The sequence below is a fragment of the Primulina eburnea genome, chromosome 8 (genome assembly GCF_022965805.1).
Source record: "Primulina eburnea isolate SZY01 chromosome 8, ASM2296580v1, whole genome shotgun sequence".
In the NCBI taxonomy this organism is placed as follows: domain Eukaryota; kingdom Viridiplantae; phylum Streptophyta; class Magnoliopsida; order Lamiales; family Gesneriaceae; genus Primulina; species Primulina eburnea.
The window spans coordinates 4,143,683-4,253,124 of record NC_133108.1 but is presented as its reverse complement, the minus strand read 5'-3'; the positions used below and the strand labels follow the sequence as shown (position 1 = coordinate 4,253,124).

General features: G+C 34.5%; 9 protein-coding genes, 1 long non-coding RNA gene and 4 pseudogenes across 17 annotated transcripts; 7 read left to right on the top strand and 7 right to left on the bottom strand.

The window, feature by feature from the left end:
* The first annotated feature begins 3,361 nt into the window (after positions 1-3,361).
* LOC140838553 (large ribosomal subunit protein uL5-like) lies at positions 3,362-6,276 on the top strand. Of its 2 annotated transcripts, none has more exons than XM_073204948.1 (5): positions 3,362-3,515; positions 3,622-3,729; positions 3,818-3,860; positions 5,036-5,231; positions 5,927-6,276. In XM_073204948.1, exons 1-5 carry the CDS (start codon positions 3,513-3,515, stop codon positions 6,123-6,125), a joined length of 549 nt encoding a protein of 182 aa, XP_073061049.1. In that variant the 5' UTR covers positions 3,362-3,512; the 3' UTR covers positions 6,126-6,276. The 2 variants fall into 2 exon arrangements, with proteins under 2 accessions (XP_073061049.1, XP_073061048.1); XM_073204947.1 differs by having other exon boundaries at positions 3,448-3,521.
* A 416-nt stretch (positions 6,277-6,692) lies between these two features.
* LOC140838552 (ATP-dependent zinc metalloprotease FTSH 2, chloroplastic-like) lies at positions 6,693-10,829 on the bottom strand. 3 transcript variants are annotated; one of them, XM_073204946.1, is made up of 5 exons: positions 10,686-10,829; positions 8,656-9,851; positions 8,267-8,576; positions 7,598-7,838; positions 6,693-7,249 (listed from the first exon to the last, which is right to left on the bottom strand). In XM_073204946.1, the coding sequence occupies exons 2-5, from the start codon at positions 9,839-9,841 to the stop codon at positions 6,911-6,913; spliced, it is 2,076 nt and encodes a 691-aa protein (XP_073061047.1). In that variant the 5' UTR covers positions 9,842-9,851; positions 10,686-10,829; the 3' UTR covers positions 6,693-6,910. The 3 variants fall into 3 exon arrangements, with proteins under 3 accessions (XP_073061047.1, XP_073061045.1, XP_073061046.1); XM_073204944.1 differs by having other exon boundaries at positions 8,267-8,580; positions 8,660-9,851; XM_073204945.1 differs by lacking the exon at positions 10,686-10,829 and adding an exon at positions 10,442-10,466 and having other exon boundaries at positions 8,267-8,580; positions 8,660-9,851.
* Positions 10,830-13,776: 2,947 nt separating this feature from the next.
* Positions 13,777-17,749, top strand: LOC140838550 (protein trichome birefringence-like 43). Of its 2 annotated transcripts, none has more exons than XM_073204939.1 (5): positions 13,777-14,142; positions 16,512-16,683; positions 16,780-16,958; positions 17,076-17,234; positions 17,324-17,749. In XM_073204939.1, exons 1-5 carry the CDS (start codon positions 13,877-13,879, stop codon positions 17,598-17,600), a joined length of 1,053 nt encoding a protein of 350 aa, XP_073061040.1. In that variant the 5' UTR covers positions 13,777-13,876; the 3' UTR covers positions 17,601-17,749. The 2 variants fall into 2 exon arrangements, with proteins under 2 accessions (XP_073061040.1, XP_073061041.1); XM_073204940.1 differs by having other exon boundaries at positions 13,779-14,142; positions 17,327-17,748.
* Positions 17,750-18,443: 694 nt separating this feature from the next.
* Positions 18,444-20,879, top strand: LOC140838109 (serine/threonine-protein phosphatase 7 long form homolog). Its single transcript, XM_073204191.1, has 4 exons — positions 18,444-19,202; positions 19,279-19,391; positions 20,583-20,651; positions 20,822-20,879. Exons 1-4 carry the CDS (start codon positions 18,444-18,446, stop codon positions 20,877-20,879), a joined length of 999 nt encoding a protein of 332 aa, XP_073060292.1.
* On the top strand, positions 20,429-26,698 carry LOC140838551 (elongin-A-like). 2 transcript variants are annotated; one of them, XM_073204941.1, is made up of 8 exons: positions 20,429-20,651; positions 21,106-21,319; positions 21,410-21,547; positions 21,620-21,698; positions 25,787-25,855; positions 25,969-26,035; positions 26,323-26,379; positions 26,466-26,698. In XM_073204941.1, exons 2-8 carry the CDS (start codon positions 21,161-21,163, stop codon positions 26,554-26,556), a joined length of 660 nt encoding a protein of 219 aa, XP_073061042.1. In that variant the 5' UTR covers positions 20,429-20,651; positions 21,106-21,160; the 3' UTR covers positions 26,557-26,698. The 2 variants fall into 2 exon arrangements, with proteins under 2 accessions (XP_073061042.1, XP_073061043.1); XM_073204942.1 differs by lacking the exons at positions 25,787-25,855; positions 25,969-26,035; positions 26,323-26,379; positions 26,466-26,698 and adding an exon at positions 22,320-22,693.
* Positions 26,699-27,148: 450 nt separating this feature from the next.
* On the bottom strand, positions 27,149-31,998 carry LOC140838549 (citrate synthase, glyoxysomal). Its single transcript, XM_073204938.1, has 13 exons — positions 31,666-31,998; positions 31,216-31,396; positions 30,799-30,884; positions 30,485-30,589; positions 30,034-30,096; positions 29,774-29,883; positions 29,449-29,568; positions 29,297-29,372; positions 29,062-29,135; positions 28,841-28,961; positions 27,969-28,066; positions 27,735-27,858; positions 27,149-27,485 (listed from the first exon to the last, which is right to left on the bottom strand). The coding sequence occupies exons 1-13, from the start codon at positions 31,912-31,914 to the stop codon at positions 27,354-27,356; spliced, it is 1,539 nt and encodes a 512-aa protein (XP_073061039.1). The 5' UTR covers positions 31,915-31,998; the 3' UTR covers positions 27,149-27,353.
* An 18,992-nt stretch (positions 31,999-50,990) lies between these two features.
* LOC140838548 (agamous-like MADS-box protein MADS1) lies at positions 50,991-58,149 on the top strand. Its single transcript, XM_073204937.1, has 9 exons — positions 50,991-51,126; positions 51,305-51,545; positions 55,550-55,631; positions 56,478-56,539; positions 56,633-56,732; positions 56,949-56,990; positions 57,402-57,443; positions 57,565-57,746; positions 57,926-58,149. The coding sequence occupies exons 2-9, from the start codon at positions 51,316-51,318 to the stop codon at positions 57,927-57,929; spliced, it is 744 nt and encodes a 247-aa protein (XP_073061038.1). The 5' UTR covers positions 50,991-51,126; positions 51,305-51,315; the 3' UTR covers positions 57,930-58,149.
* LOC140838547 (trifunctional UDP-glucose 4,6-dehydratase/UDP-4-keto-6-deoxy-D-glucose 3,5-epimerase/UDP-4-keto-L-rhamnose-reductase RHM3-like) lies at positions 57,927-60,637 on the bottom strand (annotated as a pseudogene).
* Positions 60,638-64,076: 3,439 nt separating this feature from the next.
* LOC140838545 (uncharacterized) lies at positions 64,077-66,034 on the bottom strand. The gene is made up of 3 exons (XM_073204935.1): positions 65,787-66,034; positions 64,935-65,442; positions 64,077-64,585 (listed from the first exon to the last, which is right to left on the bottom strand). The coding sequence occupies exons 1-3, from the start codon at positions 65,926-65,928 to the stop codon at positions 64,255-64,257; spliced, it is 981 nt and encodes a 326-aa protein (XP_073061036.1). The 5' UTR covers positions 65,929-66,034; the 3' UTR covers positions 64,077-64,254.
* A 4,112-nt stretch (positions 66,035-70,146) lies between these two features.
* On the top strand, positions 70,147-71,359 carry LOC140838546 (xyloglucan endotransglucosylase/hydrolase protein 24-like; annotated as a pseudogene).
* Positions 71,360-71,814: 455 nt separating this feature from the next.
* On the bottom strand, positions 71,815-78,443 carry LOC140838108 (uncharacterized; annotated as a pseudogene).
* A 277-nt stretch (positions 78,444-78,720) lies between these two features.
* On the top strand, positions 78,721-80,574 carry LOC140838544 (uncharacterized). Of its 2 annotated transcripts, XR_012119613.1 has the most exons (3): positions 78,721-79,750; positions 79,867-79,990; positions 80,226-80,574. It is a non-coding gene; the product is annotated as an uncharacterized lncRNA (long non-coding RNA). The 2 variants fall into 2 exon arrangements; XR_012119612.1 differs by having other exon boundaries at positions 78,721-79,990.
* Positions 80,575-81,267: 693 nt separating this feature from the next.
* Positions 81,268-82,809, bottom strand: LOC140838543 (peroxisomal and mitochondrial division factor 2-like). Of its 2 annotated transcripts, none has more exons than XM_073204934.1 (2): positions 82,693-82,809; positions 81,268-82,377 (listed from the first exon to the last, which is right to left on the bottom strand). In XM_073204934.1, exon 2 carries the CDS (start codon positions 82,367-82,369, stop codon positions 81,485-81,487), a length of 885 nt encoding a protein of 294 aa, XP_073061035.1. In that variant the 5' UTR covers positions 82,370-82,377; positions 82,693-82,809; the 3' UTR covers positions 81,268-81,484. The 2 variants fall into 2 exon arrangements, with proteins under 2 accessions (XP_073061035.1, XP_073061034.1); XM_073204933.1 differs by having other exon boundaries at positions 82,486-82,722.
* An 8,623-nt stretch (positions 82,810-91,432) lies between these two features.
* Positions 91,433-98,337, bottom strand: LOC140838542 (mitogen-activated protein kinase 20-like; annotated as a pseudogene).
* Positions 98,338-109,442: the final 11,105 nt, after the last annotated feature.

The following is a 109,442-nucleotide window of genomic DNA, read 5'->3' as shown; positions in this document are numbered from 1 at the left end:
AAAGATACATAAATGGCAAGTATCTCAAGCCTTATTTTCCAAGTATGAGGGAAGAAGTAAGAAAAGCTTGCAAGTGAAGCAAACACGAAGACTAATATTCAGTGGGGAGTTGGCATTCTTCGGTGGGGAGTTGGCCTTCGCGGCCACTTGTGTATATATTAAGTTCCTGATTTCAAGGTGTCATGTGATGTAGGCCTTAGGGCCACTGAAATAAATATATTTTGTTTATGATTCAACAATAAAATCGGTCAGGGAGAGTGGGACAGTAAGCCACTTTCATTCATTATGTTGAAGGTCCATTATTTCACTAGGGAGTCGGCCTTATGGCCACTTATTTCCAATGTTTTTATGGTACCAAAAATCATGGTGGAATAGACCGTTCTGCCATTATAAATTGATTGTTTGCATGTGCAGTGACAGATTCATGAAGTAGGCCTTGAGGCCACTTAGAATGTGGGAGGAAAGGCACACAGCCAGCGGGGAGTTGAGCTCACTGGGCGGACGACGAGTAATAAAAGAAGAACTGAAGAAAACAAAGGCGATATGCAAACCCCAAGAAGACCCAGAAGTTGATTTTGGAAGAAAAATAGGCTAATCAGCCATTTTTACATGTTTTTAGCTTCATGTTGTGGGATTTTGTTTGAAGTAGGCCTTAGGGCCACTAGTGTAAATATTTGTGATGATTCAAAAATAAAGATGATCATTAAGTTGGCCAGGAGGCCACTTTTATCATATTGGATTCATTGTGTTTTGATAGAGAATCAAAGAAGAGGATACCCTCGAGTGGGGAGTCTTAAGCCAACCTATGGTTTTGATTGAAACTGTTGGAATGAATTGGGTTGAGGGAATTAAGAACGAATATAAACTCCTTCCCAACATCCGATGCACAACATCACATTAAACCCATCCTCATACCACATCCAACACCCAATGACCACAACACCAAACCAACAATCAATAGATAAGAAGCGGAGCCACCGCATGCAAGAACAGTAAGTAAACGTGTATGCGGGAAAGGGGTCCAACTGAAGTGCAAATACGTGTGTGCGGGAAATGGGTCCAACTGAAGTGCAAATGCATATACGTGTATGCGGGAAAGGGATCCGACTGAAGTGCAATGCATAATGTGAAGGATAAGGGAGTCGTCTTGAGTGATGCAGCATGTAAGGGCACATAAGTTCACGTAAGAGTTGAAAAGGTACCCGTGGTTAAGGAAACTCCAAAAACATCACGGCGTGAATGTCGAATGCACCATAGGACTGAGGCCAACCCATGGCCAATTCGCAATCCACGCTACCTGCTAAGAATAAACACGCCACATCCCAGAAAAGAATCAGTACAAGACCCTGGTACAGGAATTCAAACCCTCTTCTCGAAGACCTCGAGATTAACCATACAAAGCAGGAAGGGTAAAGATCGTACTCCCACCAAGACAACAAGCAATGTTCAGGTGATTATTGTCACACAAATACGAATGAGATTGCGGTTCAATGTTCAAAACACAAAAGATATATATCAAGTAACAATTTAATCCAAGAAAGAAGAAATATTACCAATAGCAGTAGAAGGCGGCGAATTCTTGGGAGTTGTTGGTTGGGCTGAGGATCCCACGAAGCCCGTCGCCGTCAATGATGGGGTTAGCACAGGTGAATCAAAAACAGCCGAAAGGGAGTCTAAGCAAGCTGTAATGGGCGCGAGACCATGGCTCGAAGGGGAAATAGCAGTCGACCCTGTCAAAGTGGACGGGCTGAAACTTAGCGGGACGCCCGTAGATGACGCAGAGGCGGCAAGGAAGGGATCGAAACCGGCAACGGAGCCAGTGAACACAACGGGCTATGGCGCAAAGGAGGTGGCTTGGCCAGAAATGGCTCCCACGACACTGAACTCATAGGGATGCGCAGGAGGGGAATCGTGAGCCATATAGCGTTTTTGGGCTGCGATAGAGAGCAATCGACATCAAAAAAAAAAAAACAGCTAGGAGGAGCTTGAGAGTCGCCGCGATTGAGGTGTAAGGCTGGCGGAGCGACGGGACTTCGCTGTGACAGGGGAGAGTAATCGGACAAAGGAGCGCCGAAGGGGAAGAAGGAAAAAGAAGATCGTGATTTGAATCTGTGGGAGGGAATTCTACTGGGCAGTGAAAAATTCATTAAGGAATTGGGCTTGGCCCAACAAATCACAAGCTCACTCCAAAGAAAATGCTCACGGGCCGCTCCAAACAAAAGAATTAAAACTGATTTATATACAAGCATTTTGGCCCAATGGGCCAATGCTTGCGGGGCAATTGTTTGGGCTAAAAATAATTTAATTACAAGCCCAAGTTAATTCTGAAGCCCAATTAAATAAGCCCATAACAGACTAATTCTTAATCGATTCAAAACTGATCACTGAGCGCGGAAGAGAAAAAGAACGTGGGAGGATAGGTAGAAATCGTGGCATTAATGGAGCAGATAGTGGAGATCATGGGGGAGTGGAGAAAGAGGACACAGCGGCTAGGAAGAAAAAGGAGATCGGCAACACACACAACTCAACTACACAGACAAATCTGCAAATACTCTCTGCAAAATTTTCAGTCTTTCATGCACTAGTTTTCAAGCGTTCCAATTATTTCTAGCATTCTAGATCTTACCGCTTTAGATTTCAGAAACTTTATATTTTATATTTCTATGTATTGTAAATTTCTACAGTTTATTGAAAATATAAACGATGTCAGAGATTTGTTCCTCAAATTCCAATAGTTTTCTTCATTTTGACGTTATAGTGTTTTAGGAGATTAGAACCGACGATCAAATTTAGAATTCACTGTCGCTTGAATTTTTAGAAGTTAGATTTTTATCATTTTACACAAATCGGTGCATTTTCGCACCTGACACGCCCGCAACACCAAATATTGTGCAAACAGAAATTAATGAGGCTCGTCGCGGCCACCCTCGAAGATTCTCAAGCGAGCTCGCTGCGCTGCAAGCAATATTTCTGCAGATTCTTGGCAGTATGCCTTGTTCTCGCCTTCCTGTTGCCATGGCTTTTTAGAGGAATCCGTGTTCTTTAGAAACAATTGCATTCCAGATATATATATATATATATATATATAGATATATATATATATATATATGTCGATAAATATATTTTTAAAATACTTTTATAATAGATTAAACTTAAAAAAATATATTACCACGTCTTATAAAATTTGGTGATGAAAAATAATTCAATAAGAATGTTTTGATTAATTAATTTGATTGAGTTAATTTTATAATAAGAGCCTTAATTTGAATTACTTATGCTCTCACGCCATAAGAAAAAAATGCATATATTTTTTTTCCAATGAATAAATAAAATAAAAGGCTCAAAATATTAGCAAATTAACCCCAAACTTTGTACAATATATGAAAAACGCCCTATCGTATCCTTTCAGAACTCATACATGTTTTATAAATATTTGAGGTTCTCTTCCTCTTACTAACATCTCCAAAACCCTAGCCGCCGCTGTCGCCTCCTCCTCCCACCACTCCTCCTCCATGGTAAATGTCGCTTCTCGACCTCGCATGTATTCTATACAGAAATATGTATTGATATTACATTTATGTCACTAAACCTCAGTATATGTGTGTGAAAATGTGAAAACAGGCAGCAGAGAAGAAACTCTCAAATCCAATGAGGGAGATCAAGGTCCAGAAACTGGTACTAAACATCTCCGTGGGCGAGAGTGGAGATCGTCTTACTAGGGCTGCTAAGGTACTTTTCACCCCTCTAATTCGCTGGATGGATTTTATAATTTTCACTAATTTTTGGTGCATAACTAGCCGTTTTTAAAATTCTTCAGGTGTTGGAACAGCTCAGCGGCCAAACTCCTGTTTTCTCCAAGGGTATTTTTTTTTCACTTGGTTCTTGAGGAATATACTTTGTTTGAATCTAGTCTGTAGATTTTTATGAAGAAAGAGGTGATTAAATTTGGTTGTGAAATGGTTTTAAACATTTAATATCATTATGGAATAATTCCATTTAAGGTAGTGCGATCCGGACCTTTCCCCGAGCCAACTGCCAAGGCTTATCCCTTAGATGAAGTTTGCCTTGAATGAGACGCCTCGATATTAAGTGTTCCTCTTTAATATATATAGATTTTGTAAATCCAGTTTAATGACTACTACATAAATACGTAATAGTCATTCAATTTCGCTGATAGATCAACTGGTATTTGTTTTATTTTCATTCATTAGTTTATAAATTATAAGATATACATTCTGTTACATGTAAGAGGGAACAGGAGCTTTGCAGGCTTGTAAGTGGCAGCGGGATAGATACCATTGAGAGGTAGAGAATGTTAAGAGTGGAATGTGGGAAGTAACCGCTGTTGCATCTTGAGGGATGGAGGTGGACTTTTGGTTACTGTTAGTCGGGAGGAATTAGTGAAATAATTGTTTCAAGGCTTGGAAGAAGATGAATGCCAAATGTTTATGCAGAAAGTCAACCATTTGGCAAAATATAATTGAGGTAGTTATAGAACTGCACCAAGCGTTGATTATTTTGATCTCCCCACTTGAAATATACAACATCTTATCTGACAAAATATTTTAGAAAATTCTGAGCGGGTGCTTGAAAGTGAGAAACGCTTATGCTGGTTTTAATGAATCTGACTTTTTATGTCATGACAGGTCATGATGTCATGGCATAATATATTGAACATGGTTAAGCCTGAAATGATTTTTGTATGTTAGACTCCTTTTGAATCATGTGAATTTTAGAGAGTGCTATGCTTTGGAGTTTACTAGTTTTCCTTCTTAAGGTGAATAGAGATGAATTCTTAATTTGTTGGTCTAAATCTGTCTGTTGCAAAGAGTAAGCTTTTTCAAACATCTGACATAGTTTTATTTGTTGTTTTAACTCAAGAACACCGAGTTTTGTGCTTGAGGTTTGATTGCTTGTGATTATATTGTTAGTTTATATGACTTTTGCATTTAAACTTGATGATACGAGGACAGAAAATTAGATTTTTGTTTTGCTAGTATAGTAACTCTTCTTTTCCTTCTCTTTTCTTCTACAGCTAGATACACTGTTCGCTCTTTTGGCATCAGGCGTAATGAAAAAATTGCATGCTATGTCACAGTCAGGGGTGACAAAGCAATGCAGCTACTTGAAAGCGGATTGAAGGTCAAAGAATATGAACTATTGAGAAGAAATTTCAGTGATACTGGTTGTTTTGGCTTTGGTATTCAGGAACATATTGATCTTGGAATTAAGTAAGTAACTATGGCTTATCTTATTCTCTGAAAATGTTGGTTTTCCACCTCGTGTTGCTAAGTTTACATGGCAATATGAAGTGTCATGTACTGGAAAGTTCTGTTTTAGTTGATGATCAAAAAGATATGAATTATAGTATGTAGGCATCTTAAACAAATTGTGGCTGGTGCCAAGTTATGGGGAACTGTTTCTTGTTAGTTTTAGTGGCTGATACTTTTGATGTTGCTGCAATGCGACAGTTGATCTGTATCAAGATACTGTCGGGTGACATTAGAGTATGCTTCTTATAGAAACATTGCTTCTATGCACATGTATGGCTGCGTGTGTTTGGATTAGGTTATTTTATAAAATTTAATGACCACCTCTCTCAAAAGAAAACGAAACATCAATCTTGAAAAGGAAAAGAAAAACTACTATTGTAAGTGTGAGGTGATCATCACCTGCAGTTTTGAGATTGATTGTTAACTCAATATTTGGCGAATCTATTTTATTTAGGATGGTCTAGGCAATAAGAAAAACTACTATTGTAAGTGTAAGGTGATTATTACCTGCAGTTTTGAGATTGATTGGTTACTCAATATTTGGTGAATCTATTTTATTTAGGATGATCTAGGCAATATTGTGAAAATGCTTTCGTACATAGTTATGGCAGTTGGGTGAAGATTACTTATTTTTTATTCATGAATCTCTTCAGGTATGACCCATCAACTGGTATTTATGGTATGGACTTCTACGTTGTCTTGGAGCGTCCTGGTTACAGAGTGGGCCGTCGCCGTAGGTGCAAGTCTCGTGTTGGAATCCAACACAGGGTCACAAAGGAGGATGCAATGAAGTGGTTCCAAGTTAAATATGAAGGTGTTATCCTCAACAAGGCCTCTAATATTGCATCTTAGAAGAGAAGTCTGAAACCTCGACTAATGGCATCATGTATGAAAGTTTTCAAGTTATTTTACTCTTTGACCTAACAAAATCTTATATTTTGAAAGTTTGAGTAGCACAAGTTTGTTTTATATCTATAATATTTCCGGGTTTTCATTTTGCTAATTATGTGCATTATGTCTTATGATTTGTCAATATTTTCTGCATCGCGTGACATTCTGTTTCACGATGTACAAGAATACACGTTGCCGACGTATAGAATAAGAGATTAAAACATGGTTCAAAAGAGGAGATTCGGACTGTGTTTTGATGTTTGCATATCGTTTGCAGCATCTTTTAGTAAGAATAATCTTTACGTCTTTCGAGTTAACTTGAAAGTGAGATTGAGGACGTAAGTGAATGTGGTATCATTTGACTTGCCCACCTTAGCTGTCATATCTAGTTCGTTAGTTGAAGGAGTTTCTTAGTAGACCGCGGAAGTCTGCTGTCATACCAATTTTGTGTACCCCCCGGGGCATATGGAATCGGGGATTCCTTCAGAGTCCAGATTGACTTAACGTTCATCCCTAATTTTAATGTGCTCGATATTAATTTCATCCTTTTCTAATAAATGTAAAAAAATCAGAATCGAAGCAAACAATTTAATAAAACAACGATCGGAAAAATATGGAACCAAGAGCAGTGGCGACTACGATGCGAGAGGGCCGAGTAAAGCTTTGAAGTGGATTGCCAGCCATGTTTATCAAGTTACCAAATCTTCCGAAAGCATAAACATATCAACAAACTAGTGCTGTGCATATCATACAGTTACTGTAGCTGGCGTAGGGGTAACTCTATTTTCAACTGGGATTTCAGTGAACTCCGATAAAATTGCCCGGAACTCATCTCCGGTCATGGTCTCTTTTTCAATCAGGACTTCCACGATTTTATCCATTGCTTCACGGTTGTTTCGGATATGGCTCAAAGCAATCTCATATGCACTCTCTGTAATCCTCTTCACTGCCGCATCAATGTCTTCTGCCAGCTTTTCAGACATAGAGTTCCTTGCCATCATTCTCATGATTACATCAGCACTTTGAGCCGATGAGTCCACGAGCGACCATGGACCTATTTCAGACATACCGAAAGTAACAACCATCTACACAGAGCAACAATTTAGTAAACAAATGCCCAAGTTTCCTCGATAAAAAAAATTAATCGTAAGATCAGAAGTTTTTTCTTTTCTCGGTGTGTTAGAAGTTACAATTGATAATATGGCTTAACTCAAATATTTTAAGCTGAGCAGTAGCTCAAACGACGAGTTTCGATCAATTAAGACAGAAGATCCCATTGTTGCTCCTCCAACAATGATATTTGAAATGTTATACAGGAATCCGTAGTTGGATCGAAAAAAGTATGGTGCAGGAAAAAATGCAAGTTTTCCATTATGAAAAAGAAATCATAAATGTGTCCTTCCTAAAAATAAAAGGCACGATAAGGTACTTACTTGCTTAGCCAATCCTGTAATCTGCTGCAAATCACCAGCTGCACCAGTTGTGACCTCGGGCTCACCAAAAATAACCGCCTCAGCAGCTCTTCCACCAAGCCCACCAACAATTCTGGCAAAAAGTTGCTGCTTTGAAATTAAGGTTGGATCATCAGAAGGGATGAACCACGTCAAACCACGTGCTTGACCACGTGGTACCAAGGTGACCTTCTGAACTGCATCATGCCCTGGAGTTAGAGTTCTGCGTAACAACACAACCAACAAAATATTAGAGGTGTCATATCCAAAAGCAGCAAGCTAGATCGTGAGGATATAAAAAATTTGTTCATGCTCGGTTCATTGTCACTTGACAGTGTTCAAGTATTTTCCCTGCCACAAAATGAAGGGGCCTGAACAGGATACATCTAGAACAGGTTTTATATGATTTACAGCAAGTCACCAACTGTAACCAAAGAAACCAAATGATAGAACCTTTCTTATGGAAGAAATCCATGAATAGAGTAAGTCTTTGATATCACAGAGAGTAGAAGGTAAAAATATACAGCACCAAAGAGATCCAGATCCAACTTCCAATTATCAAAGTATCGGAAAATAAAACTAACAGAACTTCCAAACTCACAACTAATTTAAAAGAAAATAAGATTAATGTTTGGCATATATTTTACTTACCCACAGATGGCGTGGCCTACTTCATGGTACGCCACGAGACTTTTGCTCTTCCCATCTGTCATGACAGTCCCTTCCATTCCAGCAACTATCCTATCAATTGAATCATCAATTTCTTTCGATGAGATTGCTGTCTTTCCACGCCGTCCGGTAAGAATAGCAGCCTCATTTAAGAGATTTGCAAGATCTGCTCCACTAAAACCAGGTGTCCTCATGGCTACTACCTCAAGCGATACATCTGGATCAAACTTTTTATTGCTAGCGTGAACCTTAAGGATCTCTGTTCTTCCACGAACATCTGGGACATCAACAGCTACCTGCACAACGATTAAACTGTGTGTACTTGTAATCTGAAAGTTAAATTAGGGACAAGACATATGCTATATATATACTTACCTGTCGATCAAACCTTCCTGGTCTCAACAAGGCAGAATCAAGAATATCTGCACGATTAGTTGCTGCAATAACAATTATACCAGTATTTCCTTCAAAACCATCCATTTCTGTTAATAGCTGGTTCAGTGTCTGCTCCCTTTCATCATTTCCTCCACCAATACCAGTTCCTCTTTGACGCCCAACAGCATCAATTTCATCAACAAATACGATGCAAGGGGCATTTTCCTTGGCCTTCTTGAAAAGATCTCGGACTCGTGAGGCTCCAACACCAACAAACATCTCAACAAATTCAGAACCTGAAATGGAGAAAAATGGGACACCCGCTTCACCAGCAATCGCCTTGGCCAGCAAGGTCTTTCCAGTACCAGGAGGACCAATAAGAAGAACTCCCTTTGGAATACGAGCACCAACAGCAGTAAATCTCTCGGGCTTCTTAAGGAACTCCACCACCTCCATAAAATCTTGTTTTGCTTCATCTACCCCGGCAACATCATCGAAAGTTACACCTGTATTGGGTTCCATTTGAAACTTAGCCTTTGATTGACCAAAGGTAAGAGGGAAACCAGGCCCACCAGGCCCGCCCATTCCTCCACCAGACCGTCTCGAGAGAAGGAAAAGACCACCAATCAAAATTAAAGGGAAGGCCAAATTTCCAATCAAATTAAATAAAAGTGAACCAGAGTCCTCTTGAGCATTATGGGCAGCAAAGTCTATGTTCTTCTCCCTTAACTTCTGAAGGAGCTCCTGGCTAAGCCCAGGGAGTTGCACTCGCACTCTCTGCACTCGGTTACCCAACTCTGGGGAGACGGCCTCAACAATGGCAATAGTTCCGTTTTCATACAAATCAACTTTCGTCACTCTACCCTTATCGAGATACTCCAAAAATCTAGAATAGGACATCCTTGAGTTGGAAACGCCTTGATCATCAGCCCTAGCAATCCCATTACCGAGTAATGCCGGAGTAACAAGTCCAGCACCGCCAAGCAACAATTTCAGAAAGCCCCTTCTTTCTTCATTGGGCTTTTCATTCATGGTTGCTTTAACAGCCAAGACTTTACCATTCAGGGATGGGAGGCGATCTGATTGGATAGTATGTCTGCCATAAATATCATGGTTGAAAGCTGTTTTAGAATCACGTATAGATAATCCACTTCCCACTAGACATGCTGATAAAGCTGCCATCTTCTTTCCTCTGAAATTTGAAAAATACAAGAAATTTCTGAACCCATCCCAAAACACACATAAAAAAAAGCAATTAAGAATGCTATTCTTGATTCATGAATCACAACTCGTTGGTGGCTCAAGCACCCAGAATCTCGAAATGGAATCAATTTTATTCTGTTTGTTGCGCAGCCCTAATTTTCATTCTCTAGAGTTCATACACACATCAAGAACTCGGGTTGACATAAATAATCCTCATTCTACTTGAGCATCAAAGAAATGGCCAGTTATTCGAGGGGTATGATAGGCGATAACTGTGACAAAACTTTCTCATAGAGCTCAAATCAGTTATCAAAGCTTCTTTAAAAATAGAATGAAGAAAATAAAAATAAATCAAAACAAATTAGAATATCAAGACGGATCACTTTATTTCAGATTAAACATTGCTATTTCAACCTAAAAACATTAAATCTATCCTGAACTAAATTCCTGAGCAGTCCCTGATTTTTTATGCTCGGGAAAGAAGCGCAAACAAATATACACAATTCTCCTCAATCTCAACAACTACTGACAAAATTACTTAAAACCAACCAAGAATTAAGCAGGGGAGATGGGGTTAACCTTAAACATAATCAAACTAATCCAGCTCTACCAATCCAACCTCAGAACCGAACCAACAACAGTCAAGAAAGCAAGATAAACCAAACAACCACTGGATTTACGTAACAATAAAGCTGAATTCTTTAAATTGTTGAACTGAACTAAGAACAATCAAAATACAAAAAAGTTAACCAAAAACCCAAAACTTCTTGTCATCATAATCAATAAAGCTTCATCTTTCATCGTACGAGGAATAAAAACATACCAAGCAGGAGGAGATTGCTGAGGTTGGGGAAAGAGCGATTGAACTTGAAGGGTGGAACAGTGGAGACGAATGGAATTTATAGGGAATGGATGTGGTTTGGAATTGGATGCGTGGCATCTTCTGAGTGGTTAATTTGTCTTCCTTCTAGTAACTTTTTCAGTCTGATTTCATGATGGTCCTTAATTATATATTTTTAAATTATTAAATAATTTGGAATTCCTGTTTTTCCAAAAGAAAATACTTGATATTTCTGGAAAAATATAAAATTGGTTTAACGTGTAAAATATCTGTCTATTATTTATCTTCTAGCTCGAGTTAATCTCCAAAATTCGAGTTTTATGTACGTTTGACACATCAAATTCAAGCTTCATACATTAACAAAAAACATACGACCTTGTTTCAAATTTTTGAATGACAGCAGGAAATGTATTAATGATTGTAGATGCAAATTTGACAAAAAGAAACATTCAGATAGGAAAACACGTTTTTTCCCGGACGACAAGTTCCTCCCCTCCTTCAGAAAAAATTTCATTCTTGGTGTTTTCATATTTATATCACATGTGAGACCAACATGATTTTCACTTTAGGATGAGCAAAATGTGTTGTGCATATATAAATCTGTACGTACTTGGATGTGGGGTTTGTTAGTTGTCCCACATCGTTTGGATAAAATATTTGGGAGTTATATATATGGTCTTAGACAATTCTTCCCTCTTAAGTTAGCTTTTGTGGTTGAGTTAGGTTCAAATTCCAATCTTAACGTAGTATCAGAGCTCATGTTTCACTGTTATGTGTTGGACTGTCCATAGTTGGGTCACTTTTTCTGCCCATAATTGGGTCATTTGTAAATTTCACGCTCCAGATGTTCATCCATGGACGTGAAGGGAGTGTGTTAGTTGTCCCACATCGGTTGGATAAAATATATGTGTGTTATATATATGGTCTTAGACAATCCTCCTTAAGCTAGCTTTTGAGATTGACTTAGGTTCAAGTTCCAATTTTAACAAGGTTCACAACTTAACCGAGATAATTTTCACTCAAAATTGTTGATGCCTCGAGACAAGTAATGAAGGTCATAGAAGTAGTTATTCTACGTTGCCAAAAACAAAATAATTTGTGCTCAGACAATGAGCGTCAAGTAAATCCATCAATCCGTGCAACCTAATTTTTTTTTGCTAAATGTAAGCTGGGACAGTGTGGTTGCACGACCATTGACTTTAACTTTTGGGAGAAAAGAACGTACCCAAAATTCAAGATACTCCTTTTATGTAGTTACAATTTTATTCAAATTACTATCATACTCTTGATTTTCCATAAACACGTAATTTGGCAATCAACTCTCCAAAGATTGAAGCACATTTTAGTCACCATATTGTTTTATCTTAAGCTCCAAATTCACTACTCGATCGAAATCATATCAGAAGATCTGTCTTCCGAAATCCAAATATCCTAAAAGAGCTACTCGAGTTCGAGCCTGACTCCGTTGCATTCCCAACTGATGAATCTTTCTTGTATTTATTAGGAAGCTCAGCAAGCTTCCCTTGCCATAGTTTTTACTCCATGCAAAAATAACAGCTATAACACTTGGTTTAATAAAACCTGCAAAAAAAGGAGCTGACATTGTAAATTCTTTCCAAGGCTTTCGAGATATACATACCTTCATTAACAGGTTTTGAATATTTTTCTTTGGTAGGTGATAATCAAGGAACTCATGATACCACGCGAATGAACCAGGAAGCCATACGAAATCATCCGCCTAGCTCGGATCCAATCGTGTTCGGCCGATAGTGTGCTAATAGTACTCGATCTATGGCAACCTGAGTCAGATGAAAATTGACTGTTGAAACAATGTAATACAAATTAAAGATCATAGAAACTATCATAGGCAATACATAAGATGGTTCAGGAACTAATAAAAAACAAAATTTCATCTAGAAATACTCGTCTCCTTCCACAAACTATTTCATTCATCCAAACATATTGTTTTATATCATAAATTACTCCCAAAATATTCTCTCTACTATCTTTATAATCTCAATTTCATTTTTAAATTTTTTACCTAGAATCTTATTTTTTTCTTTCTTTCTAAAATTTAGAAATTTCGTGAATTCTGATCCAAACATGCCGGAAAATATTTGCTCCCAAAATTCACAAATTCCACCAAATAAATTACACTCGTAAAATAAGATGAAATAATTGTAAGTAACAAAAAATTTAAAAATAAAATTATTATTAATTTTAAGTAAATAATTTAAATGGTGTAAATAAAATTAGAAATGTATTTGTTCGATGTAAAATAAAAATAAAGATGGATAAGTGGACAATGTCATTATAAATAATGAATGTTAATAGAAAAATAAATGTGAGAAAATGAATATGTTAATATAATATGTATGTAGCGTATGTATAGTCGAGCTCTTCAAATCTTTTAACATGTGTCAAAATTTGTAATAAAATTTCAAAAATATTTACGAATCATGTCATCTAATATAAAAAACCAAATACACAATTAGCCAAAAGGTTCTTATAATCCATTTGTAATCAATTCTTTATCTAAAAAATGTTTTCCCCACACACACACACACACACACACATATATATATAAATATACACATTTATTTTTAAAAAAAGAGACTCAATTTGCCAAAAAGTATCCATTAATCTCAATTTTTAGCACATCTTCACCTTATAACCTTTCCCTATCACATTCATTCCCTTTTTCCACATTTTTTGGGCCCCACCACGAGACCCTTTTTTTTTAAAAAAAATAAACAAAATCTTTATACTTGAATTATTTATAAATCTACATAAAACCCATAAAAGTTTTTACATAAAACTAACATACAATTTACATTATTAGTAGGTCTCTAGTCAGACGGTCTCATATATCTTTATTCATAAGACAGGTCAACCATGCTAATATTTACAATAAAAAGTCATACTTTTGGCAAAAAAAAAATAATATTTTTTCACACGTGACTCAAATAAAATATCTATCTCACAAAATTGACACGTGAAACCGTTTCACAGGAATTTTTGTGTTGGATAATACAGTGATAATCAGAACATTAATATTACACGTATCTAGTAGTTGGTGCCAGTCCTGAGACAAATTAAAAATCCTCCCCACTCCAATACAATAAATACGGCCTTTTTTTTGACAACTTATTATAAGCATTACAGTCCTTCCAATGGGATTTATAATCACCACTTCTCTTGCTGCATTACTTGTGCTGATTCTAAGTCTTAATAACAACGTTGTGAAATCCAAGTTGTCGGAGAAGGGGTGCGATATCTTCCAAGGAAACTGGGTTTACGACGAGTCATATCCCCTCTACGATTCCTCCCAATGTCCTTTCATCCAACATCAGTTCGATTGCAAGAAAAATGGTCGACCCGATCTAGATTACTTGAAATACAAATGGCAGCCAACTGATATTCGATGCGTTTTACCAAGGTACGTATAATTCATTAATTATCCAATTTCTCCGATCTCAGTCTCTTCTTTGAATATATATTAACAGCAAGAATTAATATTTTTCAAAAAATTATTCGAGATTTTAGAATTTCTTCTGTTGAAGATATCGACTTCGAAGTTAAGTTTGTTTGTTGGTAAATCGTTGGTTGTGAGGTTGTTTTCATGGTTAGTCACTTGTAGTAGACTAGTGGTTGCTGCTTTAATTTGCATGACTTTATTTTCATCTCTGTCTTGTTTTCTTTTTTTTTTTTCCAGAAGTTTAATTTAATTTAATGTATGCTCTGAACCAATATATGTATTTTTTTAATTGTTTCAAACATAATTTAAATTGTTTAATTTAATTATTATAAATAAATAAAACTTAAATGGTTTAATTTAATTATTATAAATAAATAACAGCCAATGTATGCTAGAAATTTAAAAGTTAATTTTTTTTTTTTTAGATTTTAATATCAATTCAAATCGCGATGCTACAATATGAGAATTTTTGGTTTTAACGTTTGGTTTGGTTTGATTTGGTTTTGAAATATCCCTACTTGAATTTTTTTAGGGGAAATCAGATATAATGTATTAATTAGATTAATAGTAGCTACATCCATCAACCACGGTAAAAACCCTCCATCCAACATGAACGAGAAAGATGAGATAAAGCAAAATGCGCTCAACAGTGAGCTAACAGTGCTCTAACATGTTTGCATTTCTACTAACACGATCTAACTTTTAAAATTTATCAGAAGTCAAGATATCCAATATGTTCAAGATAACATCCCTACTTGAATTGGATATATTACAAATGGGAAAATTCATATTTAATTTCCTACATTGTGTCTTGAATTCAGGATTTTGTAGCTCATAGAGATGAAATTCAAAATTTTTAAATTTAGTAAAATGTAACCAAAAGGATAATCAAAATCCAAATATATGTAAATCCCACTTTCGGGATTTCGAGGCAGAAGAGCAAACATTTTTCTTCGTATATTGAATTTAAATTTATCTGAATTATGGCGTGTTAGTTCGTTTATTTATAATTTTTTTAAATTTTTGAGGAGAAGAAATTGTTTCATTAAGTATATATTATATCTATACTGCTGAGTGTTGCAGTCAAGTCAAGTCAAGATCATTCGTTGCGATAGGGCCCTCGTAATTAACGAGGGGGACAAATATTAATTTCTTGGTTGAATGTCTTAAATCATTATTGTTGAATTGAACATAAATCTTATAAAAAAATTTCGCTGAATTCAATTATTGAGACATTTAATATTAATTAAGCATTAAAAACATATGAGGAAATCATTAGAACAAGAATCCCATATTTCGGTATCAAAAAAATAAAATAAAAATATATTAATATTAGAGATGTAAACAAACCAAACCGTTCGCGAGCTATTCGGAGCTCGGCTCGATAAAAAGCTTGTTTGAGTTCGTTTGTTAATCATATCAAACCAAGCTCAAGCTCGATTTTGAGCTCGACAACTTAATCAAACCAAGCTCAAACCTAAGCTTATTCGGCTCGTTTAGGTGACTCGTAAGCTCGAGCTTGACTCATTTGTTGAGTTGACAAATAAAATATTAGTATTAATAAAAGTTAAACTTTTATGTCTAATATAAAATTAGTTCATAGATATATTTAATTTTAACAAGCTCGAATCAAGCTCAAATTCGAGCTCAATTGTATGTTTTACGAGCTCGAAAACGAGCCGAGCTCAAGTCAGACTTGTTAAATATGATAAACGAGCTATTAATAAAGCAAGCTCGAGCCCGGCTTGATTAACATGATAAACGAGCTTTTAACGAGTCGAACTCGAGCTTTTCACGAGCTTAGTAATTTCAAGATAAGTCGAATTATAGCTTGATGATAAAAGCTCGAATAAAGCTGGAGCTCTCTATCAATCTTAAACGAGCCAAATTCAAGCCAGATGATAAAAGCTCGAATCAAGCTCGAGCTCAAGCTCGAGCTTGAATTAATATTAAACGAGCCAAGCTCAAGCCTGATACTGTTCGGCTTAGTTTGGATCATTTACATACCTAATTAATATAATCATCCTTTTTTTCTGAAAATATTATAATTTTAAGTCAGAATTATATATTTATATCCACACAAAAAAAAAAAACAAAAAGAAAAAAATAATTACAAATTTTGCTTTTGTGTAAGATGGCGATGAGAAGGCGTCTATGAATTGGAAAAACTCTTCCTTTTCAAGACGATTGAATTCTTGAGGCGCACATTTTTATTAGTTAAAAAGTTGTTTTCTACGTATTTAAAACCATCAAAATCTTCTTATTAAATTTTCAAGAATATTCAAACTTTCCAATATATAAGATTTTAATTGTTGTTGAAATGCACGCAGGTTCAACGGCGTGGATTTTTTGAGAAAATTGAAGGGGAAGCGTCTGATGTTTGTGGGAGATTCACTTAGTCTGAACCAGTGGCAATCTCTTACATGTATGCTTCACGTAGCAGTACCCCATGCCACATATATATCAGAAAGAATCGGTGGTCTCTCAAATTTCACATTTCCTGTGAGCTGATTTTATTCACATATATATTGCACATTCATGATGAACATTAGTGTTTTGCATATTATCTAGTTATTTTTGAATGTTAATCATGATCAGGAGTACGAAGTTTCGTTGTTGTTCTTTCGAAATGCGTTCCTTGTGGACATCACGAGCGAGGCGAGAGGGAGGAGGGTATTGAGGCTGGATTCCATCAGCACCAGTAAGATCTGGGGTGCCATGGATATCATGATTTTCGACTCCTGGCATTGGTGGCTTCACACTGGCAGAAAACAACCGTAAGTCTCTTTGTGTGTGTGTGTGTGTATATATATTAATTGCAACATTTATAATATGGTATCATATATAATTGGCTAGCAGCTTGAATATTTCTTTTGTTTTTCATGAATCTGCAGGTGGGATTTGATTGCGTATGGGAACACCAGCGTTCCAGACATGGATCGCGTGACAGCATATACAATAGCGCTGAATACTTGGGCTGCGTGGATAGATTCCAATGTAGATCCAAGAAAGACCAGAGTGTTTTTCCAGGGTGTTTCTCCTGATCATGCAAGGTACACAATACAATCACTAATGATTCAAACTGCCACTTTTTTTTATAATTATAATTATAATAATAATCCCTGCTAAATATGATTTTCAGCAGGCAAGGATCAAGTGCCCTGGACTGCGTGGAACAAACGCAGCCACTGAGAAACGAAGTCGGCCCCAATCCAGCAGAGATAGTGCTGGAGGAAGTACTGAGTTTGATGCAAAAACCAGTTTATCTACTGAATATTACGATGCTTTCGCAGCTGAGGATCGACGGGCATCCTTCCGTTTACGGGCTGGGAGGTCACAGTTTACCGGACTGCAGCCATTGGTGCATCGCTGGGGTTCCTGATATCTGGAATGAACTCTTAAATGCTGCACTTGACTGATGAAATATGACTCCAGACCAAACTTCACTATATATAATATATATAGAATAAACACATTTTTATGTATTTTCTTATAAATTACTGGTGTGTAATTGATGCAATAATTAATTCATTGTAATATAACTTTTTATACATCATCTATTCTTTATTTAAAAAAATTTATTTTTTTTACTTTTTTTAGATTTTTGTTTGTTAGAAAAAGAGTTTTATAGGATGATTCTATGTACAATACATCCTTTTTCATGCATTTGTACGTAGATTTTTCCAAATTGTTTGAAATAATGGAATTGTGCGGCCATGGAAATAAAAATAAAATGGGTACTATACGTAATTTAAAAATGTATTCAGATTCCTATAATTTTTTTTACGTATATCTAATTTATTTCATGTGAATGTGAAAATAAAAAATAAATGGAAGACTCGCACACACACACATATATATATGTGTGTGTGTTTAAACACTTTTTAAGGCGAAACTTGGGTTTTTATTAAAACTAATTTAAATTTTAATTTTTTTTTCAAAAATACTTTTTAAAAAAAAGATGTATCAAAAGTACCTCAATCCGTTGATGAGAAGCGCGGACGCTGCCTACGTGGAGCACCGTCCGCGCTTGGTAAGCGCGGACGCTGCTCCAAGTAGGAGCGTCCGCGCTTCTCATCAGCGGACGCTCCTACGTGGCCCTTATTGATTCGTCCAATCAATAATGTAAGTCGATTCTTATCTTCTTCTCGTCCTCTTCTTTCCTCCATTTATCTTCCTCTGTGGTGCTCTCGTTTATCATTTTTTCATTTCCTACCTGCAATATTTTTTGAAGTTGAGAAGATCTACAGCATTTTTCAAAAATGGCAGATAATAGAAATCCAGAAGATCTTAGTGTCCTATATTTACAGGCGACCCATATGTCATCAAGAGTATCTTCGTTAACCGTTGATGATATTGTCAAAGTGAAAAGGTCAGACAATTTGATTTGGAAGTTATATACCGATAATTACTTACACAGGCGTGTATTGTCATATTTAAATCATATGGGTTTTTATGGAGTTTTAGAATGTGGCTCGCAAGTTATTGATAATCATTTGATTACTGTGCTTGTTGAACGTTGGAGACGTGAGACACACACGTTTCACTTTACATGTGGTGAAGCAACAGTTACATTACAAGATGTTTCAATAATTTGTGGTCTGACAATTGATGGTGAAGCAGTAACCGGAGTAGATGTGTCGCATAAAGTGGAGGAATGGCAACACATATGTTTGGATATGTTGGGATTTTTGCCAGAATCAAAATATTTGAAAGGTGGTCATCTGTCTATGACAGCACTACATGATCATTGTATATCTAACCTTGTCAATGATGAAACTTCAGAGGTAGATGTTGTGAAATTTACTCGTTGTGTTGCGTTAATGATTATTGGAGGAATAATGTTCCCTGATTATCAAGTAGGGTCAGCTAGACTAATTTTTTTGCAACTGTTACGAGATCTTGATTACGTGAAGTCTTATAGTTGGGGTAGTGCAGTTTTAGCGTTTCTATATCGTGAGTTGTGTAACGTGACACGTGTAGAGAAGTCTACAATGGCTGGACCTTTATATATCCTGCAGGTATCATTAATGTGATGTGATTATTTAACACGATATTTTGTTTAAATTTGTTAATTTTTTTTATTATTACACGCAGATATGGGCATGGAGCAGGATTAAATGTGTTAATCCCGATCGAGATGGGTTAACATTAGTTGTACCTCCCGTTGATCCGGATGCTTTAATTCCAGTTTCTCCATATGGTGCACGGTAATATTTAAAAATTATTTTTGTGAATATCATATTTATCTTGTATATTTTCTTGATATATAAATTTTTTTTGTAACTGTTCAGGAATCGTTCGTACATGTAATAAAGACGTAAGAATGGGTCAAAACAAAACGATTGGTGGAGTAAAATCGATAAAATTGTAAAAAAAAAAAAATATATAAAATACAGCGTCCGCGCTCAGTATGCGCGGACGGTGCTCCACGTAGGCAGCGTCCGCGCTTCTCATCAGCGGATTGAGGTAGTTTTGATACACCTTTTTTTTTAAAAGTATTTTTGAAAAAAATTTAAAATTTAAATTAGTTTTAATAAAAACCCGGCGAAACTTTGTTTAAATAAATTAATTAGTACATATTTTTTTTTAGAGAAAATTACATTTTTTTTATCTTATATAATTACCTATTTACGATTTTGGTCATTTATATTGTCAAATTTCAAATTTAATTTATTATTTTTGGTTTTCTTGTAGTTTCAGTCATTTTTTTTATGTGACATCTATGCATACAATGTCATATTATTCTCTCAATGTAAATAACTAAAATTACCAAAAAATTTAAGATTAATATTGAAATTTAACATATATAAGACCAAAATCACAAAGATGTAAATATATAAGATTAAAAATATATTTTTTTATTTTAAAAATGATTTTTTATTTTCGAGGAAACTTTATGATTGAAAATTGAGATATTACCCTTAAAACACTAAAAATAAATCCAAATATATGTAAGATGTATAATTTTTTTAATAAAACATGTGTGTTTGGTTGAGTGGATTAAATAAGGATAGATTAATAATCAAATATATATCGTTAAAATTTTAAGATGTTTTAATAATCATTTTGACCCGGTTTAATATCCAATTTTATTAATCAAATAGTTATCCATAAAATTAGATCTTAAACCGGGTCAAAATGATTATTAAAACAACTTAAAATTTTAACGATAAATATTAGACTATTAATTTATCTTTATTTAATCCACTCAACCAAACACACCCGACCGTGAAAAAAGAAATGTTCACAGCTGAAAATTTCCGCGGTAAATCTCGTGTCCTAAACGAACCAAACCCATTGGGCCTAAACACGCTATCCTTCAAAATTCCAACCAAATCGTTCGTTCGCCGGATACTTGTGTCATTTTTTTCTCTCCAGAAAATTATCTGCTTATCTAGAATCTGTAACAATTTACTGATTAATTCCATATTTACTGCCATATTCCACAAGTCCGATCACGCGACAAGGTATGTGTAATCCTTGATTTTTTTTGTGTAAGTGTGTTTTTTCTTTTCTTTTTGGGCTACGTTAATTATTTGCTGGTTGATGCAATTCAATCTAATCCGATTCGGTTCTTGTGCAATCGGGTTTTTGAATGGTGTTTTTTTTTTTCATTCCTTGTTAATTGATTGACTAGCTGTAGTGATGATATGGATGGCGTTTGTTTGTGTCTGCGTCAGCTGGTGAAGCTGTAATTAATTATTGGTATTTTTGTGGGCTGTACTGAATCGCTATTTAGCTTCATCTATAGAGCTATTGATTTCCATCCATGGCATAAAGGAATCAGACTTCAAAATTTATGATTCAGCAGCTATGATTTCTTGTTTTTAATAATGGGATGACAAATAACTTATACTAACACTTGCTATGAGTATCTGAAGTTTCATTTTCTTCTCCTTTTGTAAAAACTGGTTTTTGCAGGAGGTGCGAGGGGACAATAGCACATCTATCGTTGTCAGGAACAACTTCAACGACGATGGATAACGTACCTTCTTTAGTTGATTTATGCATTCAGGTGGCAATAGATAACGTTAGATATCTAGGAGATGTTGGAGAGACAGACTTTCATCTCCTAGAGCGCATTCTACCCCACTGTACACTTGACCAATTGATGCATATTGAGAACACTACAAAAGTAATATTTCTTTGCGATCCATTTTTCTATTCTTAGATATATTTCTACATTTTCTACAGTTAAATGATTATCTTAATTTTGTGGTTGCAGGGGAGAGATCTAAGTCCTGCAACAGATGAGCTGTGGAAAAAGTTTTACGTGCGCCAATTTGGCATTGAAAGTGCCAATCTTGTGGTTGAGAGGATGGGACAGAAACGAGTAATCTTTAAATGGAAACAATTGTACGAGGTAATTGACTTTCTGCCTACTTGTTTATGAACAATTGCAGAGTTATCCTTCTTGATGTGTTGCTTTATGTAGGCAAAGCTAAAAGATAGAGAAGAGGCAACACAAAAGTCTCTTGACCGAATAAAGAAAAGATATCAAGAAGAGGATGCTAGTAAGCAGTTTTTTCATATTCATTGACATTCCAAAGTTTGTTTACATGCACCAGTCACAAATATAGGATGCCTACATAAAATGAAGTTACTTCACCTTGACTCATCTTTGCATAGTCTGGTACCATGGTGCGGTCAATTGTATGAAGCCTTTTAATTCGATCAATAAATAGGTTCTGGATATCTTCATCTACCTAATGGAGGCTTTGTCATTTATGATAACCACCTTTATGTCTACATTACTATTTTTGGAATAAATTCAACTTTTGTGAATTAAAATGATGTATTTAATTGATGATGAGTTAATAACCTCTAACTCATGTAACAACTGGTTTTAAGACTTAAATTAAACACTTAATCAAGAGTAAAATTAAATACACTTAATGAAAGTTAAATTTAAAATGTAAATCTTGAAACCAGTGTTGGAGGACATATAGTCTCCGGACTATATATTTCATGTTCCAATTCTATAAATGTGATAATAATTGTTGAGTTTAAATCTTGTAAATTAGATAGGATAATATTTCTTTATGATTTTTTGGAGATATTTTTATCTACTGGTAATCTATATAACATGTATTACTCTGATGAGATAATATATCAGAATTTTCTTCTCGTATCAGAGCCAGAGGGTTTTCCCAATCGTTTTTTTTATTCCCTCGTCAATATTTCTGCAAAAGCAACACCTCTCTTTATAGCCATGTCCACCGAGTCATCCACGACCGACGACTCCAACACCACCACCACCACAAAAACTCTGGTTGTCACCTCTATGTCTGGAGGTGACATCTTTCACTTCAGATCAGTACCCACCGTCTCAATGGTCGCAATTACCTACAGTGGGATCAATCTATTAAGATTGTAATTTGTGCTCGGTGTAAACTATAGTTCGTCATTGGCAAGCTTTTCCCCAGCCAAGACAGAACCATCTTACAATTCGTGGCTGACCGACAATTCCATTTGTTCTTGCATGGGTTGTGAACTCAATGGAACCTACCATCAGCTGCTGCTAATTGTGGTTCACAACTGCGAAAGAAGTCTGGGATGTTGATCGAAAGATGTACTCTGATCTTGGGAATGCGTGTCAGGTGTTCGAAGTTCGGTCAAAATTGAAAGACATGAAACAAGGCTCACGTTTTGTCACTCAATACTTCATTGACCTCCTAGATTTATGGCAAGAGCTAGACTTATTCTTTGAAGATAATTCCCGAGGTGCTGCTTTCAGTGTGAAACTCCGAAGGCATTTCGACAAAGAAAGTGTGTTCGATCTCCTAGCTGGTCTCAACCGAGAACTTGATGATGTCCAAGGGGAGATTGTTGCCTGAGATCCCTTTCAATCCCTTGATGATGCATTTGCTAAAGTCCGCCGGGAAGAAACGAGGTGCAAAGTGATGTTACAATGCTTGAAACTTGGTAGGGTTGCCAAACGGAAAAACCACAATGGGATGTAAATGGATATTCACTGTAAATTATAGAGCAGATGGCTCAATAGAATGACACAAAACATGCTTGGTTGCCAAAGGCTTTACTCAAACTTATGGTATTGATACACTGAAACTTTTGCACCAGTTGCTAAGATCAATACTGTGAGAATTCTTTTGTCACTAGCTGCTAACCTTAATTGGCCTCAACAACAACTGAACATAAAAAATGCATTCCATAATGGTGATCGAGGAGGAGGACATGATACAACCACCCGGTTTCGAAGACAAATTGGGAAAGCATATGGTATGCGAACTCAACAAGTCGCTTTATGGACTGAAACAGTTTCCACGTGCATGGTTTGACAGATTTTCCAGAGTTATCAAGAAGTTTGGATACTGTCAAGGACAAACATATCATACATTGTTTGTCAAACATTCTGAGAAAGGAAAGATCACTATTATCATTTTATTTCTGGATGATTTCATTTTAACTGGAGATGACAGTCCAGAGATGGAAGAAGTTAAGCGTATGATGGCAAGAGAGTTCGAGGTTAAAGAACTTGGAACTTTGGGATGTTTCTTGGGAATGGAGATTGCCAAGAGCAAAAAGGTCATTTCAATCTCTCAGACAAAATACACTTTGGACCTGTTATGAGAAATAAGCATGTTTGGGGTATAAGCCAAGCAGAGGATAAGCTCCGACTTTCAGTGATTCTTATGCATCAGAAAATGAGTGGAACAACATAAATTGTTCTGACTAAGAATCACTTGAGAAATAAGTGGGGTCGCTTCGAAGGTATTGCACAACTCGATTCTAGATCCCTTCATAGGACCAGGACCAGACATATGTTCATGGCCGAAACAAATACAAACATGAGAACAGTAGTGTATCAAGGAGAATCATGTATGAGGTATATAATAGTTTACGCAAACAACATAATAGTTCCAGGATATGACATCTATTGTCAGCCAGGAAAATAATATACTATCACAAAGGAAGGTTCAAATGGTGACTCTTACCCGTCATATGCAGGATTCAACTGTTGGACGAATCACCTAATCTTCTTATATAGGTCAATTTTCATTGGATTGTTGGAATAAATTCACTTTTTCTGAATTAAAATTCATGTATTAATTGAAGATGTATTAAACATTTCATGTAACATTGATTTTAAGACTTAAATAAATACATTTAATCAAGAGTAAAATTAAATATGTTTAATTAAGACTTAAATCTAATATGTAAATCTTGAAACCAGTGTTGGAGTGCACACACTCTCTGGACTATGTATATACATGTTGAAAGTTAGACTTAACACTTCCGAAAAGTTAAACAAAAGGTTTCTTTCTAGTATTCTGGTTTCTTATTGGTGATACCCCATAGGAGTCTGGGTCATGGATGACCCGGGATATTATATAGATAGCCCAAAACAGAATCAAATATGCAGATCACTTTCTTTATCAGCCGGGCATGAGATCACCCGGGATATTTTCTACCCGGGCAGTCAAGAGCTCGGGCTCTCATGCAACTCCCGGGAACTTCTACCCGGGCTGCCTCGAGAAACGCATCACACTCGAGTTTATCGGTATGAGCTATCTTATGTGTCAGAACAATATGGGTTTGGCGTGTTAAAGAAACCATCAGAAGCACAGGGTATGGGCAGCCGCCTTACCATAGTTAGCAGGTGGGCACTGAAAACAAGGTGATGATGAGATATCCTTCTATAAATAGCAGGTATGCTTCTCATTAAAGGATTCTGGAATTCTGAATACTTAAGCACTCACGTATATTTACCCATGTACAAGCTATTTCATCCTTTCTTCTTCACCTGCTGACTTAAGCATCAGAGTGGATACGTCAGACACTCTTCCGGCGCCCATTCACGAGATCATTTCATTGTTTGCATGTCACGGTAGAAATCCGAAGTTGCAGAGATATATTTTTCTCACAAGATATATCATTTCCTTGCTCATTTTCCTTAAACACTCTATTTCTATCCGGTGGATCGCCCCGAATTTCGCTCACCCGATTTACCCGGATCACATCACTTATTTTTCTGTTTCAAAGATGATTACGATCATATATATTCTCTGTTCGTCGGAGCAACATTTTGTGTTTATTTACTGCTGGTTGACAGACGTCTATACTCTATACAATCCTCAAAACTCCATCGGTGAGGGTGAATCTGTTTTAAGGAAACCGTGTTCTTCACAAGCCTTGGTCATCTAACTGTTGATTTTGTCCTCTCCGTGACAAATTTGTTTCTGCCAACAAGAGTTCAACACGTATCCTACCACATTTCTTGTTCTTCTGATTGATATATATTCAATGTTTTATTTCTATTAGATTTCTTCCTCCCAGTAATCGGCTAACATTATTTTCTTCGCGTTGAAACCATCACCATTTCGTGAATATGATTACCTTGAAGTTTTTTTTCCCACAGTAGTTTCATTATCATAATCTTGTTATATCGCTATCCAAATTCCACTAAGATGTAGCTGGTTGAATAGCCTTGCCTCCTTCAACTTAATTGCAGAGTCCGGCGCACCAAGATTACACTGAAATCAAGTATTAAACGATTAATGGTAGTGTCATTATTTATTTAGGCAAGTTCTTCTCGAGCACTAACCTAAATACTTGCTCATATTGACTACTTATCTTGTAGGGAAGCAAAGTCGACAAGTGCAGCTGTGCACAAAGGTTCCACCTTCTAGCAGAAAAAGAATCTTCGAAGGTATTTCTTCCCCTCGGTGAAGTTGATGAACTAATGCTTCTTTATATGGTTTTGAACTGCTTCAAACATTATACAGAGGATAATTCAAGTAATGTGTAATAAATCATTTATAGGTGGAAGCAGCATTTGCAATGCTAAGAGTGGTTTGATGAAGAAAGCAAAGCTAGAATTCCTCAACAGGTAACTTGCTGATAAAGTAGACTATTTGCATTCGGGTATAATAAGATTTTATACTGGCTTACAAAATTTGGTGAATATTTTGCAACGGCATGGGTGCCATTTCAATTTACTTTTATGGTATCCTCTAAAATTCAAGTCGCATCTTTTCATTCCGTGGAGATTTGAAGTGTGACATCTTGACAAAAATCATTGCTGCAGTTTATACTCCTTTCTGATAATTTTTTCATCGAAGTAAATTATCTTCGGCCACATTATGACGTCTATTTTTGTGCTTTTTCTTGCTACAGTCGAGAGGTTAAGAACTTAGCAGCAATGAAGAATAAGGCGGTGCACAGGAACTACAGGTAGTACTCTCAATAATCATTGGATCATTAATCTCTACTTTTTGGGGTTTCTGATGATGTTTTGTATGCCGATGCCATTCTTTCAGTGTTCCGTCCGCGAAGAAACCAAGTTTGGTTTCGGGTTTAGCTGCTGCTTCTTTATCCAAATTGGCAAAGCCAAATCAAAAAAGATTTTAGGCGGCAATTGCGACTTGGGAGTTTCATTTGAAAAATGATAGTTTGTCCAAATCTATACCATTATTTGTAACTTTCACTAAATGGTAATTGGCAACCAAAGATGTTACTTTATACAAATGTAATTGAATCTATATTTTTAATATCCATATGTATAAGTTCATGTTTGTTACATATAATGGTGCAAATGTGTGCCTGGGTGAATGAATTTCCACCGCTCACTGACCTCTGCATATCAGCTTCTGAATACTCGTATTTTTTTTTTTTTTTTTGAAGAAACTGATATAATCATAGATCATAAAATAAAGTCACTTCTTACAAATTGACTTAAGTAAAAAGGACTACAATCTTTGTAATCAACAGCCACCAAATTTTTAAGACCAAAGGAAGCAAGTTCATGAGCAGCTTCTGAATACTCGTATTAAGGTAGCAGAATTCATAAAATGTAATATATATATATTGGAATTCAAGTAGATTTCAAGTAGTAAATAATTCAAATTACAAAACGACATAATTGTAATTACGTTCCAATTACTTTAGCCTTGCTCCAATTTTTAACACGTCCATGTATCTAAAATTCACGTAGAAGCTTAAGTAACAGTAACATGCCGATGATTGTTAAGTTTGTTATTAAAATGCTATGCGATTACCAACTGATATGTATCTTATTCTGCATCTAAAACACACAAATCAGCCAAAATCCCTTCTAACAACAAAATTATACCAAGCTGATGGTTCGAAAGGCACCAAATTCTTGACACATTAAAAAGCGGATAATCTAATGTATATGTGTAGAGAACCTAGGCTCCAGATCCAGCCAATCGCCTCTTTGTCGCATTTGATACGGACACTTGACCAAGTTTATCAGTTTCTGTAGACGACATCCGTTCTTTTAGTGGCATGTAGTGCCGTAGCCATACGCCAGTGTACACCTTGAAGTACAAAACAAGGATCAATATCCGATGAGAAAACGCAGATATCTTCTTAGTTTTTCCCTGTTTCCCGTGTGAAATTTACAGGCATGAGGTACAAACAAAGCTTGAAAAATCATTTCTTTCTTTTTAATTGGCTTAAATAATGACACAGGGACGTGCTAAAGGCTAATTTATGCTGAGAGCAAAAAACATTGAGTTGACTTGTAAAAGCCCAGAGAAGAACTAAAAGAAAATGCAATATATAACCTGTGCCGGTCTCATTATCTTTGTGTCGGGATCATCCAGGGATTCTCTCCAGTGGGATAAATAACCGGCCATTCGAGGAATTGCAAACAAAACAGGAAAGAACTCTGTGGGAAAACCCATTGCCCTGATAGATGTAATGAATAAAATACATCAATGTACGATTAACTATGAAAACAGTAGATTTTGCTCCTACAAACAAGAAAAGTTATAAAGACGGATATTTTGTGTGCGCACCTATAAATTAACCCAGAATAAAAGTCAACATTGGGATACAACTTCCGCTTCACAAAATATTCGTCTGACAGGGCAGCCTTCTCCAAAGCCATGGCCACCTGCAAAGTACATGAAATCGATAAACAAGAGCGAGGAAAAGCTACCAAAAAAGAATCTGAATCAACCATGCAGTGACATGGTGTTCCATGATGCAAATATAATTTCTCCCAAATTTATAATCTGATCAATGCAAAATATACCACCACAGGCTGAAGACACCACCATTATGTGATCTACGTGAATGTCTAAATTGTATACGTCAAGCTCATCTTTGTTGAAGTTAAGGTCAGGTCAAGTCAAGAATCCACATGGTAATCACAAATATGACATGTACATGCATGAAAGAAAAAGATGCAAGGGGTAATGAAGTCCCATTCCATTCACCAAGATGCAAGGGGTAATGAAGTCCCATTCCATTCACCAGTTAAACGTGTCCAACTAGGACTTGATTGGAATCCCCCCCCCCCCCCCCCAATCCATGCTGATCGTAGTTTTGGTTTATAACCTCACAAAGTAATCCATAGCACCATTTGGTCCTTCGTGTGATAATCAAGAGGGTGGTGAAGGTCCTCACACAGAAGGATAACACCTCTAACACTTTGTCATGTTATTTCCATGTAAAATCGACCAGCTCTCAAGTTTTTTTCCAAAAATAAAGAGAAGAAACACATCCTCCTAATTTTGATATGAAATGAGTTTTCACTTTATAACTCATTATAGAATGTCAAAATCAGATGCAAACAGGTTTATCATAGATGCAGTTTTATGATGTAGCACTTCCCATTTGTTTAAATAAAACCTCTAAATTCACATTTGTAATTTACAGAACCCACCTCTATTAGAGGATCCCTACCAACAATTGAAAATACTTCTTCCGCAAGTTTCTTGATAACCTTTGCTCGGGGATCGTAGTTTTTGTAGACACGGTGCCCGAAACCAGACATCTTACGCTTCCTGGGTTTGTTTTTACAAACATGTTATTTGTAAGACTTAGATCTTGCATAGAAATATTTGTACTAGCACGAAAACCTAACCACCATGGAAGGATACTAACCTATTTTTAACACCTTCAATGAACTCTGGTATGTTGTCAATACTTCCAATCTCGCCAAGCATCTTGAGCACAGCCTATAAAGTATACAAGAAAAGAGAAATCATTCGAGAGTGGCAAGTACAAACAAGCATGCAACTCCTTACTACATATTTATTTACTTATAGACTTCCTTTCCAGTCCAACGAAAGGCCAAAGTTTCCAAAAAGTTGCTACAATGGCATAAAATACTTTATACCTCGTTAGCTCCACCATGAAGGGGACCATACAAGGCTCCAACTGCTCCAGCAAGGGCTGTATACACATCAACACCACTGACCATGCAAGATAATGTAAGTCAAAAGTTGAAGGAATGATTTTCTCCATCACAGGAAAACAAGGAGATACAACCTTGAAGCTAAGTGCCTAGCAGCAGCAGTGGAGCAATTCATTTCATGTTCTGCGTGCAGTACAAAAAGAATATCGAGAGCACGAGCAAGTCGAGGATTTGGTTTATAAGTTCTGTTACCCCTGTTCAATGCATGATGAAAACCGCAAGTCATAAAGCACCTCAAGTTTAAAAAATAAAGCGTAAATGCTAATATAATTTTGTGTTGAAGTGAATAATCCCTTGCCTTAAAAAAAAGTGAAAACAGAAAGTAAATACAATATTATGAAATGATTTAATCTAATATACTGAAATGGATCGGGAAAAAAGGTAGAAAATATGACATACAATGAATCAAGCATATATAAGAAATTCTCTGAGTATGAGAGGTTGCCAGACGGTAGAACTGGTGGCCTACCGGCCATCCTCAAATAAGCGGCAGCAGCTATAGTTGGTGCCTGCATTATTAGAATGTCTATTAGCGTATTCACCACAAAAAGTCATGATAAATATGACAAAAGATGCAGAAACAATAGTCAAAAATGACAATATCTAGTCATGAACTAGGAAACAGAGCTGTTGTTAGAAGTAAAGAATAAAGATATAACCTTCCCAAGTATGCGCACTATTTGTTTGTCTCTCACTTGTTTAGAATTGTATAGGTCTTGCCCCTAAACAAAATACGAAACGGATCATCCAAATAGCAGATTATTGATATACATTAAAAAGCCATAAAGGAAATAAGATGTCCTAACAACAGGATGATGGTGATCTACTAGACTAAAAGAGACACAAAAATGCCCACTTTTCTGCAGGATGCAAGCAGAGAAAAGGTGATTTTGCGCAATCTTGATTCTAATGACATCTCTAAAAGCCCAGAATGTCATAAAAACATTTTAAGAAACCAAAATGTTAGTATATTCTACGTGTCCATGGCATGGTATGGAAGCAGGGTCCTGGAATTCACGATAAAACCCCATACATTTAGAAGTGAGAATGGTTTCTCTTAGAACGACACTACGACAGTAAGAAACTAGGATTGCCAAGGTAATCGCTTACTCTTAAAGCTGGATTAGCATCTGGATGAAAGACAGAAAGAGCACTCATTGCACTGACAAGGACACCCATTGGGTGTGCATCATGGGGCATTGACTGTATAATATCCTGCAAAACATGGCGAAAATACATTCAGCAAACTTACCATATCTTCCTAACAGGATCTAGATTGAGTAATGCAGGGAAAAAATATGAGTGGTCAAATGAAAAGAGAGATTTGTAACTTATTTTAGGCCATAGATGAGCATGGTACAAAGGATTTCCATAAATTAGTTGTTCCTATTGAACACTTGTGGAGGGGGAAAAGACAAGCATACCAATATCCCTTGTGGAACAGCTGAATGCTGCGAAACGGTAAACTCCCAATCTGCCAACTGACTTTCAGATGGTAAATTACCATACACTGCCATAGAAAGGGTAAGAAAATAATTAAAAACAATAATGAGTACATGTTCAAAAGGTAATTAGCGCAGAAAAATCAGCTGCCAGTTATTGCAACCAATTACTGGTACTAGGAATTGGAAGGTCAAATTCTGAAATACTGTGACAAATGTATGCACGGATTGTTAATCAACAGGACACAGAAAATAAAGCAAGGCCACCTTAAAAGATTACTGAGCACACGAATTCAAAGTTGTAAAGAATCATCCATACAAACAAATGGGTGGAGCACAAATGTATATCTTAAGTTGATCACCGTAGATACAAACAACAAAAAGAAGGTTAACACTTACTCAGAAGATAAGCCACTTCCAGAAAGGAACTCCCCTCGGCCAATTCCTCAATAGGATAACCCCTGTATCTAAGAACCCCTTCATCACCATCAATGTAGCAAATTGACGACCGAACCGGAGCCGTGTTAAGATATCCAGGATCATAAAGCTTGAGCCCCTTATCATTCTTACCAATCGTTATCTGTAATTTTCACTTAAATCGTAAATTCTTTAAAAGCACTTCGGTTTCATGTTACTCAAAACAATAACCGTCACAAGTATCCATGAATGAACAACCTTGACAGAGTAAAATGAAAGAGTTCAAAATCCAGATACCGCACGAAATCCTTTCAGAGGTTAAGAAATGAAAAATTCTCCACCCACAAGATCAAACACTAACTACAGTTTAATAAATTGATTTTAATAAAAAAACACAAAATCTGACACCGTCGAACTCCAATTCTGTATTACCTTTTTCAAGTCGGTGGCTTTGAGAGTGCCCTCTTCAGATACCTGAACCTGGTACCTTTTACCGGTACGCTGATCGATAATTGTCAGTGATCCACTGAGATCCATAGGAGGCTCCACGGCGGCGGAGCAGGTGGAAGATTCCAGGATTCCGGTGGAAACGGTGCCGGATTTATAGTTTGGAGCTGAAAGATGAGCTGATAGGACTGCTAAGCGGCCTCGAGCAACCGTAGAATGATCGACACTTCCCATTTGATTCGATGATTAGCTCTGAAATTGTCTTGCAAAATGAGAAAAGCAAGCTTTCTTTCCAAATCATGTATTTATATAGTCAATAGGGATTTGCAGCGAAATTGCTCAGCTTCCGTTTATTTTTTAATTATTAATTATTTAAAGATAAATTATTATTAAAATATATATTTATAAAATTAAAAATAGTGGATTATCCAAATATTTGCAAATATTATTATTGATATTTACTTTGAGTAGGTCTTTTGTGAGACGATCTCACAAATCTTTATCTGTGAGACAGGTCAACCTTACTGATATTCACGATAAAAAGTAATACTCTTATGCTACTGTTTGGTTTGGAGGATAAAATAAACTAATGATTAGTATGTAAATGATAAAAGAAATGATTGTGATAGAAATGTAATATATAATGTAAAATTGTATGATATTTGATATGATGGATAATTTTGATTTTTTTAATGAAATGACAAAATTGCTTTTTTTTTTCCTTCTTTACTCCGGCGGTAGCATCGGTGTGGTGGCCGGCCGACCGACTGCGGTGGTGGTCGGCCGTCAGTAGGCGGCGGCCGACCGGAGGTGGTCGACCGACGGTGGCGGTCGAACTGCGTCGGCTGCGGTATTCCGGTGGTCGGCCGGCACTATGCGGCGGCGGTCGGGCGACGGTCGGCGGCGAGGTCAGTGGTCAGCCGGTGGTCAGTCGTGTCGGCGAGTTTGAATATAAGAAAATGGTAAGATTGGAAAAATATGATGGATTAAGAGTTGGATAAATAATCCTAGGGGGTGAGGAGGGATTATTTTATCACACCTTATACAACCTAATCATTTATAGGAGGGATTGAGTTGGTTAAATAAAAATCGTACCAAACGCTTAGGTGGGTTTAACAATCATAAACCCACCTAATCCCATGAACCAAACACCCCCTTAGCATAAAAAATAATATTTTTTTACCCAAATAAGATTTAATCTCACAAAATACGACATGTCAAACCGTCTCACACAAATTTTTGTCTTTTCGTCTTTTAATAATAGAGAAAATTTAAAAATAATTGAGATATTATAGGTAAAAAATACTCCACCTTCCAGATGTCACGACCTACCAATATTCATATCTGTACTATTTTATTAAAGATGAGGCACTTAGAGTAGCTAACTTTGATGTCATGGTCTGTTTTATTAATTATATATATTAATAAAATGTTAAAATTTAAATGTAAATTATATGTGGTTTAGCGGTTAGAGTCTTTGTTTTTAAGAGTATAGGTTAAAGGTTCAATTTTTATAAAGATCTTTTTTTTATTTTTTTATTTATTTTTTAATTTATATATCAAAATTACAGTTTAGTCCTTCACTATTTGTTATAATTATATTTTTATCCTCATTTAAATATAAATCAAATGAATTATAAAAATATTATAGCACGCAACGCGTGCGTCGGTACACTAATTACTAATTAAACTTAGGTAATGTATAATAACGGACGGGATCCGTCCATATGATATCAAATTAAATTTACAATTATAACCCTCTTATTTTAACTAATATATTGCAAATATCAACAAAAAAAAATATGAGAAAAACTATCAACTCTAAAGAAGAGAAAAGACTAGAGGTGGTGAGATACGGTATACCGAAAATTTTCACACATATCATATAAGATATCAAAATTTTAGTTATAGAAAAAACTATATCAATAACGTAATGAAATATCAATATACGAGATCTTATTATACCAAAATTTTAATATGGTACAAATAACATAATGATTATATCAAATATTTTTCGGTATACAGATATGTTGACACGATATCGTTATTATATCATACATACATAAAAAATATGTTTATTGCAAAAAAAAAAAAAAACATGGTGATATGGTTATGTAAACTTTAGACAAAATTGTATATAATATATTTTAAATATGGATCACTTTGAGCCTTTGACATTAGTTTTTCTATTTCAATATTTTATACATTGCAATATGGTTATGTATTGAAATTTTCGATAATCCGAAAAAAATATTTCGATATTTTCGATATTTTTTATCATGGTAATTTCTGTGTACCGAAATTGAGCTTATATTATTTTTAAATTTTAATAATAATTGGTCAATGATAGAAGATATGTTGGGATGTACAATCATAATAAAGTCTGAAAGGATAAGTGCACAGTTGGCATGGCTTGGGATTTGGATGGGATTACTTCTAAAAACAAACTTTGTTACGACACGCAAATGGTCCATGTTTTTTGATACCTTGACAAGGTATACGTTAATTTATACAAACTTGGTAGGAAATGCATAAACTAAACATAAATTGTCTTATATTATGCATACTAATTTCTTGGGCAAAAATTTATGTGAGGCGGTCTCACGGATCGTATTTTGTTAGTTATCTTTTATTTGTGTCATCCATGAATTTTTTTTTTTTTATGCTAAGAGTATTATTTTTTATTGTGAATCTCGATAGGGTTGACTCGTTTCACAGATAAAGATTCGTGAGACTATTTCACAAGAGATCTACTCATTTTTTTGTTATTGTTTGACATCTTTGAATTTGTAATGATCACGTTTTTCTTAGAAGTATTTGTTATGATCCAATTTCCAACATGAAATTTCAGTTCACGTCAAACTTTGGATCTTCGTATCAGATGAACTATAAGCAATCGACAAATAAATGACGTTGCATTTTTAAATCAAAACTTTTGTGTTTATTTTATTTTATTTTAGCTATCTTTTGTTATAATTATTTTTTGCGAACCCAGTCCATCGGACCTAACTTCTTCTTCTTCTTTTCATATCGAATCTAGCTTCTACTTTGCCCCAAAGTATTGAACCTAAAGCCCAAATAAAGCCCATTAAAGTTCCACTTCGTCCGGTTTGCACATTTACTTATAATAAATAAATAGGGGCGTTGACCAATCCAATTGAGGCAAATATGATTTATTTTTTGCATTATTCAGCTTCAATTTTCTAAAGTTTTTAATTTTTATATTAATCCCAACATCCGATATAAAAAATAAATTCTTCCGAGATTGCAATTACATTTCATAAAAGTATTACTTCACCAATATATAAGTTCCTCATCGAATTTCCCGAGAACCTCGACTCACATATTAACGTTTGGTTTAAATTATCTGAGGCCCTTTTTTATTTATTATTATTTAATTGGGAGATCGTTTGTCATAACTTGTTATCGAACACGATATCTCGTCTCAAACTTGTGACCATGGTACTGGATGGATTATAAGCTATCGATATTCATTTTTTGCCCTTTTAAGTCATATAGATTATTCAAAGATGGGTCTCCACTTTTTTCAAAAAAAAAAAAAGAAGAAGAAAAAGGATGGGTCTCCAAAAAAACAAGTGAATAAACATAAAATGGCATATGGATCACGATCTTTCCAAATACTGAATCGTTTCCTTATCTTGTATTTAAGCGGATCGATTTGAAAAGCTAAGAATTTCAAATCCATAATAATAAACTCATTGGTTTGTCTGCATCTTGACAACAAATTTCAAATCACAACTAGTTACTTGTTCAGTCGTTATGATAGATTTCAAATTAATCTCAATATGAAGTCACTTCAAATATCCGATGCAAACACAGTATTTATTCGGGTCGTAAATTTTTTAAACATCATAAAATTGATTGATTCCGTATCTATAGACATTGATCTAATAAAGCCATGTATTTTGATGGTGACAACCTATAATCCCATAATTTGGATGGCCCATGTGCCCAACTTTTCGTGAACCCTAATCACATGTTACATCCATTATTTATCCCTCAATATTCTTCGACCTTCAACAGTGACGTTACTATAGGATCAGTCTTTTTCTTGTGCATTAATCCCACTTTGATGATTGTAAACTGTTAATTGTCCCAGATCGGTTAGATAAATAATCTGAGACTTGTATATATGGGCTTGGACAATCCTCCCCTTTGAGCTAGTTTTGGGGTTGAGTTAGGTCCAAGTTCCAATCTTAACATGGTATCAGAGGATGTTCATTCCTGGGCGTAAGAGGAATGTGTTAATTGTCCCACATCGGTTGGATAAATAACATGAGAGTTGTATATATGGGCTTGGACAATCCTCCCTCCTTGAGCTAGCTTTTGGGGTTGAGTTAGGTCCAAATTCCAATTTTAACATAAACATAACTACAACTAAAAACCCTTCATTTCATGTTGGTTTTGAGTTAGTTCTTTATATTCTTACCCTTTTTTTTTTCTTCTTCTTTTCCGTTTGTGCGACTTTCTCTTCGAGATCTTGTGATGTGCTAGTTTTGTGTGTGTCTTATAGGAAACGGGTTAAGTGTAAAGAAGCATCATTGTATTGTTTTTTTAGTACATTTCGTGTTGGTGGATGATTAATATTGATTCTTAGGCTTCTTCCTAAAATAGTAGCCAATAAATGAAGAATAATACATTTTATATATATATATATAAAATCCTTGAGTTATATTGTACTTTCCTAGGAAAAGAGAGAGTGGAACCTCAGAAGTCGAGTCCATGGATCATTTTTTTCTTCTCACCATGATTAGTGAACCTAGTCGAACTTTGTAAGATTTTGGTTTCGGTTCACATCCATCTTCAATCAATCCTTTGTTGCAAATATATGCACGATATACTATTTCGGAAAATTCCACATGCAAACAGCTCTTTCCGGTTATATTTACGTGGAGTCATAATAGTACCAACACTTTAAAAATCTAGTTGTTTAAGCTTGAAATTCCCGAGTTCAAGTGTTAGACGAAAGAAATCACTTTCTAGGGTTATGATATTCTATGAGTGACAGTGCATGAGCATGAACTACGGCTCATGTTAGACCAACATACGGCTCATGACCAGTAGCAGTACATGGGTATGAGCCGAGTCTCATGTTGGACCAACCTACGACCTATTGTCGTTACACTATCTTTGAGTGTACTTGAAATCCATAACAATTACTATTGAAATTACATAACTTGATATTACCTTCACCAAAGAAATCAAGAAATTTAAAAATTCATAATTTCATCCACCGGTCTAAGCACAACATAAAATTTATGATGTATCCACATTGTACCATTATATGCTCATGCTTGTATTATGATGCATCTTCTTTGTCCGAATCCCACAACTTGATAAAAACTGGTACAAAAAAAGTCCATGGAATTTCTTCTACAAATTCAAATTTAAGCATCAATTTTTGTTTTAAAAAAAAAATTGGTGAACTGTACGTGTGGGGGGGGGGGGGGGGGGGGGGGGGGGGATGAAGATGTAATGATGATCGTGGAAGGTGGCAATATAATTAAATACAGCAAAATCATGCTCCCTTCCTGTCTCTGTCACACTTCCACTATCTTTCAGGGGAGGTAATTAATTTATTAATTAATAATAAATGTGTGTATTAATTGGTGATCTTTTTTCACAACATATAATACGGATATAAAACGAAGATGGTCGTTTTCAAATAATGTGTCTTACATCAAATGTAATTTGCTTGACTAATCTTATTTACAGCGTTTCACGTTAGTTCGGATGTTTACTCAGTAAATATAGCGACTGCGAATTCTCATGTCATAAAAAAAAATTAGAACACGTACATGTTATTTGATCGAAAATGTAATTTCAACATGTTGGTAAAATGAAATATGGAATATATGCATTAGGTGATATAATTGTTTGAAAAATAACAAAAGTACAAACACAAGATTTCAACTAGATGTCCGTCGGATTCGCCACTAAGATACGTGTATATTTCATGAACGTAACTAATTATAATTAGTTCAACTTCCAACGTCTCTTTCCAAAGAATTCACTTTACTTTAGGTGACTACACATTTTCTATAAAAATAAGTGTTATGTGAGTATGAGTGACTAAGATTTCGGTTAAATCGAATTAACCGATCAAATCGAGCTAATTCGGAAATTCGGTTCGATTATTTAACAAATTCGGTTTTCAAATTAAAAAAAATCGGTTATATCGATTAATTCGATTCGGTTGCAGTTTTCCAAATTTTGAAATCGGTTAACCGAATTAATCGATATAATAAATATTATTATTTAATAAGTTTTTATTATTTATCAATTTTTATATATATTTAAATTTTTAATTTTAAAATCAACTCTAATTATAATCTAATTCTAAACGATTTGGCTTTCTCGTTCTTATTTCTCTATTCTCCACTATTGACTTCATTCGCCGCCCACCCATCTCTCGTCACTGGTCGAGACGATGTCCGCCCATGTTATGTTATTTTATATAAAAAACATGTATTAATTGTATTCAAACAAAACTTATACATTTATGATGTGTGTGATTTTATCTTTTTATGCATTTTTGTAGACTGTAATGTTCAAGAAAAAGACAAAAACTTGTGTGATACGGTTCACGGGTCGTATTTTGTGAGACAGATCTTTTATTTGGGTCATCCATGAAAAATATTACTTTTTTATTCTAAAAATATTATTTTTTATTGTGAATATCGGTGTGTTTTATCCGTCTCACAGATAAAGATTCATGAGACCGTCTCACAAGAGACATACTCGAAGAAAAATTACATATATAATTAAAGTTAAATCAAATTTTTTTAAAGCTAATCGGTTTTGCGGTTATCGATCGAATTAACCGATTTTAATTCGGTTCGATTTTCATCGGTTATGAAAATTAATTCGGTCAGTTGGTTATGGATAAATATTTCGGTTCGGTTCGATTATGGCTAATTCGGTTAGGTCTGTAACCGAACCAACCGAATGTTCACCCATATATGTGAGTGAGAAAATTTATATATTTTTCAAAAATTTGTGTAAATATAATTTTAAATATTGTTTTCATATAACTGAACACTGAATTGTGACAATGCTTGTCACGCCTCAGGCTTAGAATTAGGAATAAGAGTGTCAAAATCAGAAACGACCCACCAACCCGACATAGTTCAAGCCGAAAAAACTCAGGCTTGTGTTTGGGGTTTTTGGGTTCGGGTCAGATCGAGTTGAACCCGATCGCTGACCCCAAAAAAATGATCGTGTTAAGTTGAGTACGGGTTGACCCGAAAATTTATTTTTTTTAAAAAATAATTATTAAATATTGTCTATATTTTTATATATTGTATGACTGTAAAAATATTTATTGTATATCTATATCATAAAATTTTCATAATTTAATAACAATTATTTATTTGATTTAATAAATTTATTTTATTTTTCTACTCATATATATTGCGGGGACCCGGACGCTAATTCATTCCTTAATCATTGTTAGGAATATTTAATCATTTATAATAAATAGGGTCTAATTTTTTTTTAATACACAGCGGAAACGTAATATAATTAAATTCAAATTACATATTAAACATAACATACAATTATTGTATTATCTACAATAATTCAACTAGGTTCAACTACATATCAGTACTGAATCCTAAGTTGCTTCTGAAGCCCGGATCTCCACGCTATCTGGTCCATCCTCGTTCTCTTCTTGACCCTAATCCTATTCCACCTGTTGTCATGCACACATACAAAACAAGACAACAGCCGGATACTCCGGTGAGAATTACATTCTCAGTATAAACCATGTATACATGCAGTCATATAAATCATATAAAAGCATATGACAAACCTTCATAACATGTAACAGAATCAGAAACATGAATTAATATCCAGAATAATTCATATTCTAAACATGTACCAAAATCAGAAACATAAATTAACATCAATCAATATAAATCGATATAACGGTCACTTAGACTCAGGACTCTACGTTTTAGACTAGACTCAATCCTAGCCTAGGGATCCCGGTTTCCAAATGTTGGTATTCCATATCGATCACCAGTAATAGAAGAAAGTCTGATTCTATCCACATCGATATGATATCGATCACCAGTAATAGAAAAAGCTCTGATTCTATCCACATCGAGATAACATCGATCACCAGTAATAGAAGAAGCTCTAATTCTATCCACATCGATACGGTATCGATCACCAGTAATAGAAAATGCTCTAATTCTATCCACATCGATAGCCAAACATCCGGTGACAGACTTTGGCACTAACGCCAATACACTATCTTGTGACATTGTGCAATGTGCCCGTGGCGATCCCGCCACTATCAGGTACTTCTGTCACAAGATCACTCATCTAATACCTGCTATCTATCAATCCAGAAAACAAGTATATCAATTTATTCATTGCAAATATCTATGCAATAAAATAAAGTATTTAATTTAGGGAAACTCGAGCCAAACCTCACTCGAGTTGTGCAATCCCAACTCAACATTAATTTATACCTTTATTTTCTCGATCTGACGAAGACGAAGTCCCAATTCAACTCTGTCCATTCCCAATCTGATAATAACAATATCAAATATGCACAATATCAATATACAACTCAATTTAAGATCTGTTCTGATCAATACTCAAATCCAGACATACTCTGATCAATGTCAACAAAGTACGATACAATCTTAATCGATATGGAATCTGATCAATACCAATCTACTGATGTTTCGACGGTATAACAATACAAGCTTGATAACCCCGTCAATCTCAACATCCCAGATATAATATCATAACTCATACTCGGTCTCAATACAGATCATAATCTTTAATAATCACAGGGCATAACATCAAATCCGCGCAATCTCAATCATATCATTTCTGAAAATCATAACAATTACATATACAGTCTGTTCTTCAGTCTGACTTCAAATCTACGATGTCTACTATATCAGAAACACCATATATGATTCCTATTCCATTCTGACAATATCATAATTTCAAATCATGTTTAAACGTAACAAAACTTACGTCCATTTGAAGCCTGCATTGATAGAAACACAGTACCGAAGTCGGATTCACAATCGGACAGACGGATCGAAAAACAAAGGCGTAAGAATTTTCGAAGGAACTCTCGAGCTTCTTTCTTCGTTTTTAAGCAATTCTGAAGGATTTGTGTATATATATATATATATATATATATATATATATATATATATATATATATATATATATATATATATATATATATATATACGTCCATTGCATGCTGAAGAACGTGTCATTTTTTCATGAATTTTGGTCGGTGCTCGGGCGGTGCTAAACTACTGCTCGGGCGCTGCATTTTCTGTTGAGATACTCGGCCGAACATCTCCTGGCGCTCGGGCGGTAATATTTTACCGCTCGGGCGCCAAACATTCTGTCCAAGAAGTAAAATTGGCGCTCGGGTGGTTCTTTTCTACCGTTCGGGCGCGAGATGTTCGGTCCAACATCTTGAGATGTTCGATCTAACATCTTGGCTAATAATATAACGATGCCCTGCTTCTTCATTTGAGTTCCTATAATCTCAATTCTGACAATAATCAACGTCTGATTACAGCAATTAAATCTCGGGTATTACATATATGAAGGAGATTTTGTAATTATATGTATAAAATAAAATATTATTTTTTTAAAATTTTATTTAATTTTCTTTAAAAAAATCAAAAAATAAAAAATCGGGTCGATCAAGTTGATCGGATTGATTCAGATTCAGGTTTGGGTTGAGAATTTTCGATTTGGCTCGAGTTCGGATTGGGTTTGGGTGAGCAATTTTTGAATAGTACTATTACTCAAATCGACCAACAAAATTAACCTGAATTGACACTCTTACTTAGGAATGTGCATGAGACTTAGTTTTGTGCGACTGCACAATGTGTCATATAACAATTAGTCTGTATCCGACAACGTTTTATGAAAATAACTAACTTAAGTTGTTAAAAAGGTCCATTGTAATCCATTATAAATCATTTTAAACATTCAATTCTTTCCCAAGTGGAATGAGCATCACAAATGCTCCCTAGCATCCACTCTATTTGCGCAGTGGGTTAATTAAGGGCCATGTCGATCAACATCGACTTTACACCGAAAAATATTTTTTTTAAATTTTATTAAAATGGCATTTTTTGGTACATATGAAAGATAGATTACTTCAAAATTGGCAAAAGAACAATCAATATGTTTCACAAACAACTCGTGAAACCATACTCTGAAGAAAACATTTTTGTCAAAAGATAAATTCATCACGTTTGAGTAACCTTATTTAGAATAAATTATAATCTATCTTAAATATGTGTATATAGTTTTGAAATATTGTTCACCCCGTGCTCACCAATAAAGTTAAACTCATTCAATAGATGAGGGACACATCATTCGTAGATACGGAGATGAAAACAATGTATGAACATCGTATTAAGACATTGTTTGGTGTGCATGATAAGGGGTTATTGATTTTTAATCTCGCACTTATCATGTGTTTGGTGTGCATGATTAAACTTGTCATAGCCCCATTCAGCCAGCACCCAGCCCGCACTGTATGTATTATTATCCTATTGTTGATGGTTATATAATCATATGGGAGACAAGAGATGCTACTTGATTAATTTAAATTAATCTATAATATTAATCGATTTTTTAGTTATTTTCGAAAATTGAAATTAATGAAAATTTAATAATTAATATAATATTTTAATTTTATTTATATTTTTTAAATAAATAATTCTAGAAATTTTATTTATTTATTCAATCATTTTAACAATATATTACTAATTAATATATGATGAGGGCATTTTAGTAATCATAATATAATTAACAAAAATAATCATGCAAGTTAAAATCATGTCAAATATCATATAATTTATCATAATGTGTTATTTATCCTTACTTTTTATTTTATAATCACTCTTATTATATATCGTTTATTTATTTTACCACACGAACTAAACGATGCTAAAACTATTATGCATATTGCGTGCTTAAGATATTGACTAGCTAGAACGGGGCTTATTTCAAACGTCTCGTTAATTAAAAACAACCGTAAATGATTGATTAAAAACAATTCACATATAATATTTGTCTCAAGTTTGAGAATGTGTCTCGATTGAGGTCTTATATATTTCCCATATTCATTATACTTAGTTGGATGAAATTTAATTTAGACGAAATTTTCAAATTTATTTCTATAACTTAATTGACGTGAGACAGGGAAATTTTTATTTATTAAAAATAATATGTTATCTAATATATTTTTTTTTGAAACAAATTATTCATTCTTCATTAATTCAAATCAGAGTTATTACAATCATGAAGTAGAATATCTGTAATAAATTCAGGACTGTCATAAGAAATAAAAAGACTAGCATAAGAATTGGCCGCCCTAGAGGTGTTCACCTCAAGAAAAGTCCATACGATATAATATGATAATAACTATCTAGAGAGGACGTCAATTTTTTTTTCCAATTTTACCCTTGTATGATACTAATATTACACTTTTGTTTTTTTTTTAAAATTTCAACACACACTTTTATTTTTAATTTTTTTTTTTACTTCAACCATTCAAATATCAATTTAGCCTCTCCATAATTTGTTAAATTTCACTTTAGTCCATCGATAATGATAAAAAAGATTGTACACACACGCATCGCATATGCAGGATAACTAGTATTAATTAACTGACAGAATATAATACTAACTGAATTTTTTTAATGTTAACGTGTCCATATAATTATAATTATATATTGTCTCAAACAATAAAATAATCATAATTTAGAAAAAAAATTGATTTCTTTTAATCAAGTTGATAAGAATATTGTAAGGAATTGCAAAATTTTGAGACTTTTAGGTTTCAAAACATAGAAAAATAATATTTTGGAGGAAAAAAATAAAGTATTTGTAGGATTTCATGATATGAAAAAAATTTTAAAGCAAAATTTAAAAATTCATTATACTGATATTGTATTGTCCACACTTATTTAGTTGAATAGCATAATTGACTAAATATCTATGCGTCGAAACTATGTATGGGACATTAAATTTATGCAAGTAGATTACAGAATTCGTGTCATAACTCCAACTTATTAATACCTTTTCTCTACAAAAGTATGTTTTTTTTAAATACAGTTTGTCTCCTCAAATATAATATATGTAAAATAATATTAGTAGGTCTTTGGTAATACGATTTCACATATCTTTCTCTTTGAGACGAATCAATCGTGCTCATATTTATAATAATAATCAATAGTTTGGCAAAAAAAAAGTAATAATTTTTCATGTGTGACACAAATAAAAGACTCGTCTCAAAAAATTGATTTGTGATAGCATCTCCTAAGTTCTTCGATGTCGACTCTTTGAAAAACTTATAAAATATATATTATTCAATTATTACACTGTTTTCAAAAAAACATTGGGTGATAATATTAATTTTGAAGAAAATTACTTGCCCATCTAATCTCATCCAAACTTAAATATCACTAGGGAATTGTATATCATGGTAAAAATTTTTTTTTGCAAAATATAAACTCGACCAAAAAAATCAGGCTTCGTTTGGAGACGTACTTATAAGACTTTTTTTTATAAAAGTGTTTTTTACAAATAAAAAGTTTTTACAGTTAAAAATATCTGAACAACTTTGTCTATTATTCTAAAAACATCAAAAACATTTTTAAGTTATTCTTTAGAAACTATACCTAGAGAACAAATTTTTTTTTTTTTTAAAAAAAACCTTTTTGTTGGAACATTTTAAGTTTTGGTGATTGAATAAAGTTGTAGATCCAATAGATAATTTCAGAACTTGACCGAATTGAATTCAAGGAGGAAAAATGAATTTTCATTAGAAGAAGTTTCCTAAGAAGTCTAACTTATTACAAAATCAAACTGATAAAACACAAGAAGGATATTGATAGCCAAACAAATTGAAGGTTGACTGATGAAGCTCAACTGACAGTCTATCTAGTTGATCAATCAGTCCAAATCCATGCATTCCTTGAAAAATCAGTATAATCAGTGTTAGATACGGATGTGAACACGATGGGTGGACACATACAAAAAATATTATACATATTGCATGCATAAGATATTGACTAGCTAGCTAGTACGAGGCTTGTTTCTAACGTCTCATTAATCAAAAAATGATTTTACCTACTTTCGTACAGTTTAATCTGATTGACTTACTGAAAACCCAATTGACAAGAACAAAATTTCAGTGTTGTTAAAATCTTTTCTTCGACTGATAGCTCTAGTGCATCGCAATATATGTGTTCATAATTATTAGTGGAATAGAAAGGTGTTGGGAAAGATAGCCAAGTTAAATAACTTTTCGTGCAGCGGAATGTTTGATTCTTTTCCCTTTAGCGGTAATATCAGATCAAAATATTTCCACGATATCAACAATGATAATAATTATGAAGAAAACGACACAAGGATTTTTACGTGGAAAACCCAAATTAGGGAAAAACCACGAGACCGAAGTCCAACAAAAGAAATCTCCACTATATCAATAATGGGTACAAATCGTTCCTACAACAATAGGAGATAACAACAACTCTCCCTAGAACAACTTAAGGGACACCAAGAACTTCAAGAATAATTATTCTTGGATGACATACTCAATCTCACTTTCGAAGTGGAACTCACACAACTCTAATCACATAGAAAATTCTTTCTGATGTGGAAGATCGGGCATTGCCGCAACCACAGAGCATACTAAAATTTATCTAAATGACTAGGCTATACAACACTCAAATGCTTGTGTTTTTGCTTGTCTTGGGATGAATGGAATGGATGCAAATGTATGGTATTTATAGGAAAAATTTTGGGGTTGGTGTAGTGTGAATGATGGATGTGTTTTCAAAGTTTGGTAGCCTAACATTGAACCAAACTTTGAAAAATGGTTTGAATAAAAAAAATGTGCTTGAATTTTCAACAATTCTCCCCCTCAAGCTTCATTTTGTAGATTCAAACAGACCTGCCATATTTCTACAGTTTTCCAATTTTTCTTTGGACAATGACTTCGTAAACATATCAGAACCATTTTCATCGGTATGTATCTTCTCAAGATGTTGCAATTTCTCGTTCAACACATCTCGAATCCAATGATACCTTACATCAATATGCTTTGACCTTGAGTGTAAACTGGAGTTCTTACTCAGATGAATTGCACTCTGACTATCACAGTAGAGCGTAAATTTGTCTTGTCTCAAGCCTAACTCTTGTAGAAACTTCTTCAACCATAGTAGTTCTTTACATGCTTCAGTTGTGGCTATGTACTCGGCTTCTGTTGTGGACAATGCCACAAACTTTTGAAGTTTTGATTGCCATGAGACTGCTCCCCCTGCAAATGTCATCAAGTATCCGGATGTGGATTTTCTAGAATCAACATCACCAGCCATATCTGCATCATTATAACCTTCTAACACAGTTTGACTAGTTCCGAATCTCAAACAAAGCTTAGAAGTACCTCTCAGATATCGAAATATCCATTTCACTGCTGACCAGTGATCTTTGCCAGGATTCGAGAGAAATCGACTTACCATGCCAACTGCGTGAGCAATGTCAGGTCTCGTACATACCATTGCATACATCAAACTGCCGACTGCTGAAGCATAAGGAACCCTCTCCATTTCTTTCTTTTCTTCTTCACTTGTGGGACATTGAATGGAACTTAATTTGAAATGACCTGCAAGTGGAGTACCAACAGCCTTTGCTTTATCCATTTTGAATCTTTCAAGAACTTTCTCAATGTATTGTTCTTGAGATAACCATAGTTTCTTATTGGCCATATCCCTAGAGATCTTCATTCCAAGAATCTGTTTTGCTGATCCTAAGTCTTTCATTGCAAAAGACTTGTTAAGCTCCCCCTTAAGCTTTTCAATCTTGCTTGGATCATGACCAATGATCAACATATCATCAACATACAACAATAATATGATGATATCATTCTGATCATATTTCTTAACAAATACACAATGATCAGAATTGGTTCTGCTGTACCCATGATTCATCATGAATGTATCAAACTTCTTGTACCACTGTCTTGGAGCTTGTTTCAACCCATACAAACTTTTGTTTAGTCGACACACCATTCTTCTTTGCCTTTAACTATGAATCCTTCAGGTTGCTCCATATATATTTCTTCATCTAGATCACCATGAAGAAATGCAGTCTTAACATCGAGTTGTTCTATTTCCAGATCCATACTAGCTGCAAGTCCCAAAACAACTCTGATAGAGGACATCTTCACCACTGGTGAGAAAATTTCATCAAAATCAACACCTTTCTTCTGGCTGAAACCCTTCACAACTAGACTCGCTTTGTACCTTAGCCGTGATTTATTTTCTTCAGTCTTCAACCTGTAAACCCATTTATTTTTGAGTGATTTCTTACCTTTTGGTAGCTTTACTAAGTTGTAGGTGTGATTTTCATGAAGCGATTGCATCTCTTCTTTCATTGCTTCGATCCACTTATTTTTTTGTGTACTTGATACAGCTTCTTTGAAACTCTCTGGTTCTCCGCCATCAGTGATCATCACATACTCATGTGGGTTGTATCTCGTAGAAGGTACTCTTTGTCTGGTGGACTTTCTGATCTCTGTTTCTGAAGATGGAGTTGAAGAGTTGTCTTGAGCATCTATTGGCTCAACTATCTCATCATGCTCAGTTTGTGTTTCTCCCCCGTGATCCTGAATTGTGGGGAAATAAACTGGATCTAAATTTACAGGAATTTCTGAATTGGATGATTGTGATTGTTTGTTGTGTTCCGGATCAGAACCAACTTCATCTTCGAGGAATACAACATCTTGGCTTCTAACAATCTTTTGATTCAATGGATCCCATAATCTGTAGCCGAACTCTTCATGGCCATAACCCAAAAATATGCACTTTTTGGATTTGTCATCAAGCTTGGATCTTTCATCTTTTGGTATATGAACAAATGCTTTGCAACCAAACACTCTCAAGTGTTTTTATGAGACTTCTTTCCCTGTCCAAACTTTGTTAGGAACATCACCATCTAACGAAGCTGATGGAGAAAGGTTGATCAAATCAATTCCAGTTCTCATAGCTTCGCCCCAAAAGGAATTGGGCAATTTGGAGTGTGATAACATACACTTTATCCTTTCACAAATTCTCCTGTTCATTCTTTCAGCTAGACCATTGTGCTGAGGGGTTTTTGGAACACTTTTCTCAAGCCTGATACCATGAGTTATACAGTATTGCTCAAACGGACCCCTGTATTCACCACCATTGCGTGAAAATGCTTAAAGACCTCAAGGACATGATCTTTAGATTTCAACGCAAAGCACCAGACCTTTCGTGAGAAATCATCAATAAAGGTCACAAAATACAGCGCACCACCGAGAGTTCTGTCTTTCATGTAACACAAATCTGTGTGTACTAACTCCAAGCGTTGAGTTTTTCTTGATGAAGAAAAACTTTGAAATGCAACTCTGTGTTGTTTTCCGGCCAAACAATCAACACAAGTTTCCAAATGCATACCAGATACTTCAGGAAGGATTTTTCTCCTAGCCAAAGTATCCATTCCCTTCTGGCTAATATGTCCAAGTCTCTTGTGCCACAACTCAATGGATGAGGTTTTTGTAGATGCATGAACCTCTCCATTTGATATTTTTGCTTGTATGAGGTAAAGAGAATTTTGCTTCATACCTCTAGCAATAATAAGAGATCCTTTGGTGAGTTTCCATTTTCCTCCACCAAAGTGACTGGAACAACCATCATCATCAAGCTTGCCTGTAGAGATGATGTTAAATCGAATATCTAGAACATATCGAACATCTCTGAGAATGAGATAACACCCTGTATCTGTCTCCAAGACAATGCTCCCCATACCAACGACCTCAGTCAAACCTTGATTGGCCATTCTAACTTTGCCAAAGTTTCCACTTTAGTAGGACGCAAACATATCTATGTGTGGGGTAATATGATATGAAGCTCCCGAGTCAATAATTCAATCAGTTTGCTGGTATGATATACAGACACATGCATCATCACCAAGGATGATAATATATCCATCAGATGTAACTGCAGTCGTGTCTTTCTCTTCTGACTTTGTCCCATTCCTTTGATCTCTCTTCTTTTTTCTGCATTCTCTTTCATAGTGATTTGGACCTCCACAATAATGACACTTGAATTCTTTTCTGGTTTTGGACTTTCCTCTGGATTTATCTCTTCCTTTATGAGGTCCTCTGGTGTAATTTCTTCCTCGATTATCAACTATTTCTGTTACTAATGCCTCAGTTTCAGAGTTGGCTACTTGCTCCTTTCTTCTGGACTCTTCATTTAGAAGACAATCTTTGACTGTTTGTAATGTCAGTTTTCCATCAGGAGCAGAATTACTGAGCGACACCACAAGAGTATCCCAACTATCTGGCAAGGAGCTCAGTAATAATAGTGCCGTAACTTCGTCATCCAGGGTAATCTTCATGGTGATAGATTGGTTGATTAGACCCTGGTAAGCATTCAGATGCTCTGTCATATTTGCATTTTCTTTGTATCTCAGTCGTGCAAGATTTCTGATAATCGAAGCTTTGTTCAAGGCATTCTTTCTCTCAAACATAGCTTCAATTTTGGTCCACAGAGCATCAGCCTTATTCTCGTTCGCGAAGTGATGAAATATACTGTGTTCGATAAAACGTCGTATGAAACCGACAGCTTTTCGATGCAGTATAGTCCATTCTTCATTTGATATGTTTTCTGGCTTGGAACTATCTCCACTCAATGGCAAATACAGATCTTTGCAATATAGCAGGTCCAACATGCTTGCCTTCCATATGGAATAATTTGATCCGTTGAGTTTAAACATCCCTCCAATGGATTCTTCCATGTATCCTAATGTGGCTCTGATACCACTTGTTGGGAAAGATAGCCAAGTTAAATAACTTTTCGTGCAGCGGAAGGTTTGATTCTTTTCCCTTTAGCGGTAATATCAGATCAAAATATTTCCACGATATCAACAATGATAATAATTATGAAGAAAACGAGACAAGGATTTTTACGTGGAAAACCCAAATTAGGGAAAAACCACGAGACCGAAGTCCAACAAAAGAAATCTCCACTATATCAATAATGGGTACAAATCGTTCCTACAACAATATGAGATAACAACAACTCTCCCTAGAACAACTTAGGGGACACCAAGAACTTCAAGAATAATTATTCTTGGATGACATACTCAATCTCACTTTCGAAGTGGAACTCACACAACTCTAATCACATAGAAAATTCTTTCTGATGTGGAAGATCGGACATTGCCGCAACCACAGAGCATACTAAATTTTATCTAAATGACTAGGCTATACAACACTCAAATGCTTGTGTTTTTGCTTGTCTTGGGATGAATGGAATGGATGCAAATGTATGGTATTTATAGGAAAAATTTTGGGGTTGGTGTAGTGTGAATGATGGATGTGTTTTCAAAGTTTAGTAGCCTAACATTGAACCAAACTTTGAAAAATGGTTTGAATAAAAAAAAAATGTGCTTGAATTTTCAACAAAAGGGTACGTAGAAAGAGTGAAATAGTTCATTCTAAACATATGATTGATAAAAAGGAAAAGAAAATTTTGCTTGAGTGAAACCTAACCAAGGTCTCATTCAACAGCATTAATAGTCACTTTCCAAAAGAACCACCTCTCTTCATCTCTCCTCCTTTTACCCATACTTGAGAGAAATGGATCTTTCAAATAAGTGGACAGCAATGCCCTCTTCTCTCCTACCTCTCAATGATTTAGTTTTGAGGTTGATAAAATAAGTTTTTACTTTAAAAAAACAATATATATATATATATTATATATATATATATATATATATATATATATATATATATATATATATATATATATATATATGTGTGTGTGTGTGTGTGTGTGTGTACACACACCTCATGTTTCTTGATTAACTTTGGTAGCCAAGTTTCTTTTCCTTTTTTGATTTGCTAATGAGTTTTGCGTCTGATGCAACCAATTAATTGACAATTTTTTAGAACAATTTCATCAACTTATTTAAGTACATTTTCTTGTTGAATTCAAGTGCGTTTCGATTTTAAATTTTGACCAATAAAAATCGCAAAAAAAAAAACGACTAAACCAGCACGATAGGTTCAAAATGATCCATCATCCCCTATAATTTCGATACGAAAAATCACTATCCAGAACGGGTTTAAACTCAAATTTAATCAATTTGTCTGAGTATTTATTATACATATACTGTATCGTGTGAAGATACAAAATAAAGCAAAATAGAGTGTAGTTGGAGGGTCTAAATTTTAGATATAAATATCTGCCTGCTGGAACAACTCAATTCCATTTTCTGCAACACTTCTGTTCACAGTTGTTGTATAGCATAGTGTAAAATTGACAACAATATTTCATGCTCTCCCTTTTACCTTCCCTTCCATAGTTTCCTTACCAGGTTAGTGACTAAACTAATTCAAACCATTGACTAAAAAATTCTTGTTTAGCTTATTTTGGATGTTTCTAAATTTAAATTCCATTTTTTTTTTTGCTGTTTTGTAACCATTCCTTAAACCAGGCTATAATCTTGATGAACTTTCAAGAACAATCATTCAGTTTTGTTTTCCTTATTTCAGCTTTCGTTGGGATGGCGTTTCCTAATCAAGAATCCGAGTCATCGAATTTGTTGAGAAAAAATGGGAGAGGGAAGATTGAGATCAAGAGGATCGAAAACACGACGAATCGACAGGTCACCTTCTGCAAGCGTAGAAATGGGCTGCTCAAGAAGGCCTATGAGTTGTCTGTTTTGTGTGATGCTGAGGTTGCCCTTATTGTCTTCTCAACCCGTGGAAGGCTATATGAATATGCTAATAACAGGTTAAATATTCTTTTTATTTTTTAAAATCCCATTTCGTTCAAGGTTTTGTTTTTATAAGATTACGATCTTATGTTTTGATTTTTTTCTTTCTTTCAAAAGTTCCATTCTCATAAATCTAGGTCACCATCTAGTTTTCTTGACATCTGAGAGAAGATCATGGTTTCCTGTAGTTGTGTGGCATCAAGAAAATTTAAGGAAAGGTTTCAATTAACTGTTATTTCCTACTCTTTATCTTTTTAGATTTGTCTGTTTTGATTGTTCTTTGGAAAGCTAGATTTGATGATCACATGAATATTGCTTGAATCTAACCTTCTGTCATGTAAGTTTAATGAATGTCTTTGACATACATAAATTTTTATGTAGTTAAGATCGAGTCTTCCATCACCATTTCAGATTCACTAGTTTTTTCTTTGATACTTTTTTGCTGGCTTTCCTTTATGAGTTCCACTGAGTTCTCCTTTCTTTTCTGTGCTATCTCTCAGTTCCCTGTTCGATATAATACCTCCAAGATCTGTTGTGATTAATTAAAAAAAAAGAAGAAGAATTGGTGTATGTAACAGTTCTAGAGAACTTAAACAATCAAGAAATTATACATGAAACTTTTCTCAAAAATCAGCTTCCTTGTGAATGTCTGTATGTATATATGTATGTAATGCTAATTATATTTGTTTCTTTCTCTCTTCCCCACATGTCGTCTGTCAGCTCGAGAAACTCATCTGCAAAGCTGTCAAGTTCCCATTTGCCCATTCCCTTGTTCTTCTCGACCCTTAATCTCCCGTCATTTCAACAAATCAAAGTCTCATTTTTAAACCTAAAAATTAGCACTTTAGGGTTTCAAATTTCAAAAGGGCAGGGCTAAATAACTTGTTAAGACACCATTTTAAGTTGGTCAAACAATGTAATATCTCATTTTCGGAAGATGGGCATCTTGGGCTTCGGCCGTTTTTACCGTTTTACCCCTAGTGGAGTAGGGATTAGGGCAAGGGGACTATAGTTAGGGTTTGAAACAAAGTTGTGCGCCTAAAGTGATGTGTTTTAACCATAGAATCTTTGGTCATGTCAGACATGATATTTCAGTTCTACACTTCAAGACAAGGGGGGAAGGGTTGTCATATTCCCCCTTTTTCTTTGGTTTTCTCCTCCATGCCCAAAGCCTTTTCTTTTTTTTTTTTATTATCTGTAAAGGTGAAAAACATTTACCCTTTCTGTGTTGCGGTAGATTTGTTCTATTAAGATTTCTTTTCTTCTCCCTTCTCAAACTCTGACTTTTTGAAGCTCTAAAAGAACTTCTTTAGCACAGAAAAATGGGAGGGGGAATCATGAAAAATGACACAGCTAAAGTGGCCGATCAGTTTCTTCAAAAAGACGTTAACGTTAAGGGTTTCTTGAAGTAGAAAAGGGGTCGAAGTATAGAAAGGAAATAAAGCAAAACTACTACACTCCATTGCCACCTAAACTTTCAAGAAAAAGGGATATTAAAGAAGAAAGCTTAAATTAATTAGATGGGAAATATTTGAAGTACTGACTTTTGCGAAAAATGGCTGCTCTGATTCACTGATGCACTCAACAAAAGAAGAGATTACAGACAAACAAGACTTACTAAATGTATATGTAATTTCAGTAAACAGGCAAAGAAATGCACATTTTTTACGCCTTTAAAACCATGTAACAAAAATGCTGTAATTATAAAGGAAGAAACTGAAGGGATATGGGAGCATTATCGGGATTTTGAATCAATCGAGGTGGGTAATAATCCACTGGGGTCTAGATCTTGATCAATGGGAGGGAGGTATTAACCTTGGGGTAAAAGGGTGTGGGACACGTGGCAAGATCAACCTGGAACAAAGATGCTAGAGCCAATCATATTGTGGGATCTTGAGCCAGCGTGGCAGAGGGCAGCCAATCGGTGTGTCGAGGAAATTAAGGTTTTCCCCCCAACTTGTCCTGACTGAAAGTGAATGTATGTGTTTTCACTGTGATGTTTCTGTGAGACTCGGATATTGATTATACATTTATGCCATGGTTTTAAGGAGAGGTGACCTTTTTAGGTTGGCAAAGAATCCTACACTACCTCATGTTTTCTTGATTAATAAGAAAAATTGTATCAAAAATCTTTGGACAAAATTGCACATTGGTTTAAGATTTTTTATTTCAAAATGTACTGAATTGTCTAAAAAAAAAATTATCCATAATTTTGCATCAAGAATCTTGGACAAAATCCTAGCCTTGCTTGATTGTTGATTATTCATGTTATTTACCGAATCTTATCATCAGCTCCCTAATATTCATTTGATATCTACGTTGCATCAAAGTTTTGATTTTTTCAATTTAAAATAATGAATGATATATGCTCACAAAATGTTAGCTTAATTTATGTATTTTCTTCGCAAATATACACATTTTTATTTATTAATTAATTCAAAATTAACATCGATAGGGATATATGCATGTTTTATTCATTTACTAATTAGTTCTAGCTACTAAGTCAAATTTTATTTCCTGATAAATATGAATATTAATCCATATTGATTGGTCTCGTGAAGTTTTGGCATTAAACTCTAATGTATTTAGCTGTTGATTTTTCATCTTATGCTCTATACTCGGAGCTGGGCTCTTATATCATGTCTCTCTTTTTATCAATAGAATAAATACAAGTCTTTACATCAATTGCATGATAAATTTAATGATATATCCCTCAACCTTGGATGGTTATGATCTTGTTCTGGCCACCGATCGAGACTCTATAGAATTTTACTACATATATACTTTCATGGATGGCGCTCTAGTGTGATTCGAACTCATGATCATTTTTTTTTAATCGAACTCATGATCATTGATCACCAAAGAGGTTGTTCTAATAATTTAAGGTATCTGGCAACTTATTATGGTTGAATTTGGATCGACATCCATTGGATGACCAAATCCTGAATTATTTGTTGTAATCCCTCGAATATCAAGGGATATTGATAGGTATATGGTTTGAGGCTTGACTCATAGATCATCCAAGAATTATCATGATTAATTTGAGATTTATAAATAGTACACCAAATCTAGTTAGCATGAAATTCCAGTTGATATAATTATTAGAATAAAGTGTAAATCATTATTATTATGATGACATATGTGTATGAAGAAATCTAGTAGAACTTTTTGATCCAATAAGATTTTTTTTTTTTTTTTTTTGCTTTTCATAGTTGTTTTTAGGGAAAATTGTAATTGTAGTCCGGTAAGTTTTCATGTAATTTTTTGTTTTAATCATTTAACTTGTCAAAGTTTGGTTTTCATTTAGTAACTTGAATATTTTTTTGTTGGACGTCATTTTTTGCCCGGAACTACTAGATCCACCAGATATTGCTTATTTGGCATGCATATATACTCTCCTACGTGGCTTATGTGACAAAAATAAAATTTATATTACATATATTAGATAAACATAAATAAAAATAATGAGAAAAGACATTTTTTTTCTCTCGTTTTGAATTATTGATGGTCATTTTGCTTTATTATTTTTTAAGAGATGAACTTTAATTTGAGTAATATGTGCTTAATTCTCGCCACATATACCACGTAACAGAAAATCAGTATCAAATAAATCATATTCGATTGATTTAGTGGTTTGTAGGGAAAAAATGACCAAAACCCAAACAAAGCCAATTTATTCTATGAAAACAAAAGTTAACAAATTACAAAATTAAAACCCAAAAGAGACTAACTTACAGGTCTATAAAATTGCAAATTTTCACTAATTTTTATATTTGTTGGCATGTCACTTTATAACTAATTACAAAATAATTGCATCAAAAGTTTTTTGTATTTGACTAACATTTTTTAGAAAATAACTTTGAAAATTTTATTAGGGAATAGAAACACCAAAAGTTTTTCTTAACAAAATTTGAAGGTTTTTCACGAAAAGCTTGACATCTTACACACATCGAAGCACAACTAAAGAATGTATAGATAGAAATAAAACTTTGATACAAATTGAAGGTTTTTGTGGATGCAGTGTTAGGGCAACTATTGACAGGTACAAGAAAGCAAGCTCTGATCCCTCCAATTCTGTGTCAACATCTGAAGCTAACACTCAGGTTACCTAATTTTTATCTTGGTTTCACTTTAAAGAAATGATTTTTTCCTTATTTTTTCTTATTTGTTTAGAAATAAATAAATAGATAGATAGATACCTATAATTAATTAAAATATTATCAAACAAAAAATTAACAGATATATACCCGTTAGGAATGGATGTGAAATGATGCTTATTAATTTTATATTCCAACTAAAAGGAATGAAATGTATAGATTATTAAATGAAATGTTTAGAAGGAAAGCTAAACACACAAATTAAATGGAGCTTATTCGATCATCATATTTTCAGGGGTAAGTTATCAATTTCTTGCACATTATTAAAACTTGACTCATAAAATTTAATAATTCAAGAATACAAAAAACAAAACATCAAAACGGAAATTATTTATATAGTTGAGAGAAAAGACAAAAACTTGTGTGAAATGGTCTCACCAGTTGTATTTTGTGAGACATATATCTTATTTGGGTCATCCATGAAAAAAATATTTTTTTTATGCTAAAATATTACTTTTTAGAATAGGTTTTTTGTGAGACGGTCTCACGAATCTTTATCTGTAAGACGGGTCAACCCTATTGATATTCACAATAAAAGGTAATACTCTTGGCATAAAAAGTAATATTTTTCATTGATGACCCAAATAAGAGATCTGTCTCACAAACTTCGACCCGTGAAACCGTCTCACAAAATACGAACCGTGAGACCGTCTCACACAAGTTTTTGCCTACTTTTCATTGTGAATATCGGTAGGGTTGACTCGTCTCACAGTAGATTCGTGAGAGAAAATTGTTATATATAAATTTTGATTACCTTCCTAAAGTGATATCCATTGGTTGTTGAATTACCAGTTTTACCAGCAAGAAGCCGCCAAACTGCGCAGACAAATAAGAGAGATACAGACTTCAAACAGGTGTCGTATATATATATGTATATATATTATAGTTTGATCAAATGCCAGTTATACAAGATTATTACGGACATTTTACTATGTATATATATATAGGCAAATTCTTGGAGAGGGTGTTAGCTCCATGTCTTTGAAAGAACTGAAGAATACTGAAAGTAAAGTGGAGAAAGCTATCAGCAGAATCCGTTCCAAGAAGGTAAAACTCATTACCAAGTCTCCAAAATTTTGTGGACTGCTATTCTCGCTTTGTTTCCGAACAATTTTTCTATCTCCAAAAGTAAAATTCACACAATAATATATAATTCCATTTTTGTTTCATTTGTGACTACCACTGTCCCAGTAATGAAGTTTATTATCACATTCTTCGAAATAAACGTGTTCTAATTTTATATCATATGGTCGAATTTCGCAGAATGAACTGCTATTCGCCGAGATAGAGCTTATGCAGAAGAGGGTATGTGTCTGTATTTCTGTTCATTAAATGTTCAAGTTTTCCGGAATATTTGATTGCTACGTTTGCATATTAATGATTTTTTAAAAAAAAATCTGGGTTTTAGTTAATATCAAGTTTCCAGTTTTTTTCAGTCTTCTATAACGTACGAAGCATGGAGGTCGAGTTTTTCAAGAAATAAAATGATAGAATTATCATAAATCTAAGATTAAATGAATACCAATTTCATGTTCTAAAGAACATAAAATATTAAAATTGTAATAATTAATAGTTTTCTTAATTTTTAAACATATTTGCTTTTCAAATTTATCCTTCATATACTTTTTTTTATTGAAGTTGAGATTTAGATTAGGTTTGAGACCATAATGCTCATGAATATTATACCAAATCATGAATTTGATCATATTGTAACAGGAACTGGAGCTGCACAATGCTAACATGTATCTGCGGGCAAAGGTCATATGCTAATCCTCTTTGCGTCCGTGACGCACCGGCAGATATAGTTTCTTAAACTGAAAATTAGAAATGATAAGAAAATATATATTTGTGTATGCTTGAAAATAATTTGAAGGTGCAGATAGCTGAGAATGAGAGAGCACAGCAGCAACTGAACTTAATCAATCCTGCAGCAGCCGGGGGATCAGAGTATCAGCCCATGTCGTCTCAGACATACGATGTTCACAACTTCCTCCCAGTAGTCAACCTTCTTGAACCCAGTCACCCCTACTCTCGCCAGGACCAAACACCTCTCCAACTAGTGTATGATATCCATTTCTTGTTATTCCTTATTATCATTACTTGGTTTTGTGGACCAAACGTGCCCATGATTTCCATTTAACAAGAATTAATGCGGTGTCCTAAGTTAATGCTTCTATATGGTTTAGTTCACTTGTCGTTCCCAACACTTACGACTCCTAAAACGTAACTTTGTGTTGCAGTTGACAATGGTTGGAAAGGACCTAGTAATGGGAAATATTTTATATCCTGCTTCTATTGAGTGTGCTTGGATCATGGCATGTAAGAAGATGTTGAAGATGATCAGTATCTTGTTTGCGGACATTTATGCAATGTAAAATAACTAAACTACCATGAAATTAGGCAACTCTTGCTCCATGAAGATTGTATCATTGAAATACACAAATTCTTTGCTATTATCACAAAGCAATCTTGTTAAATGTTCCCCCAGTCTAAACAGGCTGTGCTACACTTTTGTGTGTGTGTGTGTGTCTGGGAGATTAGTAAATCACTAAGTGTATTATTATTGTGGGTTATTTCAGTGGTATTCAAGATGATATATTTCAGTAGTATTACCTTATTGTAAATTCATGAGATAAAGACTGAACGTGAAACTTTTTTACTTTCATTTCAGTTGATTCGAGCAAAAATAACAGCAATAGAAAATGGTTTATCATTGGATCTAGCACTAGTGCTAGGGCCATATTTAGACTACTTTACCTGCATACATTAGCAAGATCAATGCATAAAAATACGTCTATTACTACAAATGAGACTTTTTGAACGCCAAATAAGTACGAGGGCTTATTTTCCACTACAAATATAGGAAAAAAATGGCACAAAATATTAAGCAATTTAATCAATTAGGAGGTATACACCTTGGTCAAGTAAAATCCTTTCCAGGGGATAAATCCAAAAATTAATAGATTAATGTTCCTCCAGCAGCAAGGAGGACATGAATCATCAGTATACAAAAGGAGAGAGCAGTCAAGAATCGTTCTCTTGCACCCTGCTATTTATATCTGCCGTAATGTTTTGCTAAATCATAATATCATTTCAAAGATGACTTTTGGGTACCACATCCAATTTGATCTTGATCAGAATTCTGCCCCGCATTGGGATGATCTTTCTCTATGAAATGGCATGAAAGCATTCTTGGATGAGGGAGTAATGCTGCAGAAATGTCACCCCACCAGTCAAAATTTCTTACATACCACTCCATAGTTTTCCTCAGGCCGTTTTCCCATTTAGTTTGCTCGGACCATCCCAATTTTCTAAGCTTTAGAGTGTCCAAGAAATACCTTTGATCATTAAAAGGCCTATTCTCCACAAACTTTATCATTTTGGAGGGATCTAACGAAAACAGTCGACAAACATCTGTTGCCACATCAAGAACTCTCTTTTCCTCAGCCGTTCCAACATTATAAACATGTCCCACTTCACCCCTGTGAAGAACTATCTCAAAAGCCTCAGCAACATCTTCACAAAAAAGATAACTTCTAACATTGGATCCATCCCCTTAAATTGGAAGGGGCTTTCCTGTCATAGCCAAGAAAATAAATTTTGGGACCAACTTCTCAGGAAATTGGTGGGGACCATATACATTGTTTCCTCTCGTGATAATAACCGGTAAACCATATGACCGTCCATATGCCATAACGAGCATTTCAGCGCATTTCAGCCCCGGCTTTAGATGCAGAGTAAGGGTTTGTTGGAAGGAGCTGTGAAGCCTCATGGTTACCCACAGCGGCGTTTTCATCCGTCTCCCCATAGACCTCATCAGTACTCACATGGACAAATCTCTTCATTTGCCCGAAAACTTTGCAAGCTTCAAGAAGTACACAAGTACCATAAACGTTGTTTTTGATAAACTCAAAACTATTGCCAAATGAGTTATCTACACATGTTTGTGCGGCAAAGTGCATAATTGTGTCGATTTTCTCTGTGTCGAGCATATAGTTCACAAGGTCAGCACTACAAACATCTCCCTTACGAATTTAAAGTTGGTAAAAGATCGGGAAGGGTCGAGGTTTTTTAAATTTGAACAGTAATCTAGCTTGTCGAGAACAATTATTCGGTACTCCGAGTAATTCTGGATCAGCCTATTTGCAACATGTGACGCTATAAATCCAGCAGCTCCAGTGGTCAGAATATTCTTTGGTTTATATTTAGCCATGAAGAAACTAAATCCAGAATGTCCCTTCAATCTTTAAAAACAAAGGGCAAAATTCTTAGATACACAGAGAAATACAGCGATCACAGGCAAAATACAAATCACTCAACAAAATTCAGTGATGGAAAAAAATTTAAATAACAAGAACTGGTTATCCACATTCAATCAATAAAAGCTACATCATACACAAGGGATGTCGATTTATATATACTCCAAAAAACCCGCATATAAAATCATAATTTGCCAAAATCACAAGAAGCCCATCCCAAATGAACAAAAATAAAATAGAAAGAAAGACCATCTAATCAGAATCTGACGATTGTGAATCAATCCAAATATTCAGAATAAAACACAATAAAGACTCGAACTTTCTGCAATATTTCCAAATGGGCCATGGATCCACACCCAGTTACAACAACAAAAAAATCACCGATCGCACTTACCAGGAAAAATAAGATCGTTGAATCATGTGAATGAGAAAGAAAAGTTTCCGAATTCCAGCTGCCTTTCTTGGGTGTAATGTGGTACCTACGCGCATAAAATTTGTAAGCAGAGGAAATGCAAACACCGACCGATCGATTCTTATTTGACAAGGAAAGAGCGTTTACTTGAAGTGCCAGACAAAGGAGGATACGCGAAGAATATTGAAAAGGATACTGGTAGGTCCACAAAGTCCGAACGAACCACACTTCGAAACATTCTCGTATTCGAACACGTTGCAGTTCCGAATTTGGCTTCAGTTTTACAATTACACCAAATTCAACTGGGGTTCGTTTAGATGCATCGTTGTAAAAAATGCATACGATTCTTGTTGACAATGCAGAAGAATTTTTTACTGGTCCACTTTTAATATTCCTCCATTTTAGATATCTAGTAAATGACAAAGTTGTACGACATAATTTATAGAAGTTGGTGGACTTAAAAAACTTATACAGAATGAAATTTAAAGATCCGAAAATGCGTAATATTAAAAAATATTATCAAATCTTTTCTCGTTTAATTTTTAGTTTTTGAGTCATCTCTGTGGTACTTTTTTGTTTTAGTTTCTTGATTTTTTTTACTTAAATCAGAAATTTTTTCATAATCTTGAAATTTTATGATTCTTTCTTTGGAACATTATAAACTTTGTTTCTTTTTCTATGATTTAGTCATTTCTTTAGCGCTTATTGTCTTCTTATCTGCGTTTGTTGTCTTCTTATCTTTATGTCGTATTTGCTTTGATATTTCCTTTGTCATTTGTATTAGTACTTTTTCTTGTCTTCATTTTAAATTTTATTTATGTTTCAATTATTTCTTTTTCTTATCAGCATTTATCTTGAGTTGTGGTTTCTCTAAACCATCCACAATTATTGATGTTATTTCATTTTTGGTCGAGACAGACTTGTCTAACTTGGAAGAAATTTGTGATCTTCTTTGTTTGGTTGATCAAGTATTGTTACATGCTTCACATTACCTTTTTTCAGCAATATAAATTTTGTACATGTTATTTAAATAAATGTTTTAATTCACATTAGTACGCATGTCGATTATTTTTTTAGGGAGCAACTAATAACGTCTTAGTAACCTCTTCAAACAACGTCAGCCTAGCTATTTCATTTTCATCTTCGACCAAAATTGTCATCTGGTATCTGAAAAATTAATTGTGAGAAAGTATACACAATAATTTAATGTTTTTAAGAACGCAAAGTTAATTATAGTTGCAATACCTTGTGACGATCTCGATTTCAGCTTCACACAATTCGTGCAATCAAATTCATTGGTAGTTTTGGTAGCTGATTTGAAACCGTTATAACATGCCTCTTACCAGGAGGTTGATTTATTTTCAATTTCTTTAATGCTTGCTTTGATGTGGTAATACTTGTTCTACATTCAATATTATAAGAGTAAAAAAATTTAATTCTGGTTATATAATCTCATGTCACCTCAAAGTCATAAATGAATATACAATATAATTATCTTTAACGATAGATGTTTTGGTTCAAAACAACAATTCATGAAACGTGACATCACCATTACCTCTTCCAAAGCTTTCTTTTTAAGCCATCAATTACTGTTGTGTGCTGAGTTGCTTTGATTCTTTTATCATTTTTATATCCAAAATTCATTCAAAGTTTTTTTATGTTCATTTCTCTTCAACCTGTAAAAGTTGGAAATAGATAGAAGAACAAGTCAATAAAAAAAACAGATCATAACTCTAAGAGATAATGCACAAGGACATACAATAGAAATACATAAAAGATGACACAAATTTCACATTCAAATAACAAAACTTAGCAACACTTTTTGACAAAATACACTCAAAGCATCAAATACAAATTATTCTTCAATTACGAGACATAACAAAACTGCAAAGAAGAGTTATACCAAACGTGAGTGATGACATCCAAAGTCACGGGTAATATAGATAATTGTATACCTACGACTCATGCATCATAGTTTCCTACAATATCATCATATTCATATTGTCAGTAAATAATTTGTGGTCCGAAAAATATTTTATCATTTGTTCTTAAATAAATATAGCATTTGAAAAGTAGTCATTTGTGCATCTATGAAAGTTAACTTCCGAATAGTATTTGAATTATGTCTTGTGGAAATTTGATATCCTTGTCGAATATTAAATACTTTTACCACTATATTTTTTGATCATGTTGGAACGTATCAATCAGCATTATATCAAGGTTTGTCATCATTAGTATGCCTTTAATATGGACGTGCAAAACTTTTTGTTGGCTAGTGAGATGGGTGCGTGCGGTAGATGAGATCCTATCTATGTGGGCCTAATTACCTTCACTTCATTTCAACGGGTAAGATCTTGTCAAATATACAATTTCAAAAAAAAAAGTGGGTCATATATATGTACAGGCAGATCTTGGTCATCCATCTTATCATGAGCACATAGATAGGATGAAATAAACCGATGTGTGGTATGCCGCGAATGATTCAATATAATTTATAATTGTTAATAACTATCGTGACAAATGACATTAACTATTGGCTTTCAAGTCATTTCCGTTTATTTCGTTAATATTAGCTACCTCAATTATTATTTTCATTAAACTAATTATGTGATTTATAATTAAATATGTAATAGTTGTTTATTAATTATATATATGTTACAAAACTGATGATAATTGAATAGGTTTTGATTTGTTTATGAATATTTGGATATAGTGAAATCTTTATAATAATTCATTTAGTATGAGGGATATTTATATGTTGTAATTTAAAGCACATGGTGTAATCATAAAGATGAAAAACGATTTTATCTGTTAAATTTCGTTGTTATTTTTAAAAATAATAATGCTATTAAATTGATTTTTTTAAGTGAATGGTTAAATTATTTCAGGAAATAATCATGTATTAGTTGTTTGGAATATATTTTTCTTAAATTTATTTACTCTTTTTTTTAAGAAAATGACCAAATATACTTGAGGATTAAAAAATAAAATACCACTTTACATTGAAATATACTCGACCCTAATGGATCCGGTGCAGTACTGCATGAGAGCGTTAATCAATCAAATAATATTACTCGTGTTTTGATTTGTGGTTTCTCAGCCATGTTGGGACGAAAATCTGAGGGCTTTCGCAATGATGAAATATTCAAAGGGCTGTTCATGCTGGATAATTTGAAGTGAACATTACAGGAAACGGCAAGATGACTTTTTCTGCACATCGTTTGTTGAAATAGCAAGATGCAACGTGTGTTTAGCAAACGGATGTCGTTTTTTAAAAAAAAAAAAAAAATTGAAGTGCAATTTTTTCTGATTGAGCTATTGATACTTGTGCTTGTGAAGTTAGGCAAGTTCACATTTTTGCTAGAACTTAGAAATTTTCTTTAAATTTCACTCTGTGTTGAACTTTTATATTTTACATATATATCCGACATCACCTGCATGCCTGTTTGTGGTTAGGACAAGTGTGTGTGTGTGTGTGTGTATCATGAGTGACATCTGGTAATTGAAAAGTACTGTAATGTCATCACCACCACATGAAAAGAAGAGTTGCAACATTGTGAATTCGAACCGCTCCTTTGTAGTGTCATATTCCGGAGAACACGATGGTTTGCTGGATCAACTCGTGCTATACTGATTGCGAGTGTTGGGAGATGTGCGAGTGATGAAATCATCTTTCGGAGCCATAAATATTGAAATAGAGTGATTAAGGTAGTGACAGAAGAAAGGATTAGGTTGATATCCGTCTTGACTTGGTTACAGTAATAAGGGAAACGGAACTTAAAGAACATAAAACGTTGATCTAGCTAAGGACAGGATAACGCAGGCGATATTTGTGATTTTAGAATACAGCGAGAACAGAACTGAATGTCAGACAACGCAGATCCTTAATCACTAATTTTCAGGCTCTTTTCTTGGTTTTACCCTCGTTAGCCAGCTTGAAGACCCGTGCCTGAGTTGCTGCAGCCTTGTTGGAGCTAAGCGCGGCAACAAAACTATCCCTGACCTGTGTGGTTGTGTAAGGGAACCTCGAGTCAGCTGCGGAGTTTAGCAAAGCAGCTGTCCCTTGCCTGTAAAGCTCTCCAAAGCCATCTCTACGAGTGTTTGAAAGAGCCTGTACCAAGTTCATATTGGCACCAATTCCAGGTAAACTGGTCACTCCGAATGTGCTGCCAATTGTTCCAATCCAACCAAACAAACCCCATATCAATCCAGGGTTAGTGCTCCAGTAGCTGCAATTCACAGGTAAGAAAAGATTATCAAGCTTTACTTTTTTAGTTTTGATATTTGAAGCCATGATCTGCGTGCGCGCGCGCGCGTGTGTGTGTGTGTGTGTGTGTGTATATATGTGTGTGTGTGTGTGTGTGTGTGTGTGGTTTTCATATATGAAAAGCAGCAATGGCAACTGTGTGAAAGAAGGAGAAGGGATGCTAAAATCTTAAATCAGTGGCGAGATTTGGAAATGTGGTGTGAAATTTAATTGTGGAGAAATTGAAGAAGTGGACATTTGAAGAAAGAATCAAGCTGTTGATACCTTTCATATTCTGAAAATAAAATTATAAAAAGCTGACACAGACTTACATGCAAGTAAAAGGTGGAGAGACTGGCGTGAACGAAAATGGAGGTGATGGAACGGTGACGCCTGGAGTGGTCGGAACTCCGGGGCCGATAATGGGGATGGTTGGAGGACTTCCAATGGGTAGCGTTGGAGTAGTCGGAGTAGTTGGGCCAGGGATTGACGTTGGAGGGGGGTTGTAATATCCGCCACCAGTACCACCCCCAGTCGGAGGAGTTGGGGTGGTCGGAGTAGTTGGGGTAGGGATTGAAGTTGAAGGGCCACCAGCACCCCCGGTTGGAGGAGTTGGAGTGGTCGGAGTAGTTGGGGTTGGGATTGAAGTTGGAGGGGGGTTGTGATATCCGCCACCAGTACCACCCCCTGTTGGAGGAGATGGAGTGGTGGGGAGAGGTCCACCGCCTGGGGGATTACCGCAGTTGACCGGTGGTGTGCCTCCATAGCTGCCACCTCCATGAGAAGGTGTTGGTGTTGCATGTCCACCTCTTGAACCATGTGCTGGAGGGGTGAATGAGACTGTAACCAAAAAGAAAAAGAAAAGAAAAGAAAAGAATTCAGCTCGCATGTTTGAGGGGTTGTTCGCCAACTCAGTACTATTCCACATTTGCATGCTTAAAACAATGTATCCTTTTTCATTCACACAGAACGAGAATCAAACAATAAAGCTTAAGCTCATGTCCTTGTTATGTTTTCTTGAGAAAAACAAGTGGATGATAAAATCCATGCGGCCATGCCTTTCCATGTTTCCAAAAAAAAAAAACATATATATGCCTTTGCAAACATAAACCAAGAAACGCCAATATATGTGCATGAATGAGCGTGTACGTCGTACACACAGAGAAAAAAGAAAAGCGCATTGCCTGTTGGAGGAGTTGGAGCATAGTAGTTTTTCTGATCCTCAAAAGACATGACAGGGATAACCAAGTTTTGGGAAAGCAGCAGAGCAGCAACAACCACCCACAGAGGCAGCGGTGCCGGCTTAATTTCCATTCTTGAATCCATCTTCCAGGAATGGGAAGAATGATAGGAGGAAGGGTAAAGTTGTTCAGAGACATGCACTGGGGATGAATGCAAGAGGAAGCGGTTTATATATAACTGAAGTGCATATAATATACATACACACAGGTAATTAAGTATGTGTGGTTAGTTGGTATGTGTTGCAGGTGCATTTAAACCATCATTTAACTCTCACACAACGATGTACTATAAGATGTGATGAATATTTAGTCAAATATAAAATATTTGCATGGTTAACATTTCATCAATTCATGCAACAGATGATCGAGCATCAAATATATGGGAAGATTTGAATCTCTCTCTCTTTATTGTATTAAAAGAATCTTGGCACATGTAAATTTCTTTGAAGTAGCTAACTACCAACATGCTGCATGCTTTAGGTGATGGGGATTTGGCAGAATCGACATAGAACGTCAATTTCCATGGATCCAACGTCTGTGTTTAAGATACTAGTAAATGGAATTAGTTGGTAAACTTATACTCTTGGAAAATTGTTTTCATTAGGACATGTTAAAAGAAATATGGTACGTACATGCCGAAAATATATAAATATTTCAGTTCGAAGAAAGACCATGTATTGTAAGGGTAGATTTTATCAACCAGGGATCGAGAACTTGACTGAACTCATGAAAAAATCTATAATTTGAATCTTCACTTTAATATCTTCCCACTCAGTTTTCTTGATATTCTCCACCTGTCACAATTCACAACAGGCTCTAATCTAATCTATGCATTTAAAATTGTTGGTTTTGATGAGGGTTTCTGTGAAAAGTAAGCATAGGGTTGCAGTGCTTCCCTCCTCCTAAATGCCAAGTATCTTGTTTGGTAGTAAGATACCGACCGACCCACTCTTTTGAGTTCGACTGAGAAATGCCACTTTTTGAATAGAAATCATGTTTTGGCTACTGAGAATTAAATCTAAATTGATCATATTAGAATGTAACTATATTGAGGTTGGCAACATATAATCAATCAAATCGAGTTAAATATTGTCGAATTTTAAGATATCTTTCATTTCAGTCGGTTTTTTTATGTCCCGAGCGTGCCTAAATAGATGACGCAGAAATGACACAACAACGAATCATGTTCATTGTTTGAGAAGATATATTTGAAATTTATGAATTTTGATTATAGTTTTATTATTAACAATGAAACAATAGATGAATATTAAATACATAGTCTACTTATTTATATATTAGTTACATAAAGTAGAATGAATTTCAAATATCGCGATTATTGTGTGAGGTTGATATACATCATAATTAACATAGAATATTGTTATGATCTTGTTTTTATAAAAATAAATTTATGGATTTGAAATATATGGATCCAAATAAATTATTTTTAACTTTATTGGCTACCCCTAAACTTCAGTTGCCTTCATTTAATGGGCAGGACTGAAATGTTGGCAAACATAAAAATTAAAAATGATTACTGATGCATTTAATTCTTGAATTAAATGAGAAACGTCCCTGAATCCGCTTTAAACTTTTTATTAATTTTTTGTGCTTAGAAAACAGAGCCTCTTTTCTTTTAAAATTTAAATAATTCCATTAATTAAACTTTTTATTAAAATTTTAAATAACTCCATAAATTAAAGTTTCGAGTATATTATTCTTTGAAAAAATCACTCGAAATCGAAGCTAAAAATTTGAAATTCATTCAACGTGTTTTGATATAGGATTTAAAATCCATAAAAGAAAATTTTATTAGAAATTATAGGATTTAAAATCCATAAATGAAAATTTTTAGAAATTCATTCAACGTGTTTTGATATAGGCTTTAAAATTTGAAATTCATTCAACCAGCTAGCCCAACTAGTATTCACACTTTAAGAATCTAAGTATATGTGCATGGAGGTTCTGGTTCAAGTGTTGGGCGAGGCGAAAGAATTCTATGAGTGACGGTGCATGGGCATGGGCCGATGCTCATGCATGGGCATGATTAGTGGTGCATGGGTATGGACTAGACTTGTCAAATTGGGTCAGGCCCATCGGACCGGCCCGCCTCGCTATTAAAATTAAGAGGGTTGAGTTGATAAAATAATAGCTCGTTTGGAGGCGAGCCAAATGGGCTGACCCCATTTGAGTTGCGGGCCAAGATGGGTCGAGCCCAAACAGAGCGGGTTGGCCTGTCAAATTAGGATAGAATTTTATATATAATATATATATATATATATATATATATATATATTTAATTTTTAAGTTTTATATAAAAATTGGAATAAGTCTCATGCGTCTCCATCACTCTCTTATCTTATTTCTTTCTTATTTTTCTCCTTGGCCTCGCTTCCATCACTCACTCTAATAAAATCTGAATCTCTGTAAATTTTATTCATGAATCTTAAAAGGAAGAAATTTTTATAAATTTTATTCATGAATCTTAAAATAATTTTTAAGCATAACAATTGTTTGTGAACCCAGGAGCAGTTTCGTTTGAAATCCGACGAGTTGTGGTGAAATTTTGTAGACCCGGCGGAGGTTTGATAATTATGTGTATTGTTGAACACATAATATTTTCTAAAATTTACAACCGTCTCTTTTCTCGAATTTTTGTTCTCTTCCATGTCTCAATCTTCATGTTTGGTTTAAGCACTTTACTTTTTATGGATTATGTTGATGATTTCTTAATTTCTTATTTCAATGTTTTTAAGTATTTTATGAAACTATTTGACTGAAATATATTTTTCTTCTATATTTACTGCGATATTGTTTAGTATTTTTTTTCTTAAAAAAATAAACGGGTCGGCCCGCCTAGCCCGCGGCCCAAGGTGGGTTGGGCTGGGTTGGCCATTTAGAGGTCCGCGGAAATGTTGCCCCGCCCCGCCCCGCATAATGGCAGGTTGCGGCGGGTGGCGGACTGGCCCACCCCGCCAGCCCGTTTTGACATGTCTATTATAGACCCAAGTCCATGTTGGTTCAGCCAAATAATCCATGATCGTTACAATAGTTAAGTTTTTTAATATGCTTAAATGTCGAAAAATACACAAGTTAAAATTTTAAAAATTATTGTTCATTAAACTAGTTGTTACTTTTATTTTATCTTGACTAATGTTTTTTGGAATCAATTGTTCAAATCGTGTGATGTTTTCTTCTCATGTTTCCAATGTCTTTCTTATCCTTTTTATTGTAACTCAAAAATCGAAAAGAAAAAAAGTTGATATTTTTACCTTATAAAAGAATCAGAATACTAATATAATTGTTATTTTAAAGTAAAATATAATTTCTCAATATTAATCTCAAACTTAATAAAAAAAAATATTATTTTTATGTTAAGGCTGCGTTTGGTTCGAGTGATTAGCCGGGATAGATTATTTTATCCCGGCTAATCACCCGTTTGGTTGGATTTTTAGGAAATACGAGGGCCCGTGATAAAATTGAAAAGCCCGCACTGTAGCTACTATTTGTTGGACAAATAATACTGACAATTTAGGTGTGATAAATTATCCCACTCTTAATACCTCCTATTTTTCCATTTTTACCCTCTCCTAAATTCAAACTCAAGTTAGCGACGGTTTGTAAAAATCTGTCCCAAATAGCGACGGTTTTCTCAAAAACCGTCGCTAATAGCCACGGTTTTCTCAAAAACCGTCGCTAATAGCGACGGTTTTTCAGAAATTGTCGCCGATCTAAACAAGATCGGCGACGGTAAATCCGTCGCAAGATCATTTCCGGCAGACCATTTCCGGCAAATCCGTCGCTAATAGCGACGTTTCAGGCCCTCTCACCCGCCGACCTTTTCCGGCAGACCATTTCCGCCCGACCGCCGGCCACCACCGCCACTGTCGCCGTCGCGAAGGGGAAGGGCAAATTCGTCTTTTCATCAAAAAATTCAAAATAATCCTACACTTAAAAATCTTACCAAACATAATATTATTTTACACCATATATTACAATCCTATCACAATCATTTTCTTTATCATTTACGTACTAATCATTAGTTTACTCTATCCTTCAACCAAAAGTAGCCTAAAAGTATCATTTTATCACGAGTAACTTGCTCCATATTTATTGGCCCCAAGCGAAGAAGCTTCCTGTGACAAACAACCTGATAGCTGTGATGTATTTGAAATCAGCCTTTTTGAGAATCTGAACACCCATCGGTGGCTTAACGCGTTAACTCCAGCTCAATTCCACAGGATAACACACACTTTTTCCCTTTTTCTGCAAACTCAACCACAGCTGTAACCAATCCCATACTCTCTGTATAAATCTTGATTTTCATTCATAGTAGGGGCACTTTCACCTCTCAGCTTGAATGAGATTTTGGAATTCTTCAAGTTCATCGATGCTTCTTCTGTTCACCGTTTTCGTGGCCTGTTTCCTGGCCACTTCAGCTGATTTCAACCGAGACGCTGAAATCACATGGGGCCAAGGCCGTGGCAAGGTTCTTGAAGGTGGCCGGGCCTTGACTCTTTCGCTCGATCAGTATTCGGGTTCCGGGTTCCAGTCCAGGAATGAGTATATCTATGGAAGATTTGACACCCAACTCAAGCTTGTCCCTGGAAATTCCGCCGGGACAGTCACAACTTTTTTCGTAAGTCATGCGTGATTCTTGAAACTAATCCTGTTTAAAACCTTGTCAAAAACTAGTGAATTACAGATTTTAAATTTTGAGGTGCAGTTGTCATCCCAAGGGCAAGGACATGACGAAATCGATTTCGAGTTCCTGGGAAATTCTTCCGGAGATCCATACACAGTCCACACCAATGTTTACTGCGCAGGGGAAAGGAGACAAGGAGCAACAGTTTCGTCTCTGGTTCGACCCAACCGCAGCATTCCACACTTACTCAATCGTCTGGAATCCTCAACGCATCATGTATGTATAAATGCAATCATGCAACCATTCCGCAATAATATATATCCATCATTTGCACGAATTTGAACTATCCCAATTCTTGTTATTGCGTAATTTTCAGATTTTTGGTGGACAATATCCCGATCAGGGTATTCAACAACCACGAAGCAATCGGAACTCCTTTCCCCAAAAGCCAGCCCATGAGAGTGTACGCCAGCCTGTGGAATGCTGACGACTGGGCGACGCAAGGCGGGCGAGTGAAGACGGATTGGACCAAAGCTCCATTTGTGGCCACTTACCGGAATTTCAAAATCGAATCTTCGGAACCCAGCGATTCATTGAATGGGAATCAGGCATGGCAGACTCAGGAACTGGACAGCAACGGCAGAAACAGGTTGCGATGGGTTCAGCAGAAGTATATGATCTACAATTACTGCACTGATTTTAAGAGGTTCCCCCAGGGAATCCCCGCTGAATGCAAGCGCTCAAGATTTTGAATGACTCGGTTTTCTTTAAAATTGTGTAATTTTTACACCTGTTGATGCAATTCTTTCATTCTTTTGGATTCTTTTGTTCAATTGTAGCCATGTATTCTTGGAAATATGTTCGAATTCGTTCTTCTCATTTTTTCTTTTTCCGGTTAATGATATTAATAATATCATTTTAATCACAACAGCGATATTACATGTACAATCAAATTTGTACAACAATTCTTACAATATAAAAATCAATACAAAATTTTCATTTATCGAAATCTCAAGATAAATTTAATATAAAAAGTTGTGTAATATTGAAATCTTGTGAGGAATGTCATTTAAGAAAACTTTAACGTACGCCATCGCCTGTTCATTAATTGAGTTAATGGTTCTATTCAATAAATATGAGAAAACTTGTCGGGTTTATTCAATCCGCACCAAAAGATGAATAAACAAATATGGGAAAACTATTGCGGATTTCATCCTCGTATAAAAAAAAAAAGAGAAAACTAAACACAGTCTGTTTATTAAAAGAGGGAGAGAGACAATAAGTGGGATTGTGATTTTAATCTGTGTTATCTTTATGATCAATAGCACAGAAGGAAATGACAATAGAAATATTTTCACCCCAAACGATAATCCTGGCTACCTTAAGTGGATGAAAATAGTCATCTTGCATACCTTGTACTGATATAACCAAAACAAGACTTGATGGATACTAAATTTTAAGCAAATGAAGATGCGCCAACAAATGAAATCGCAGAAAATCTACAATGCCTCAAAAATAAAACTGCACCTTCGTATCAAACTGTCAATATGTTACAATAGTTCATGTGCTTCGCGGACCAATGGCTTCATTCCCTAAGACTGGCGAATGTCATTCACAAATGAGCCTGCCTACTCATATGTAAACGTCAAACGGCTCCAAACCCTGAAGTAAGCATTCCAGCGATATCGGGACCTACAAAAGGAGGTTCACAAAGAAGTATGCAACCTTTGTTACAAAGATTACTATTATATTGGCATGCAAGAATCAAACTTAGCAAGGAAGCCTAAACAAGGACATCGTGTAGATATTGATCGAGTTGCTTTAACTCGCATGATTCCTACTTCTCTGTGTAATTCTATAACATGACATCACCGTAGGTAGACACAATGTGCATGGCAACCAAAAATTTTCAAATAGAAATCAAGATAATAAAATGAGCGTGCAAATGCCTGTGATACAAGTCAAGCAAAGAATCTGATATGAAAGAAAGAAACTATAATGTAGTTCCACAAGAATACGTCTAAGAATACAGCGATAACACTTACAGTGTTTTCAATTCCTATGGCAGCCAAATAAATACTTTTAATTGATAATTCTCTCAATCCGAGTTTCATTTCTCAACAAATTTCATCCTTGTCATGCAAAATCAAATATATAATGAGATTCATATCTAACTCTTCAAGAACAAAAAATGTACTACGAATAAAATTGAAGGCAATAGTAAATGATTCCCCTAGGCTACATAACTCAATTGATTCCCCATCTATCAGATTCTAATAACGAAGAGTTATTGTTAAAGAACGGCATGTAGTATCTGTTTTTCCCCTGAGACAGTAGCATTTTCGATTAGCATTTTGAGTTAGTTTGAGGTTCTTTAGGACTAATGCAATATATGAAAACAAACACCAAGCTTTAAAACATAAAAAAAAAAAGAGCAAAACCACAGAGAGTGAATTCAAGCGGATGTTATATAAAGCAGCCTCTTTGAACTCGACGAGACTACCATGGATAACATATTAGGACAGCATTTGTAACTTCCGAGCACTTGTGACTTCAACCACATCTGATGTTAATAGAATGTCAAAATCTGTTTCCTGACTTTTGCAATATGTGCATATATACTGAAAACCAGGACCGTTCTCAACTATTCAAATAACTGCTTGAGCTTATAAGGAAACCAGAACAAAAGCTAAGAATTAAACAAATGGAAAAACGCATCCTCCAAGGTTTGACCAAAAAGAAAATGGCAAGAAGGATCCCTTGTCTCGACCCTCGTCGTATGACTTGTATCAAAAAGATGAAAAAGAAATTGGCAAGATAATTTTTCCAGGTTTGAAGCGACATTTTAAATCCATCTCCCACTAAAGAGACTCTGACAAAGAAAACACAAAACACAGATGACAAAAATATAACAAATTTTCATCAATATGAATGCTATGAACGTGCGACGGAACACTGCTTCTAACGTCTGGAAATAAGAGAAAAACTAGCTGAACAAGAAAAGACATGAAAGGAAGGCCCGGTAAAGAAATCATTTACTATGTACCCCAGCAATGCAAATAATATGTTCGAAGAAACTAACAAGATATCAACGAACCCGTCAAGAATATGAACTAAATCACAAAAAGAAAAATCATGAAAAAAAATGCCGAACCTTAGTTTTACCTTTGGGGATGAAAACCCATGTTCCAAGACAAAAAGCACAATCTAATGCTACGGCCATGAGCTGAAATCTTTGTAAATGGCAAGCTCAAAAAACTGCAAATAGCCAAACGGGCGTTTGTTTGACTTCCACAGAGAAAAAAGCAAGAAAGGTAAAAAATTTGCAGCGGCAGAAGCATTAAGTAGGAATAGTATCGGTTCCTAAGGATTTTGTTGGCGAGACAGTGTCATTATATTTCCTTTTTCCCCACCTACGGATACAGAGACCGAGCCAAACAGTGCTCACACATTCGATACTCGCTCCTATCTGTAATGCAACTGGTATGTGTGTTGTGTCATTTTGTGTATAGTTTTTTCGGGTGACACGAATCGCGAGGAGGAAGGGAAGGCGAGGGTTCAAAATGTGAACAAAGGTAAAGGTTAAAACTGCAGTAAAAAGGGTTTGAATTTTGTCTTAAATAGTGGGCAATGGCATCCCCACTATTTTCTTGTTTTGAACTGTCTTTTTCTTTGCACTTTTGACTCTTAGATGTCATCATCAAATCTGAAATTCTAATTTTTATTTTAAAAAAATTTGTTGGATTTCATTAATTTTTGAAAATATGTGATATAAAGATTTAATATTTCATATACCAAAACTATCTTCGAAATCGATTAATTTCAAATCCATCTATGCAAATGTAAGTTAAAAGAATTTGATTTAATTTATGGAGATAAAATAATCAGTCATCATCATTAATTAAATGGACTAAACATGCATTTTGCAGCCCCACAGGCAGGCTTGTCCATTTATCTCTTTCATCGTACAACTCAAGGTCTGAGGTTTGGGACTTGGCTGATTTCAAGAATCAGTTTTTTGAAACATTTTAACGTCCATGTTGTGGTGGGAAGTGTCAGATTCCACGACCTCATATGCCTTTGATTTTGTACTTGAAAATTAAATTCTCAAAATTGATGGCGATGACACAGGTATCATGTCCAGTAATATTCCTTCTTGTGGGGCAATTGATGCTCCTCTCCTTCCGATTTTTACAGAAACCACATCAGATTATCACATGCTGCCTCTGCAAATTCTTGATTTTGCAGAACTTGTAGGGGTCAAACAAAATACTTGCAATCAAATTTAAGACCTTTGTCCTCTTTTCTAACAAAAACTAGAACTTATATACTAAATCATGGATAGGATTTCGAAGGTTTTCTATCGACAAGAAGTGATCAGCAGATAAGTTTTATATGATGGCTTTGACTATAGTTTAAAGTCCTCCAAGGTAACCAAGTAATATGCTTAATTTCTAGTAGCATTCAAAATGTAAACTAACATAATGATTGCGTTTCTTTCCGTTAAAAATCGAATCGTAAACTTAAGAGTTTGTCAAGTCAGTGAGATATTTTTTACTCACTTCAGTTAGATATAAGCAATGTATTATACCACCGTCTATGAGAATATCCCCACGCCACATAGCCAGAATAAAAAAAACTCACAGGTTCTCCAAGTTGAACAGCTTCCCCGGCCCTTCTGTAACACGTCCCATTAAATTGATTGCCCTCCATCCTCCTGAAAACTGAATATCCCCAAAACTGGACAAAGACACACTCGGTGATTGTCTCATGGGATGACATTATAAATTGAAGCATAAGAATAATATTGTTATTTATAACTTTAATAATTGTAGAACTTGAACCACATCTATATTAAGTTAAAAAAATTCAAAAAAATTGGGCAATCGTTTGAAATTCATTCATCAAATCTTCCTCCAAATCAAATACATCAATCTAAAGGGAAACTAAAGTAATTGTAAAGAAAACAGAAGCAGCCATCAGATTTACCTAGGTAGTTTGTCTCATAAAATTTAAACATGAATGTATTGATTCACTTGAGCAAAAAAGCAGACTCTCGGCGAAGAAAAGAGATGCAAAAGATCTAAACTGATTGTTAGAATCATAGCACGCACAATGCATTTTTAAGTATCTATGGTTTCAAGTGATGATTATCTTCAACTGCCAGGCAAAAAAAAATGCAAAAAAGACAAAATAGTAAAAGTCCTACTCCAAAGTAAAAGCAGTAGCAGAAAATATATCCTCTAAGATTTGCATCGCGTTCGGCAGCCAAAAGTGAGAAATTGAAGATCAATACAACACAAAAAAAAAAAATTTCTTCAGCGAGTGAAAACACATTTTTCGCAAGTAATACTCCATCGGAGTAAGAATACTTACAGATGACAGTATTGTTGTATCACAGCATTTTGTCCCTTTTCGATGTTATCCAGTTTTGAGTTTCAGTCGCAAGAAAGATGTTAGAAGTCCCAATAGTTTTTTCTCAACTGATCAGCCCTTTCACAAAAATCATTCTCAGTAAGATCATGTTCAATAAAGAGAAACCGGGAATATATAAATGAAATGTGTTGTAAATATAAAAAAGGAAACATGCTTCATTCATATCAACCAAGCAAGATCCCCTTCACAAATGTTCTTCTCACCTGGCATTGCACCATCACTGGGAGATAATTCTTTCTATTTCATTTATTGTCCTCTTATCTTATACTTCATACAGAAAAAATCGCCTTTATGGAGAGACACAAATTAAGAAGGGCCTTTCTAGAATATGAATTGTGGGTTAGTTTGATTCCATATTCTGGGTTAGTTTGATTCAAAAGATTGGAATAACAATTTACTGGGGCCTACAAACAAGTTATTAAAGATTACTTGTATGCCCGAAGCTCTTTGGTCTTGCTTTCAAGCATTCTCCACATAGCCTGTTGCGTAAGAGAGTATGGTTGTACCAATTCTCTACTACAACAACCAAAGATTAAGTCCGCACTCTACAGTTATAGTTCCCAGGTCCAACCTGAATTTGAGAACCACTACAACAGAAACCCATTCTTCTGTATGACTTAATTTATCCACATTACTGACAACCATTTGACTGTGTGAAACTTAGATATTAAGAACTCACACATGATTGTCGATTTAGCACTTAAATACGAATAGCAAGGAAAACATATTAACAGTTTAATTGAACATTTTATCAAGCAATTCATCGCAAGTTCTATAGAATCTATAAAAAAAAAAAGTAATACTAAATTATGGCAGAGAACTTGAGATTGTAAAATTGCTCCGATCTGAAATATATGCCGCAGAACTGTTTGCTTTTCCCCCTGTACAAGTGTAATCTATCATGCAAAAGAATGGAAGCATATATATTGGTAAGTGTTAACAAGAAGCGCATATCCAATACAAAGCCAGCCAAAACCAAAAACTAAATTCAAGTATCAAACTCCCACTGACACACAGTATAAATTTTGGTTTTCATCATGCAAAAAACTCAAGTTTACATGATATCATAATTCTAGTAACAGCACTTCGAGAAAAGAAACAAAATATTAGTGCCGACTTTGTTACAAAATTTATGAGTCATGGTTCAAACGAACCGAATTATGACCCAGCAACCAAGTTCCAAATTATGACCCAGCAACCAAGTTCCAAAGTGACTCAAAATTCCTCAGCAGTGGATCCTCAAACCATTCAGCATCCCATAAAATGGCCTACGCAAATTCTGCATCTAAGTTGATCATTCTGTTGAGGAACCTTTCTTTGGTTTCATCCTTCACCTTTGCAGTCCTTTCACTTGTTTTTCCATAATGCTCCCTGTTTTTCTTTCCCTTCTCTCTACCGGACTTCTTTAAACCTGTTAACCTATCTTCCTTTGACTTCCTAGCTCCTACCCTCCACCTTCTCTGCTTCAGTCTTTTTCTTGACCCGGTTATCCCCATTCATCTCATCGAAATCCCTTCCTTCAAAGTTCCACTCTTGTTCCTTTTATTCCCTCTATTTTCTCGAATTGTTGAATGATCATCCTCAATAGCATTTGTCTCTTCATTACCATCAGCACACTTTAGCCCATCAAATTTCCTTCCCTTTTCTTCTGTCCTACAAATGCATCATTATCCTCAGTCCCCACCGGTTCATTCTCATCCATATCACTCTCCATAACATCATCAACATCCATATACTTCAACTCATGAATTCTCCCAGTCTTCTTCTTCTTCCCACTACTACCACCCTTGATCCCACTTATTTTCTTGGACTCAGCCTCATTGTCACTAGCTCGGTTCCCTTCTCACTTTTCGCACCCTATATTTTCAACTTCACGTCTGGGCTCTGGCAAAGCTTGATAAATCGGCAGAGCCACAGAGTCATAGAACTTCAGGTGCAGACTCCTCGCACCATTCCACTTCTTTGGCACCTTCTCAATATCCCCCACAATCGCATCAAACACAATATCCAAAACTTCGTCCTTTTCCATCGACACTTTTACGACCTTCACCACACATGTCCCGGTCCTCATGTACAGTATCGCACTTCCCAAAGCCCTCTCCACTTGAAACTTCAAATTTTTCTTTCTCAAATCCACCCCCAAAGGCAGCTTCTTTTTCTTAAAAAGCTCCTTTACCTATCAACTTGGGCAGCAAGTGAACAACCCTTTTGTCCACAAAGAATAAGGCATAGCTATCACAAAGCTTCCTTTTTGCTTCAAAAGGCTTGTAATTTGTCTTCAGTTTGGAAATCTTAAGAACTTTCGAGATGGGATTATTCTGTGATTTCACGGGTTTTTTAATGCCTTCAGGAGTAGGACTCGGTGATTGAGCCCTTTCGTCTATGATCAAGCAAATCTGCGACAAAGGGTCCAAGTGGGGGTCAGGAAGCGAGACTTTAAACGGGTTGGCAAGCGATTTTGACGGGATCGGAAAAGCTGCGGCTTTTGGCTGGCAGATTGCTTGGCTTGGCTTTGTGTTAATCGTTCATTTCAGTTAGATAAAATTTCCTACAATCATCTCCTCCGAACTTTATAGTCCTATTTAATTTATTCTTATCGAGTATTGTTAAATTTCATGTAGCAAAATGTATTTATAAAAAATTGATTGATATTAGCCAGTATCTTTCTATAGTAAAAATAATTATGATTTTTATAATAATAATATTATTATTATTATTATATATATATATATATATATATATTTTTTTTTTTTTTTTTGATACGTTGTATCCTCATCTTATATTTACATCAACAATCATTTGGAAATGATGAAACACAATGTGCAAACTTACCAAATCCTTGGCTTTGTTCGTCCACAATTTCAAGCAAATATACTACAAATCTTTCTTTATGCCAACATTAATTACTTCTTGTTGGTAATTACAACTTTTCTAAAATCTCCACACAGCATCTTCCAGTTCAGTTCAACCAAGAAGCTCCCGAGAATACGGCGGACTCTGAGAAAAATGGAAGTGTGGATAGGGCGGAGGATCCGGTTCGGGATGGGGAGTCCGGGTCTCCGAAGGATTCGATCGTGAAGTATTTGGAGGAGGAATTCAGTGAAGCAGCAAGATCAATGGTGGACAAGCTGGCAGAGTCTTCTTTTGTTCAAGAAGTTGAAAAGTTGGTCAATGCGTTGGATCAACGGGCTGCTCTCAAGAATTTAGGGAGTGATCACAAAGATGAATAGAACCAGCCGGCACTGGAGGAGAGCACGTTGCCAGCTTCAGAAGAAAACGCTGAGAATCCTCCGAGGCCGCTAAAACGTCGGATAGAACTCAGTGCGGCGTCGAAAGAACGAGAAATGGATTATCTGCATGAAAATCCAAAAGCCACACACAGTCAGTTAGTTAACCTCGGTCGAAATTATTAGAACTCGAGCTTTATATCTATCAAGTATTATGTCTTTCGTCACTTCAAATGTATTTATGGGTCATGTTACATGTATATATAATGTGATACACATTGGGTTACAAAGTGAATATAAAATGACAAAACTATTTAAATGTATTCTGAAAGAGTTTTTCCAAATAAAATGTAACTATAATTGTCATTTCAAATGAATTTTGTAATCCAATTTGTAACTCTTCCTATATTTATTAATGTATATAGTAGCTTGTTAAATATTCAATAAAAAAGAGTTGGGCCGTGGACGCATGATAACCATTTGGGCTCATTGCAACATGGAGCGGCCATTATTGCTGCAACTGCCGGATCAAGGGCCTCTTGGGCGATTTGCTGCGGGTTGCTGGACTTTCTGAAACCTAAAGACCAGTGATTCTAGTTATGGTATGTTTCCGGTTTTCGACAAACTCAGCCACGCCAAACGAGGCAGTTCTCCCCTCGGCTTGAAATCTACTTCTTGTTCTTACATAAGTGATTTTGATACTATTGGTTTTTGGCAGGACATGGAAGAGAATACGGTGCAACTGCGCGGCGATGAGCACTATTGAACCAATTGAAGTTTATTGGGCTTGTTTTGAGTTTGGTTTGTTCATTTGATTGGACGAAGCTTTTGTGTTTGTAAAGGTAAGGTTGGGTGTTTTATTTTCTAGTTCTTACTCATGTTAGTGGAGAAACTAAACGTGAAACTTTCGGAATGTCTCACTACATTACACGGAATATATACTACACCTGTGAAGTAGCATTCCCGAATCCGGCAAAAGAAACTTTCGGAATGTCTCGCTCAAATCAACAATACTAGTCATTATTATATGATGCATATCTTTGCCTAGACCTTGATTTTCTTGAAGCAAGCATGCAGAACCCAAAGCGCTGCTTGAGAAAAGCTATATTCCACATTCAACAGAAACTGAGGCACAGTAGATCCAGTAAATTAGTACCTTTTTGGTGGAATCCAGATCTCACAAGTTAAAGAAGAGCTTCAAGCATTATCATGCATCTTCATGTGTCCAGATTTGTTCAGTAAGCCAATCAGCTCATGACAAGCACATATTAAATGACGATGGCGCAAAGCAATGCCAAGTTTAATGCATCACATTAATTCAAGCAGCTTTAACAATGGTGATGACCAGAGCCAACAGACTACCAGTAATCAAAACATACTTCGTCATAGGACTTCACCTAGTTGGCAATGATAAAGAGCGACTGTTTTAACCAAGTGCATGATAAAGAGCAATAAAAGCATGAAAGCATTTTGCCGAAAACTAAAGAGGGGGGAGGGGAATATATTTATCATCTTTCTGTCCATGGTGATACATGACAACTAAAATTTAAGTATTTCTAGTCCAAATCTACTTTCTTGAATAAGCCCTTTGAGAAAGAAGAGGACACAACCATAACTTTCACAAAGACAGTGAATCGCAACCTCAAATATTCAAGCACAACTCAGCCAGAAACTATATCATCAACAGGCAACAGCCTAATGAAACTGCCACGAGCAATGTAACATCCACGACACGAAGCCAAAATTCTCAAGGATGGTTGAAAACCAGATCATAAATTGGTGGAATTCCCTATGGCATTTCACCTGGGTCACTAATGTTACAGATAAATGAAGCTGGAGATCATAAAAGCATATAGAAAGATCCAGATGAAATTATTAAAGAAGCACGCATGCTCATATCTTAAAGAATAAAATTGAGAAGCCCACATAATACACATAACATCAAAGATTCCAAGTACTCGTACCCTCAGAACCTGCACAGACATAATTGGTTGAATCAATAAAAGAAACAGAATACAATAAGCATATACAAGGGTCTACAAAAACTATATGATCATGCATCAATCAAGGTAAGCTTCAAATTTGGCTCAACAAGAGTTAAAAACTTACCAAGTTAATCCCATATAATATTCAATACCAGCAGTTTTCTGAGAAAAAAAAAATTTCAGCAGTAATCCACAATAACCGACCATCAAGCTGATATCACCAAACTTCACATTAAAGAAATCGAAGTCACAACCGTGAAAAAAAACAGCACTACTCAAAACTGATATTTTATCATACGAACAAAATATTCTTCAACCACTACTATTATGCAAAGTTACGCATGCAATCCGTTATTTTCTTGAAGCATGAATGTAGCACACAACCCCCACCACACCGATGGCGGAAAAGGTTGAGCCTGCCACTAGCAACCAATATTTTTGGCTTGAATCACCAAAAAATCCATTCTTTCCACCCCGAACTGCACCATCGCCTTCAATACCACCATTCACACCATCTACAGATGTTCTTTCCTTCACTTGATACGCACTAATCATCTTCTCTTTCTCATCCAAAAAACTCTCAAGAACACTGATTTCCACTTTCATTTTCTCAACGGTCTTCTCCAGATCATTCTTCAACTTATCCAAATTCTTGCTACTTCCCACCATTGTCTCCAACTCCACAGCCCTCTTCTTCAAATCACGTATTTCCCTTTCTTTCCCCTCCAATTCATTCCTTACACTACTCTCCACTCCCTCCAAATTCTCAACTTTATATACCAGCAAATTTATTTCCGTCTCGATTGCTTCCATCTTAACATCCTTTTCCTCCTCCCTCTGTTTAATCCCCGCCATTTCACTCTTCATATCTGACAACTCGGCAATCGTCTCCTGCAAATCGCTCATGGTGGATACCAAATCATGCTGCAGCCTTGACACATCAGTTTCCAACTCTGCAGCTCTAGCAACCACGGCTCCTAAAGCGTTATTTTCTGTTTCGACTTTGTTGACCTGTTTTTTGAGCTCGTCATTGTCATTGCTTAACACCTTGACGCAGTCCTTAAACTCCTCCATCTGCCGCTTATACTCCTTCTTTTGCTGCTTGATTTTATCATTTTCTTGTTCAAGATCACTGAACTTCAGAGAAAGTCCTGAAATTTCAGCGGAATTATCACCAGAGATTTCCACTTCACTATGACCAGATAATCCTCCACTGACGGTCGTCTTATCTGCCATTTCTTACCCTACGAAAGAACAGAAAACGTCGATCGAATTAATAAAAAAGAAAACCATTTCTAATTCGAGAAAAGGGCCAAAAAGAAACTAAGTTCCACAAATTCATAGTCCCCTACAATTATAAGCACAAAGTGACCAAAACCGGGGCTTCTTCAACTGAGTTTGCACAACCAGTGAACCTCCACTACTTCTCCCCTCGCAGCCAAACCGATTGTCCCAGACCCCATAAATTGAAAATTCAAAGTGGAACAAAAGGTTATTTCAAATTATAATTACTAGGTATATTGTGGGCTCAAAATCAAATCAAATCAAATGGGACTCACCGTCGTGGGCGGAGAGGATTGACGCGATTTAGGGTCGAATTTTCTTCTAAAAATAACTGTTAAGTCGTGTGCTTTTAGAAATTTGATGCACCCAGTGTGGAGCCCACATTTATTTTTGGGTTAATTGAGATTCAGTAAAAGGAGTTGGTTTTTAGTACATAGAAAGAAAAATTTTCTTCCAAATCGACCAAATTTGCCCTTTTGTCCTATTTAAATTTAATTGATCCCTGCACTCTCGAGAATGGTATCAGAGCTCAAGGTTGATTTATTTCAAACACAAAATTTATTATTACTAGTAACTAATTGTATGAGAAGGAGAATTTTGAAAAAATTATGAATCTGAACTTCGGTTCAAGGAAAATAATTTACAAGGAATATTCCAATATTTTGGAATATAAACAAGTACATCTAACTATTGTTAGATATCAGAAACAGAAAGGGAAGCTACTGCACCCTCAGGTAAAATCCCAGGTAAACTTATGATTCAAAATAATAAGTTTCTGGAGATAGTTCCAGACTCCTCTAAGCTCTCTTTAAATCTTAGAGAAATTCAAAAGACAGTCCAAAATTATGGCAATATGCTGTATTTTGTACCGCAACGAGTTGAGAAAATCCTTGAAACCCAAGAAGAAATTCTGGGATTATTAAAGGATATTCAAACAAAAATTCAGAAACTGGAACAACAACCAAGTTCTAGTAGGAGAACTTCAGGAGGTTGGTTACCACCATCTTTTGGTACTGAACCTTTGTTACATCAACAAGGGAAGGCCAGAGTGGTGTCAAAACTTTGACTGAAGAAGAAAAGATGATCAATCTAATCAAGTCTGTCTCAGAAAAGAAATTCATCTGATGACAACTTTAGAAAGGATTGGTTTAGAGGATCTACAAGAGCTTGCAGAATCTTTCGCAAATCTCAAAGTAGTAGATCTAAGGATGAACACAACAGTAGGTGAAACACCACCTGCTATAACCTGGTCATCCTCTCAAGAACCACCAAGGGAAAGTGTGGGATCTCAGAATGTAAACATGAGAGAAGCACAATCTGATTTCCATACTGGTGGAGGATCACACCCAGCAGGGACAAGGGCAAGGAGAAATCAAATTCCTTTGCACCAAACACCCTATGGGAAAACTGTTTTAGATCCTATACATTCTTATGGGGTTATGCTTAACCTTGATGTATTAGACTTCAAAAACAGGGAAGATCTCATAGATGATTGGACATCTGCTATGAGAATTGCAGCAGGAACACTCGATCTCAACAAAGAAGGATTCATTAAACTTTTAGAAATGAGTCTTATGGGATCAGTAAAAATTGCTTGGGACATGACTTCCATAGACATGAAAGAGTCAGTCCTAGCTGGTGAATCTCTTAGTGAGATTGCTAGAAAAATGGCCACCCTATTTAAAGCACTATTTTATAGGGGTAGACTAATTCAATAGTCAAGATACAGAGAAGAAGAAGAAATACACTCAAGCTCTGTATAGTCTTGAATTACATGACATATGTCTGGTGGATGAATACATTATGTTATTCACCAAATATAGATGGATTTCAGGAGTCGAAGAAGATATAGCTATGCAGCTTTTCTTCGCAAAAATGTCAAGCCCTTGGAGAGAAATGCTCATAAGGGAATATGTACCTGGTAATCCAGATACGTTGGCAAGAAGAGCCTCTTTCCTTAAAGGAAAATTGGCAGAATGGTGTCACATGGCAGGATTACAAAAGAATTACAAACGACTAAGGGGTATCAACAAAAGAACTCCTTTGTGTTGTAAGGAAAATGATCTTCCAACGATTATTGGGAGTAAACCACAGAAGCATAAAAGGAAAAGTTTTAGGACTCATCCTTATGCACGAAGTGGAAGAAGTTCTTGGAAACCAAGAACCGTATGGTCTAGACAGAAAGCCAGATCTTATAAATCTGGACAAAGAAGCGGACCATCAAGAAGTAGGATATCATCCCAAGCATCGAGTACCTCTCGAAGCACAGGAAGAACACCTACCAAGAAAACTTTCAGAAGGGCTCATACTAGGGCCAATGAAAGTTTCAAAGACTGTAATTGCTGGACATGTGGAGCAAAAGGTCATATCTCGACCAACTGTCCAGAAAATGAAAAAAGAGGTATTAAATGCTTTGATCCTACCCCGGATATAGAAGAAGCAATTTACTACCAAGATCTTATTCAAGTATACCGATTTGAGGACATCGCCTCAGATGAAAGTATATATGAAGAAGAAGAAGTCTTAAGTCAGGAAGAATTTGATGGAACAGAATCGGAATCTGACTGAAGACGAGGTGTTTCGATACGAAACACATGAAGATCTGTCTGGGTTTTTTAGCCAGACAACAATATCTCATAACATGGTTCAAAGAATCATGAGAGAAAATCCGAGTCTACAGAGATATCAAGGTTTCTCTGCAGGACAGGTAGAAAAGTTCTTAGGAAGTCTTGGCCTAAGAAACAGAAAGCATCATCTAATCTATAAAGTTTCTAGAAGGGAAATGGCAATCCCGATGGAACTTACAGGAAATAGAATGGAGATGCAGTTAATTCCTTCCGAAGAAATTAAAGAGGAATTACAAAAACTCAAGATAGAAGTAGCAAGGACTATGTCCTGGATTCATATCGGAGCAATCCAAATTATGATAAAGGCTACTTTCAAAGAAGTGATAGATTCACCAATTGATATTGCTATATGCGATAAAAGAATGGGGAATCTACAAGATTCAGTACTGGGAACAATCTCAGGAAATCTCTGTGCAGGAAAAATTGTAGGAGTAATATATCCAAGGATAGCCTACAACCTGGCAGATCGAGATTTCAGCCGAGCCTTGACATTGCATCAGAACTTCAAGGAAAAAAGGCTGATGAAAGAAGGTAATAGACCATATTCTATTACCTATCAAATTTCATATGCTCTATCTAATACACATCATTCGGAATTGTTTATTAGAAACGAGTTTATTGAAATACCAGAGATATTCGGAAAAGTTGCACAGGCAATTTATCCAGAAAGAGTCGAGTTTCCTTTGATACAGGAAACAGATATCCAGATCCAAGACAAACCGATTCTACAGAGGAATCAAAGTCTTAGACTGGAATCAAGAAGACTATCTTTTCAAGGAGATAGAATTACAAGTTACAGATGGGATAAAAAGCCTGTCATAGAAACCCAACAGGAGCTGAAAAGTTTTTCTACAATAGGAAAGCTCAGATGCCCAGAAGGTTGGAAGGAAGTAGAAATAGTATTTGATATTACAAAACAAATGAATCAATTTCTTTGTAATTCAATATACTATTTAGAACAACCGACGATAGGAACTTACCAAGGACTGATTAATATCGGAGAATTGGAAGTCCAGATCCAAGGGATTCCAGGTAAAGAATCAGATCGACTGATTCTTGGACTAGAGTTTCTTGAGGAACACAAACCTTGGAAACGTCTAGAGTATGGAATGGAGTTTATGGCAGAGGATAAGATGTGGAAAGTCCAATGACCACAAGTCCATTCTCCATATACATTCCAGTAGGAATGTTATATGAGCAATATAAGGCAGAATATTTTGCAGCTTATATTGATTCAGGGGCTGGAATCTGCACAGCAAAACGAGGAGTTTTTCCAAATAATTTGGAGGAAGAATTACCAAAGATTGCTGGAAGAGATTTTTCCAGAAGAATCTTAATCTTATGTAAAGGGATTAAGATGACTGAAATCATGATTGGCGGTGCTGGACAAATCCCTTGGTACAAGGTAAAGACACCACCAATTTATTTTCATGATACAGGAGCTGACATATTGTTAGGAAATAATTTCCTACAAATGTTCAAGTCCTATACACAAGAAAATGAGACTAGAAGATTAGTGTTCACAACACCATGTGCTCACAAAATCATAGTCCAGAGACTTAGAGAGGCATTTTACAGAAAATTGCCAATTCAGTTTCGCAGCAAGCGTGGTGATTCAGGAAAACTTCTAAATCCAAAAATGAAGGATTCTAGAATGTTTGGAGAAACAATGCTCCAGTTAAGAGCAGATAAGGAACTCCAACCAGAAGATATAGAATTCCTTAAGATAACTCTACAGACAAATGACGTAGAGTTTGAATCTAAGATATCACTGGAAGATGTCAAGAAAAGGATCAAAGAAAATTATAACGAAGATCCCTTGGCATGGTGGGACAGAAATCAACTCAGGGCTTGCCTTAAGATCAAGGAAGGCAAAGAGTATGAATTTGTCCGTTGTAAACACATCCCAATGAACATCATTGATCAAAGGGATATGCAGATTATAATCAAGGAACATTTGGAACTTGGTTTGATCAAAGCAGGTATGTCACCATATAGCAGTCCAGGTTTTCTGGTAAGAAATCATGGTGAGATTAAACGAGGTAAACCCAGATTAGTTATTAATTATCAAGAAATTAATAAAATTCTGGAGTTTGATGGGTATTTTATACCAAGCAGAGAACATCTAATTAGTTGCATACGCAATGCAAAGATATTCTCTAAATTTGATTGTAAGTCCGGATTTTATCAGATTCGGATGGAGGAAGGAAGCAAGAAATTCACAGCTTTCTCCACACCTCAAGGACATTATATCTGGGAGGTATTACCAATGGGATTGGCTAATTCACCACAGATATTTCAAAGGAAAATGGATAATCTTTTTAAAGATTATTTTAAGTTTATGTTTGTTTATATTGATGATGTTTTAATAGCATCCAAAGATATGAATGAACATGTTAAACATTTGGAGATTTTCTCTAAGGTTTGCAAGAAAGAAGGACTGGTTTTATCTGAAAAGAAAGCAGTCATTGCTACAAGTAAGATTGAATTCCTTGGAATTGAAATCGATGAGTCAGGAATAATTCTGCAAGACCACATAGTCGAAAAGGTGCAGAATTTTCCAGAAAATCTCAAAGACAAGAAACAACTTCAAAGTTTTTTAGGAGTTGTTAATTTTGCTGGGATGTTTATTAAAAACCTAGCAAAACACATGAAGGTGTTCAGTCCATTATTGAAAAAAGATGCTAGATTTATATGGACAGACGAACACACAAAAGGACTTATACATTTGAAGGAAGTTTGCAAAAATCTTCCGAAAATGGCTATTCCTCAAGATGAAGATGATCTGGTGTTATATACTGATGCCAGTGATCATTGGTGGGCAGCAGTTCTTACTAAGCTCACCTCAGATGGAGAACAACCATGCAGATATTGTAGTGGGTTATTCTCAGATGCAGAAGCCATAAGATGGCATATCAACGAAAAGGAATTTTATGCAGTAAAGAGGGCTTTTGAAAAATGACCATTATTTCTACTTGCAAGAAATTCACTTTGAAAATCGATAACACACAAGTTAAAGCTTTTTTAAGGAATAGAATTGAGTCTAAACCTGAGAAGGCTAGATTATTACGATGGCAAGCACTATGTCAAAATTATATTTTTGATATTGTGATAATTAAATCTCATGAAAATATTCTTGCAGATTTTTTAACAAGAGATGGACAGCATGGACATAGATGCTATTATCAAGATGCAGAGGCATTTGAGGGAACACCTTGAAATGCTTCAAAACGAGTTTAACAAGCTAGTCGTAAACGCAGAAGTTGCGGGAAGACTACAACAAGCCGATAAGAGAGTTGTCTCTGATCGAATTACAGGATGTTTACAGTCATATACTCAGTTATGGTCTGTAATGCAAAGGCCTATCCTCCAGGGCATTGAGAAGCCATTGGTTTCCCAAATGGAGAGTTTTCGAGTACAGGACTCTATACCTGTAGCGGGGGATTCAAATACCCCTTGCACAAGTGTTAAGTCGGGATCATCACCAGATGACTCGGCCAAAACAAAAATTGAGACTCCTGATCCTTATCTTGAGTCATCAAGTCAACCCTTCACCTCGGGGATTGAAGAGGAAGAGATCAACCTTAGGCCTCGTATTGACAAAGGCAAATCTAAGGTTGATATTAACGAATCAACAATTTCTCCATTTCAGGTCTATCAGCAGAATTGGGAGAAATTAAAAACAATAATTGGCATTAACCCAGCTACCATTAGGGTTGATGTTTCAGGAAAATATCCAAGGGTATGGATGAAACAAAATTCATATCCAAAGGAGGTCAAGGCATGGTATGAATTCGGGGCTCTTGCCTCAGTTTATACAACATCACCCAGTTTTCCGGAAATCTCAGGTTTACCAAAGTGGATCCAGGAAGCTGTTCACGAGACTTGGGCAAATAATGATTATTTGTCCAGAGGAGATGTTTTGGAGCTATACTTCTTTAGTGCAGCACCAGAACCAGCAGGAAAGGGTTCTCATGAAGCCTTTCATTTCATCAAGCTAAGGAGGCCGAATACAAATGTCCAAAAATTTATCAAGGATCCTCCAACAGAAGAAACACCCCTGGTTGCTTCAATTAGGGGTGCAAACGAACCGAATATGTTCGCGAGCTTTTCGAGCTTGCTCGATAAATATTCGATTCGTATTCGAACTTATCGAACTCGAGCCGAACTCGAACATGTTCGAACTTTTTTTCGAGCCGAACTCGAGCCCATATTATTTTGTTCGATAGTTCGCGAATAGTTCGCGAGCCTTAATATTTTATTAATATAATATAATTATATAATAAATATATATACATTTCGAGTATTTTCGAGCTTTCAAACCTTAATATTCGAGCAATAATTCGAATAGTTCACGAATATATTCGAATATTTCGAGCCGAACTCGAACGCGAACTTCATTTCGAGCCGAGCTCGAGCCCAAATATCTGAAAATTTCGAACTTCGAATCGAGCTCGAACTCGAACACACTAGATTCGAGCCGAACTCGAGCCTGAAATTTATAGCATTATTCGGTCTGATTCGGTTCGTTTGCACCCCTAGCTTCAATTTCTGAAGATGATATGTCTACCAGAAGAGCTTGGGGTCTATGGGTCTGTCTTACTGAGATGGACAAAGTCAAATTTCCGTTCAAATTTTATAATCATTCAGTGAACGGATCATTCCTGTTGAATACCATGACAGGAAAAACAACAAGTTTTGCAGAAAATTTATTCGAGAAAAAGAGAAATCTTTTGTGGAACAGCAAGCTGCCGGCAAGTAAAGAAATTCGTCGGAAATTCTGTAATATGGCACATGTAGGAAGATGGTCTGAAAACATCTGTCCAGAATGCCAAAACCAGAAGGAACCGGAATTCGGTAAAGGATTCAAGCCGAGATCTGATCGGAAACACTTTACCGATACCAGTACAAGTGGGGATGGACCACATTCACGTTTTCCTCGAGGGAACCGAAAGCCAAAGATTCCTCGACAAAGTTAAAAGGAACATGTGAGCATCCCCCCAAGAAAAGAAGGACCACCATGTGAAAAATCATGTGAGTGGAATTCAAGGACCACCATTAATCGGTGGAAAATAACAAAGGACATTGGATACCTTATCTTTAAAGATAAGGAAAATCTAATAAAAAGACGAGAAACTGGACCCAAATAAATCTATAAATAAGACCAAATGGGAACCAGTAACTCACACCAGACTTAAACCAAACTTGGAAACAAAATGTATTTTGCATATCTCAGAGTTTCCAGGAAAAGGATTAAGGGAACAAGAAAAGAGCTGAAAATTTTTAAAGAATATCAAAAGAAGCTCAAAGAAGCAGGAAAAGAAATTCAAGCTGATCTGATCCAAGTGCATATAAACTATATATGCCGACAGATAAAACTTCAAGAAATGACTAGTTCTAGATTAATAATCTAGAAAAAGACAAAAAGGGAAGAGGACCACTCAACCACCATCTGGTCCCCAAGCAGGCTGTAAAGGTTTATGAAGGTTTGAAATCCGTGTTTCAAATCCGAAGGAGCCTTCTATAAATAAGTAGCAGAAGGAAGATGAAGACATCGATCAACCTCTTCATTTTTCTTCCAAACCATTTGTAATATTTTCTTTCAAGTTTATGAGTGTTGTAAGTTCAGCTACTATTAGTAGCTAAACAAGTTTCTCCTCCTCTACAGGAGGTTACTATGTATTAATAAATGATCTGTGTTTGAATAAAAGAGATCTTTGCTCTCAGCCCCTCTCATGTATTATTTTCAAAATTTTATTTTATACTGTACACTCTAAGGTAGGAAACGAATTAGAGTTGTGCCAAGTGCTGCTGAAGGAATCTGCGTCTGTAACCATCGGTTGCGATCGTGTTGTTGGACTGTGAGGAGCAGTTCGTAAAATACGGTGGATATAACCCGGCGGTACTCCGGTCAAAGATGTATAAGATTTAATTTATTTTACGAAAGCATGATGGGCCGTTATTTTAAAAAGAAAATTCAATTATTTAAAAATGGATAAGAAGGGTATTTTAGGAAATTGGGTACCAAAACCAAAGTTTATAAAAAATGGGTACTGATACACAAGTTGCCCTTTATTTTTTGAACCAGTTACTTTAAATACGTTGAAAGTGATGGAAAGTGAAATTTAAATTAATATCTGAATTGTTGAAATAAAAAAAAATATAAATGTGTGTTAAAATTTAAAAAAAAAAACAAAAATATAATATTAATATCAAGTTAAAATTGAAAAAAAAAATTAATGTCTTTCTTGAGTGGTTGGTTAGTGTCGTAACCTCAATTTTAATATAATAGAAGACAGTGGGCCATTTCTTGAAATGCTGGCTGGATTGAAGCTTTGGATTTTTATTTTTATTTTTACAAATAAGGAAGGATAGGAGTTCTAATACAAGGCACTTGCCATTTCCAAAAAAATAAATTTGAGGCTGTAATTGTTGCTATCTGATTATCTCTAGAAAGCATAATTATCACAACTCCATCCATAACTAAAGAGCAACTGTACTGTCTTATCTTTGAGGAAACTAAGTAGTATTTCTGTACATCATGCACAACTAACAATCACAATGTACACAAACCATCCTCTAAAAACAGAGGAGATCCATCCTACGAGAAAGTTCTTCCTGACAACAAATACCCAGAGTCTGCTCAAGCAACAACGAGCCTTTCATGAGTACATCCTTGCCATACCATGCTGAATCCCACCGACTTTTCTGTGGTCAGACATATTTGTAGCTGCTGCTGCACCGAGCAAACTGTATTGACCTTTCTGACTCCAGCAGATTTGTGTCGATCATGACAGCTCTATCCTCAACATGGTCCACCTTAGTCACCCCTGCTCGAGCCATATAATATGGATTGCTATCTATGTTTAAAGCTATATCGGCAGCTAACTTGGAGGTCATACTGCAGTTTGGTATTTGTTTGTTGTGTGCCGATGGTAGTTCTCTCTCTGTTTTGGCTGCCGATCTTTCTGGCATTCCAGTACCGTGTCTATGGTAATAGTAAGTTAACGGAGGAGGTTGGGTGGGAAGGATTGTACTTCTAACTAGATTTCTAGGATCGTAGTTATCTTTGATGGCACTCCCTTTCTCGCAGAGCAAAACAGGGCCGGTAACTTTCCCAGGTTTAGCTAAGAACCGAAAAATTTCAGAAGCAGCAGTTAATACTTGATACTACTGATAAAACAAGAATGACTCGATCAGAACAAAACAATCGGTGCATTTACAAACCAAAAATACCTTGTATGATTCTTTGTTGTGGTTGTATGGATCTTGATGAACCACTATGAAGCCCATCAAGCTCTCTAGAGTTCCAGCTACATAACTCTTCACCATTTCGTCTATCTACTGCATTTGCTATGATCAATGGTTCTTTAGGAGGTGTCGTATTCGAATGTACAATAGTAGACCTGCATCATCAAAGAATTTATCAGCACAACCTTACAAAAGGTCACTTAAAAGACCAAATATGATTCCAGATATATATTGTAATACAATAAACACTAGTTGATTCTATGGAAGTAAAATGAGCTGTAGAGATTTACTCATGTTATGTTGGTGACACTTTGACACACAAGAGGGTCTAACAGGTCAGAGAATTGCACCAAGTTCCATGACGTGGGAGAAAACTATACTTATGCTCGATCCAGTCGATTCATTCAGTTCAAGAATCCCAAGTCCGGTTATATAATCATGTCTAACTATAATTATCCTGTCTAACATATGGAAAGCACCAGAAGAGATCCCACCACAAAACAAATTAAAGGACTACAATAAATATAACTATATAAGCAACATATTAAGGACTGTTTACAGATAATTATTTGAGATGAAACTTATTCCTCTCTGGATGAAAGCTCAAGAATTAGTAAAATCAACAGCAATCAATAAAAGAAACCAGTTTAGAAAAAATTCTGAATAGAAGGCAACCAGCAGCAAATTACCGGGATACGTACATGAAGGACCCTTTTCAATGACTTTATCTCAACACAAAAAACTAGTGCCAAAAAGGCCAAGTTCTGCATATACCTAGGAAGAGAAACATGCTTTCTGTCAAGTGGAATCACCTGTCCACTTTTACCTCCATTTTCTTCCAGATGAGCAAATTGCTTTTTAAATTGGTCGACAGCACTACATAAAAGGTTAATGTTCCAGGATCAGTAATAACTACAGCAAAGAGAGATGCAATATAGAGGAGAATTACCACCTAGGATAGAGAAAATTAGTTCTCTCAATTCCGTTAATGTAATCCTTCAGCAGCTGAGGATGGTACTCTAGTATCTCACGGAAAATTAACTCTCGAACATCCTCCTTTGTCACCCTTCGCCTCTCAAATTCAAATTCCATCTTTGAAATTGGCGGGCAAGATGGTTCTCTCTCAACTTTGGCCAACCCCTGAAAATAAGGATCCCCTAGTGCCTGAAAATGGAAAAAAAACAAACAAATAAATAAATAAATGTAAAGCACAAGTATCAATAAAACGTTATCATATATCAAAAGAGAGAGTAAAAATAACTCAAAACCCTGATAGAAAGCATTAGTATCATTGTAGATAGAGGAATGGACGGGTATGATCAAATGAAACTCTAAGGTACTGGTTTGACAAGATTTTTTTATAACTGTTCCATATAAGGTCCCCAACCCAGATATGATTTACAGAGCCACTAATTCTCTCATCGGTTATTTCTGCACAGAACTTATCATCCCCTCCCTTATCTGTACTCACATTTCTTTTTCTTTGTACTTTCGATACTCTTTATTTCAGCAGGGCAGCAAAAAGCATTCCCCAGAAGTTGAATTATACAAAGATGGAATCAAGTTATTGACAGCGCACCTCAATGAAGCTAGCAACCAAATTCTAAATTCTCTCTTCGAAATTGTCTTAAGGAATGACAACAAGGTCCATCGTTTCTTCTAGCTTCATATACACTAGATGATGCCTTACAACCTTTTGTCTCCAGAAATCACTACTCATTATACAGTAAAATTTAACAGAAATTTTGTAGCACCCATATGTTTTTATCTTCTCGTGTTCTATAATTTCATAAGTTGAAGAAAACAGTGGTAGTTAGTATTTTTGAGACATTAAAACACTTTAGTTTTCAAAATAAATGAATTTAGATAACAGGTCGTTGACTGAATAATACTCTGGTCGGATAGTGGTCTAGAAGAAGTGTACTTTTGTTTTTGAAGTTACCAAACAGGGCTCCTAAATTTCAAAGGACTTTAAACGGAAAAAATAATACTTAAGAAAGAACCAAGGCCATATGAAACCTCTTCAGCAGTTGGACGGTCCTTGGGATCAAAAGCAAGCAGCCTCTCCAATAGTCGAATGGCCAAAGGATCAGCATTTGGAAATTTCTGCGCAAAGGAAACAGGTTGCTTCTTCCTCATGCTTGTAAGATATCTCCTAGCCTTTTCATTACGCACCTTAAACAGGAAACAAGATTTTAAAACAATGAACAGGTTGGATCATTCATGCTTACTCAAACACCCGTAATACTAATGATACTGTACAGGTTTCACTGTTGCATACTCGAGAAATGGTATCCATTGAAGGTGTGCCGAGAAGATCAGTTATCATATCAAGTTGGTGAACAATATTCTTTCCAGGAAAAAGGGGCTTCCCAGTCAAAACTTCAGCAAAAATGCAGCCAATACTCCATATGTCAATAGCAGGAGTATACTGATACAAACAGAAACCTTGATATATCAGCACTCGTTAATGTGGAAATGCAAATGCCATTAAGCATCAATAAATAACGATACCGAGCGTATAAATGTGTAACATGTATGATAACTAACTACTGAATTGAGAGTGTAGCTAAAATTAGAATACCAAAAAAAACCACTTAAAATTCATATTTACATATTCGTTCAGTTGTTCCCATCTATCTGACTACTGTCAGTCAACTGTATGTCAACATAGGACCCTCGATTTTGAACTATACAATACTATGAAAAGGTCACAACTTGGTAAATAATTATCAACACATCAACCTAGCCTTTTTCAGGAACTCAAAAAATGTTTTTATGGGCTACCAAAACGAAGCAAATTCAAATTTATCAGAGAAACTAAAATAGGTTGACATGGAAAAGCGAGAACACACACTTAGCGAGCGTTTGATACGTAGATGGGATATCTAATATAAGTGATAAATAAATAGTGTAAACGAAACGCACCCTTAATGAAAAATGACAGTATGAGAAAAATAAGTCAAATCCCGGAAAAGTATGCAGAGGATTTTAACTAAAATATTACCACCAGGTAGCAGGAAAAAGCGTAGAATTATACCTTAGAGAAAAATGAGCCACACAACTCTGGAGCCCTATACCATCTTGTAGCAACATAATCCTGTTATTAATGCCATCAAATGTTTGAATAAAAGAAGCAAGCAACCTGAATTGAGGGTAATGAACAAGAAAGGTAAAGATTTTATTTGCATACCGTCCAAAATATCGTCGTAGGAGTGTCACTAAATGCAACTCTTGCCAGTCCAAAATCGCATATTTTGAGTTTACAATTTGCGTTTGCCAGAATATTTTTCGGTTTTAAATCTCGATGATAAACATTGGCTGCAGGCAAAAACCTTGAACATCAAGTATCTTCACAAACTCGTATACACAAATAGTCAGCCTTAATCACAGATTGTATAACAAGACTTCCAAACGGAACCAACATCAGTCTTAACTTACAGGCATCATCTCTCTATAGAAAACCAATTTTTTACACACAATTAGCCTGGTCATGGTAGAAGCTCATGACTATGCAGAACTGGCGGATGAGCAATGACATGGAATCAGGCTGCCTTGCCATCTCCCATTATTTTCAACAAGAGAACACATAGAATAAGGAAAAGTAGCATAATTAATTACCTGTATGGATGTATTTAAGAGCACGGTGCAATTGGTAAAGGAAAAACTGATAATGTTCCCTTGTCAAATCATCATTAGCCTTAATGACTTGATGTAGATCAGATTCCATTAGCTCAAAAACAACATATATATCTTTGAATTCTCTTCTGGAAGGTGGAAGCATAATGTGTTTAATTTCAACAATGTCAGGGTGTTGAAGAAGCCTTAGAAGCTTTATCTCTCGAAGAATTCGGGCAGCATCAGAAATGTGTTCAAAAATGTCACGTATTTTCTTTATTGCCACTTTTTCACCAGTATGAGTGTCGACTGCAGAGCAAACAACGCCATAGCTTCCTTTCCCTATGACTTCCTGAATTTTGTACCTGCTTGCATCGCCATATTCTGAAAAGAAATCCATTTCTGTTGAACTCTGTTACATAGAACAAGAACATTCAGTTTTAAATATTGAAATTACCAGTTTATGTTGAACATCACAGAAAAAGGAACAAATGTTATTTTATATGCAATGCAAATAACAGATTCATTACATATGCTCCTTCTATTTGCAGAGCAATGCGCTACATAAGCACATATGATAGTTGACAAGTAACAGACGTTTTTCCAAAAAATGCAACATGATTAAAAACTGGTCAGGACTCACAAAGCACACTTACAATATTAGTCAAAATTAATGTCTCACCCCTTATTCTCTGAAACTTGAAAAATAATATGTAAGTGGCTTGTGTGCCATGGAATCCTGCCAAGAGGTTGGCTAGAACAAAAAAAGTCCATTTATAAATTTACCAGTAGAAATGCATACAAAAGTGACAAAAACTAACTACAATAGCACATCAACCAATTGATTCCATGAAAGGGATTAAAAATTCTTGTGTGAATTACCCCAATCAAGTTTAAGTCAAAAAAGAGCATTAGAAGTCTCCAATTTACAGCAAACCTGGCTACCAAATCAGATTAATAAAAGTACAATAATCCGAGTCGATCCAAAAACATCTGTTTCCTAATCTTCAATAGGCATTGCACAATAACTCTAGCTGAAAAAATTATAGACAAAAATTACTGGTTTTCTCTGTTTTGAAGGTTAAAACTAAGGTAAGACCAACATAAAAAGTTGCAATAAATAAGCCCTCTCACAAGAAACAGCTACAAACGAGATTTATGAGATCAAACTAGTATACTCAAATCGTCAAAAACATAATATGCAGCATGAAACTCAAAGATCTACACCTCGGTAAACACTACAGATTTCAACCAGGAGATTTTAATCAACCAAAGTAATTAAATAAGTTGGATCCAAAGAAGAAACAGAAGGGAAAAGCGACAGAGTGAAATTTAAACACACATTTTTTGCCAAAAAAACATGTATTTATGATGAGGTGTAAAGTACATAAAAAAACATACCGGAGGATATAAATAGGAAGAGAATAGATGCATTGAGTTATTGATTTTCTTAAAATTTCCAATGCAAGATATTGATTTGAAATATAGTTGCAAATATTTGAAGAAAAAAAATATCATACACATCACTTCTCCATCATAATCCTAACCTATAAAGTGTTAACTAAAACAACCAATTATCCAGCCAACATATACTATATTACACGGTACCTTTCAACCCAATTCACTTTAAACATCACGCCATAAATAGCTCAATTATATCTACGCAGCAATATGTAAAATTTCCAGCAATCAAAGTCACTTTTGTAATTTAACTGTATAATAAAATGAAAACAATCTAAACAAACAAGAACAGTCAAATCTCGAACTCAAGAACGCGCACAAATTACATGCACATAAACCCAAACCCAAAACACAAAATCAATTTTTTTTCAGATTAACTATTTCTGTCGAAGTTGAAGAGGAAATTTCAGAATAACCCGCTCACTTTCTTTCGGTGTTCCGGCTGCATTCTGAAAGAATTTCAAAACCCACAAAAGATATTCCCGGACACCCTTTTCTACAACGAATTCCAGAAGAAACCCCAAATGCATTCCCCGAAAGATATCAAAAAGAACTCAGCCACATTTCCCCCACCGACCGCGGCTCCGAATGGCAAACGAAAAGTCCCATCTCGTACGCTTCGAATTATTGGTAGAGCCGAGAAGAAAGCGATCCTTCATACAACGCAATCCTACCACTCCTTTCTCACCCACGATCATAGAACAACAATACCAACCATCAAAAAGACCCAACAGATTAACACAGAGGAAAAAAACAACCCATAAAAATCCGCAAACCCTTGCTCGCGAATTTATGGATCTAGAGGCGGGATTATTTTTCTTGTGCGGGTAGATGGAGGGTGTTGTTGAGATCTGCCACCGACAGCATATAGAGAAAGAGACGGGGACGAGAGGTTTGAAAAGGCAGACTGCTGCGGTGCAACTGATAGGAAAATTCAGCTGCTTGTACGTAATCGATCTGTACGGTGTACGTTTTTCCTCTAACGCAGCAAATCGAATGCTTTTTAATAAGTAAAATTTTGTCAAAATATATAGGAATTACAAAATATCGACAATTATTTTTGAGTAGATCTCTTATGATACAGTCTTATGAATATTTATCTGTAAATATCTATAATAAAAAATAATATTTTTATCATAAAAAGTAATATTTTTTCATGGATGACCCAAATAAGATATATGTTTCAAAAAATAAGACATATTAGACCGTCTCACACAAGTTTTTGTCATTATTATTTTATTCAAAATTCATGAAATATTAAATTATTTTAATAAAATATATTACATAAATCAAATAAGTCCTGTAAAGATTATAATTTATATTAAAAAATAAAATATAGTAAAATAAATTTTTTACAAAATTAAATAAACAAAAAATAGAGTCTGGAATTGTGGTTTTGGAATTATTTTTTTGTGAAAGCTGGTTGGAAGTAGATATATCAAATTATTTCTGATGACTTTCATTTCGGATCTTAATCTGTGAGACGGATCAATCATACTCATATTCATAATTAAAAGTAATACTCTTAAGCATAAAAAGTAATATTTTTTCATGGATGACCCAAATAAGAGATCTCTCACAAATACGACCCGTGAGATCGTCTCACACAAGTTTTTGTTTTTCATTAATCGTGTTCATACATGAGAGGTTACTTCACAACTGAATTAAATTCAGATATACTTCGTTACAAGTAATAAATAAATATCATTTTATCGATATACACGTAAATGAACGTATTTGGCCCGTCGAACTTTTAAAAGTTGCAATCTAGTAACAGTAATACATTATCTTTTACGATTGCTATTATTCAAAAAAAAAAAAAGTATGCACCAAAAATAAAAAGAGTGAGTCTTATGTGAGATCGTCTCACGGGTCATAATCCGTGAGACGGGTCAACCCTACCCATATTCACAATAAAAAGTAATACTCTTAGCATAAAAAGTAATACTTTTTCATGGGTGACCCAAATAAGAGATCCGTTTCACAAATACGACCCGTGAGACCATCTCACACAAGTTTTTGCCAAATAAAAATTAATTGATTCTTTTACCATATCATTTTAATTTTTTTAGTGTGAATGAAAGTTAGTCGATTTCGAATCTATTTAATATCAAAATAAATTAAAGTTTAGATGATATTAAATTATTCTTGAAATAAACTAGCATCTACCGAAATAGGTTGTTATATTATTATTAATTTACTTTTTTTGGTACAATACAAAAGAAAATATATAATTATTGGATCAATAAGAAAACAACTATAATTATTTTTTATTTTCTAAAATAAAGCAAAATGGACCCTCATGGAACATCCACTTCTAATTGTTAATTCAATCATTGATCAAGTAGACCAACTTGACAACGAAAGAATTAGACAAGAATAGTAACATCGAAGGTCTTGAACCAATATTGAAATTTTTTTTTATCACGTGATGTATGACACTAACAATGGCTATCGTCTCATGACCTATAAGAAGAATTACGAATATTTATCTGTGAAATGGATCAATCATATCGATGTTCACAATAAAAAAATAATGTTTTTAGCATAAAAAGTAATATTTTTTCATAGATGACCCAAATAAGAGATTTGTCTCACAAAATACGACCCGTGAGATCATCTCACACAAGTTTTTGTCATGATTTCGATATTGACATAATAATTTTATATATATATATATATATATATATATATATATATATATATATATATATATATATATATATATATATAATCAACAACTTTTATTAAACTTGAACAAAGTCTAAATACAACATGATATTTTATCTTAAATTTGAGATTTTAATATCTTTCGAGTTATAAATTACAGACGAAAATTAATAATTTCAAACAAATACATATTATGCTATATACACTCACGACATATATGTTCACATTAAATTTTATGCATGTCATTCACTTAGAATAATTAAAGTTCTTGTATGTATCTTTCGTATTATTTTACCAAATAATTGCTATAAAACTTAAACTTGAGTTCTACCGGGTATGAGTCAATTTTTTTATAGGAAAATACGAGTCATATTTTGAACTTGAATATCTACCACAAATCACATTTTTTTGTGTCCACACGCATCTTTGTCATAGCAAGAAAGATGGAGATTAGGGGTATATATCGTATCGGAAAACACACATTGTATGTCGTATCGAAAATTATGTTATTTAAAGTATTTAATCGATATCGTACTGAAATTTTCGATATGTATAGTTAGCACACCAATTATACTAAAATATTGCTGGTAAACCGAGATTTCGATACGGTATTGTTATATATTGTTTATACCGAAAAATACAATATATATTTTTTTTAATTTTAACTTTATCATTTAAAAAATCATATATTTTAAAATTTATATATTATTTCGATATATACAAAAGAAAAAAAAATCAAATTGCATATCATTATCATACAAAAAAATTTGGTACCGATATCACGCCGCACCAAAAAATTTCGATAAATTTGATTATTTAACAAGTACAAACCTAAAACCAAAGTTAAAAGGTCGTAAAGAAAAATACCCAAAAGGCCAAAAGTGACTCTTTAACTTGAGTGTGTCTCATGTGAGACCGTCTCACGGATCTTAATCCGTGAGACGGATCAACCCTACTCATATTCACAATAACAAGTAATACTCTTAGCATAAAAAGTAATACTTTTGTATGTGTGACCCAAATAAGAGATCCGTCTCACAAATACAACCCGTGAGACCGTCTCACACAAATTTTTGTCCTTTAACTTTACTCAATGAAACAATAATGAATTACCCCAAGTTTCTCGTTCTTTTTCAAGAAAACTGATTTGGTATGATAACGTAGTTTTGAGCTAAAAAGTTCATTGAAATAATAAGTTCATAAAAGTTCATTGAAATAAAAAGTTCATAATGAGTGACATCATAAAAATCATAATATAAAAACATTTAGCTGATTGCAAAATTTAAATAATTGGACCTAATTGACTCATGAGTGTTTTTAAAATAATTAGTGACAATCACAAAAAAAATATCATTGTTTTTTGACTTAAAAAGAAGTTTTATGTGTTTTGTAAATCCATATTTTGGGTGGATTTATACTTAACTGAATTAAAATCCAAAAGTTGGTGGAGTGCTGGTTCGGCATCTACAAAATTGAAATTCGATTAAACAAAATAGTATTATAATCATTTGATTATTAAACATCACAACTTATACTTTTCAGATTTTTAAAATTATTCACTTCTGATTTGGCATAGTTAATCACAATTTGTAAATTTAATCACTTATTTAAGTTTGTTAACAATCATCCTATCAAGTTTGAATTAGGCGTCAATCAAGTGGGTTGGACTTCTTTAAACAAATATGTCGGGCCAAACCAGCCTGATGGTCAAGTGGAGTTAATTGGGCCGGGATTGATAAGGCCCGCTTAATAGTTGCCACGACGAGGTTTTTGGAGAGAGAGTGGGTGTTAAAAACATTTATATATGAAATCTAAAAAAACATTTTTTTTCAATAAATTTGAAAAATGAGAATTTATGTAATAGTAGGTATCTTGTGAGACAGTCTCATAAATTTTTATCAGTGAGACGGGTCAACCCTACCGATATTTACAATAAAAAATAATAAATTTTTCATGGATGACCTAAATAAGATATCTGTTTCACAAAATACGACTAATGAGATTGCCTTACACAAGTTTTTGTCTTTATTATGTAGAATGTGATTTTTCAAATATATGTTTTCTCTTAAAAATAGGAGTCAAATAAGTTTAAATAATGCCATTCCAAGATATAGTCAAACGTTAGCTCTTATACTATTAACATATATGTCTATTTCTATAAAAATATGACGGATAGACGTGATCTAACGATATTTGAATATGGATAGAAACATTACCGGTGAACATTTATTTTAGCACAGATACTCAAATAATAGAGATATGAGACTCTTGGCGTATGATAAATACTCATAGATGTTTCATATCAGGTTTAGTTAAAATTCTACAAAATATTAGAGTTATAAATAATATTTATTCATATATATATGGATTCACCGTCCATGTATTATCTATAATTGATTATCACATCTCATGAGTCAAATTATAATATAAATATAACAGTATAGATGTAGAATTTTGGTATGTTGTTCATGTGTTGATGGACATCCAATAAACCGCACGAAAACATCTTGCGTGACGTCACATCGATTGTCTCCTCACACACCATTCCGTATCTCGGAAAACATGATATTTTATTTGATTATATTATTTTAGGGAAACATTCGGACCGATGAATTTGATATTAATTTTTTTATTTTTTATTTTTTGGAATTTGAATTGAAATATAGGCTATCATCATAAATGTTTAGGAATAATAATAATACGAGCACCTTTCTTCCAAAAGCTGAGAATGACGTAATTTCCAGTCAACATCTTAGGAAGAGACCTCACCCCGCGTACAACATTTTATTACTGGCAAAAACTTGTGTGAGATGATCTCACGAGTTGTATTTGTGAGACGGATCTCTTATTTGGGTTATCCATGAAAAATGTATTATTTTTTATGTTAAGAGTATTACTTTTATTGTGAATATGGGTCGGGTTGATCCATCTTACAGATTAAGATCCGTGAGACTGTCTCACATACGACTCACTCTTTATTGCTCCTACTTTGTTCCTCTCACACGTAAAACAAGATGAATTTCATAAAATATAGGTGGGATCTTTATTTTAATAATAATAATTTTCGCATAATAAATAAATAACAATATTCATATAAGAAATAACAATAATATCATTGAATTTTCAAAATTCACCACAAATCGCATAGTGCCAATATTAATATATATATATATATATATATATATATATATATATATATACTATATTATTAAGTGTGAGATCCTTAAATTAATTATTTTAGAAGACATCAAAATATTTAATTTCATAAACATACATCGTCACCATCTTTTACTAATATATGATTAAGATTAAATGCGTGTTACGCGACATTATCCGATTAATTTGTGCAGCCATGGGGTTAGATAAACGTCGTTGTCAGTTCAAAACAACGGCTCTTATATTACTGGATAATTGGTTTCAGTATATGAAAACAGACTATCCGGATGATAATATTTAATAGTTGCTATGAAGTCGTGAAAATTGGTTAACAACTTTTAAAACGTATTCGAGGTGGGTGACGATTTTAATAAATCCGTCCAAATATGTATATTAAAACATTGTGTTTATATTTTGTAGCAATATCAAATTAGTTTTTATTTTAAGAATGATATGAATATTATTGGGGTGTAAATTATAATAATTATATTTTTCTATGATTGCGATGTAACTTTGAATGTATTAACCAATTAACTTTTTTATATTAACTAAAACGTATATATATCATAAAATGTATCTATCAATCATTTTTCTCAACATACACGATTGCAACAAATGTGGATCTAACCTGGATTGGTTTGATGTGTTTTGGAGCGATCGGCCGGATCCAATTTCTTTTTGTGATGGAGCGAGTTCGTTCTAGATAGAGCAAACTCAACCCACATTACTATATCCACATCCATGACATCTTACAATAATAATATAATGAATCAAGCATTTATCTCAATTCGATCAATATCTCATTCAAATTTGATTATTTCAATTCAATTATAACCTAACTTTTTAAAAATCTTTTTTTTGGGTCGTTCCCTTGTCATGTAATTTATATATTTTTTTTAAAAAAAATCAATGTTACATGTGTCTAAAGAATAAAAGTGATTTTTTTTGGAAAGCAAAGTACTTTCCATTCCATCATGTACGAGCTTCACAATTAGAGATGACAATTGACAATCTTTCAAATTCGAGGGATAATTGGATAATCAATCCGAATAGAGGATGACATGAAAGAGATTTTTTATCCGATTAAATAAAAATGCAATTAGATATGGAGATAGAAGCGGGTCTTGAAGAATCATACACATGCTCGACACAAATACTTTATTAAATTAATATATATGTGTGTGTGTGTGATTTTTCGGCTACAATGCTAATTCTAATATGTTTTTGTTGAATTATATTAGTTTGATAAAATGAAAAAAATTATAAGATAGAGCTACTACTGTTTTTGTTGGATAACAATGTTAAGGTACATTGTTTATAATATTTTGTTATTTTTCTATAATTTTTAATTTACTAATATTTTTTTCTTATTGTTCTCGAAAAGTTAATAATATATATTGCTTACTCAAAATAATTCAAATTTATGAAAATGCAACTATAGGTTGTAATAATATATTTGGGTAGGGTATACATATTCAATCATTCAATAAGAACGAGGATAATGATGAAATTGAATATCCGATGAAGACGATGATGGAGACGTGTATAAATACTACATATAGAGATGGACACAGAAGATATAGAATTCTAACCAAAAAAGACACATTGTCATCTCTATTAACAATGATAAAAACTTGTATGAGACGGTTTCATGGTCGTATTTTGTGAGACAGATCTCTTATTTGGATCATCATGAAAAAAATATTACTATTTATGCTAAGAGTATTAGTTTTTATTGTGAATATCAGTAGGATTGACCCGTCTCACAGATAAAGATTCATGACACCGTTTCACAAAAGACACGCTCATTAACGTTTATTAATTTATTAGTAAATCGAGCACAATTTTACTAAAGGATCTTCTGCTAGAGCAAAGATCAATGCAGAATTTTATTTACCCAAATGGGAATCTTTCAGAAATTGGTACTTTAAAAGTTTTTCTGAAGAAGAGTTTGAATAAATTGTTTCAACATTTTATAAATATTGTGAAAACCAGAATAAATTAATACATTTTGTTCCTTGGTTTTTTAAAACATTTATTATAGATTATATTTCTATTCTTGAAAGAAATTATAAACTTTCTTCAGGACAGATTCAAAAAGCTGTTTATCCTCCTCAACAATCCTTTATAATAGAAAAAAATAATAAAATTTTAAATTTTACTGCTTTTTCAAAATTATTTGAAAATGATATGTTACAAATTACTGTTAAACATATTAATCAGATAATTGAAAAACAGAATTATACAAATTTATATCTTACAATTATAGGAGAAGAGATTAATTCTCTTAAAGATCATATAGATAAAATTATTTTAGCTATTAATAAAATCAAACCAGATGTTCACATAGAAGAACCAGAAAATAATATTGTTTCTGTTGCTACTTCTTCTATACAATCCCCTCCTGATATTAAGGATTTTAAATTTAAATCTTCTGTTTCTGAAATAGAAAAATTATTAGAAGAAAAATTTAGAAATCTTAATTTAAATACTCTTAATGAAGAGTTTGAGGAATTAGAAAAAATAAATAATTCTAATGATGAGATTAATAAAATTAAATGGGCTGATAGACCTACTACATCTAAATATTATTATAATAAACCTACTCCCATGGATGTTCTTATTGAAGAAAATGAATATATTTTTGCTAATAGCTATAATGAGAAAAATATTTATGAATGGAATATTAATGGTTATAGTGATAGGCAAATTTATAATATTGCTCACAGAATGCTTATGTATAGTACTGTGTGTAAATCATCAGGTAATACTGATAAAAATATTGCTAAAATGATAACAGCAGGATTCACTGGCCAACTTAAAGGTTGGTGGGATAATTATTTACATTATTCTCAAAAAGATGAAATCTTTAATTCTATAAAAATGGAAAATAATATTCAATCAGAAAATGTAGTTTATACATTAATATTGACTATGATTGAACATTTTACTGGAAAATTCACTGATAATAGTGAACAAATTAGAACTTTATTAAGTAATCTAAAATGTAAAACACTTACTGATTTTAGATGGTATAAAGATACTTTCTTATCTCGTATTTATGAGATTTCAGACTGTAATAATAGTCTTTGGAAAGCTAAATTTATAGATGGCTTACCTTTCTTATTTGCTGAAAGGGTTAGAAAAGTATTAAGAAAAGATGATATAAATATCTCTTACGATAATTACACTTATGGTAATTTAATTAATACTTGTATTCAAGAGGGTTTAGCTCTCTGTAATGAATTAAAATTAAATAATCAAATTAAAAGACAGAATTTACTAGAGAAAAAATAACTAGGTAAATTTTGTGATCAATTTGGTATGGACTTACCTAATAAAGGCAAGAAGAAAATTAAAGATAAGGATGAAAAAATTTATAAGAAAAGACATTTGTCTGATAGACAAAAAGATAGAAAAAGAAAAAGAAAAGAAATCCGTGAATCATGGAAAGCTGATAGAAAAGCTAATAAAGCTAAAAATAAATTAATAATTTGTAGAAAATGTAAAAAGCCAGGACATTATGCTAATCAATGTTGGGCTAAAAACAAAATTAATAATTTAGATATAGATGAAAATCTAAAAGAAACATTATTTAAAATAATAATGGATTCTAATAATAATGCTGACAGTGAAACTGAGAATTCTTCAGAATCATATAATTCAGAAGAAATTATTGATAATGAATCAGATATTTCTGATTTAGAAGAATGTAATAATTGTATACTAGGAAAATCTTGTATTAATCTTATAGAGGATAATAATAATAATGATGAGTTTTATAAACTTATGTCTCAATTTCAAGATATAAATATTAATGTTTTAACTAACAATAATATTTTAGAATTCTCTAAAATGATTAAGGATTCAATATTAAAATCTACTATTATTGATCAAATGGAAAATACTGCTTCAACCAGTAACAATGATAATAACATTCTTGTCAAACAAGAACAAGCTTATTCTATGAAAGAAGTAAAAAATCTTTTACAGAAAAAATATAGTCAACAAAATCCAGTTACTATACAAGATTTAATTAAAGAGATAAATAATCTTAAAGAACAAGTAAAAATTTTACATAATAACAATAATAGCTTAAATTATCGTATTTCAGTTATTGAAAATAATAATAATTCAATTTCTGAAAGTTTTGAAAATATTCAAGATATTTTATTTCCTGGTAATAATCAGAAACATTTATCTGTTTTGAGTATGATAATATCTCAAAAATAGTATACTAATATTACTTTATTAATTGATAATTCTTATAAAAAGAATTTCATTGCTATGATAGATAGTGGTGCAGATTTAAATGTTATATAAGAAGGATTAATTCCTACAAAATATTTTCATAAAACTACTCATTCTCTTTCTCATGCAGGAGGAGAACCTTTAGAAATAAATTATAAATTACCAAAAGCTTATATTTGCAAAAATAAAAACTGTATTCAAACCAGTTTTTTATTAGCAAAAGATATTTCTAGCCAACTTATACTTGGTCTTCCTTTTATTTATCAAATTTATCCTTTAACTTATGTTGATGAAACAGGTATTATAGGAACTTTTCAAGATAATCCTATTTCCTTTAAGTTTATAACTAAACATTCATAGAATTTTAAATGAATTACAAGAACAGATTGAAAGAAAAACCTTTCAAATTAATTCTTTAAAAGAAGAAATAAAATTTCTTACAATTGATGAAAAATTACAGAATCCTAAATTACAGGAAAAAATAAAAATTATTTATAATAAATTTTCATTAGAAATATGTAATAATTTATCAAATGCTTTTTGGAATCGAAAGAAGCATATTATCTCTCTTCCTTATGAAGAGAATTTTGATGAAAAAAATATTCCAACCAAGGCTCGTCCTTGTCAAATGAATTCTGAATATCTAGAATTATGCAAGAATGAAATTCATTCTTGGTTAGATAAAGGTTTAATAAAACCTTCTCAATCTCCTTGGTCTTGTACTGCTTTTTATGTTAATAAACATTCTGAGCAGGAAAGAGGAGTTCCTAGATTAGTTATAAATTATAAACCTCTTAATAAGGTTTTGAAATGGATTAGGCATCCTATTCCTAATAAAAAAGATTTATTAGATAGATTAGTTCATGCAATAATATTTTCCAAATTTGATTTAAAATCAGGATTTTGGCAGATTCAAGTAAAAGAATCTGATAGATATAAAACTGCTTTTAATGTTCCTATAGGACATTATGAATGGACAATAATGCCATTTGGCCTTAAAAATACCCCTTCAGAATTTCAACAAATAATGAATGATATTTTTTATAACCATAGCAATTTTATAATTGTTTATATAGATGATATCTTAGTATTTTCTAATGATATTGAAACACATTTTAAACATTTAGAAATGTTTAAAAATATTGTTATTAATAATGGACTAGTTATTTCAAAATCTAAAATGATTTTGTTTCAAACTAATATCAGATTTCTTGGTCATATGATTGAAAAAGGAAAAATAATTCCTATTCAAAGAAGTATTGAGTTTGGATCAAAATTTCCTGATATAATAATTGATAAAACTCAGTTGCAAAGATTTTTAGGAAGTTTAAATTATATTTCTCCTTATATAAAAGATCTTACTAAAGATTCTGCTATCTTATATGATAGGTTAAAAAAAAATCCTTTACCTTGGTCTGAAAGACATACTATGGCTGTTAAAAATATAAAGGAAAAAGTTAAAAACCTTCCTTGTCTTATGCTTGCTAATTCCCAATGGGATAAGATTGTAGAAACAGATGCTTCTGATATAGGTTTTGGTGGAATTTTGAAACAAAAAGATCCCCAAACTAAACAAGAATATCTTATAAGATTTTATTCTGGGAAATGGAATAATGCCCAGAAAAATTACTCCACAGTAGCAAAAGAAATCTTAGCTATTGTTAGATGCATTTTAAAATTTCAAGATGATTTATACAAACAAAAGTTTATTATAAAAACTGATTGCAAATCTGCAAAATTTATGTTTAATAAAGATATTAAACATGATGTTTCTAAACAAATGTTTGCAAGATGGCAGGCTCATTTAGCTCCTTTTGATTTTGAAATCATTTATAAAAAAGGTGAAGATAATCACTTACCAGATTTTTTAACTCAAGAATATTTATCTTAATGTTTTCATTTACAGATATGTACTCTCGAGGCAGAGGAGAGTCCTCTTATAGAGGGCGAGGTGGTAGGGGAAAACCCCCTAATATTATAGCACAACATGG

Excerpts from the sequence above, each read along its gene's own strand:
- LOC140838553 (XM_073204947.1), top strand. Across the intron at positions 3,730-3,817 it reads GTCTTACTAGGGCTGCTAAG|GTGTTGGAACAGCTCAGCGG; the intron begins GTACTTTTCACC and ends AAAATTCTTCAG. Across the intron at positions 3,861-5,035 it reads AACTCCTGTTTTCTCCAAGG|CTAGATACACTGTTCGCTCT; the intron begins GTATTTTTTTTT and ends TTTCTTCTACAG.
- LOC140838552 (XM_073204946.1), bottom strand. The coding sequence starts at position 9,841 with ATGGCAGCTTTATCAGCATGTCTAGTGGGAAGTGGATTATCTATACGT. Across the intron at positions 8,577-8,655 it reads AAGGTTTGATCGACAGGTAA|CTGTTGATGTCCCAGATGTT; the intron begins GTATATATATAG and ends TTGTGCAGGTAG. Across the intron at positions 7,839-8,266 it reads GTAGGCCACGCCATCTGTGG|AACTCTAACTCCAGGGCATG; the intron begins GTAAGTAAAATA and ends GTTGTTACGCAG.
- LOC140838550 (XM_073204939.1), top strand. The coding sequence starts at position 13,877 with ATGGGATTTATAATCACCACTTCTCTTGCTGCATTACTTGTGCTGATT. Across the intron at positions 14,143-16,511 it reads ATTCGATGCGTTTTACCAAG|GTTCAACGGCGTGGATTTTT; the intron begins GTACGTATAATT and ends AAATGCACGCAG. Across the intron at positions 16,684-16,779 it reads TCTCAAATTTCACATTTCCT|GAGTACGAAGTTTCGTTGTT; the intron begins GTGAGCTGATTT and ends AATCATGATCAG.
- LOC140838109 (XM_073204191.1), top strand. The coding sequence starts at position 18,444 with ATGGCAGATAATAGAAATCCAGAAGATCTTAGTGTCCTATATTTACAG. Across the intron at positions 19,203-19,278 it reads GACCTTTATATATCCTGCAG|ATATGGGCATGGAGCAGGAT; the intron begins GTATCATTAATG and ends TATTACACGCAG. Across the intron at positions 19,392-20,582 it reads GTTTCTCCATATGGTGCACG|AATCTGTAACAATTTACTGA; the intron begins GTAATATTTAAA and ends CTGCTTATCTAG.
- LOC140838551 (XM_073204941.1), top strand. The coding sequence starts at position 21,161 with ATGGATAACGTACCTTCTTTAGTTGATTTATGCATTCAGGTGGCAATA. Across the intron at positions 21,548-21,619 it reads AATGGAAACAATTGTACGAG|GCAAAGCTAAAAGATAGAGA; the intron begins GTAATTGACTTT and ends TGCTTTATGTAG. Across the intron at positions 26,380-26,465 it reads GCGGTGCACAGGAACTACAG|TGTTCCGTCCGCGAAGAAAC; the intron begins GTAGTACTCTCA and ends CCATTCTTTCAG.
- LOC140838549 (XM_073204938.1), bottom strand. The coding sequence starts at position 31,914 with ATGGGAAGTGTCGATCATTCTACGGTTGCTCGAGGCCGCTTAGCAGTC. Across the intron at positions 30,885-31,215 it reads GGAAGTGGCTTATCTTCTGA|TGTATGGTAATTTACCATCT; the intron begins GTAAGTGTTAAC and ends TTTCTATGGCAG. Across the intron at positions 29,569-29,773 it reads TTATATATGCTTGATTCATT|GGGTAACAGAACTTATAAAC; the intron begins GTATGTCATATT and ends TGCATTGAACAG.
- LOC140838548 (XM_073204937.1), top strand. The coding sequence starts at position 51,316 with ATGGCGTTTCCTAATCAAGAATCCGAGTCATCGAATTTGTTGAGAAAA. Across the intron at positions 56,540-56,632 it reads GAGATACAGACTTCAAACAG|GCAAATTCTTGGAGAGGGTG; the intron begins GTGTCGTATATA and ends ATATATATATAG. Across the intron at positions 57,444-57,564 it reads ACATGTATCTGCGGGCAAAG|ATAGCTGAGAATGAGAGAGC; the intron begins GTCATATGCTAA and ends TTGAAGGTGCAG.
- LOC140838545 (XM_073204935.1), bottom strand. The coding sequence starts at position 65,928 with ATGGATTCAAGAATGGAAATTAAGCCGGCACCGCTGCCTCTGTGGGTG. Across the intron at positions 65,443-65,786 it reads TGCTCCAACTCCTCCAACAG|TCTCATTCACCCCTCCAGCA; the intron begins GCAATGCGCTTT and ends TTTTGGTTACAG. Across the intron at positions 64,586-64,934 it reads TCTCCACCTTTTACTTGCAT|CTACTGGAGCACTAACCCTG; the intron begins GTAAGTCTGTGT and ends TGTGAATTGCAG.
- LOC140838543 (XM_073204934.1), bottom strand. The coding sequence starts at position 82,369 with ATGGCAGATAAGACGACCGTCAGTGGAGGATTATCTGGTCATAGTGAA.